Raw genomic sequence first — 140117 nt, forward strand, 5'->3', positions numbered from 1 at the left:
ACTGGATGCCCCTCATGATTTCACATTCGTTATTAAAATCAGGGGATATGGTCTTCTGATGCTGCCGTTTGTCTGCGCATATAAAAACTAGCCATGACAGACAAAGATAAAGGAAATTATATAGTCACCATTAACAGAGCAACATATCACATCTGATTTTGTTTAGTGAAGTGGGATCCCTGAAAGATTTGATAACTTCATAAGTCCCAAATTTTATTTGCTGATGAGCTGGAGGAAACTGGTGGATGGGAAGTTAAATTCTGAATAGTCTGAAAAGCTAAGTTATGCCAGTAGACCACAAAAACCTGGGCAAGCACTGCCAAAAAATGTTAGCCTGGCAGATGCAGAGCTGATGTATGATCTGTCAGATCCATGTCTGCTTGCAAAATAAGGGCTTGACAGTACTTACTTACTTAGAAAGCAGTGCGACACTCTCTGCCTTCTTTACTCTCCTAATATTGCTTCAGATTACATAACATGACATGTTCTACCTCTCCTTCTGCTCCTCTTTTCTTCCTCCTCTGGCTTCCTATACAACGGCAGAAGACAGACAACAGTGGTACTTATGGAGGCCAAGAAGTCATGCAAATTAACGTCAGTCAGCATCGGTATATTTTGGCCCTCCAGAGCCCCTGTAGTGAGGAGGTGTGGGGCCAACTGAGTATAATTGGGCCTCAGATGATTAGTGAAGAGGGGCTCATGCAGGAGAGAGGGGGGTTAGGAGAAGAGATGCTGAAGAGGTATTAGGAGTGAGAGAGCAGGGGATTTGAATCAAACAGGAGGAGAAGGCAGCAAGAATCTGACAAAACATACAGGGGAAAAGGATGGAGCAGGGGGTGAGCTGTGTGTTGCATATTCATGACTTCTGCTGTGTTTGCATTCCCATCTCTCTTTGCTTTCTTTCCATTCATCTCCAAGCACATTCTCCTTTATTTCCCTGCTATGTGTTTACATGTTGAAACATCTTTGAAGCTGGGGAATAGTTTATGCTGTGCATTAGTATTTATTGAAAGGATTCTTCTGGTTTGTTTCAACTTACATCCTATTTCCATTGATTTGACCATCTTTCCCAACTGCTACAATAAGATCCCCATCGAATTCTTCTCTGAGATCTGGTGCTGTGGCTTAAGAAACATGAGCAGTCACATGACCATACAGTTTTGGACAATCACCAGGGAAGAACATTGGTAATGGAAAAGTCTGTAAAAAACTGGATGACTTTTAAATCATCCCTTTTACAGTATCTGTATATGGCAGTTAAATCAAATAGGGAATTGTTGAGGTTCAAGATAGGTTAATGTGTGGTTTGGCAAACCATAGCATAAATATGGCTCTAGTTGCAACTAAGCAGAGATATGCAGTATTTAAAAACAAAGTACACCCAGTGATTCAGCTTGTAGAACCACCTTTAGCAGCAATAACTTGAAGTAACTGGTTTCTCTCTGACTTTATTTTTGGCCTCATTGGAATTTTGGCCCACTCTTCTTTAAAGCATTGCTTTTTTCATTGAGGTTTGCTGGCATTTGTTTATGCATAGCTCTCTTAAGGTCCTGCCATAGCATTTCATTTGGTTTAAGATCTGGACTGACTGGGCCATTGCAATACCTTAATCTTCTTTTTCAGACTTTCTGTTGTAGATTTGCTGATGTGCTTGGAATCCTTGTCCTGTTGCACGACCCAGTTCCAGCCAAGCTGTAGTAGTTGGATAAATGGCCTCACATTTGGCTCTAGAGAGAGTAGTTTATGACTGATCAATGACTGCAAGGTTTCCAGTCCTGTGGCTGGAAAAACAAGCCCAAATTATCACCCTTCCACCACCATGCTTCACAGCTGGTCTGAGGTGTTTGTGTTGATATGCTGTATTTGATTTTTGCAAACACAGTGCTGTGCATGATGGCCAAACATCTCCACTTTGGTCTCATCTGTCCAAAGGACATTGTTCCAGGAGTCTTGTGATTTGATCAGAAGCAACTTTGCAAACTTACGTCGTGCTGCCATGTTCTTTTTAGAGTGAACAGGCTTTCTCCTGGCGGCCCTTTCAAACAAGCCACATTTGTTCAGTCTTTTTCTGATTGTGTTGTCATGAACTTTAACATTTAACACGCTAACTGAGGCCTATAGAGTTTGAGATGTACCTCTTGGTTTGCATGGTCTGATCTTGGGGTGAATTTGTTGGGATGTCCACTCCTTTGAAGATTGTGATACCTGAATGCTCCTGCAGCACTTGGCTGCTAGTTACCCTCTCCTATGGAAGCAGTAAGGATATACTTAATTTTTCACAGGACTGCATACTTTAATATGATGGCCCACTATTGCCCAGCACACCTAATTTTTTTTTTTTCTTTTGAGAAAATAATTAGATCCCCAAAAGATTATGGATAACTTCTGACTTCTTAACTGGACACCCTGAATGAAATCAGGGACCAGAGACGCCTTCATTATTAGAGGTCACAAACAAAAAAGGTTGAGACCAGTAGACTGTAGGGATCTTTAAAGTGTTTGTCTGACTTGAACCTGTAATACAAATATCATACAATATGTTTCTATTTTTACCTTTTATCATTTGGTTTTCTTACCATCTAAGTCAAGCAAATTTTATAAAAAGGAATTCACAGCATCATAAAAGAAGAAGAAAGCTGGTCTGACTGCTGGCCCATCAAATGAAGAGAAACTCTCTGACACACTTACAGTAGAAAGAAAAAAAAAAACTTGTTTGACCTTATCAGAGAAGACATTTGGACCTCTTACAACAAAGCTCTACATGTTTCTCTTTGCCCTTTACAAAAGCGATCATGTTAACCCACGCACATGCACACACACACAAGCCCCAGAAATGCAATACACAGCGACAGTGGTAAAAATGAGCAGTGCTTGTACCGAATCCTTATGTGCTGTGTTTCACTCATTAAGGTTCTCCGGACACCATAAATGACAAGACACTCAGTTCCCTGTAAAGTTTTTTTTTCCGCCCCTCCACACTCAGCCCGTCACTCACAATCACTCTCTCCCAGATACTACATGTAACAAATGTCAGACGTGAGAACAGTGTGTGTGTGTCCGTGTGGTTGGATGTTGGCCCACTGACAGGCATGGAAGCAGCTTGTTGAACTAATAGCCTAACTAATGTGTCTACATTCCCTCCCTCTTTACCTCCCTCACCCCCTCTTCCCTCTGAAAAACTGACATCTATGTACCGAGCAAAGAGACGAGGGAGAGAGGGAAGTAAAGGGGGAAAAAAGAGGAGAGAAGTGGGTTGACAAGCGGCAGACCCTATCGCCCTCCCGTCTGACTCTGTCTATCTCCCCCCCCTTGCTCCCTGAGGGTTTGTCTCTGAGGATAGTGCTATGATGAATAGGCCTGTCTAAGCAAACCTAGCTGAGACCAATTAGAGAGAGTGAGAAGAAAAAGAGGAAAGATAGAAACAGAAAACCAATGAGAGAAATGGAAGCAAAGGGAGAGCAGGAGACAGAGAGGGAAGAGAAGGGCAGATGCATTAAAAGGAGGTAGGAGGACTGGGGTAAAGTGGAAAGTTTAAGACAGTGTGTGTTGGGAGTACTGTTGTCTATGTGCATGTGTGTGCCTCAGTGAGCTGTCAGTACTGAGGGAGACGCGGTATGAGAGGGGCCGGCCTCCCAAGTCTTAACCTCGTCTGCTGCTGCAGGAGAGGCTTTGACAGCAGAGACACACAAACAGGACTGACCCTCACAAAAACATTTCCTCCTCCTCCTCCTCCTCCTTCAGGGAAGCCTTTCACTGCTACTCTACTTGTTCTGTGTGCTCCTCCTTCATCCTGCTGATTAGTCTGCAAGTTTTTAATACATTTAGTTGCCAAAGTCCTTTTTCTCAGGTTGAACTAGCAGATTAAGTTTATGTGACATGATGTGAATAAAAGCCATCAGTATTTATTACTGTGTTTTCCCTGTAATCTTTTTATTCCTCTCTGGAAAACAGCAAATATCCACACTATAATGTCCACTGTTGCCAAGTGCTTGCTCACAGGCATTCGCCTGATTGTTGGGGTCTTCTCTCTATTATAGGGTCTATACCTTACAATATAAAGCTCCTTGAGGTGAATGTTGTTGTGATTTGTGAATAAAACTGAATTAATGCCCTCAAAAGCTATAACAAAGCTACAAGTGCTAAAAAACAAAAAAGAAAAACTCGAGGTGATGCAGGTAACAGCAGCTACAGGTTAAAATATAAATCCAACAGATAAGACACTTTAAGAATTACCTTTTGAAATTAGTGACTGATTGTGGTCACTTGCAGTGGAAATTTTATACATCTACTGATTTAAAATTTTTTTTTTTTGTTATTTAAACATTAATTGCTGTCCAGAATATCATTTAGTCAAAATTTAGAATCTGAAATCTTTTCATAGAAGAATAGAATGCCTTTATTGTCATTATACAGGATGTACAATGAGATTGGAGGTTTGGATTGGAGATTCAGACTATCATCCAGAAATATTCACATCATCTCCAACATGATGTGAGGTATCTTCTCCTCATATATAAATCATATATGTATATAAAAAAGATGGACATAGCCACCGTGATGTCACCCACTGATTTTTGGACTCTGCATTTTGAAGCTCAAACTAGGGTTTGAGTTGCTTGCATGTTGGTTTGATTGAGCCAGAAGTTACTTTATGAGGATGAAAGGGCAGAGTATTTATCGGCTAACAGTAGCTAGCTCAGCTAGCAAGCTGCATTCATAAACTGACAGGTGCAACACATAGACACAGATATCAGCTATTTAATGCTTAATAAAACACTACCAAAACTGATCTGAACAGCACAAGTGCAGGAGTCTGAGAGAAACTTTGAGTTTGTTGAAGAAAACCTGCCAGCAAGCAGGTTAAATTAACAGAATCTGTTACCCCGGTAACTGACTCAGACTCATTCACATTTAATACAGAATGTGAATGATGTCATTTACAGGACATCACTCTTGCTATTTATGTCATATGTAAACTGCTACAATTCTAAACTGTTCTAAATCCAGAGTTTAAAACAATTATTCTAGGCTCAGTATGATTTCAGTAAAACTGGATATTCCTCATGTGGTCATCTCTGACACAGCTTTGTGTGTGAACAGAGAAACCCTGCCCACCTGCTGTTCCAACCTTTTGTTTGCAAGGGGCAGCCAATAAGAAGAAAGCACTAAAATAGCTTGTTTCTGAGTGGATGAACTAAGTTGCTATCCCAAACTTAAATATAATAATCATAATTTGGTCATAGTTTTTCCTCACCTGTGAAACAAGCATAGCTACTCTTGTAAAGTCCAAAAACAAAATAACACAGAGCTGCAAATGAGCATACACTTTTTTTGGTCATCACTCCATCTTGTGTCCCCAACGATGGCCAACTCTGACTTATCCTTAAAAAGAAAAACACTGAAAGCTTGAGAGCCTATTTGTTTTCTCACTTCCACCCCCATAACTTTTTTGCCAAAACTTCTCCTCAGATTTCTGGCTTTCGCAGTCATCTTTGTCATTTTCCCGTCATCCATCTTCCTCTGCTTATCAGATTCAGGATTGAGGGCGCAGCGCTGGAACCTACCAGCTATATTGTCAAATATATAATTTCTGACCCTCGTTGGCTCAATTATGTAATCATAGGAGAATCTGGAATATTTGCACGTCTTAAACGTGAAACTGTTCCAATTGTTTATAACATGAACACTGTATTATATTGGAAACTTAAATAAAATAGGAAAAAAACAGCCTGGCCTGGGATCAAATCCAGCTAACACATCCTCGCCTGCGTCTGCCAAGCTAATTTTCCTCCTTCAAACAAACATTTGATAAATGACTTCCCCACTCTCTTCTTATAAAACACGATAGCTCTCCTTGTCCTCTTCCTCGCCTTCCTCTAGACGATCTCCGTCGTCCTTTCCCCCCGCCTCACCCATCTCTGAGACAATTACAAACATCCTGCTTCCCATTTATCACCAACAATTAAACGGCATGGACGCTCGCTACTTCATAAGCAGAGAGGAGAGGGCAAGGGAAGCGGGAGGAGACGAATGCGCGCGAAATGAAGTAGAGTCAACAGTGAGAAAGAGAGAGGAAGGCTGACAGCACAATTAAGGTTTTTAATTCTCTGCTTGAGTGGGCCAGTCCAGTCTTTATGCTAATTAGGATGCCACGGCCATGTAATAAATCTCTATGATCCAGCCTCATTTCCCTTCTGTCTGTCTTGTTCTCACACGCTCATACAGACAGCAGCACAGAAAGTTCACCGGTTACTTTATACAGCTAAACCCTTCTGCTGCAGTGTTGATAGTTCTGATAAGGTTGTTATTTTTGTGCAGTTTTAATGCTTCCCTCTGATCAGGGAGCCACAGTTTGTCTGCATACGCTGTTTACTGGTTGGGCAAGCAGTTGCTGCCTTGGCTCAACGCCTCCACCACATGCAGTTTCTCTCCCTGTTAACTCGCTTTATTAGTGTTTTTCAGGAATATGGTTTGCATGTCCTGCACTGTTGGGCTCCGCTGTATAAACAGACACACACGCATTAAAGGCACCGACGCTATGAATGCAGAAAATTTTCTCTTATTCGTTGCTGTTCTTCTCTTACCTTCTCATCTCCATATGACAGACATGTCTAATGATAACATCTGTAGATGGGAAGCAAACAGCACAACAATCCGCAGATAATTGGGAGCCACATTTACAGACGACGAGAGAAAATGAGAGAGACCGATAAGTGGACAACTGCAGGCTGTTTGTTAAAGTAGCAACAAGCAGATCTATTTTCACCCTCATTTAGGGCAAGAGTACTCACTAGTGTCCCCCGCTTTTTGCATATTTTGTAAGGTGTCCCAAAGCCAATTTAAAAACACAATCTCTATTAAAAAAAATGTTTACTTTTATAAAATAAACAAAAGGTAAGGGAAGGTCAAAATTAACTAAGGTGGATTTTTATTCACACATCATTTTACAGCACAACTCAGCCTTGCTGGGCAGCTCTATGACCAATTATTAGCTTGGCTTTGGTTTGAAGCCCTCCTAGCCTCTTCTGCTGGCTTGGTATTTTCTCACTGGGGGTGTCACCGTCAGCCATCTTGTGCTGCATGAGAGCCAAAATGGCTACCGCCCCAACCACCAACGCCAGGTGAAGCAGGTACAGAGAGACATGGAGACTAGTCAGCAGCAGAGAGAAGCAGCCAGCGGCAACACAGCAAGGCCCAGCCAGGAGCAGCAGCAAGGAGTGATACACGGAGCTGAAGATGAGAGCTGGGATGGACAGGAGGACCCTGAGCAACATGGAGACCACCCAGGAGTACAGAGACAGAGGCGATAAGAGGAGAGATACTGCTGCTTCGCTCATGGATACTGCCTAAAAGATATAAAAATAAGATGGAAGTGTTTATTTTATTTTTATTATATATCACACATACATTATAATGATTTTTAGCTCTGCTTTTAGTCTCTTCTAATTCCATCTGGCTTTTAGCTGCTAAATGTGCAAACCAGCTAGTTTGTGTCTGCTGTTTGGTGCTGAAAAGACCGAGTACATTCTCTCGCCACCCACCTTCCCACTTTATAAACATTTAAAGAAGTAAATTGTAAGTCTAAAGGTTTTAAAAGGGTAACAACTTTCACATTCAAATTTTCTTCTGGCATCCATTCTTAAGAAAAATGTTTGCAGTAGTAAAAAAAAATAAAAAGTTGTTCTTATGGTTTTGTCCTTATTGAGCATTTGATATTCAGGAATTAGCCAGGAAACATGAGCAGAAAGAGGAGCACAACAAAAGCCAACTTGCATTGCATTGCAGATGCTGCAGTTATGTGGTACACTATATTGCCAAAAGTATTTGCTCACCTGCCTTCATCAGTTTGAGGTCCACACCAAAGTCACTCATCCATGTCCCACAAAGTTGGGAGCATGAAATTATCCAAAATATCTTGGTATGCTGAAGTATTAAGAGTTCCTTTCACTGGAACTAAGGGACCGACCCCAACCCCAACCCCCCTCCACCAAACTTTACACTTGGCACGATGCAGTCAGCCGTTCTCCTGGCAACCGCCAAACCCAGACTCATCCATAGGATTGCCAGACAGAGAAGCATGATTTGTAACTCCAGAGAAGACGCTCCACTGCTCTAGAGTCCAGCGGCAGCGTGCTTTACAACACTGCATCTGACACTTTGTGTTGTCCTTGTGATGCAGCACAGTGCAGCTGCATGTGTGAAGGCCACATGAAGTTTGGAGGTCTGTGACTGCAGAAAGTTGGCAACCTCTGCACACAATGTGCTTCAGCATCCGTTCTGATTTTAGGTGGCCTACCACTTCATAGATGAGTTGCTGTCATTCCCAATAGCTTCCACTTTGTTATTATACCACTAATAGTTATCTGTGTTTAGAAATTTCATGACTGGACTTGTTGCACAGGTGGCATCCTATCATGGTATCATGCTGGAATTCACTGAGCTCCAGAGGGCGACCCATTCTTTCACAAATGTTTGTAGAAGAAGTCTGCATGCCTAGGTGCTTGATTGTATCCATCTGAGGCCATGGAAGTGACTGGAACACCTGAATTCAATGATCTGGATGGGTGAATGACTACTTTTGGGAATATAGTGTATATACACTACAACCAGGGCTCTATTTACTTTGAAAGGGTTTTTGAAGTGCAATAAAGCAAAGGTATCAAGTACTTAAGAAAGGAAGAACTAAGCATAACTATGTAACAATGTACTTTTGAACCCTCATCTCATCCTTTAGATTTATAGGGGTTAAGGAACCCCTTATGGCACTCCTAAACTAAATTTCTCTGTTTTTGTCAACCTACCTCACAAGCATTCCTATGCAAGGTGACACCAGACATCTGAGTCTTGTGAAGCCCTGAAAGTTAGCATTACATAGACATACTTAGTAAAGAGCAAAAAGAAGATTTGTCACACAACTGCATCAAATACAGTTGTCTGACCTCATCAATGATGGCTGCATTCTTTAAAAGACATCTACTTACATAGGAAAAGGAGAATGAGACTGATTGCCAGCAAAAGCCTCATTTCTCCTGCGCAGCTTCACAGTTACAAGCCTGAAACCAACAGATACAATTTAACATCAAGCTCCACTAATCTGCTGTAGCATTCACATATGAATCTAGGACAGTGTCTGCATAGATTGAAAACAGCAGACAGAATTTAATTTCTCACCCAACACTGCTCCCACTGTGTATCAGCTTACTCCTGCTTCCTTCTTTCACACTGCCCTTTATTCAGCAAAGTTTTCAGCTTTAATTAAATAATCCTCTTGTGGAAGTTATGCAACCTTCACCCTTCTCGTGCCAGTTTTTTTTAACCACTCCACACTGACTTTAGAAATCTCAGCGCCACCTGTTTGAGGGGAGGGACAACATCAAGAATATTTTCACACACCTTCTTATAACTGAAAGATTACCTAGAAGTCTCTTATCTGAAATTTCAAATTCATGTTCTTGAGCCAAAACAGTTAAAAATAAAAAAATGAGTGTTGAAAGCTTATATAAATGAGGGTGAGAAATAAATGTGACAAAGATGACAGCAGCTTCAGTCCAGCTGCTGCGCACACTTCACACAAATATACCTCTGATCAACCTCCAACCTCAGCCCAGCGGGAGGCATTACCACCATTGGAATGATGTAGTATAGTATGATATTCTCCAACTCCAACCTTCACCCCTGTCTTTAAATGATCATCCCACCCCCTACCCCGCCTCACACTCCATTAAGGTTAAACCCCTCCTGTTATTTTCATCTCACCCCACCATTACCCTTCTCCTCCCCACTGAGACACCAAGGAGAACCTGCCACATATAAATGCTGATCAGCTGCAACTCTGTCATGATTAAATAACATTTTGTCACAGAATCAGGGAGAGGGAGAGTTACTCGAAGGAACGGCGTGCACTAATAATCTTAATGTTTCCATTTAATGTCTTCCACCAGGGTTAGTTTAAGTCTGCTCAAAGTTGCAGGTAATGATCATCATTACTTTAGTCTTTGACTCAGTCATAATAATCATGCTCTCACATGCATTCCTGCCATAACAATCATCGTACACCATTTTAAGTTAATCCAGTTTGCTGATAAAATATGCTGTTTTATCTATGTACTGTACTTCCATCACTAATGCTTAAAAAAAATACTTAAAACCATATTTTGCAGCTTGCAGTAAATGCCAGCTGTTAAAACCATGAGTGTATTCAACATGTATGCGTGCCGGCAGCCTCAACTTCAAAGTATCTGAGGTGAGAAACAATGCAGACATTTGACACCTTTCACTGCTCATTTTATTGTTGATAGACATTTAGAAACACTCTCGCTAAGATAAACTATCACCATCAATCTTTCTACCAAAGTGAAGTGAAGCCTAGAGGATGAACAGAAGGATGATGACAGAGTGTAAAACACACCACCGCTCCATCAACTGCTGAATGCATAATAAAGAACATTTGATGTTAATAAAGTAGTTGAATTCATCTTAATCATTTTTGTTCATAAATGCAGAAATAATTTATTTTGCACCTTTTGCATTTTCAGTAAAAATCATACAGACACCACTGAAAAAAAAAAAACAGAAACACTGAAAAAACATTCAATATAACCACGTAAAACATGATGAAAGAACTGTAAACACATGTACATATAAAAATTACTTATGCTTATGTTTTTTCATGCTACTCATAAAATTTAGCATCTACGAGGGAAAACAACAAGACATAAATATGTTAATAGGAAGCTGGAAGGTCTAGTGTAAGAAGTCTTTTTACATTTCACTGTCTCTCACACACACACTCTCTCTCTCTCACACACACACACACCAACTTGACTAACAGCAATTATATTGAGTTTAATGATCATGAAAAGAGAAATTAAAAACAATTCTACATAAAACAAGATGCACTGTACAGACAGGATCCTGAAACATAATACTCATAAATTTAATGTAACATATATTTGGGGAATTGCAGACTAGCCTAAGGACAGTTTTTAATATTCCAAAGAACGATGAAGGGTTGATCATTGCTCAACAATAGCCTCCCATCTATCTGCATCACTTACTGGTTAGTCACTGGTATTTCTTCAACAAAGAGAGCCGGTGCCCATTGACTTAGAAGTAGTAGAGATTTTGCTAAGAAAGTGCATTTTTTTAGATACTGGACGTGGAAAGAATGTCCTCCACCAGATGCTTGTATACCCAAGCGTCTCCCTTCAGCCTCTGACGGCGGACACCGACAACTTCTGGCCTTTGTAGCAAGCACACCTCCAGTTCAAACGCCATTGTCACCTTCCCAAAGTCATCCCATGTTTGACACTTCAGAGTATACCTGAACGAAAGGTGGCGGAAGCAATGTGGAAACATTAAAATTTGGTCCAAGTACAAGTAATCCAGTCAGAAGAAAGGGAGGTAATGTGAATTCTTACCCTTTCTGCGTGAAGTCAATATTTTTCTCCGGCAGGGTGGAGAGGATCTGGTTAAGCACCTGGTATGGATTGGTCTGACTGGTCAGAGTCACATTGTATTGTGCCTAGTGGAAGACACAGCCAAGGGACTGATCAGAATTCCTATCATTTTGCTTCGTGTAAATTAAATATCTTTGAATTTTGTAAAAGTAAAATATGCTTTTTATAACTGTGTAGACTCAAAAAATAAAATAAAATGGGAAAATAACTGTTTCTTTACATCCCTTTGCATGCGTGACTGATTATGTGGTGTGTTTTTTCAGCTTGCTCATACCTTAATCTTACGTGGTCCGTCCCTCAGGGCTCGTCGCTTGCTTGGCGTGAGCATGGTTATCACCTTGTCCAGACCTCTCTCCAGGGAACCAAACATCTTTCCCCCTCGTTTCTTCTTCCCACTGTCTCCTGTGACAGCCATGTCCAGTGACCTGGACCTTAGGAACAAAAAAAAAAAAAAATGGTCTCACTTTAGCTTAGGAGCTCTGAACTGTCCTCCCCAGTGGCTTACATGTTACTCGTTTCAGTTCAGGTGGCCTCTAATATTTCTGTTCAATTCTTTTGCTAATTTTTATGATTAATAGTGAAGAATAAATGCTGTTGAAGGAAAAGAATTAAATTAAGAAATCTGTTCAATTACCTTTAATCCTTCTTTGATCTCTACAATCAAGAGGCCACTCTAGCATTTCCAGCAACCTTCAATTCAATTTTATTTAAATAGTGCTAAAGCACAACAAACAAGGTGTTTTATATTGTAAAGTAAAAAGCATACAGTAATTACAGAGAACACCCAAGAGTCAAAACGACCCCCTATGAGCAAGCACTTGGTGACAGTGGGAAGGAAAAATTCCCTTTAAACAGGAAGAAACCTCCAGTAGAACCAGGGACAGGGGAGGGGCAGCCATCTGCCGCGACTGGTTGGGGGTGAGGGGAGGGAGAACTTAAATATAAACTACACTAAACTCACTCCTTTCAGCTCTTGCCCTTTCCAGGGTTTACTCACCTCCGCTCTGGACTAAAGGCCATTATTTCTAAGTTTGTAGGATCCCTGTTCTCTGCTGCGCTCTTCTTGTCCTCTTTGGATGCACTGTCTCCACCTACCACAAACAAAACAAAAAGTGAATTAAAATTGTAACTTGGTAAGTTTTGTACTAACATAGAATTCAGATAAAAAAAAAAAAATGGACATGCCACTGTGACATCAAGAGTGTAGAGTCAAGACTTTACCACAGATTTTTAAACAATCAGACTTCTTTTTGTAACCAGTCACCAACCTGTGATGGCTCTGAGAAAGAATCCAGGTTTAAGGCCCTTTAACACTGAAAGCTATATTTATGAGGTATATACTGCCACTGATCACAATAAGATGAAGCCAAAATTTTTATTTAAGAATGTACTGGAATAGTTCAATAATCAGTCAAAGAATAATAATAACAACTTTAGTCATTCTCGAGGTTCTAAAACATGAACTCTGTGTCAATAATTAATTTTTATATAATAATTTTTTTGCTGACTTTTTTTTGAGTAATAGTGTATAAAACTATTTAAAAAAAACCCTCAAAAACCATATTTATATTTGATATAACCACGAAGCTCTGGAAAAGTCTAATCAGTTTGGCATTTGAATGTTTCACTCACTGTCACTCAGGAATGTAAAGCTTAACTCAAAAGCCGGACAAAGACAGCACAAAAATAAGTCATACTGCTACCATAACATGGATAAAGGTATTATTTTCCAACCCCAAGGTCACTCAAAAGGGAAAAATGCTTGGAATGGGAATAAATTTGAAAAACGTTTAGGTAGCAGCCCTTTGCTCTTATGCATGGAACTGGCTGGCTTTGACATTGGAGTTGTGAACACAAAGGAATAACGAGTTTGACACACATGCACACACAAGAGAGAGCTAGGCTTTAGTGGCAAGAGAACACATGTCACTACAGCCCACGTGGGACAGTGAGCAAAGGAAAGAGACAGCTACACCTGTCACAGCACATGCCTAGGGACAGACATGAACAGACCACTGTGTGTGTGTGTGTGTGTGTGTGTGTGTGTGTGTGTGTGTGTGTGTGTGTGTGTGTGTGTGAGTGAGTGAGTGAGTGAGTGAGAGAGAGAGAGAGAGAGAGAGATGAGGACAAGTAAGTCACAGGTAGCACGTCTGCACTGCACTGTAGCTTGCAGAACAAGAGGCTGTGAAGAGAGAGCGGGGCTGAGCCATATTCCAGAGATTTAACATCAACTAGGTCAGCTGCAGCGAGCTGGTGGCTGAATTAGTAGAGGCATCTAATGAGGCTGGACATGTGAGCTGACAAGTCACTATGACAAATAATTACAACTTTAATGATTCTCCATTCATATTAGTGTCCTTCATTTACAGATAAGTGAATAGAATTAGCTTCTTCTTGATAATAACCTCACCTTTGAGTTGACAGTGATAAGTGTGTGTGTCCATTTTCAGTGGGAAAATGACAGCTAAATCATAGAAATATGAGTGGCTCTGGGATAAAAACAGACCCAATAAATGAGTTTATTACCAGAATACAATTTACTTGCAAATGTTTGGCATGTGGTTGTGGCACTTGTGATTATGAGAGCTGTACAAGACCAAGCGTGGGATGGATAAATGAAGGAGGGGGGGTGAGGAAAGGGGCAGCTAGTTAATGCAAATCTGATCTAATAGGGACTGTACTTCAAACCCTTGTTGAGAACAATTACAGTATACAAATGAAGTGGATGATACCCAGAGCTCTGTACTGTCTGCACTCAATTCTCTGTCTTTGACTGAGTAACCAAGAAACTATTAAAATATTCTTACCTTTAGGCGTGGCCACACTGGGTTTGATATTAGAATTCTGATTGGGTGTGGTCAACACATTCTTATTGAGGCGTGCATTCTTCTTACTGGATACAGGTGTTCGAGGTGGAGGCAAGGCAAAAATGTCAAAGCTTCTATCTTGGGCATCATTATTCTCCTTGTTCTCACTGGCCTGTTCTTGGTCCCTCTCTCTCTGGCGGCGAGGTGTTGTTTTTCGCCCCCTCTGTGGGGTTGGGCTGGAAGGACACCCTTTTTCCACTGATGGCGAGAATAGCCTCTGTAAGAATGCCAAATGACAAATGTGGGGTAAATATATTTCTCAAAAAGAAGCGACATTTAGGAGTTATCTGAACTACACGTCAGCTTCCAAAACCCCATCTCTCTGCTGCTTTCAGATAGCAGTTGGGGAATTCCCCCAAAAAACAAAATCTAACATTCAAACTCGGAAACCTTGGAAGTGTGGAAGTAAGAGAAAAGTCAGGCATTGCTCTCTCTCTTTTTTGGGGATTTATTACTCAATTATTTGCACCACATTTTTGCATTTACAACCTTGGAGAGAGTGTCTGAAAAAGTGGGTGTCATTTTTTTCCCATTTTTAAACAATATCATGTCTGCCACTCTCCCTCCCTCTCTCTGTGACGGCTGGTTTGTCACTCTGCCTTAAAGTGTGCCCACTTGGAACGACTAAACACGTCCAGTTTCTGACGTGGTTGGATAGCGTGTCTAAACAGAAGGTTTTCAATCCAGTTTTACCTTTTTCCTCAATCTACTGATTTACACACATGAAAGAAGAGAAAAATCTTTAATTTATACCAACTTCCACAAACCGTGTCTTTTTTTGTGGTTCCATCTGGCTGACCTCTGACCCCCTGGGGTGTGCGCTGTGGAACTGAAACCCACGGGCAATCATCAATGTAGTCTGAGCAAAAGTCCAAAGAACCCACAATCACAGCATCTTCATCCTCACTGAAGTGAAGGGCTTCTCTTGTCTGACAGAGAGAGATAAAAGCCACAACAACACATGGTGGTGGGAAACAAAGTATGTAAAGCACTGGGTATTGATGCCAGTACATCTATCTGTCAGGAGCTCTAAAAAAAAGCAGAGTATCATGGATGCTCTGGTCCTATGTCTGACCTGTAGTCCCTGATGCAAAGGAGAGCAGAAGTCCTCACAGACAGCTGGTTCAGGGCGCAGGCGGACAGGCTTTCCCCTCTGCTTCTTTGACAGCAGCAGCAGGTAGGTGGCTGTGATGTGGTCATATCGCCACTGTGGGAGATAAGATGTATTTAAGTGGATGTCTAAGAGAAACTAAGTACATTTTCATATTTAAAATCATTGGGGAAACAAAACCACCTGATAACAATACAATAAATACAACATAATGATGCTGGCACTAAAATATACATTTACACAGACACACACCTCCTTCACCAGCGCTGTGGTGCTCTGTCTCGATCGCTTCATGTTAACTGCCATCTCAGTGATACAGTCTTCATCTATGTAGCCAAGCTATAAAAAGAAAAAAAAAAAAAGTGTTCACACAAAGCCCCAGACAGGCAGTTTTTATTGCCACAGCCAAGGAGGTGCTACCATTGGTTCAGTATGTTTGAAGGATTACTCAAAATAGTTAAAGGTTTTACATAAAAACTTTTTTTTTTTTTTTTTACCAGAGGTTGAGGTTTAGCCTAATTTAGGAGCAATTAACTTTTGGAGTTGATCTGGATACAAGAATTTTTTTAAGGATTCTTCAGCATTTCAACAGAGAGCCAAACTGGTCATATCTTCACCGATACATATCAGATCAAAATAATGAAAATTGGGAGACATAATCTTGATATTCTCAAGAAAATATCACAAACTACTCCGGTTCCAGATCATCTTCGGGGACCAGCGACTCATGTGGAAGCAATTTTCAGCCTTGGTGCAGATGTGCAGCCACAGACTGTTCCGTGTTTTATATGTTTTATTTTACTGAAACATTAATCCCCAACAAATAATGTTGATGTTAAAGACTACGGTAATGTTTCAGGAAAGTGACTTGTATGGTGACTGGAAAATCTAAGAAAAAGCCTGATAAGGCCTGTGACAGGTGTCACAGCAAAAGCTACTGTTTGTAACTGTGAGGTTTTTGTTTTTTTTTTTTAAATATAGCTTTTTTGGGTGTTGGTCCATACCGGCTGCCTGCTGTACCACTCCACAGGGCTGTTGTAGTCTTTCATCACCCAAGGATGGTTCAGCAGCTGTCTAACAGTCAGACGTCGCTTTGGGTCCACCTGCAGGACACACATAGAAACTGCAACTGAATATGTACAAACCTACAGACGCCACAGTCTGAAGAAATTATGTTTTCCAGAAAACAGTAGAAAAACTATACAGATAAACAAAGAAAAGCGCAAACAAAATGACTGAATGCATACCTGTAACATCTGGTTGAGGAGGAGGATACTACCTGGAGAGAGCCACTGTGGGTTATCATATGTACCTCTCTGAAAATAAATAGTAACAGAAAAAAAACTGATTAGTTGGTAATATTCCAGAAGTGAATTTCCTTGAAAGCCCACAAAAATTGAGGAGCATCACCTGGAAGTTGAGGGAAATGCTTTAAAAATATGAGTGCTCTCACTGTAATCTTCCTGTAGAGGATCATGCAGTTGTCATCATCAAAGGGCAGGTATCCACAGAGCAGAGCAAACAGCAGCACTCCCATACTCCATACATCAGCCTGGGGGTTACACACCACACAGCAGCATTTCAGCTTCATGCGTTACAGATAGCATTTCACAGCTCAGCTGCGCTGAATCGCACAACAGCGAATGTGATCAGGACACCATGAAAAAGCCGAACTGCGGAACAGGCATGTATTCGTAACTCTTGGAGAAAACCAAATGCAAATATTGTGGGTTTAAACAATTTTGAATTAAAACCCCAGCATTTCTAAAAGTTGTATTTACTGGAAAACATGTCATACCTCTGATCCAATATACGCTTTTCCCTGGATAAGTTCAGGAGCAGCGTAAGCAGGGCTCCCACAACAGGTCATCAGCTCATAACCCAAACCTCCCTACAAGAGGCAACCATGTAATATTTAGACCACGATTACAACCAACATTAACTAAAGCATGTATACAACTGTCTTTAGGCATCAGTTCTGATGTGCTATACCCGAGTATTCAATTTATGATTATTGTACTTCAAATGCTTCTGAAGAATAAAATGGATGCTTCTTTGAGATGTATTTTTTTGGTTATTCACATTGCTGCATCTATAGCACATCAAGACATTCTAAAACATAATCCACAACTAGCTGCTATACTTTCCTTAGTAGATCCTGTAGCTTAAAAAAAAAAAAAAAAAAAAAAAAAAAAAGCCACAGCAACCTTTCAGAAAGATATTTAGGACCCAGGGTGGTTTTTCTGTGTTCAACATGAAGGGCGTTTGATGAAGATGTCATCAAATTTTTAGGCCAGGATTCAAAAGTGCTGATTTTTCTCATGTGTAGTGTGTTATGCATGGAACTAGTTTACACAATAGACAGGAGTAGCTTGGTAAACTGCAGAACTAATATAAATACCTTAAAGGATTTCTTCTTCTACTTTCATATTTAGGAAATAGCCCTGATACTAAATATTTTTGATACAGATACACGGACACAGAGGGAAAAGAAATTTGCTGAAATACCTTAGGCTTGGCACACAAGCCAAAATCTATGAGCTTCAAGTTATGGTCCTCATCAATCAATAAGTTTTCCTAGAGTTCAAAGAGACAAACATTGTAATACAACTTAGATTTATATTAAAGTCGCAATTGATCTATGATATGATGATATGCTTTTTGGTGGCTCTTTTTACCGGTTTTAGGTCTCTGTGTGCGTAACCTTGGCTGTGAACATAGGCCATCGCGGACACAATCTGCCTGAAAAACACCCTGGTTTCCTCCTCAGACAGGCGATCCTTAGCTATGATGTAGTCAAACAACTCCCCACCAGGGCAGTACTGAGAGTAAAAGGAAAGAGGGAGAAAAAGAAGCAAAAAAAAAAAAAAAAAAAAAATTCAGGGATTATCCTGGCTCAAAATGGGTCTTTGGGGATTTTGGGACTATGCACATCAGCACAACTAGCCCACATATAGTTGCTTCAAAGTATCTGTGTGGCCTTACCTAATAGAAGTTTATTGATTTTTCTGTTATTTTTGGCCATTTGATAAGCAAAAGGTATTACATGCTTGGGCCGGGGGGGGCAGAAAAATCCTGAAAGTAATCAAGATATTCGCTCTAATAAACACAATGCTCATGCCCTTACCTCCAACACCATAAATATCTGGGTGGACGTCTCGATGACCTGATAGAGTCGACAAATATGTTGGTGACTCAGGTTCTTCATGGCTTCGATCTCCACCTTCACACGAGGCAAGTCATCCTAGGGAGAGAGATGGCAATTTCTTTTTCATTTATTTATACATATAACTACTGAATCACTGTTCACCACACAGTACACATTCTTTGTAAAAATATTTATCATGCTCATGTTTTGTTTGTTCTGGCTTTTGGGAAATAAGAACCCCTATGCTGAAGCAACTGTGCTGAAGATTACACAAGCAGAAACACTTGATGATTTCAGAAGAACCACTCCCATAATATTTTTCAGGCACTTCCAGTTTCTAGCTATCCAGACACGTTCCAGCTCAGGAACTGAACAAAACAGGGTGTCAAAGAAGCTTCAGCATCACTTGGAAGGTAACAAGGCGATGTTAAGCTGACAGTTTTTTCCCCAGATCCTTCACAAAAAGCGCAACTCAAGGCGAGGTCCTCTCACTCTTATTGTAAATAAATGACTGCTTGAACAAACATAACAGTTAAAGAAAGCTATCGTCACTCCTCTGGAAAATAGTGAAACATGCCAAAGTTCAGTTGCTGATGATCTTTTTAAATGATGTGTGATAATTTGAACTGCGTGCATCTAAACCAAAACATTAATGAAAGTGAAGCTCAAACCTCCAGCTAGCAACACATTAAGGACCAAAATTCAAAGTGAGTTAACAGTTACAGACATTTAGGAACAACACTCGATAAGAACTTTCTCTTCAATACAGATGGGTTTATTTTACTGCTCAGCGCGGCCTAGGTGCTGTTGCTTATCTCCATTGTTACAGCTGCACATTCGAGCTTCAAAAAATTTGATGCAGTTAAACGTTACACGTTACTCAAAGTGTTCATTTCCAGAACTCTCCCACAGCCTAATACAAGAGACTTGAAAAATCATCAGTTTGGTGTCAAACCAAAGTGAAATTAACTTTATTGTTTGAACAAGTATTCTTGGTGATAAATAGCCACCAATCTAGCTGATCACTTTCTGATCTGTGTTCCAGTAGTTGCAAATCCTTTAGTGTAAAAGAGATTCAGCAGCAGATTAGGACCAAGCATAAAAAAACATACATTTTCTGCATCACCAACAGAATACATGCAAATTCCCATAACTGTTTGCAACATTTAGTTCATACGGTGGTATTAGTCAGGCATGCTTAACAAGTTGCATATATTGATTGATACAGTGTTCTTTCAGAAGAAACTCTATATAGCACTTAGAGCACTGCTGTAAATAAATTAAAAACATAGCTCTTCCAGAAGATTTTAAACCAAAATTCTGATCACAACCTGCTCCAGAACAGGTTATGTGTAAATTATCACAGTGATAATTTCCAGATTAAAGGAGAGCCACCTTTGTGACACTCATACTCTGCTGTCAGACAGCGATCACCTTACCGCTTTTAGGCTCATATCAGTTTATTCCCTGTGCAGCCACATTATGCTGGAACTTTTTAATGGCAGTTTAAGTGGTATATATTGTATATTTCATCTATCTGCTTGGTGTTATATCTCTTATTGTCACTCTGTGTTTCAATCTAGCAGTTCTAAATAAAGATGGAATTCTTTGCAGTAAAAAAATACAAACTAATGGCACCTATGTACAACTGGGCTGCCTCACTTTTGAATGCATTAACTTGTGACAGTCATTTCTGACATTTTTTTTTTTACATCAAAGAGATTATAAATTCAAAAGACCAGATACTTATGGACTTGAATCACAATGTACATTGCTGCTCAAGGCGTTTATGATCTGCATTTTTGTGTTTGGCTGTCTATTTCTTACCCCAAGATCCTTTTTATTCATGATTTTAATGGCAACCTTCTCTCCTGTCAAGATGTGTCGACCCAGCTTGACTTTTGCAAAGCCTCCTGAAAAGAAAAAAAAACAACAACACAGGGTTCAGAGAGAATATGACACAGACAGCGGTTGTTTTCCTAAATTCACTCATTTACGCTGACATTACCTGAGCCGATAGTCTCAAAAACCTCATAATTTTTGTGGAGCTCGTCTGCTCCGCGATGCTCCGTCCTTTCTACCGGCATTCTCACTGCTCCGGCAGCACGATGGTAAACCTTCCTGCCGTGAGAAAAAAAAAAAAAAAAAAAAGCTTCAAATTGCCAATTAACTCGGGTAAAAAAAACTCTCTGATTTCAGAATTAACTTTAGCACTCATTCGCTATCCCTTTCTGGCTGACCAGCTAGTTTAACGTTAACTAATCCTTAACTGCAGCCAACAAAAGTCGTTAATACTGCCACATGTGGTAAAACTAACAGCAGCAAACCTTTACTGAGCTAAATCAATATTCAAAATTCTGAATTAACCTGAACTAAAACAGAGGAAGACAGCAGCGTCAGTTAACCACACAGTAAAACCCTCTAGCAGACCGATGTTTTGTTAGAAGTTTGAATTTCGCACGTTGACGTGACTACATTTCCTGCTTCCGGTTTGCGCTTCGTGCTTCCCCATGCGGTGAAAAAGGGTACTGCAGCTGTAAAACAAAACACTGCTGGCACAGGCAGGCTGGTTCAGAATCAGAATCAAGTTCATTAACAAATTTTGTTTCTTTTTTTTTTTTACACAAACAAGGATTATATTTTAGTGTCATGGTGCAAATAGTGCACAAAAAAATCAAAAATGGAACAAGAATAACTGCCAAAACACTATGAAATATGTGGGAGTTTTGTGTGTGTGTGTGTGTGTGTGTGTGTGGGGGGGGGGATTCAGTGACTTCGACAGACTGAATTTCTTCAGCTGCTGCATCCTGTGTTGTGCCTTTGTGATGGAGGGAGCTGATGTTTAGCTCCCATTTTAGGTCCTGAGAGATGATGGTTCCCAGGAAGCAAAAGGATTTTACAATGTCCTGTCCAGTGATGGTATAGTTACCTTGAAAAAGTAGTCCGACTACTGATTACTCCTTTAAAAAGTAACTTAGTTACTTTACTGATTACTTAATTTTAGAAGTAACTAAGTTGGATTACAAGTTACTTTATTAGTTACTTTCAACAGCAGCCGATCTTGTGCCAAAAAGTGATTGTCTGTAATTCTGATGTTTCTGTGTGTTTTTATGTGTAATAATGTCTTTGCTTATATTGGTAAATAGAGTGCAGTCAACATGATTTATGAAGGGCTTATATATAAAATGCAGAAATAACCTGTTTTTCAACAATCTTTAGGAACCTGTGTTATTGTACCTACATTATAATCAATCCAGAGCTTTTTGGCTACTTCAAATATCTTTATAGAACTGTGATGTTATATTTGTTGTGATTTCTGCAGCCTTTTGAGACAGATTTCTGTTTAAAAAGACATTTTTAACGTCAGTTTTTACTTGGAAAAAAAAAAAAAACGAATATATAAAAGTCACTTTGCCAAAAACTGAGTGCAGCTTCTACCTTGTGATAGAAATGCTGTTTTTCACTCAAAATGACCTGATATCATTCATGAGAGACATGTTTGATATATGCTTCATAGATTATAGGTCAACAAGTCATTTGCAGCCGTTTAAATACAGGGAATGATATTTTTTTTTTGGCAAATACCGAAAATTGCTGTTTAGCAGACGATCACTTTTTGGCACAATACCAGCCTCTACTACATACTGTAGTAGAAGGCTTTTCAACTTTTTCAGCTCTCCCCCACTTAGTGGTTTGTAGCGAAGTCCAGCTTTTGTTGTTTGGGTGCTGGGGGGCTCCTGCATTAGCCACAGCTCTGCTTCGCTCCACCTGTTGCGACTCGCTCTGTAAGTTTGTCTGCGCCATGACTCCAGATGTTTCATGTCTGACGTAGTGTTTTTGAAGCTAGATAGCACTTTGTCGCCAGCACAGAGTGCACAACTAACCTTGATGTTGTCATCTTTAGCTGACACAGACTCACAACAGTGTCTGTATTTCAGCTAGAAAACGCGAATCTCTCTCCTCCCTCCATTGTTTACGTTTGTGTCGCTGTGCTGTTGTTGTCCTCATGCCGAGAACCGGACTTAACTGTCGCATCTGCCAGACGTCACTCCCCGAGACGCAAGAAGAAAGCAAAAATACATCTTTGTACTGAGGAAAATGACAAAAAAGTAACGCACAGTGACTTGGATAAGTAACTTTAATCTGATTACTGGACTGCAAATAGTAACGCGTTAGATTACTCGTTACCGAGAAAAAATAGTCAGATTACAGTAACGCGTTACTAAGTAGCGCGTTACTGACATCACTGGTCCTGTCTGCAGGTCCGCAGGAAGATGGGGTCTGGTGGGACTGGCGTGTTTCATCCTGAAGTGCAATCCACCGATCTCTCTTAAAACTGTAACCATGAGATCGGTGGATTGCACACATCATCCTCTTGGATGGACAGTGGTCATCTCTCCCGTGCAGAACATGGACTTGCAGTCTTAGTGCTAAGAGCACTGGGCAGTTCTAGAGGTTTGTGGTGGCAAAAATACCATTAATTTAGATCAGCAAGTAGATATAGTTTATTGGTTTCAGTTGAGCTATCCAGTTAATAAAGTTTAAAAAAAAAAAAAAAAAAAAAGTTTAATCTAATCTCTAATCTAATCTAGTTACTTAAAGTTTATTCATAACTTTTACCTAGTCAGACTCTGGCATACATACACCGATCATTAGGTCCAGCTTTTGCTGCCAAAACAACCTTGACCTATTGAGGCATGCACTCCACAAGTCCTCTGAAAGCATCCTGTGTTATCAGGCACAAGAAGTTAGTTAAATATTTGCAAGATAGCGTTTCCACGGATGGTACTCAGCCTGAAATTTAGGGAACTGAGGACGAGTCAACAACTTGAATTTGTTATGTTGCTCAAACCATTCCTAAACAATTTTTTTCAGTGACAGAGTGCATTAGCCTGCTGAAAGAGCCCACTGCCACAAAGGAATACTGTGGAAGGCTTCTGCAACAATGGAAGGGTCTACAATCCTGTTTAAATGGGAGTAATATCCACATAAATACCAGGACCCAAGGCTTCCCAGCAGAATATTGTCCAGAGTGTGGCACTGTTTCTGCCGGTTTGCCTTCATCTCACAGTACATTCTGGTAAAAGGTACACCCAGTTGTCTACATAATATAATATAATGTAAACAATCAGACCAAGCAACCTTTTTTTAAATTGGTCCAGCCTATCCCAGCCTACACTGGGCAAGATGCGGCAGGTTGCCATCCATCACAACTGCCCAGCCCCAGCCAACCAGCGGATTCAGAACCAGAAACTACTTGCTGTAAGGCTAGCCTTTTAACCACTGCATCACTGTGCTGCCAGATTTGTTCATCCATTACCCCCATATGGAAAAATAGAAAAAGCCCTCCTGAGTTTCCCATTACCTCCATTAGTAAATATTTATATTTTATATGTAACTCTTTACACTTAGTAGCCATTAATATACTGCAGATGGACAATGATATGGTCCTGAAAGGTAGTGATTTACCTGCAAACATACTTTCACATGCAAGTACATACAACCTGTGAGATGGAAAACATCATGTGTGTTGCAATTTGGAAAGTGTTCTGTTTGACGCCATAGGTATGTGATTGCAGTAACTGACCAGAGAGGTGTATTTATGCTGTTAGAAGGTGTGTCTTCAGCGGCGCCTGTCTTAAGTCTGTAATTAGGGAAAGGTGAGAGGTGATCTGATCAATGACCATCCTGCGTATCTCGTGGTTGTTAGGAAAGGAGATGGTTGTAAGGGAAGTAACCGGTGGTTAGGGGATGTCCAGGTGTCAGCAGGAAGACAGAACCACTCATTTGGGCTGCGAGGCAGCTGGCCAGGATGGGACAGACGGACATCAAACAACCTACAGTTGGAAGAAAACAGAGGAGAAAGTGAGTGTGAGGACAAAAGGAGAAAAGGAAGAGGAGAGAGGGAGGGAATTGTAAAAGGAGAAAAATGGAGGCCAGTACAGGGTTTTAAAAGAAAGAAGTCTCGAGCAACTTTTACCATTTTGCCTTTGTATCATTTGTATTTGTTGGTGATTATACTCAGCAAAGACACACACACAATCACTTTCACACTGACTAAAACATATTTTAAATAGTTACATATGGTCAATCTCTGGAAAGCAATAGCAAAATCAGCACTGTTAGAGGCCTTACAGTACTTCTCTTTTTTCTTTTTTTACAGATCTCAGTCATTCCAAAATCTGCATGAGCTCATAGTTTTACTGCACATTTAAACATGTTTTCAATGTATTGTAACATACTGTAAGGCAGTGGGTGTTCCCCTCTCTGAGTCCTTTTATAAGATGCAACTCAAAGAATAAAAAAAAAATTTTTTATAATGCTGTTGGGAACAAATTTTGTTACAGCAAATGGTTTTAACAGACAGCTCAGGACTGCCAAGGCCATGCCTAGCCCGCCTTTGCCAGTGAAGTTTCACATAGAAGCATCAGTACATAATCATAGCAGTCAGGCAACTAAATGTCATGAGCTAAATCCTGATGTGATCACACCAAAACCTTCAAAAACAATAATGCACATCATTTTTGCAGAAAGCATTGGTTGTTATATGCATGTTTCATATCTGTGTCCTTCCTGTACTTGTAGCTATATGCTTGTGTGTGCCATCATGTGAGCAGATCTCTGTGTAAAGGAGCTGCTGTACCACCTCCAGCCACAGCATCTCGCAGCAAGTGTGTAATGAGACATACTGTGGCAGCTATAAAGGTGTCACAACTGAAAACAGACGTTATGTTCCTAGCAGCTCATGTCTTGTATATCCTCTATTCCCTGACAGATTTTTGGAGGTTCCCAGAATGCCTGTGTCATTTAGTCCATGGCTGCTGGGTGTTCACTACAGGGGACTGGCGTCTTAGACCTGGCTGGGTGCCAGAGGAGGTTCAAGGAAAGAAAAGCATGCATGTTTGTTGTACAGTATGTGTATGTAGGTCCATGCTATCATAATGGTTGTTTGTCCTGTGTTTTTCCTCAGTGTCTCCAGTCAGAGGGCTCATGCTAAACACGCACGAGAAGAGATGTAAAGCTTTACAGAATCAGTCAGCTTTTCTTTCTCACTTAAGCTCAGTAAACACAGAATGATTCAAATGATTCGCCACTGTGGATAAAGTGCTGTGATACAGACATTGCATCACAGCACTTTATCCACACATATGTGACTCATATATCTTTTTAGAGTCCACACATAAACACAAGCACGCACACACACACACACACACACACAATCACAAAGGACTCTCAGAGAAGTTGGGAAATTTTTAGTCCTGGCAATTTCACACCCATGTTGTGAACAGCTGCGGGGGTCGATCGAAGGGCAGTCTGTGGGGGAAAAAAATGCTTTTTTACATCTAAAATGTTGCCACTCCATTCTGCAATACAGGTGAAACATGTTCTGTCTGCCCCTACCTCCCAAAATGGCTCTAAGTCATAATTATATTAAATTATCAGAACCATTAAAGCAGGTTCTGATACTTCTGACTCTCATTCCTCATTGCTACACAACATGAAACAGGGGAACTAGGCAAGCTATGCTACATTGTGTGTGTTTACAGGGCAAAAACAGTCCTCTTCCCAGAACTAAAACATTCAGCCAAGGTAATATATTGCACCCATATGTGTTTGCACTCCTCCAAATCATTCATGTCCGTCCAGAATATTAGCCTCAACTCTCAAACTGAAGACCTTGGGAGTGTGTCACAGTGAGGTTTTGATTTGAGCCCAGCAAATTTACAGTAATGTTAAAAGGAATCTGACTATTAACCAATGGAGCAACATGGTAGTAAACTGAGTTACTACAAGATGGCAAAATAATGTGTGTGAATCACCTATGCAGGGAATCCAAATCAGCAGCGTCACAGTGTGTGTGTGTGTGTGTGTGTGTGTGTGTGTGTGTGTGTGTGTGTGTATTAATCTCCATCCATCCTACATTAGCTGTTTGCTGTGGGCTTTAGTTTTTTTTTTTCAGCATTTCTAACAGTATTTTCCATGTCACTGAAATATACTGAAAACAAAACAATAACTCAGAACACAACAAGCATACAGTAAAACAAACAAAAAAAGGATGGGGTGGAGATGGGGGCTCAAAAAGCACATGTTTTCAAAGCCTCACAACCCTGCATGATGATTCAAAAGGAGAGATATTGTTCTTGGACAAATTTTAGGATACACTGCAGGAGTCTGTTCATGTGCCCCCCCCCCCCCCCCCCCCCCCACACACACACACACACACTCATCATGAGCTGTCACAACATTCATACTGAGGTGTAAAATAAGGGTGAAAACAACTTAAAAGGACGTATGTCTGTGTAGATTCTCAGTCATCCAGGTCATAGTAGTCTCTGGAGCTTGAAAAAGGCGACTGGACTTCTTTTTGTTTCTTGAAGACGTTTCACCTCTCATCCGAAAGGCTTCTTCAGTTCTCAACCAAATGGTGGAGAGACCCAGGTATTTAAACCCCTGTGGGCGTAGTCCCCTGGAGGTGGTTATGACCCTCTATTGATCATGTGCGTGAACACATGTGCCCAGGTGTGAAGGGGGCGTGGGTCATATTTAATCAGTGGTTTCAGTTGAAACCAATTTAGGACTCCGCTCCATTGTTTCCTGTGGCCTATTGAGGTCACTGGAACAAAGGTGTGAATGGGGGTTGAGACGTCTGGGAAGGGAGCTCAGGACAGCACTGTAAGCGGGGGAAAGTTGGTGACGTAATCCACCTCCTCTGTTCAATGATGGTTGTTCACAGTGGACATAGATGGCTTCTTTCACTCCTCTTTCAAACCATCTGTTTTCCCTGTCCAAAATGTGAACATTGGCATCCTCAAAAGAGTGCCCTTTTTCCTTCAGATGCAGATGTACTGCTGAATCTTGTCCTGTCGAGGTGGCTCTTCTATGTTGTGCCATTCGTTTGTGAAGAGGCTGTTTGGTTTCACCAATGTAGAGGTCCGAGCACTCTTCACTGCACTGAACAGCATACCCTACATCGCTGATCTTGTGTTTGGCGGGTTTGTCCTTGGGATGAACCAGTTTTTGTCTTAGGGTGTGACTTGGTTTGAAGTATACTGAGATGTCATGCTTGGAGAAAATTCTTCTGAGTTTCTCTGACAAGCCTGCCACATATGGGATGACAATGTTGTTCCTCTTGTCCTTCCCATTCTCTGTAGTTTGTGTTTGGCCTTCATTCCTGTGCATCTTAGCTGATTTGATGAAGGCCCAGTTGGGGTAACCACATGTTTTGAGGGCTTTCTTAATGTGTGTGTGTTCCTTATGCTTCCCTTCTGCCTTAGAGGGAACACTTTCCGCACGGTGTTGTAGGGTCCTGATCACCCCAAGTTTGTGTTCCAGAGGGTGGTGGGAGTCAAAGAGGAGATACTGGTCTGTGTGTGTGGGCTTCCGGTAAACTTCAATGTTGAGGCTTCCATCTTCCTCGATAAGCACCGCACAGTCCAGGAATGGTAACTTGTTATCTCTGGTGTCCTCCCTGGTAAAACGTATGTATTTATCCACTGAGTTAATGTGACGAGTGAAGGCTTCTACTTCTTGGGTTTTGATTTTGACCCAGGTGTCATCTACATATCTGTACCAGTGGCTAGGTGCCATCCCTTTGAAAGAACCAAGAGCTTTACTTTCCACTTCCTCCATGTAAAGGTTGGCTACAATGGGAGACACTGGGGAGCCCATGGCACATCCATGCTTCTGTCTGTAGAATCCATCATTGTATTTAAAATATGTTGTGGTAAGGCAGAGATCTAAAAGTGCACAAATCTGATCTGGGGTGAAGCTGGTTCTGTTCACGCACTGTTCACGCACTGTTCGTTTCAACTTGAGATGCAGACAGTCCAGACTGGTTCCCAAGAGTTTGCACCTTGGGTCCACAGTAAAAGGACATAGAGCTGACCAAATTCTATGGAGAGCACAGAACCACCTTTTAAGTGAAAGGATAAGACAGGTCCATTTCACCATAGATGCACTCCAGAACAAAATCCACCAGACGCAGCAGAAACTCTCATCACTCTTACCTCACATCATCGCAGAAGAAGTTTCTACATTTGTGGACAAAGCCCAGCTCGCACAACACATCAAAGGCAAGGAAAGACAACTACGTAAATTTCAAACTCTGCAAACCAAGGCATACCATTCATCTGTTAACAAACAGGACGACACGATAAGCAATGGAAACCAAGGAAAGTGGGTGAAGAACCTATCAGACAGGGTCCTCACCAAACCAGAAGAAAATGTGCTAGCCAAAGGACTCAACTTTGCCATAGCCCCACAACAGCTTCCTATAGTAGACCTCATCACAGCAACAGAAACCGCTATAAGAAATAACAAACTTTCTCATCCTGTAGCAGAACAGATCAGGATGAAAGTTTCAGCCACTCTTTCCAGTGCAAGACTTCCTCCATCCAACCTCACCATTCAGGAGAAGAAGGCCATCACAGCCCTAAGCAAGGATCAAAACATCACCATACTGCCAGCCGACAAGGGGAGGTGCACGGTTGTGCTGAATTCATCGGATTACCACAACAAAATTACTACACTCCTCAGTGACAACAATACTTATGAGGTCTTGAGACGTGATCCCACAAGCAACTACAAGAAAAAAGTTGTTTGCTGCCTGCAACAACTTGAAAAGGAAAAAGCCATTGACCGCCCCACTTACTACCGCCTGTACCCTGGAGAAGCCACTCCATGCATTTATGGACTCCCAAAGATCCACAAAGAAGGAGTCCCACTTCGACCCATTATCAGCAGTATAAACTCGGTCACCTACAACATTTCCAAACACCTCGCCACCATCTTATCACCGCTTGTTGGCATCACACCCCACCACATTGAAAACTCTACAGATTTTACTAACAAGGTCCAGAATCTTGTACTGGATCCAGATGAAACCATGGTGGCCTTTGATGTGGTTTCACTTTTCACTTGCATACCTACAACTGAGGCAGTGGAGACCGTCAGAAGACGACTACAGGAAGACGATTCCTTACTGAACAGAACCAGCTTCACCCCAGATCAGATTTGTGCACTTTTAGATCTCTGCCTTACCACAACATATTTTAAATACAATGATGGATTCTACAGACAGAAGCATGGATGTGCCATGGGCTCCCCAGTGTCTCCCATTGTAGCCAACCTTTACATGGAGGAAGTGGAAAGTAAAGCTCTTGGTTCTTTCAAAGGGATGGCACCTAGCCACTGGTACAGATATGTAGATGACACCTGGGTCAAAATCAAAACCCAAGAAGTAGAAGCCTTCACTCGTCACATTAACTCAGTGGATAAATACATACGTTTTACCAGGGAGGACACCAGAGATAACAAGTTACCATTCCTGGACTGTGCGGTGCTTATCGAGGAAGATGGAAGCCTCAACATTGAAGTTTACCGGAAGCCCACACACACAGACCAGTATCTCCTCTTTGACTCCCACCACCCTCTGGAACACAAACTTGGGGTGATCAGGACCCTACAACACCGTGCGGAAAGTGTTCCCTCTAAGGCAGAAGGGAAGCATAAGGAACACACACACATTAAGAAAGCCCTCAAAACATGTGGTTACCCCAACTGGGCCTTCATCAAATCAGCTAAGATGCACAGGAATGAAGGCCAAACACAAACTACAGAGAATGGGAAGGACAAGAGGAACAACATTGTCATCCCATATGTGGCAGGCTTGTCAGAGAAACTCAGAAGAATTTTCTCCAAGCATGACATCTCAGTATACTTCAAACCAAGTCACACCCTAAGACAAAAACTGGTTCATCCCAAGGACAAACCCGCCAAACACAAGATCAGCGATGTAGTGTATGCTGTTCAGTGCAGTGAAGAGTGCTCGGACCTCTACATTGGTGAAACCAAACAGCCTCTTCACAAACGAATGGCACAACATAGAAGAGCCACCTCGACAGGACAAGATTCAGCAGTACATCTGCATCTGAAGGAAAAAGGGCACTCTTTTGAGGATGCCAATGTTCACATTTTGGACAGGGAAAACAGATGGTTTGAAAGAGGAGTGAAAGAAGCCATCTATGTCCACTGTGAACAACCATCATTGAACAGAGGAGGTGGATTACGTCACCAACTTTCCCCCGCTTACAGTGCTGTCCTGAGCTCCCTTCCCAGACGTCTCAACCCCCATTCACACCTTTGTTCCAGTGACCTCAATAGGCCACAGGAAACAATGGAGCGGAGTCCTAAATTGGTTTCAACTGAAACCACTGATTAAATATGACCCACGCCCCCTTCACACCTGGGCACATGTGTTCAAGCACATGATCAATAGAGGGTCATAACCACCTCCAGGGGACTACGCCCACAGGGGTTTAAATACCTGGGTCTCTCCACCATTTGGTTGAGAACTGAAGAAGCCTTTCGGATGAGAGGTGAAACGTCTTCAAGAAACAAAAAGAAGTCCAGTCGCCTTTTTCAAGCTCCAGAAACTTAAAAGGACACATAATATTGTAACTTTCTCTCAACATTTCTCCTTTTTCCCCCTCCCACCCCTTAAGCCAACCCCACCTCATAAACACACACCCCCCCATTAAAGATGTGTGTAAATGTGAGTGTGTGAGATTGTCTTCCTCTCTCAGTCTCTTCATGGCTGGATTGAGGCTGCAGCCCTGCTCTTTGTGGCAGGGTCGAGCTCTGGCTCTGCTCCACTTGGTCTGTCTTCTCTCCCCAGCCACAGGTGCTCTTCCTTGGGATAACATAGTTGGCTTATCCCCTCTGGAGGTAAGGCAAAAGACATGACATGCTCAGTTATACCCTTATTTTGTAATGTGAATAGCACTTGTTCTGACGCAAAATGCAAGTAAGAGTCTTTTAAAATTGGGGAGGCAGGAGTGGGAGTGAGTTTGTTTTAGTTAATCTCTGTTTGTGTCACTCAGGCTAAGTGATCTTTAACTGATCGAGTTACATTAGGATGTGAATAAAATTTCAAAAGAGAAGAACCAGAGAGTAATTTTAAAAGAAAGCTTACAGGGACAGAGCGAATGAGCTACACCAATTTGCAAAATGGAGATCTGAACTGAGGAGGATTAGAGAGGAAGACCAGAAAGGTTCCCCAATTCAAACCAACTGTTGGACCGAGTGAACTATGGCATTTCCAGCAAAAGGGAGGGAGAGTAGGATTCATGAGTGAAAATGGGAGAAAAGTACAGCAATGTGATCCAGCAGAATCTGTGATTATACTGTTGAAAATAATACGGGTGATGCTGAAAGAGAGTAAGCAGAAAGTGTCTGAACATGCACAAAAGTGCAGTGTTGTGGCTTTGTGTGCATAAAAATGTGCCAATGTATGTGTTGGCAGCAGTTTGAGGTGGTGAAGGGGAATTTTTCTCGGACTTTCCTTCGCGTGGGCTACCATAAGATTGCAGAGATTCCTGCAGGAGCACGCAACATCAGCATCCAAGAGACCAAAAAGAGCCAAAATTATCTGGGTACACACACACACACCCAACCATACTGTATCTAACAGTGAAAGTTTTCCCAGAATGACAAGCATCAAACTAATAAACAATTATGGGGAATTTCCAGCTCTGCAGAGCCAACATGGCGTCTCCATCATCAATGGAAATTGGGTGATTGATAGACCTGGGATCTACACTGCTCTGGGAACACATCTGACATATCGAAGACCCAATGAGATCCGCTCTCGGAATGGAGAGTCCATCACTGCACCAGGGCCACTGACTGAGGACCTGCATGTTTATGTGAGATGCAAAATGAAACACACATCTGACAAAACTGCCCCTCAAAATTCAACATATGCATCATATGCGTAACATAGCATCATTATGAGACACAAGGTTTTAAAACTGCAAATATAGTCCCTTTATACTACTAACAAATAAAATTTAAAAGAGCAAATAAATATAACTTCCTTTGGGTCCTATTTAGATTTACAAAGACATGTGGTATAAAATACTACTCACCAGATACCATTCATCTTTCTTTCTTTTACTCTTTTCTTTTCACAGCTGATTTACCAACAACCATATCCTAGTGTACAATATGAATACAGCATACCTTTAATAAACCCATACCTACTTCCTGAGCCAGGCACACCTTCTGCTGCTCTGCCCCTGGGTGAGTAAACTCACTGACATGAATAAACACACAAAATGTATTTGAGTTACACGTTGTGGCCTCATTATCAGCATTGTGGTTTACCCTCAGGGAGTATAACATACAGCATGTGCCCCCTTTTGGCTTTTCCTTTCTTTGTATGTTTGGTTAAGCTCTCACTGCAGGGTGACACCATTTTGTATCATTTACAGCAAAACTGTCGAAAATTTAATTAGGATTCCGATAACATTTTGACACAGGCACACAAAGTTTCTTCTGGCAAAGAGCACTTTATCACACCCTGAGACTTGGGCCAGATTTGATTTCATTACCTAATATTTAACCTTCATTAAGGAAATAGCTTGATTTGCATCTGCAGGCACTGGCATGTGATTGCATAATTTTAAGGGATTAAACGTTGTCCCACCCAAATTACGCATTCTGTCAGTTATGTTCAATTATATAAATACATTTGCAGTAAACCATTTTATACAGAAAATAAAATAATGCATGTACCACTGCTTATCGTGAAATTGCAACTTTAAAATGCCACTGTCAATTAAACTTAACAAAGAGACAGGGAAAAAAAAATTTTCTCAAAAAGATGTAATAGCTTACATCCGTCCTTTGGTGTGTGACTCCAGCTGTTTCACCGGGACAGTCAAAGTGGGAGGGAAAAGTGGGACTGACTACTCAGGCCCCCAAGAGGTGGGAGGGGCCCTTACAAGCCTGGAATGAAAAGTTTGCTTTTTATTGCATTTTCTATTTCCAAGTCATTAGTGTAATAACTAAATTGCCTGAATAAAGTGGTTGGGTGACTGAACTTTGATTCCAAAAAAAATGCTTTCCGATGCCACTTTCACCCAAGGCAAAATGGTCCATCTCCCTATATTATTATTTGCAAGTGATCAGTTATGTCTTTTTCCAAGAAGGCAAAACTGGGGTATCAAAGAAAAAAAAATGGAGAAACACAGAAAGCAACTGAGGGCTGAAATTTGAGCAGAGCACTACTAACAAGTTTCCAGCCTCGTGAAGAGTATTCTTACCTTGGCCAGATTTTTGTGAAGGGTATTTTCTTGACCAGCCAAGAATTCTGCCACTCTTCCCTGTAGTGCTCTTCTGTGGTCTTTCAGTCCTTTTGGTGTTGTTGAGCTGGGCAGTGCATTCCTTCTACCTAAACTATAAAAAAAAAAAAAAAAACCCTGTAATTTAGCAATTTTTTCTACAAATTTTACAGAATTTTTCTGTAAAAATTATAGCATACATTCCTATTTTGAAATATGTGAAATATCAATAAAACCACAAAAAAGACAGTGAATTAACATGTCTAATGTAAAATAATGTGAAAAAAATTATCTGTGAATAAACTTTTTTTTTCATAGGAAATCCATTATTTTCCACACAAAAGGAAAAATACAGTCACAAGAGTAACATAATTTCACTAATATGTTGTATTTATTTTAAAGATAATACTGTTAAATTCTAGTTTATTGATGTAAATACATATCTGAAATCTGATGCATTGAGTGCATAATGACACAAAAAATGTCTGTAATTTCACATGCATTTGCTCATTAAATAACAGATATGTTGCGTTACCATTGAAGTTTTCACCAGAAAAACTGTGGGGAAAAAAATGTATAATTTTCTTGCACTTATCCATGGCAGCAGCCTGAACAGAGAAGCCCAGTCCTCTCTCTCCCCAGGCCAGCTGAAAGACCCAGTGTGTCCGGGTTCTGCCCCAGGGCTTGCTCCCGGTAGCACCTCACCCAGGAGGCACTCAGGAGCCATCCTAGTCAGATGCCCGAACCACCTCAACTGGCTCCTTTTGATGTGGAGGAGTAGAGCCCCCCTGTATAAAAATGTCTGTAATTCCCGAGCGGTTAATGCAATATTTTTGTTAAACCCCTTGAATTAAAACTGAATTTAAAGGGTTTATTCACATCTTGTTAAATTTAAAATCCATGGTGGTGGTGGTGGTGTACAGAGGCAAAATTATAAGGATTGCCTCATTGTATAATTATTTATGGACCTAACTGTGTGAAGTAAAGCTTCCTGATACTTGCTGGGTGGGCAAACCTAGTCAAGACTAAAAACAAGGACATTTCCTGTATGCATATTCTTAAATTTGATTTCAGTTGGTTTTGCACTATGGTTTTACCTTGTTTTCATCTTTTTCAACAGCTCAGTTTTTCTTGCACATGGAACCTCTCAAACTCTAACTTTTTTGTAACTGAGACAGTAGATCTATCCTACCTAGATGACGACAGCAAAGAAAGCATCATTAAGGAGGAACCGCATTACAACCAAGTTCCCTCTGAGCCTAGTATGAACTCTGACTCTCAGGCCACCTACATCTGGACAAAAACTGGGCACACTGAGTGCAGCACAACCTGTGGCACTGGTGAGAAAACACAAAATGCATTCATACTTCCCAAATCTTAATCTGGCAGCACGAGTTACGAGTATGTAGGCCTAGGGCTGCTGGGAATCACATGTTGTACAGAAAAGCATATAATAATAAGATGCTACAGAATCAAAGATGGCACACAAAAATCTAATAAAAAAATACAATTTATAACCCAAATATTCTCTTGAAATTCATAGCAAAACACATGGAGCTTCTACATTACTCTGAATAAGCACACATATTTCACTCTTTTGGATGTTTGTCTGTGCTTTTGCCAGGCAAGCGTCAGGTGGTCTGGGAATGTGTTAAGAAGGATTCCCAGACGGCTGTTCCTGCTGACTTTTGTCATCCTGCCATTGAAACAACAAACTGGGAAGAAGACTGCAACACTCAATCCTGTCCTGCATAGTGAGCAACACCCACAGACACCTGATGTCCTGTTCTGTTAGATGTGAAAATACAGACTGAGCAACACATAAACTACACATGATGTACACAGTATTACTTCCACATGGTGCTGTGACTCTCAGGGTGAACCCTGATCACTCGCGCACATTATAAGTCAGTCACATTCCGTCACACTAAATCTCTTTGGTGTGGCTTTATTTTTCCATGTCATGTGGTAAATACCACTCTACTATTGCCAAGATATAGCGGGTGTGAGGACATTAACTTTATGATAGGTTGTGGGTCTGTCAGATATTTTGCCGCAGTGTCAGTGATCCATGACAGCTGTCATCGGGAAATAGTGTGTTTTTACTGGGAATGCGGCAATAACAAAGGGTTATAAAACCAAGACATGAGTAGTAATAGAAGTAAAGATTTCTGAATTTGTGCAACACAAATTGGCCTACGGTGCAAGCCATTTCTATGATCTGCTTTTTGGGGAAACTAAAGGCTATATAGTGACCTTTAAGACCAGAGTGAAGTGGCCACACTTTGTAGCTGTGGTCAAAATGAAGACAGAATATAGACAGTTTGTTGAAGGTCTTTACTAAATCTATGTATCAGCATTAAAGCATATCACTTCTCTCTTGCCTTGTCTGACAGCTGGGATGTAGGGGAGTGGTCAGAGTGCAGCAGAAGGTGCGGACCTGGAACCCAGAATCGCCAGGTCATCTGCCGTCAAGTCACCCATGTTCATGCCAGTGGGACAGAAACTTCAGTTACTGTGACACCGGAGCTGTGCGGTTCATCTGATATGCCAGTGACCCAGTCTACATGCCAGCTGAAGATCTGCAGTCAATGGGAGATAAGATCAGAGTGGAGCCCTGTGAGAAAACATATATTTCATAAATACTCATAAGCAGCTGTAGTATTATAACTGTAATTTTTATCAGCTGTGGACGAAGTTTTAGATATTTAAGTATTCCAGCCAAGCCTCCATTACTGCTAAGCACCAATCAGTAATGAAGGCCCTTCAACACAATACAAAACAGTTAAATTACATAAAGAGGAAGGAGACCTGAGGATGTAACAGAGTACTAACACAATGTACAAATGTTCATTTACAAGGAGAAATCCTGCATTCTACAGAAGTACTACAAGCAAAATATGCTTCAAATATCAAAAGCACAATTGCTCACTCTATTTTTCATATTATACCAGAGCACCCTTCAGATTGCACTACATTAACGTGCTTCAAATGTTATTTTTTTTATTTCAAGAATTAAAAAAAATTTAAGTGCAACTGCAGCATATGTAAAGGTGATTTTTGTTACCATCTAAGAACCCTTCTGTTCTTTAAGGATTTCAGGCAACTCCTCCTTTACAGATCACTTCAACTTCTGAGATACTTTCAGGGTGTCCTGCGCGCACACAGCATGTTTACAATCTACTCACAGATTTTCAGTGATGTTATGGTCAGTGGACCTTGATGGAAAAGCTTCAGTTTGTGTTTAATGAAGTAGTTCATGGTGGATTCTGATGTGTGCTTTGTATCAGTTTCCAGTTGCACAAGCCAGCCAATTATCACTTCACTGACTGCAAGACATTTGTGTTGTAGTCCAATTTGTGCAATGGTTCTTTTTCCACTGGCTGTTACACAGCCCTAAAGCACAATACTTCCAGCCCAGTATAACTAGAGTCGTGACTACATAACTAGAGTCATAGGCATACAGGAAGACAAACATGCATAATTTTAGATAGCTGCAGGAAAGAATGGATGCATGTCACTGAATAAAAAAAACACAATAAATTTCACAAGAGGGAAAAATAGAACCCTCCTCTCACCACCCGCCTCATCTCTCATCTTCTTCTCCAGTGTTCAGTGCCATGTGGAGTCGGCCAACGCACCAGGGAGGTGATGTGTGTGAGCAACCAGGGCGATGTGGATGACGATGAGGAGTGTAACATGAACTTAAAACCAGACACTATACAAAACTGTGACATGGGACTTTGTGCACGCAGCTGGTTCATCTCTCTCTGGAGCCAGCGGGTAACATTGCAACTGTTGATGTGTGTGTGTGTGTAAGATGGTGTGTTTGAGGAGATTGTGACATACATAGGGCATGAAAATAAAATAATATTAAAACCTTAAAGTTGGACCAAATAAAAGGAAATGTGTGTGTGTGTGATACTCCTTAGTGCTCTGCAGAGTGTGGTAGAGGCAATCGAACCAGATCTGTAGTATGCCTGATGGATCATGTGACAAATCTCCCTTTGGATAGCTGTGAAGGGGAACGCCCACCAGAAGTGACATCGTGTGATTCGGGCCCATGTCGAAATCAGCTGGAATGGTATACAGGACCTTGGGGTCAGGTAATTCAGCACGCACACACACACACACCAATGCGAACTATTAAAACAACATCCATTTGAAGCCTCACTTGTGTGTTGGTAATTTAAGTGTTCTGCAGAGTGCGGGAATGGCACACAGACCCGAAGTGTGGCTTGCATTTTCAACAGTGATGGTCAAATGGAAGTTGTGGACCAGTTAAAATGTTCCAGTCTTTCTAAGCCAATCACAGCGCAGCCCTGCAGACTGAAGCCATGTGGTGTCCAGTGGTATGTTACGGAGTGGAGTGCGGTAAGTGTACTCAAGATCTGAATCAGTTCAATCAAAATACAAAAATAATTAAATAAAATTCTTATTGCTAATGGCCCTGCAGATAATTATAGCTGATGCACTCAATATATCAGTTTCACTGTTAAGATGAAGAATACATTTTCAAAAACAATGTATTTATAAGACACAGACCAAACTAACTACAATTTTATTGAGAATTCTTCCTCATTTAAAAGTGCAAGCTCTGTCAGTTATCCCAAGAACATGGTTTGTTTAGAGAACATGATTTTCTCTTTACTTTTATTGTGACAGGGCAAGAGCAGACCACTAAGATTGACTTTTCAGTGTCTCAAAACATAAAACTGATGTGATCAGATACCACTAATGGTATCTGTTTAAAAATATGAACTGATTTGTGACAGAGTGGTTAGTTTGTGTGCAATCTGTCATCTCTGCTTTCGCATTTATCTTCCTATGACCTTAGTGTTCACGGTCCTGCAACACTGGCTTCCGTGTGCGTGAGGTGCGTTGTCTCGCTGACAACATTGTCCCAAGCGACCGCTGTGATCCCAACTTAATCCCAGAGAATCAAGAAGAATGCAACAAACAACCCTGTCTAGCTGAAACCGGTAAGTGTGCTGAGCAATATTGTATCACAGCAGTTCAGTTCTACTGCAGGGTCAATATCAGATCTGCTGTATCACAGAAAGGTCAGAGGGCGAAGATGTTAACCAGGAGGGACTCACGGTTTATAGAGGAAGGGGAAGGAAAGATCATAGTTTTTTTAGACTTACATAAGTACAAAACTACCATAAAGAGATCAGTAAGTGTCAAGAAATTTTATTTTTCTATTAAAATCCTCTGATGTTGATTGTTCTGGTGTAATCACATGATTGTGAAAAATGAGCTTTATCTGCATGAGTTCAAACTCTGGCAAATCCTTCCTCAAACTCACATCTGAATACACTTAGTTTAATTTAATATGACTATGAGTTAATCTATGTTGACACAGTTAAGTGCTTTTTATGTGCCCAAAACATTTTCATATAATTAATTACACATTTTCCAGTTTTAAGCCAACTTTTTTTTTCTGATTGGCTACCACTTGCAAGCAGAAGGTTTGAACAGCACTGGGTGGGGTTGCTCACAGTCAGCGCTATGTCCCTGAGATAGTCATATTATCTTCTTCTTCTTAAGGATAGCTGTGTTCAGTGCATCATAAAAGGATAGAAAAACCTGTCTGAAACCCATGTTTATAGGCTGTTTGAGGCCTGAGTTTTTGTACATACATTGATGTCATTATTTGAAAAATTGGGCCATATTTAGAAAATTGAGAAGCACTGCTCTAAAGGCTTATCTGACAGGTGCTCTTCAGGGGGGCAGATGATACTGAGGCAGTCTTTTGGTAAGATCTGTCAGTTCTCTGATAATGTTTCATATATGTAGTTTTTTTTCTTCCCAGCTGTTTGCAATTAATGTAAAAACTGAAGTTTTTTTTTTTTTTTTTTTTTTTAGCAATTGTGATTTAAAAACAAATGAAAAGCAAACAAACAAAAAACTAAACAGACCAATGCATTTCAACTGTAAGTCTTCATCAGGGCTAGTCAGAATGAAATACCAGCCCTGGGTGGCAATTAGGGCTGCAACTATCGAATATTTTAGCAATGGAGTATTTTATCGATTATTCCATCAATTAATTGAGTAATCGGATAAGAAATACTTTCAGGTTAACAGGTCATCTGCATATTTTAACTTCCATAGGTCAACACTAGATTTTTCCCTGTGTGAAACAAACAGCAGTGGGTGGAGTAGCTACAAAGGTCTCTTTTCTTCATGTTAACACTTGCTAATCAGGTGGTTGATGAAGGGCTCCTCCAGCTGTTTCCCAGTTACAGCAGCAAACTTCCCTCCACCTGAGTTCACCGTCTTGATACTGGCTTCCATGTGTGCAGGCAGACTGAACTAAAGCAACTGTTACTGTTATGTCATCAGTATTTTTGTTGAAAAACTGGGGGTGCATGCTTTTATTATTGTAATGCTTTGTATCCACACCGACCTCCTAAATATACACTGCTCAAAAAAATAAAGGGAACACTCAAATAACACATCCTAGATCTGAATGAATGAAATATTCTCATTGAATGCCATCCCACACCATTACTGACCCACTGCCAAACCGGTCATACTGAAGGATGTTGCAGGCAGCAAATTGCTCTCGACGGCATCTCCAGACTCTGTCATGTCTGTCACATGTGCTCAGGGTGAACCTGCTTTCATCTGTGAAGAGCACAGGGTGCCAGTGGCGAATCTGGCAATCCTGGTGTTTGCTGGCAAATGCCAAGCATCCTGCACGGTGTTGGGCTGTGAGTACAACCCTCATCTGTGGACGTCGGGCCCTCATACCATCCTCATGGAGTCGGTTTCTAACCGTTTGTGCAGACACATGCACATTTGTGGCCTGCTGGAGGTCATTTTGCAGGGCTCTGGCAGTGCTCCTTCCTGCTCCTCCTTGCACAAAGGCGGAGGTAGCTGTCCTGCTGCTGGGTTGTTGCCCTCCTACGGCCTCCTCCACGTCTCCTGGTAGCGCCTCCAGCCTCTGGAGACTACGCTGACAGTCACAGCAAACCTTCTTGCCACAGCTCGCATTGATGTGCCATCCTGGATGAGCTGCACTACCTGAGCCACTTGTGTGGGTTGTAGAGTCCGTCTCATGCTACCACGAGTGTGAAAGCACCACCAACATTCAAAAGTGACCAAAACATCAGCCAGAAAGCATAGGTACTGAGAAGTGGTCTGTGGTCTCCACCTGCAGAACCACTCCTTTATTGAGTGTGTCTTGCTAATTGCCAATAATTTCCATCTGTTGTCTATTCCATTTGCACAACAGCATGTGAAATTGATTGTCAGTCAGTGTTGCTTCCTAAATGGACAGTTTGATTTCACAGAAGTTTGATTTATTTGGAGTTATATTGTGTTGTTTAAGTGTTCCCTTTATTTTTTTTTGAGCAGTGTACTAAAAAATAAAACAATTAGCCACAGTGGTGCTAACTAGCATGTTATGCTAGCGCTATTAGCATTTCACTCACTGGAGTTTTCACTGACAAAGTACAAATCAATCAAGACATGAATGCAGCTCACTCACGTCAGGAGACTCCTCCAAAACAATACTCGGAACACCAAGCTCTCTCTCTGTCTTATGTGTGCTCTGATCGGCCAGTGCGTGATTAAAGCGGGAAATGAGAAGAAACCAGCAACACTGTAACGGTGTGTGTGGGATGTATACGCACCCTGTAGGTGAGAATAAGAACTGCATGAGGGTCCCACTACAACTCTAAACTCGGTTGAGCAGGAAAAATCTGGGGATTACACTATTAGCGTAACTAATGGACGTTACGCAGGCTTAAGTTTTCACTTACATAAAACATTATCAGAGAAATGGCAGAAAATTCACCTTACCTCAGTCCTGGAGGCTTAGCAGTCTCTAAAATTACAACCCAGAATGTTTCTCATTTTTTCTAGACTGCTTACTTAAGACTGTTACTCTTACTTGAGTTTGAGGCTGTTACTGACTTAATGTGGCCCATATAATTTGGATTCTGTTGGCATTTCTTAGGAACTGACTTACTGAATGTTGGAATTTGTATCACCACCTCTACCAAGGCATGTTAACCAGTTTACCAATTCACTAGTTGCTCCAAGCAGATGTGTAATAAATAAATAACAACAGATGGAGGATAAAATTGTTTATTTTTTTCCCCTCTTTTCTTTTACAGATCCATTATGCAGTGACAAGTATCATAACTGCATGGTGGTGGTTCAAGCCAGACTCTGTATTTACTCATACTACAGAAGTGTCTGCTGCGCGTCCTGCTCTCGTGCCCAGAAAACACAAACCAACTCATTTCAAAACAATTATGTACGCAGGTGATGCTTCAGGGAAACTCAAGAAACAGACAGCTCTGCGATGATGCCGTCAACTTATTGACGCATGCTTTAATATGGGAATGCCTGAAACCTTTTTTAACCGACATGACAACATGCACACAAACTCACGTGCGCTTTCACTGGAAGTTCACAATGTCTAAATCTGCATTCCTAGTGTAACTTTAAGGTGAGCTGGTCACATTCAGATTGGTCACATTTTTCTGGATTATTAAAGAGGTTACATAAATATTAAATTGCTCACTGTTTACATGTTACTTAGTGTCTCAATCCTTTATTGATTGAAAAATAGTCTGATGACTGGCTCCGGTGACAATTATCTGCGCTGTTTCAAATGCATTAAATCCATACTGGTTGCTCCTGGTTTGGTCTGTGGCTGGATGGCATCATCAGAGTTCAGTGGTCTCAATAAATAAGTAGTCAGCTGTGACATGATCAGGTGTGAAATGAAGAGCCAGCATGAAAGGACAGGCCAGGCCACCATTACTCATTTTTCAAAATTTCTGTGACAAAAGTTGGAACCACTGACAACTGTTGCCACTGAAAGATCTAAAGCAAGAAATGAATCTATGACTGGAAGATTCTGTTCACCATGATTTTCTTTCCACTAAAATTTCCTCAACTTCTGTTAGTGATACTACATAATAACCGGTTCCAAAATGCCATTGCAGTGAACTAGATAAGATACAGCTTACTAGTGCTAATAATTGCTTTTATTATTTTTTTTTTTATATTAACTGGCCGTCTTCATCCAGCAGCCTATACAGACAGGGGATCATAATGGTGACACTACCAATGCAAAAGGTTTTGCAGTTGTACTTTATTTTTTGCTGCATGTGGCTCAGTGAGTAGCATAATCAGTTATCTCTCTACTCATGTCATACTGTTCTGACATGGCAGTGTGAAGGCATCTAAATGGATTTGGGTATGACATGCTTAGTTATGAAGCAGGTGATTCCAAAGACTAATACTGAAAACATTTAAATTGCATGTCCAGGTAACTTTGCAAGACTGCAATCGGTCTAAAAGATGAGAAAGATGGGAATTGACCTTTCAATAATGATCTTCAAAAAGCACAAATACCGGACTATGGAACAGCATAGTCAAAGCACAGATCTGGCCCCACTGATATGCTGTAGCTGACGAATGCCAATGGCCTACTTAATTTTTCATAGATTATTATATCTTTTCTGTGAAAAAGAATACAATAACAGGTGAGTTAATTTCACATAATAAATTAATACCAAAGCAAATGTTCTTTAAATCATTAAAGAAGCCCAATAAAAAGCCACAGAATACTTTCACAACCATATGCTGTATGTAATCTCCTGTTTCTATCCAGTTTTATTGTTGTAGCAACTATAAGTAAACTTTGTTCAGTAACAAAGTGCCTTCCCTGTGTTCTGTATGAGTTTCATTACAAAATAAAATGTACAAAAATAACCACACACTAACAAATTGTCAAAAATCTGAGAATGCCAGGTAATAAGCTAACCTCCAGCTAAAAAAATAACACTGCAAAAAAAAGCCCTGTGTGTATGGTACACTTAAATTAAACTAAGCTTTAGTACTGATGCATGATGATGTGGAAGATAAGTGAGGTGGATAAAACTTATTTTTAAATGTAGAATTATGCCTCATTTTTTAGAATCTCACCTACATGCCTTCATTTTTTTTAAAGTAACATATCTGTGCCAAACCACAGCCAGCAAATAATGTTGAGTGAAAAGTACTCTGAAATGTACTGCAGGTCTGAACCAGAACCATGAGGGAACTCAAGTACATTAAATTTGCACTTGAGTAATTGTACTTTGCTGCATTTCTGCACTGGTGCAAAGAACAGAAACACAGTCTACAGACTGAATGCTTAATACTTCAAAGATCCCATTCCTGTATGTAAAAGCAATTTCATTATTCCCACTCCAATGAAGAAGAAAAAAAAAAAAGGTGTACATGTTCTTACTGCACATTTAATCTTTGCAATACTCTTTTTCAGTCAAGAGATCACATTAGCTTTGTATCCATTCAAGATAGTAAGACCGTTGCTTTAAAATGGGACAGCTAGGCTGACAGCATGTAAAAGGCTATAATTCAATCACATGAACTTAAAGCACAGAAAGAGACATTAAATGAACACCAGTGACAAATGCACATTGCATTCTCTGTTTCTTACAAAACAAATTAAATATAGCATGGGGATCAAACACTCTTACATACCCACTCTCCTATCATGTAGCTATACATACTCATTAGCAATGTTCCCAAAGTGCTCCAGGGTCTTTCGGTGTTCATGGATGCAAAACTGCACTAGTAAGTCCATGCTTATAGGCTGTTAAGGATGTGTGACAGGAAAACACTTTTAGACTGAGCCTAGGCCTTTGGCATTGAGGGATGCAGGGTCCACATTCACCAAAAAAAAAAAAAAAAAAAAAAAAAAAAAAAAAAATCTATGCATGTCTTTACTAATTTGCTCGGACACCAGTACCCCCCAAAACATTCAAGGCTCTCTTTCCATGCTGATAAACTTTACCCCATAATAATATATAGATATATATATATATTTATACGAACAGAAATGCAGCCACTTGTCTTTGTTGCTATTTTTTTTTTCCTCAATAGCTCTTTTTTTTGTTTTAGTTTTTTTTTGCTTTGTCCTTGGCATAAGGGGACCAGACAGCTGGATGTTAATGTCACTGTTTGTATGATAAGCTCTCTAAAAAACACAAGTTAGCTCACCTGCCCCCTAACCCACCCCCCACCCCAACCCCTTATTGTCCTAAAGTTGAACAATCACCATTTATACAAGTCAGTTCAGAAAATACTATGGCAAGTGACAGTTTCCACCTCAATTTCATTGTGAACAACAACAAAAAAAATATTTCACTCCTTGTTCGATTTGTTCAGCTTATCAAATGCAATAACTGGTCTGTTTTTCTTTGTCACACCGTACCAACATTCACCGATTTTCAATAATGTAGAAGTTGTACAAATACATAAATACAGTAGGATATAATACAGTAAAAAATACAAAATAAAGTTGATATATTTTTTTTCTTAAATGATAATTTACCAGAGGCAAACCCAGAAACGGATCTTTGACACTAGGCAAAAACACCCCCTGAGGTCAAATGATAAAAGAATAGCCACGTCTCAAAGCTAACGCCCAGATAACTCACTACTTTGTTATTTGTACGTAGTGTGCTATGTACAGGACTTGTAGGCAAAACGTGGGGGTCCTGTGTGGCACAAAGTTAACATGTTCTATGCAAGTGCACTAGTTTGGGTGTTACTTACTAGTGAGACATTAAGCTAAGGAAAACGTGAAGGCACAATTATCTGAGGGAGAACATACCTCAGGTCTCAAACACAACAGTTGTGATGTCAAGGGAGTCAGAGTCAAAAGGAGGGGGGGACAAGGAAGGAAATAAAAGTGTACAGTTTAAAGGTATGGTTCAGGGTCTGAGAAGAACAAGGCAGTGAAACAGGTTAAGGCCAAATTACTTAAGATCGTCCAATCAGAACGCTCAAACAGTAAAGACAATGTTAGACCTGACAAATCAGAGAATTGAAATACAATATTAGTTTAAAACCAGAACTTTTCTATATTTTGTCAGTCTGGCTCGCTACACAGGAATTCTTTCATCAAGGTTAAGTCAATTATATTAAACAAGGCTTCTTTTGCTCTTATTTGAGAAGTTGTTGTTATTATGCACAATAATGTATAAATGTATGTTACAAGAATATACATGGGTTTCAGTCTATAATATCTCAGTAAGGAGTACATCCAAGCATTCAGGGTGAGGACTTTGGCTTTTAAAAGTTAGTCAACATATGCACAAACATGAAACTCAAAAAAATGCACCATAGGAAAAACCAAAACAAAACAAACAACAACATGGAAATGGACTAAATGGCTCACACGCGGATCTGTCACAAACACTCAAAAAGAACCTTTTCCTCTAAGAAAAAACATAAAAAACAAAACAAAACAAAAAGTTAAAGGTTTTCAAGTTTCACCTTTTCATACCCCGCATTGTATCTGTAATCACAGACTTGTTCAGAGTTGAGAAGAAACAAGAAATACAAAAAGGACCAAAGACTGGGGTTTGGAGGGCTTCAAGGGGTAAAGTTCAAGTTTGTCATTCCTCATGTGCAAGTCAATATAAAAATGCTACAACTCGTACACTGCTTTTGTCGACAAGACGGGTTTGGGGCAGGCCAAGTCCCTCATAGTTTGCTAAATAAAAAAAAGGGGGGGGGCTTGGAAATTGGCAGGCCAGCTTGCTCATCAATGATGAAATGCAGTTTCCACTGCACTGTATTTTCTTCTCCAGCTCTTCACTTTCTCAGTTTATCAACTCATGTGAAGAAGGAAGAGCAACTGTGGGAGTCTGCCATCTTACACCTCTTCTCTCTTATGGCTGAAGAGTCATCTCCTTTATGTACCCATTCTTTCATTCCCAATATTTCTGCTTAGATTGACTGTTCCATTCATCTAATTATGCTCCATATGTCTCTCACTCACTGTCAGTCTCTAGCTCTGAGTCAGACCACTGTACTGGGGTCAGTTTCCCATTCCGCTGGGCATACTCAATGATTGCTGTGTAACAGAAATAGTACTGGTCCCAGGTCTGGATGCTGAAAGCCCTCTGTGTACGCATCCGTCGCACTGTCTGACGGACATCTACTGTGCCAACATCCTCCAGCTGGGACAGGCAGATGTCCAGTGTGCAGAATGTGCCTAAACAAACATCAGGGATGAAAAGTAAGATGGAGAAGTCCCACTTAAAAGAATCAAATTAAAAAGGTCTTTGTTGGACCCTAAAAATGAACAGCAGGTACAGGTACTGCCCTTTCGCAGCAGCAAAATATGCAAAAGGGCTGAAGTGGGGAAAAAAAAAAAAATCTGGTAAATAATTCAGCTTTGATGCCAATCTCATTTGTCTCATCATGAAGTAGCTGTGCCAATCACAGAAAACATGAAACCTTTGGCTCAGCAGATGGACAGGTAAAGGTTATTGTCTAAATGATCTGAGGCAACACAACCTGAGCACACAATACATTTGTTTACCAGATACAGATTTAGTGAGATTTTTATTTTGTATAATAACTAAATGTATAATAACTAAATTATAAACAGTTTTATTTGTATTTTGCATAATAAATGGTTAAATTATATTGTCCAATGTTACACAGCATGTATGACATTAATACACAAGTAGTACTTTTGAGAAAATAAAATGGGAATTAAGGCAATAGCACCTAGAATCAATTAGCCATTCTAATCTGACATGCAGAGACGCACAGAAGATGGACATGCGCAATGCTAATAGTGAGGCACTTTAAAATAATATTTAATAACATGTCTGCCTGCGTCAGTTGGCTGCAGGGATTTCCTTGAACTTAAAGAGAAGCTTTTGGCACAGTATATGCCCTCTGAGGACAACAGGAGCTGTAAAAATCACTTTTGAGTTACGGACAGATGCAGACTGCTTTACTGACTTTCAAGCTTCAAACCAAATTACTGTTAATTTCTGGAACTATTTACAGGTATTTAAAGGTTGGCTTAATATTTATTTAAAGTGACAGTAGACTGATATTGTGCCAGGTGGTTCCAACTGAAAGAAAACTCACAGAAGTGACCTATAAATCTATAGTGAAAGTATTTAAATAATGATCTTTTTACCTGTGCGGCCTATGCCAGCACTGCAATGCACAACCACAGGGGGGCCCCCTGGAGGCCCTCTCCAACTGGATCCCAGGGTCTGGACGGCAGCTTCTCTCCTTTGAAGAACATGTTCACGAAAGTCCAACATAGCAGAAGCACTCTTAGGCACCCCAAAGTCCGGCCAGCTGACATAGAGGTAGTGGTACACTTCCCGTCTCTCTCCAGACTAAGGAAAGGGCAGATGGTTTCACAAGAGAACAGAATAAGTGTCACCTTTCTTGTGAGTTGACATTTTTATCCTTTGTCAGAATATATAAAATGCTGATCTCTTACAGAGTGTCCACTGACAAATTATTCCCCCAATCTACAGTCATCAGTGTCAATTTAGAGATTTAGATACCTCTAAATTAATAAATGACATCTTTTTTCAATCTTATCATTTCAAAAGAGTTAAACCAAGTTACTTACCTGTGTGTTGTACAGTTCTAGATGGGAAAGTCTGAAGTCCTGAAACACTTGGATGTGTGTATTCCTGACCAAGAAGTATCCGTGTTGCTCAGTCCTGCCCTCCTCAAGAGGCCAGTACTGACCACATTTGACACGTCCACGCTCCACCACCCTGAAACACACAGTTAATTCCTTTTCATCTCATTCATAACCCATTAATGATGTGTCATGATTTTTTATAAATCCTTATATAAAAGTTTAAATCAGAAATCCAAAGTGGAGTCTCACCTGGTAGTCATTACAATAATAAGTACCATCTGTTCCCATACCATCCGCCAGAAGTCAGCAAAGGTTTTTGGCAAAGGACCTGAGGAACACAAAATGATAACACCACATTTTTATTTTAGGAGCCTGTCAAAAACACTCAAGGTCACCTTACACCGAAGCGTTAAAAAAAACAAACAAACAAAAAAAAAATAACAATATAACAATAACGAACATAATATCAAAGTCAATAAAAGTTTACAATATATAAAATCATTGAGAACAGAGGGTTCATGTGACAGTTGGAAAATGATCAAAGCAAGTATGCCAGTTTAATGGGGCAAGGGGCAGAACAACTGAAGCCCCTAGATCCCACTGTAGGTGGATGCCATCCAAACAGGTGAGATGGAAAGAAAAAGAGTACCAGAGAAGTACTGGTTATGTTTTTGTCTTAAAGGTGAGGAGCAGAATGTTGAAATGAATATGACATTTAATCGGGAGTCAATGAAGGTGCTGAAGGACAGGTGTGATGTGACTAATTCAGGGAGCCCTGGTTATGTTACGAGCAGCAGAGTTTGGGACCAGCTGAAATTTATGGATAAAATTGTGAGGAAGACCAAAGAGCAAGGAGTTATAGTAATCAATGTGGGACATAACTAATGTGTGCTATTGGGTGTGATAGGTGGAGGGAGGTGATTTATTGATAAGTAGATGGAAGTATGAGGACCTAGTGATGTGAGCTTGGAAAGAAAGTGTGCTGTCAAGGATGCCACCCATACTCTTAACCTGAGGGGAGGGATAAATTGTTGCATTTTGACAAGGTGGATTTGGTGTCAATGAGGAGAACCACAGTTTTATCACTGTTCAATTTTACAAAGTTGCTGGAGAACCAGGATTTTGTTTCCTGAAGGCAAAAACAGAGGGAGGTGGTTGAGACAGTGGTGGTAGGTTTGGTGGACAGGTAGAGCTATTCAATTTACACAAAATATGATGAAGACAGATGACAAAGAGGGTAAGCAGGCTTTTATCAAGACAGTAGAAAGAGGATCTAATGGACAGGTGGATGGCTTGGATTTCTGAATATGGTCAGACATTTCAGTAACAGAGGAAAAGTTCCAACTTGAATGTGAACAAGAGTGAAGGGCTGAGGGAACTGGTGGAAACAAACTGCAGAAAGTGTTAGTGGTCAGCTGATGGTGAATCTTGTCTACTTGAGTATTTAAAAAAAGAATTACAGTAAGCAGTTGAGTACAGATGAGGAAGCAGTGAGTTAGATTAGTACACTGCTGACCATGGAGAATATGGTTATTATACATTTCTTTGTGAACAAAGTCCAGTTCTTTTGTAGAGACATTCCAAGCAACAGCCTTTTGCTATGAGTTGGCGTAATTCTGGAGTAAACCATGGTGGAGAGAAAACAGTCTGTGTTCTTAAGGGAGCCAGAGCATCAAAAAGTCCATGAAGACAACCATTATAATGAGAAACCTGTTCATCGGGGGGTGGATAAAAGAAAATTTTATGTTGGGGAGGTTGTCAATACCACACGAAAAAGCATTTAAATGTCCTTAAAATGAAATGGCGTGGTGCACGTTAACGTTAAAATATATCAGCATTTGACAGAGATGTACAGTCAAGACTGACATCAGAAAAGTATATTACATCCACAACATGTGCAGGGGGAAAAAATGTTTTTAAAAAAATCAATACGTTGCTGCAGTTGAAAGCTATCCAAACAAGATGTAAAGTCCTGCGTGAGAGCATCACTGATATTACCCACATGTATATTAAAATCTCCCAGCAGTCTTCAATGTGAATTCTCCATCGGGATCCACAGTGGATACAATTCTGACGGGCATGACAAATTATGTCCAAGTAGAAATGAAATACTGACAGAGGGTCAGACAGGTGGAAGCACAGTTGTAGGAGCTTAGCAGCTGTGTACTAGAGAACCGCTGATGATGGATTGAGTACGAAGGACAGGGCAGTCCAGACAAGCACAGACCATAAAAAAAAAAACAGCTTGGTAATCCACATTGCTGTCAGTGATGAACCAGAGCAGTTGTCTGAACTAACGTCCAGGTGAGGAGTGGGAGCCCAACTAGCATGCAACAGTAATACTAATTTGAACACCAACACCTGAAAAATCTGACAATACAGCCAGGTGAGATTCCAAAATAGTGAAAGTCAGTACAAAAAGAGACTGATCAGCTGCAGTCAGTAGAGATCAGATAAAATAATAGAAGAACCTAGAGTGCAACAGCAGCTAATTGCACCAGCATTCACTCATCCACCATGTATCTTCAAAAGTTCTCCATAGGAGAACTAGAGTACTGTTCAAAGGGTTCAAGCACTTTGGACATTCACACTCCTTTCAATCTCACAATTCCATTAGAGAGCCATCTGATGCACATCACAGCCAAAACATAATAACTAACTATTTGAAGTCGTCCTGCAGTTTTCCAGTTAATGCACTTAGAACTGCATTAATTGAAACATAAAAGCTGTTTATGGAATTATCTTATTCTGCCACAAAAATATGCAAAACTACAGGCAAAAAGAAGAGTTTGTGAATAACTGCTCACCCTGAGTAGCGATGTAGGCGTTGCTCCTCTTGTACCCATCCATGAAACTGGCATTAATGTAATCTGATGTCTGCAAAACACAGCAGAAAAAGTGAGATTCACCGCTTAGTTATTTTGCTTGTGCACAACTTTACTTGCAGTATAATATGGTCTAAAGTTTCACCACTGACAAATAAATATGTTAATACACTACATATAAAACATTGTGAATATACAGATTGGGTCAACCTTCAATTTCTTAAGCCAATGAGATACTTTCAGTATTAACATGTATTTCAGCCAAACTGCTAATGGAACATCAATTTTCTACATTTGTATCAATATGAAATCAACTATTTCAATTAATTCCCAGAGATAAACAATAACATTATAGTTTGTAAATATGAACAAATTAATTAGAAAGTGAATGGGACATTTACTGACAGCAGTAAATTCTTTGTCAAAAACTTATATAATGACAGTGACAAATGTCAATATATTGTGATTGAAGTTTATCTATAGATGAATTATTACCTCATCCTCATCATTAGAGAGCGGGCACAGTCGCACGCGTGACTGGTCGAGGCAGAGAACATCACTGTACCTGTTCTTGACCTGATTTGACAATTTCCTGCAAAGATGAAACTAATGTGAGGCTACGTAATCAACTAAAGCTGTGAGCTGACGTGCATCTGTTAAACATTTTGTTCAGACTGACAGACACAAAATAATGAGCTTGTCAAGTCTTACTTAGAGTAGTCAAAGGTGCCCGCTGGTGGTTCCTTGCGGATCTCCTCATACTCCTGATAGATCCCCTTCTTCTTCTTCCTCTTCACATACTCCACCAGCTCATGCACTGTCACGGCTCCCTGCTCTGGCATGTGAACTGACACCTCCATGCAGCGATTCTCATCATCAGTACCCCAGGATGAGGACAGGGGCGGGGACTGTGAGGAAGGTTGGTGGGGTGGACGAGGCTGAGATTTCTGGGGCAATGGAGGCGCCCCTTCTTCTTCCTCACCCTCCTCATACTCCTCCTCTATGCCCTCATTCTGAGACCTTTTGCCACTCACCACGGCCCCATCAGTTTTCTTTGAGAGGGGTGTATCAGGGGGCGTGTCTGACTGGGGAGGAGCTTGGCCTTGGCAGCCACTACAATTAATGTTAGCATTGGGGCTGGGGCCAATAACAGCCATGTTGGCTGCGCTCACTGCTGAGCCGTTCCAGTGTTGGTGGTTCACCTGTGATCTGTCTGCAGAATTTGGACTATGTTGGTGCTGGCCTTGGCCACGAGTCCTGCCGTCCACAACACAGTGGTTGTGTGGGTTGGCATTGTTGTCATCATAGCAGTTAGAGTTAGCCACAGCTATCTCAGGACCTATTTGTGTATTTATATGCGTGTGTGCGAGTGCTGCATCTACACTTGTGTTGCTATTCTCTAAGCTATAAGAGCGCAACAGGCTTCCCACACAGTCATGTGTGTTGTGTTCTTTTGTGTCACCCTGAACAGTGTTTGTGTTAACATTAACACAAGACTGGATCCAAGCCACGTGGTTATACTGGGATGTCCCACCCAGATGTTCAGGGAGGGAGGAGACTGGGATGTGACTTGCCAACTCATGAGCTTTCACTGTGCAGACCTGATGAGGAGAAGAAAGAAAATAAATCTCAAATAAACAACAAACATCTTCTACATGGTGACGTAAATCCTTAAAAATAGGAGACACACCCTTTCTCTCAACTTCTCACGCACAAAAAGGCGGAGAACCGCGAAAGGTGCTCGAAACCAAAGAGGCGAGGAAACAATGAAGACACATTTTAGACGTGCTGGAAAGGCTCCCTGGAAATTACAAACATCAGAGAAAGGGAAAAATAATAATGATGGAAAGCATTTTTCATTTCAAATTTCATCAAAAACTAGAAATCAGGCACATGAGGGAGTGACAGAACCATGCTTTTATAATATATTGTATATAGTATATTAGTTTATTATATTTACCTTGAGCAAATTAAGAATCTTGACACAGAGCTCATAGTCGAAATTTCCATAACTCGAGTTGGTCATGTCGTAAATAAATATGAGCCCATCCCTTTGAGTTTGAATGCTGTAAAGAAACAGAATTTTTAATTTAGGGGTCATTCACAATTATCAACCTTTTTCAAAGCGTACTCTTTTTCAGACCCCCCCCTCCCCAAAAGTGTACAAAGAAAATGTTGATCTTTTTTCATGACATTTAATTTCACCTGGTTCTTTGGTATTTTAATGTAATAGGAAGTATTAAAAACATATCCTGGTGTTGAGAAATTCTGTAAGTCTTGGTATCAAATATACTCTTTCCTATCTATTAAAACACTGCATTGTTGCACTAATAAAAGTCCATCCATCCATTCTCTTCTGCTTATCCTTTTCAGGGTCGCAGGAGGGCTGGAGCCTAGGATTTATAAAGGGCAGCTGTCATAGGGTGAGATATATATTAGAATTTACTATATATTAGAATTTATAAGGTGCAATAAACTGATTTGAATTTTAATTTGAATGTGTACTGCACTGCATGTACGCAAAATGTACATGCTGCCACAGCATGCCTAGCCAATAGGCCTAGGCTGCTGATGGGTTCCTGTGATGCACTGAGTGTTTCTTTTCATTCACCTCTTTTCACTCTGTTTATACCCCACTCTCCATTTAATCATTAGTTGTTATTAATCTCTGGCTCTCTTCAACAGCATGTCTCTTGTCCTGTCTCTCTCCCCTCAGCCCCACCCGGTTGCAGCAGATGACTGTCCCTCCCTAAGCCTGGTTCTGCTGGAGGTTTCTTCCTGTTAAAAGGGAGTTTTTCCTTCCCACTGTCAGCAGGTGCTTGATCATAGGGGGTCGTTTTGACTGTTGGGTTTTTTCTGTAATTACTATTGGGTCTTTACCTTACAATATGAAGTGCCTTGAGGCGACTGTTTGTTGTGATTTGGCACTATATAATTAAAATTGAACTGAATTGAATTTGCCAAAAAATAAATTAATGTATTAAAATTGCTGTAGAATAATTTTTGACCTAAAATCTGTGAAACGTGTCAAACATATCGCTCATGAATGATATTACGTCACTTTGAGCAAGAAACAACACTCCTGTCACAAGTTAGAAGCTGCAATCACTTCTTGGCAAAGTGACTTTCATATCTTCTTCATTAATGAAGGTAAAAACTATCATTGACATTAAAAATGTCTTTTTTTCCCTGAGAGATCTGGCCAAGAGGGCTGCAGAAATTGCAACAAATATAAAATTATAGTTCTATAAAGAGTAGCCAAAAAAGACTGGATTGATAATAATGTAGACACAATACACAATGCAGAATCATAAATATATTTGCAAAACAAGTCATTTCTTCTTTTTGTATATAAGCCCTTCATAAATCCAGTACAGTCATTCTGTGAATCGATGACGGCCTATTTTAGAGAATTCAAAGAGGCCTTTGAATTGATCCGCCAGAGCGGTGGCCATATCGCTGCAGACCGTGCAATGGTGCAGTGGTGTACAAGTGAACGAGAGTAGATCGCTCGGGCATTGGCGGTCAGGCGCCAGTGCTCACATTACATAGTTCCGATCGACATTTTCTAACTATTTGAAAATGTACGTTGGCTGTTAACCCCCATTCCCCTGTCGTACGGTTTGGACAATGTCGATAATTGTGAATGATCCCTTAAAGAGCAACAGAAATTTGCTTTAAAATACACTTACAACTATTAGATGGTGCACGGTGTCCCCATATCGAGTGGGTTTTCTCTGGGTACCCTGATTTCCGGTGAGTGCAAATGATTGTCTGTCTCTCTGTGTTAGCCCTGCATCACACTCGTGACCTGTTCAGGGTGTGTAGCCCCCCCCCCCAAACTGGACAAGCGGAAGGAAACGGATGGATGAACAGAATATTTCTAAAGGTGCTTCCAGCTGCGTCCTTATTTTCCAAGGGTTTGCCACAGCAATATACTTGATTTGGCAAAGATTTTATGACGGACACCCTTCCTGACATAACCCCCTTATTTAAGCAGGCAGCACTAGGAGTAATCTAATTTGTGATCCCCTGAGGCTGGGTTTGTGTCTCCTCCAGGTCTTGAACCAGGGATCTCTCACATGCCACACCATGGAGCAACTAGTTCATTGATATTTCTGTCTTTATGAATTAACATCAGAGCACAACAGATGGACTGTGGTTGTATGAGGTGAAAATAACATGGTAAATTGTCAAAGGAAAAACTAGTTTGTGTAAGTGGTTGGCACTTCACCTCTCTATGGCTTTGTCCAGCTGGTAGATGATGGCCTGGAGCACAGCTTTGTGGGTGGTGACGTCTGGCCGATGGAGACGAGCAGTGAAGAGTGCTACAGCAGCACCTTTTGCATCACGGCCAGGCTGGGAGGAATATCAACAGATCGTTATTTTACACCGATACAAATTAATTTAACAAAAGTGAAAACTTTATGTCATTTCTATTCATAGGAATACAAAAATAAGCTTACATGAGCCCCGTGACATGCACATACAGAAACACACAAAACTCTGCTTTAATGACCAGCACGACCACGCATAATTGTCTGTGTATTCTGAGGTGTTAATGCAAAAATAATAAACTGGAGTTTCTTTGTGTTAAGTGGCTTATAATTGCTTCATCGCTCACCAGGACTGTAAATTTGCCACTCAGCAACTCAGAGCGCAGTGGCTCCTCATCAGGGTTGATATTGATGATGCCCTCTTTGATTCTTGTGTTCTAATAAGAGACAGTAGGGAAAAGAAGAGTGTAAAAAAAATAAAAAACCCCTTAAAATGTGGGATTTGGTTGTTAGTATTACAAAAACCTGCTTATCAACTTGCAAGATCATTTTTTTTTTTTTGTTTTGTTTTTTATTAATCGAAACTTCATTATTGCCACTAAGGTACGATCATGTATTAGTTTAAAATACATTCTTTATCACACTGTATTATATTCAGGATATTGTGTTCACCCTAGATGAGTCTGCACTGAAACTTTGGAACCTAATTTTCTCACTTACATCAAAGCATGCTGCTATTCAGTTTTGAACAAGGGCACAATAATTCAAAACTGATTCACATGTAATGAGGGTCCAGAGTGGGTCGTCTACTAATTAGGAGGGTCAGTGGTTCAATCTCCAAGACCTCCAGTCCACATTTCAAATTGTCCTTGGGTAAGAAAGTGAACCCCAAATTGTCCCCTAATGCATCCATAGGTGTGAGAGGTAAAAGCATTTAAAGGCATAGATAAAAGTGTGGTACAAAAATCTGTTAATCAATGAATGCCCCTTGTAGTGCAAAAGTGCCCTGTTAGAGTGCTATACAAGTACCAGACCACTTTACCATTTTTATAAACTGTGTAAGTGTTAATTACGCGTTATAATTATATTAATATTTTAAATGTTTAATATTAAGTGATGTAATACCCTGTGAACCAACTTGTATTTTTTTCCAGCAGAAAACTCCATTACTTAAAAATTTTTCCCACCGACCTGCAGAGAAAGGTACCTTTATAGGACATAAACTGTGTCAATTTTAAAGATTTGCATTTACAAAAAAACCTGTAATTATTTTTATCTACACAACACTTCCTACAAAAATTATTACCAACTCACTGTGCAATATTTATCAGAGAAAAAAAAAAAAAAAAAAAAAAAAAAAAGAACTATACATCTTCTCCAAATACAAATTAAAAACCCTGTGGTATCCCTCTTAATGACAAAGCTAAACAGATGTTTTTGTTACCAGTCAAAGCAGTGCCATACCTTGTATGCTTGGAAAAGATCGATGGCTCTGGAGACGTCAAACTTGCGGGCCATAAGAAACTTAACAGCTGTAGGCTGGGAGACGAGCCCAGCGTTATGAGGCTGCTCCCTGCTACGCACCTCGCTCAGGAACTCCTCTACAGCCTGAAGAGACATTGGACAAGGTATTAAACCAGACTCGTGTTAAAAAAAATGTTTGGGGGGGAGTGTATAAATTGTTTATAAAGCTTGTAATTTTATGGAGGGGAGTAATAGGAAAGACATAATATTGAGATGAAAGCTGACATGACAAGAAAAATGCACAAATCTGTCATGGCTTACTGCCAAAGCTTAAATAATGTGAAGACTGTACCACTGGTAGATGCTGTCAATAACAGCACTCATGTGCCAAGAGACAAGAGTCAGCTTGTTTTGCTGCAAGTACACTGCATCTCTCCTCCAAATTTGAAGGCACCAAGAGGAGAGTATAAAAAATGGGGACAGCAAATTAACTCTTCTGCTACACACACAAAAAAAAGCTTTATATACGCTCACAAATAAGGACAAGGAAGTGGATATTCAGTATAAACATGATCCAAAATACTGGGTTTCATTTCTCAGTTTTTTGCAAATTTGGTAACCCATCCAAATGCTTAACTACCTTGTTGCATAATCAAATTTGTTCTTAGACGCAGCCCTAAACAAGAGAAACACTCATTCAATATGTGGCACTATCCATGTGAAAGCGTAAATGCAGGTTTTTGGGGGTTTTTTTCGAGCTCATGGGACTTTAGAGAGTGATTACATAAAAGCACAACTGGCACACATAGATGCAGTGAGTCTGTTATCTTATTTAATAGAAATATATGCATTTTCCTTGGTTGTATTCTTTACCATTTGATATTTTACTTGTTTAAAACTCAACAAAACAGGTTTAAAAAATAATTTTATAGTGCTGGTGATTTTTCTGTCTCTGCCTACATTTTTTCTCTATGCAGAAAAAAATTAATTGTGATAATTAACTACATCACAGATGAATACTAGCAATTATCCAGAATGTATATGTTTTGACGGTTCCTTTTTTTTTTTATCCAGTCCAAATATTTTGAATTTAAAAAATGTGTGTAATTTTCTGGCATAGTCTTAACTGCCAAGTAGGTGCAAGGCCTTGACTGGACATAAATATACTGATGTACAAAATATAGACACACATGAAGAAAACTAGCACCCTGGACCCCAAATTTTAAGTGCGCCAAAAGAGAAGCAGGGCATTAAACCAGACTCGTGTATTTACAGCCTAGACTAAAATATGATATTTCAGTGCCCATAATGCCACTTAAGTATCATATATATAGTGCAAAATGACAAAGTCAAAGAGGGCATATTTGAATTACAAGACCATATGTGAAACCCGGTAATCAGTAACTGAGGATCAACACCATCCCTGATGGGGATGTAATGCAACACTGCAACAAGCAAGAGCAATCTAAATCTACAGACGTTAAGTAGTGCGGGCAGTTAGTGGACAGACGTTATTGTGTGTGCGAAAGTGATTATAGCTATCAACACATAAGATCTGCAAATCTGGAGAGCATTCAAAGAATGTCTTGTAACTTCGCTTACTGATCCGTCAACCTTGTCAATGCTGGATGAAGTAGCTGTAACATAATGCTGTAACCAGAAACGCAGCGTGACATTTCATGTTTGCCATCTATCTCAGGCCCACCCCCTTTAACTAGAAAGTGATTGCAACAACAATGCTAGGAACCGGAGGATCATTTCTGTGAATGGTCCACCGTAAATCCGATAAACGGGATACGGCTAGTTCGCTTGGCTCGCAGAAAAACACTCGTCGAAAGTCGAGGTTTTGGTCATTCTTAACTGTGTCATGGTATGAAATGATAAATAATAAAGGCAACAAGCAGTTTGTCATTTTTTTTAACCTTAACATTCAGCCCAAGATCATTTTTAAAGTCTGGCAAGACAGCAGTCTAGGAAATTCCCTGCAAGTCAACAATAGCCACTGCCGTTAGCTAGCGGCTAGGTTACATGTGGTAGCTGGATAGCTTAATGATAGCTTTTAAGTCACTACAAGCCATACGTGTAGGGCTAACTCCAAGGAATTAAGTATCGCTGGTTAGTTTACTCTGGCAACATGAACATATCTATGTGCTCCACAAAACGCTTAGCTATCAGGGAGTGAACATTCAAGACAGACTGCCGGTAAAATGATACCTTCCACTACTAGAAAGCGCCATCATGCTAACATACATGCTAACTACTGTCAGTCACACCGGAGTCAGTCGACAGGAGGCTGTGAACGGGCCGGGGCTGTTTACTACACAGCTCCGTTCCCAGGAGCACCCGCACGACAGAATCTGATTTTAAAAAAACGTCCTTTAGGGAAGAAACTGAAGGTGATGCCTGTACACAATGAACACGAAGTGAAGACGAAAACGAAAAAAATAATCACCAACAGACTCTTACCAGCTGCTCCTGAGTTGTCAGGGCTTCCGCCATGTTGAAGCCTCCGCAACGTCGCAGCGGGCGCGCCCACCAGCCGCTCGCTCACGCCATTCAGCTCGAGATGGACTTCTAGGCCCCGCCCACATCCCCTCCGGCTCAAACTCCTGGCGTTTCGTCAGCTGCAGCGAATACCCCAGGCTGCAAACACAGGCGGTAAAAATAACTGCAGACTGGATTGAGCAGAATAGTTAACATAAACCGAACTTTTTACTGGCTTAAAGGTAGGAAATATGAACAGAAGTGTACCAAAAGTCCGTTAGATAGTGGTAATTGTGGTAAGTATGGGGTAATTGTTTCTGTGACTACCCGGCATAGGTTCGTCAATCATGCTGAGTATACAAAAGCCACAAAGGGCAATTAAATCATACGGTACCGTCTCTCCTCCAATTAAAAAAAAAAGGGAAATATTCACATTGAGCCATTTTAGCACCAACACACGGTGAAGATTTACCTCAGAATAAGCCTTTTTGTTCATAACCATGCCAAATATGAATGTGACTTATGTTATTTGGAAACAGCATTCAGAGGAGCTGAGTACTACTTCCTAAGTATTTCTCTGAATCACAGAAATAGCCCCTCCCAGAATGTAATATGCACCTACGGGAAAGACATGCTTGAGTTAACGTCAATGCTCTGATTGACATTTTTCACTTGCGTTGCAAACAGAGGGGGTAGATTTTATCGGAAGGGGGATCTCAGCGGCCAATGAGCAAGAGGCAGGGTACACCCTGGACAGGCTGCCAGTCTGTCTTAGGGCAGAGAGACAACCATTCACACCTATAGGCAATGTAGATTCACCAATCAACCAAACCTTGACTTTGGACTGTGGGAGGAAGCTGGAGTACCCAGAGAGAACCCAGAGAGTACCCTTGAATTGTGTATTCAGTTTTATAGATTGGAAAATCTTAATAGAATAATCCTTAATTCTAGCTTCTATGGCCATTTGTCACAAAACTCGGGAGCAATTTTAGAGCCCAGTTTGTTGCTCAGTGCTTCCTTAGAAGAGCTACTCCTCTGAAATATGACTCCTATCATAATCTGATTTTTGTGCACTTGGTTAACAGCCCAGTTGTGAATCAGTGATTTAATCTATGATAATACCTTTAGAAAATTAAACCTTCAAATGAAAAGGACATTTTTTTTTTTGCCAGAGCAGGAGAACTTGTGTTCTGTAGACTGAGATAAAGAAAAAAAAACAAAACAATACAACACCACATTAGGCTGTGGTAACCTACAGACAGCAGGAAACATTTTGTAGAAATCTTACCATTTTGAGCCAGCACATGTAGAATGTGAGACACTGTCACAGAGCAATGATTGGAGCAAATCTCCAATCCCAAATAGGTTTTTTTGGACTGATGTGTGATTCATGAATGCTGTGTGGTCAGAGAGGATGGACCCAGAGTGCAGGACTCTGGACAAAACTGGAATTTTACATGAGTTTATTGGATGAATGGGACAAGAAAACAATAAGCATAACCACACTGGGGCTGGACAGGTGCCAGAACTAAAACTAAAAACAAAGCAGAGGAAAGACACAACAGAGAACAGAGGAAAAACAGGACTTAAATACACACACTAGGTAATCAGAGCAAGTGGAAACAGCAGGGAACAACAGGTGCAACAAATGAAATAACACAGGGGAAGCAAAATTAAAGTACAGGGAACACGAGACTGTCAAAATAAAACAGGAAGTAACCCAACATGGTACACACAGACTTAAAACCTATGAGGACTGGCACAACTAAACAGGGGTCGAGACACGGGGAGACAGACACAAAGAGAAACACAGACACAGGAGCACAAGACACGGGAAGACCAGAACACAGGGAAAAAACAAATAACTATAATAAATATAACCAAGAACAGAATATAAAACTCCAACAAACTGAGAAGCGAAACCATAAGAAAAACTAAGAAACACAACCAGAACATACAACAAAAACAGAACTTCACAAAAAGGAACTCAAAACACTGGGCCACCGGCCCAGGACCATGACACTTTCTTAAGATGTCTGTACTGTAATTACTGTAATGGGATCAGAAGAAATAAATCTAAAATGTCCAATTCTTTGTAAAAGGAGGGGATACTATTTTTCGTCTTACATATTATTTCCACAAAATAAAAGGAGTAGCACTTCACAACAGACCCAGTGACCCAATGTTTAGGTTTAATTTTCAAAATTTTAACATATAGTAATTCTTCTGAATTTAGGCCACATGTATTTTTCAGTAAATATTCTGGAGCATAGTTCATTCTGTCAAAATCTAAAACCATCATCATTTCAATATGCATTTAACAACATACATTGTGTTTATTCTATTTAATTTGTCAATTATTAGTATTATTTTACACTAGATATACATCACAATATATTATACTGCTCTTTGTTATAATCAGTGTGAATGCCTATTTTTACATTGTCACCATGTATACAGTATGGAACAGGAAGTATAGCTAAATTGGATGCAAACAAAAAATTAAAAAAACATTTCATAATATATAAAATATAATAATATATTTTTCTATGGATGGTTTCTTAACTCCATAGTCAATTCAGAATTTTTAACACATGAGTTACAACCTTTTGTTTACACATTTATTTAATGGTGACTGCAAGTAGCCAAGACTATTTAACAATATCTTTTTACAGATGAAATGTTCAAGAATATAGAGCTTATGGGATAAATAGCTCATGCACTTTAAAAATAAACACACACACACACACACACACACAATACAGACACATACAGCCACCTGTTTATTTAATGAAAACTGATTAAAACACTTAGTAAGTCTGCATAATAAATTAAACCACCAGACAGCATATAAAATTAGTTCACCTCTGCCCTAGTCAGCCACAAAACTGAAATGCTCGCTTGTTCGGTAGCAACAATCCAGTAGTAGGCTATAACATTAAGAACAGTATTGAACCCATTTAATATGTAATGTTTGCAAATCACAACTCAAAACTTACCTGTTCGAGATTGCATGCTTGCTTTAGTTCCTTTGGTCATTGTAGTTTCTGTTTGTGGTTTATGTGATTTTTTTCATTTTAACCCTGTAAAGTGTCCTTGGGTGTCATGAAAGGTGCTTACAAATAAAATGTATTATTATTATTATATTATTATTATTATTATTATTATTATGGATACTTTTAATTTTATATTGTAAGGTTCAGTACGTAAGGTACGTAAGTAGGCTGCTTTAAATTGTGATAATCCCGCTTTTAGAAGTAAAAGTACTTCTTCCATCACTGGAAACACATAATCAGTATTTAGTATTATATTTATTATCACAGTAGACTATGACTATTAATATTAGTAGCAAAAGTAACGCTAAATGGAACTTTAGAAGGCGTAGCATGTATTCCGTCGGACTGTTTTAGTGAAACACCGGGACGGCGGTCTATTTGATTTTTGTTTACCCAACCAAAAGTTCATTTGTAACAACTAAAATAATTGCTTCGGCGGTGATGCTTGTTTTCGCTTCTTTTAGTAAACATTAAATATAGTATATAAGCTTGTGTCGAGAGTTAAATTTATGACATGCTAATTTACATCCATTTCCTCAGGCTTTCATTAAAACCTGCGCTGTTTCCTCAGCATGAGCACTTCGGGTCCTCAGAAAAAGAGGAGCTACATGGGCCAGCACCAGATCAAAAAGAAAACAAGGTAGGAAACCTGTTTAACTTAATTTATCTGGATATTTATGATGACTCTGTTGTTGCCTGGAGACATGTATATAATTCTAATCGCCAGTCGTACCTGTAGTAGTAATAAATACGCTTATTTCTGCACACAGCGTCCAAGCTCATGATGAGCCACCAAAGGTAGACAGACAAAAGATCTGCTGCCTGTCAGACAAAACAAACAGATCACGGAACAGCAGTATAGATAGCCGCACAGTGAGTGTGACAGTCTATTTTACTCTCTTTTCTCCTCTTCGATTTATACAGATCACAAATCACATGCATTGTTTTTTTTTGTCTTAGAATGGAGGAGCTGCGTTTCTGCTGGGGGAGTCCTCTTTAGCTCTCAGTGAAGAGATCCTGCAGGCTCTAGACACTGTGAAGCCCACAATAAATAGTGCAATAAACAGACATGCTCAGGAAGAACCATCAGCCTTTGCCACTTTACGCCCCCTTGCACCAGTTGCACAAAATAAGGAGAGCGATTTGGTCCAGATCAGGGGCAGAACATCTCTTCAGCCTGCGAACCAAGGACCCCACAGAGACCCTTCCCCTATGGATGGAGTCTGTGAGCCTAGAGGGGATAGTAAGAGAGCAAGATGGAGAGCTGACTGCAAAGACCTTGCTCAGAAACTTCTCTTCAGTGAGGGCTCGGAGGAAGTGGAGCATCCACAGAGCATTCCAAAAAAACCCCCAAAGCTTCCTTCTGCCTGTGTCAACGTCATAGCTTGTCAGAATACACAAATTAGTCAGCAAACAGGCAGTTCCAGCATGTATATCTTAACTCATCTAATTTTTGCATTATTTATTTAGTGTGCTTCTTAACTTTTCTGTGAACATATTCTTCTCTCTTGCTTTGTTTCACAGGCATGAGGTTATGTCAAAAAGAAAGAGTTCTGCTTTTAGCAAAGACAAAAGTGGGTCAAATAAGAATGCTGATGTATCCAGGGACTACATCTTGTTCAGCCCCACCCGTCTCGCAGCAGCTATGAAGAGGGCCAAACTCCAGCGATCGTTACAGAATCAGTCCGCCTCTGTGCTCACAGTCCCCAGTGGCTTAGAGCTCAGCACTCTCAGTGACACGTTACCTCTTCCAGGTAAAGTCCTTGGGAGCTGACATAAAACCGTGAAGCTAGATTAACTGTTCAGCTGGCTGTTGGACAAAAGTGTAGACGCAGAAGAACTATTGTGTGTTTTACTGCACACAGTTCAGGAGTGCGCAAGCTGTAAACCCAAAATTGAAATAATCAAGGTTCTAAAATTTGATATGATGAGTAAATTCTTTTCAGGGGCACGGTTTCAATATCAGGTAATATAGGAAGACCCAACTTTACATCATAATTTCATTTCAGTTCATACTGTCTTAGCAACATTTCCAAACTACTTCCCTTTAATGAGCTTAAGGAAAGGCAAGTTTGTTTGTGTAGCACCAGTCACCAACAAAGCAGTTCAAACTGTTTTACACAACACAGAAACAGGTTTTCAGAGAAGAATGAAAAAGACACACACACACAAAATACACGCATCATAATTGGCTAAAATAATAATAAAAACAATAGTCCAGTGCAGTGAAGTGCCTCATATTAAATATCATCAAAGGCAGTGGTGAAACCAGTGAACACAGTTTTGAGGCCCTGCTTGTATGAATGATTGTCAACATGTGCCCAGATCAGACAGTAAACTGGATTTATATTGGATATATGATCAGATCTCTGGTGTAAACAGACATCTTCTTTCCACAGTGGAATACTTCGTGATAGCAGATTTTGATTTAATACTAAGAGTAAAAGGAATACCTTGTGCTCTGCTGTAGGTCCTGCCTTGTGCGCCCCTGCTGACCAAGCCAAAAAGCTGTTGTTATCCAGCTGGGGCTTACCAAAACCTGTCCTGGAGCGCTACCAGAAACATGGAGTGACTTGCATGTTTGAGTGGCAGGCTCAGTGCCTTGCTGTTGGACAGGTGCTGCAGGGAGGCAACTTGGTGTACTCTGGTAAGAATCTCAAAATTGTTCAACATTTTATGTTTTATTTATTCTCTCCTGCGTCCTCCTGTTTGTGGCCAAGAAATTTATCTCAAGCCACCATCTTTAAGATTAAGATTAAGATTTCTAAAGTGCATCTGAGGGAGAGAGGAACGAGGAGAGAGGAGGCTTGCTGGAGGAACTGTGAGTTAACATGGGTGCATCAGTTGGGGAAATCTTTGTAATCTTTTTTTTTTTTTTTTTTAAATCTTCAGCTCCTACTAGTGCTGGGAAAACTCTGGTGTCAGAGCTGTTGATGTTAAAGCGTGTGTTGGAGACAAAGAGGAAAGCACTCTTCATTCTGCCATTTGTATCTGTTGCCAAAGAGAAGATGCACTACCTTCAGGTGTGTGAGCAGTGGACAGAAAACTGCATCTGTATGGTTATGGACAATGTATTTTCTGTGTGTATATCTCATCTGACACATCTGTGAATCTTACCTTGTAGAGCATATTTGAAGAGGCAGGAGTTCGGGTGGAAGGGTACATGGGCAGCACCTCTGCTGCTGGAGGGTTCACAGCTCTTGATGTAGCTGTTTGCACCATAGAAAAAGCCAACTCTCTTATTAACAGACTCATTGAAGAGGACAGAATGGATCTTCTAGGTAATACATTTGCTGTAGTTGTTAGTACTGAAATGATTGAGTAGTTGACAGAAAATTCATGCCAAACATTTGGTTAACCTTCTTTCCTCACTTATATCAGTGTAAACTGAACCTTTGGGTTATTTGTAGGCATTTTGTAGACTGAAGTTAATTTTTAATTGAGTAATTTAACAAAGCAATACATTAAATTGTAAAAAGTATTATTGCTATTTGTAGCCCTAATTGTGTGCATTCATGCATATAGTTTACAGAGAATGAGTTTGAGTTTGTTATTTTTGTGCTTTAAGGTATGGTGGTAGTAGATGAGCTCCATATGGTTGGAGATTCTGGAAGAGGATACCTGCTAGAATTGCTCTTAACCAAAATTCGCTACATCTCACAGAAGCAGAACACCACGGGGTCTGTGCCCATTAATTATTTTTTTTTTTTTGTCTGACTTTTTCTTAATTTTGCTCTTCTGCCAAATGTGTTAATTTTTCTTTTTGCAGGTCTCTTTCTGAGGGGGTTCAAATAATAGGCATGAGTGCCACTTTGCCAAACCTCTCGCTCCTGGCTAGCTGGTTAGGTGCAGAGCTTTACCAGACAGACTATAGACCTGTACCCCTGCAGGAGCACCTCAAGGTGGGCTGCAACCTCTATGACCAGAGCCTGTCTCTGGTCCGACAGTTCTCTCCTGCACTCCATGTTAAGGTAACTTAGAATAGTCCAGAGATGAGAGATACTTTTTCATGAATAGTACTATTTTAATGGACTCTACTGCTTAAAGGGTGATGATGACCATATAGTGAGCTTGTGCTATGAGACAGCGAGAGAAGGCCACTGTGTGCTGCTGTTCTGTCCTTCTAAGAACTGGTGTGAGAAACTGGCAGACACTATCGCAAGAGAGTTTTATAACCTCAGACATACTGGTATGTGAAATTTGATACATATTTCAGAATGAGTAGAACAACAGCCTGTTGTAGTGTGTGCCATTGTGCACGTTAAACTTGTTTTTTGGAGTGTCACACAGAACTGTATATTAAATTTTAGGTTATGATGTCTTTTTCTCAGACCATCGGGGTGAAGCTGAGCCTCAGCCGGTGCGTCTGGATCAGGAGGGACTAGTGGATGTAATAGCCCAGTTGAAACGAACTCCAGCTGGTTTGGATCCTGTTCTGCAGCGCACTGTGCCGTGGGGCGTGGCCTTCCACCACGCTGGTGAACACATTCATGCAGTGCTTTAACCACAGCTGAATTTAGTCCAGTGGATCTTAAACCTTTTCTGGCATTAGAAACCAAAAAATATTGATGCGCCATACTCAGAAAGTTTTATCAATAATTGATGATAAAAAGAAATTTTGCTTAAAATAAGGTCAGCAGAATATCACCAGCAATCTGTTAATTTTTCTTGATATTATTATATTGATTCAACTTAGTTTCACTTCCTATTTGCTAACTGGTCATCTGTGTTCTGCCACTGGGGCCCGCCACACAGTTTGAGAACCACTGCTAGACTAAATGTAACAGGTTTTTTTTTTTTTTTTTTTTTTTGAGTATGTACACAAATGAATGTTTGACTCTGCAGGTTTAACGTTTGATGAGCGTGATGTGTTGGAGGGAGCTTTTCGCCAGGGCATGATCAGAGTCCTAGCTGCTACCTCGACCCTCTCCTCAGGGGTTAATCTCCCAGCTCGCAGGGTCATCATTCGAACTCCTACATTCAGTGGCCACTTGCTGGATCCGCTCACATACAAACAGATGGCTGGACGGGCAGGGAGAAAGGGAATTGACACTACAGGTATGGAAAGTTTTTTATGAATAAATAAAATGTATATATATTTGTGGGCAGCACAGTGGCGTGGTGGTTAGCACTGTTGCCTCACAGATAGAAGGACATCTGGGTTCGAATCCACCTTGGCCCGAGCCTTTCTGTGTGGAGCTTGCATGTTCTCCTCATGTCTGCATCGGTTTCCTCCAGGTACTCCAGTTTCCTCCCACAGTCCAAAGACATGCAGTTACTGGGGTTAGGTTAACTGGTGACTCTAAATTGCCCATAGGTGTGAATGGCTGTCTCTGTGTTAGCTCTGTGACAGGCTGGCGACCTGTACAGGGTGTACCCTGTCTCTTATGTCAGCTTTAAGTGGAAGAGGATGGATGGATGGAAAATGTATTTTGTTTGTAAAATGAATTAAAAATTAGAATCTTGTTTTGTGACTCATCATTTCTTTCCTTCTAGGTGAAAGTGTGCTGGTGTGTAAGGAGGCAGAGCGTCAGAAAGGTATCAGCCTCCTTAAAGGTGCTCTTCAGCCAATCAGCAGCTGCCTGGTGAGAAGAGAAGGCGAAGGTGTTACCACTAGCATGCTACGAGCCATCCTGGAGGTATGATTAATTGACAACAATAGGAACGGGTTGTGATCATAATAAATTATTTTATCCTTTTACGATAGATATCGCATTAGTTTCACTGATGTATGGTCAAGGTAGTTTACCTCACTATGATTAAACAAGCAGCTGCATCAAGAGGTCTATAATTGTTTTCTGTCTCCTATTCCCTTTATTCTGATACACAGATAATTGTTGGAGGTGTAGCCAGCACTCCACAAGATGTGAGATCGTATGCTTCGTGCTCACTTCTGGCTGCCAGCATGAAATGTGACACTAAAAAAGACTCTAAAGAAGAGACCAGCAAAGGATCTATTGAGGACTGTGTTGAATGGCTGATGGAGAATGAATTCATTAATATTCAAAAAGATGGACGAGGTAATACCACAGTTTTGATAGTATTCTTATCATCTGTAGTGATAACACTGGTAAACTGGCACATGAGAAATAGGCCTTCAGTAATGTTGTGTTCTGGTAGAAACTTATATTTTAAAATAGATTTCACAGTTAAGGAATAAAAGAGTATGAGTATCTGTCTATGTCTTTGCATATCCAGATGAGCGGTACTGTCCAACCCAACTTGGTGCTGCCACGCTTTCTTCCTCCCTCTCTCCTCCTGAAGCTCTAGGAATATTTGCAGATCTCCAGCGGGCCATGAAGGGCTTTGTCCTGGAAAATGATCTGCACACTTTGTACCTGGTACACATATTAAAACTTGTTGGAACATTTTCTGTTGACTGTATTATAGCTAACAAAGTGTTTTGAGTTGACAGTACACCTCTCTTATAACTCCCAATGTACATGCTGCTCCAAAGCTAAGTATTTGAAATATTGTGTCCAAATTCTCCCCAGATTACTCCTTTGTATGCAGAGTGGACCACCATAGATTGGTATCAGTTCTTCTGTCTGTGGGAGCAGCTGTCCTCATCAATGAAGAGAGTGGCAGAACTGGTTGGTGTCCAGGAAGGCTTTCTGGCACGATCTGTCAGTGGCAAACTTGTTGCCAAGACAGAAAATCAGCACAGACAAATGGCTATTCATAAACGGTAACGTGCATTTATGTACATCACATAGTTGCTTAATATCCTTTCCATTTAGCTTTCAGTTCACGTTTTCAGAAAATCAAACTACTAACAAGCCTTGAAGTGTTATTGATGAATCAGGGTTTAGTACTGGAATGCATTATATTGTTCATGTGTTCACTGTGTGCTTAGTGATTCCCAACATTGTGACCCTATGCTATGAGAAGCATGGCAAAAAAACAATTAAGGGATGTATTTCCTTACTGGCAAAGTTATATTCTTTTGTTAGACTGAATCCTTTGTAACTCCCATCCTCTTTCATTTCTTCTCAGGTTTTTCACCACTCTTGTACTACAGGATCTGGTGAATGAAGTGCCTTTGGGAACTGTTGCAAACAAATACAACTGCAGTCGCGGGCAGCTACAGTCTCTCCAGCAGTCTGCTTCCACGTATGCAGGTGCATACTTAAGAGTGTTGAGTGTCTGCAACTCTGGATGGTTGAGTGTAAAGGTTTTCTGAGGCTTACAGCAGAGCACATGTTACACTGTAGAATACACTCCCTTTACATTTTGGACAAGGGCATTAACAAGAACAGTAGCTTGATGCATGAGGCAGGAACACTTTTGAGTGGGAGATATGCAGGATATAATTATATCCATTAGATCTTACATGCATGTTTTTAAACCTATATACACAACTTATGTATTCATCATTCATAGGTGTTCATGTTTTTGGGTCAGGTTAGTGTGAGGTGGTCTCTGATTTCTTAAGGTAATTCAGGCTAAGTAGTTAAGTTGCTTTAATTTGCCTCAAGTTTCTATGGGTCAACATTATCTAGATTATATTGTTTATCATCAGTGATCTATGTAATCACAACAGGACACTAAAGAAAAACAGAACAAAAAGCAATATGTTACTAACCAAGTGACTGCATCCCCTCAGGTATGGTAACTGTGTTCTGCAAGCGTCTCGGCTGGCACAACATGGAACTGCTTTTGTCACAGTACCAGACCCGGCTGAGCTTTGGAGTTCAGAGGGAGCTGGTTGACCTGGTCAGAGTTTCCCTTCTGAATGCAACTCGAGCCAGAGCGCTCTATGCCCAAGGCCTCTGCACTGTCGCAGAACTAGCCAGGGCTACCGTAGCTGATGTTGAGAAGGCCTTGCGAAATGCCGTTCCATTTAAGAGGTAGGTGTGTATTTATGTTAAAGATATGAAGCTATATTCAGAAAACAAAGATAATAGTCCCTGAACAATTGTTCTTATTTGCACAGACATCTCTGCTGTCTGTGCAGATGGTGACATCCATTTTGAACTTTGTAAACAACTAATCTGCTAAATCTTCTTTTAAATATACTCCATTCTGCATAAAAATGATTTAAGGGTTAAACAGCAAATCTAATATTGTATCTCTTTAGTCATCTTTAACTATGACAACAGATTGGTTTGATTTTATTAATTTAAGTTATTTAAAGAAGGAAAAGCTCTATTTATAAGGTAAGATAAACTTTCTCATTGTAGGCACAGGCATACTAGACGGGAAGCACTGCTGAACTATCATACTATTAGAGTCAAAGAGTTATTGATATTGCACTGGGATCAGCAGTGTTCAGTGACTGCTGAAAGTTTATTATGGGTGCTGAGTAGCTTGATGGTCCATGCAAAGAAGCTGTTTTTCAGCCTGCTTTTCATGCTCCTGTACCTCTTCCAGAAGGCGGCAGTCGAATGAGGTGGTCGCTGGGATGAGAATGGTCCCTGATGAGCCTCTTTGCTCTGGAGAGGCAATGATTTTTTTTTCTGCTATCCTTACTACTCTTTGCAGCATGTGTTTACCTGCTGTAGATAAATACATACTGCAAAGTATATTGTGTTTAAGAAAATGGCCTTAAATTGACAAAAAAGTCAAATTAAAACTGAAACAAACTAAAACTTTAAAACCAGTGCTTCACTGTCTTCATCAGCTCCAAGCGTGCTGTGGATGAGAGTGAAGTGGAGGCAGCTGAGAGACGAAGCCTCCGATGCGTCTGGGTGACCGGTGGACGGGCTCTCACAGAACAGGAGGCAGCTGTTGAAATAGTGTCTGAGGCAAGGCTCCTTCTTCAAGAAGACCTGGCCCAGTTAGGAATTCATTGGGATCCTACAACTCTTCCTGCTGAGGCTCCTGCTGTAAACGGCCCTGATGACCGTCACAGCAAGGATTCAGACACTTCATCCTCCTCGTGTCTCAGTGCACAAGAAGCAGAGACAAACTGTAAGCATGGGGAGGAGATTAGGGAAGCCTTTAAAAGTGATAAAAAGATGGCTAAAGTGCAAATGGAGGAAAGGAATAGTAGGCAAGAAGAAGAAGCAGGTAAAGAACAGGGGAAGTTTAAAGTGATGGAATCAAAGAGAATATTGGAAGATCCCATGAAGGAATGCAGGTCTGAACCTGAAATCAGGCAAACAATCTATGAAGTTCCATTGGAAAGAGACAACGAAACATCGAAAGCACTGGCAAATAAATCAATAAGAAATGCCACAGAAAATCCAGGTGAAAAAGCAGAGAACATGGGGTCAGAGCAGGAAGGGAAAGCGTGCCAGAAAGCAAAGCCAAAAGAAGGAGAGACAGATGGCGTTACTGTCACAATCAGACCGAAGAATCATCTAGCAAATCAGCCTGTTCCTGAAAGGAGCCTAACACAGGAACTGGCTGAGATTGTAACTAGCCCCGTGCCTGTAGTGGTACCACAGCCTCAGGCCTCACCTTCTCCAATGCCGCTTCCACGCTTTAGAGCCCCGATATCTCGAGTAGAACAGCAGCAAATAGTTTCAACAAGGACCGTGAAAGGGCTTATTGTCTCACCCGTTCAGTCTGAAGCCTGCCTGAAGCACTCGAGAGCCTTAAGAAAAGTCCTCCACTCCATACACACTGACAAAACCCTGAAAGATAATGCTGAGACTGAAGAGACATCACACTCAAAACCTCCAATAGTTTTTTCAGCCCAAAATTCAGCACCTTCAAGTCAGGTGCCAGTAACTGTTCCTGCCCCTGGCCCTATGCAAGAAACTCCTCCTCGTATTTCTGCACCTACAAATCCAGATACGTTAGAGTCTCCCCTGTTGGACTCTTCTGCCACTGTTCCTGAGGCAAAGCGAAGAAGAGTAGATGGCAGAAATACATTTTCATCTCCCGAGCTATATGGAGGAGATAGGACAGATGAAGAAATTGAGGGAGACGTTAAAATGGGAGAAGAGAGTTTTGGTGACAGCTTTGAACTGGACACTCAGACAGAGAGAATCATTATTCAACACACATACAAACATGCAGATGAGAAGGATAGAGGTATGGATCAATTGGTTGAAACAAAAAAGAGAAGAGAAGGTGAAGTGTTAGAAGTAGCTGTAGGGCTGGAGGAAAACATACAAAGAACAAAGGGCCTCGAAGGGCCTGACAAAACACACCCCATTTTCAATATTTCTCTCACAGATAGCCAGATGGAGCTCATCCTTAATACCAGCCACCAGGTAAGAGACTGGAAGCATATATTATGCCATGATTATGAATGTGATATTGTTTAAAAAATACTTGTTTTTGCCTTTTTAACAGATTTCCCCTGAGCCGGGTGGTGGTGATAACATGGATAAAGATGAAAATGAAGGTTCATTTTCTGGTGAGGCACCTGAGGCTAATCAGGCTGCTTCCGTGAGTCTTAATAGAAGCAGCAGCTTCCTTTTTGACAGCTTGTATCACAGCCCTCTGCTGGCAGATCTGAGCCAACACCAGATCCCCGATCAATCAGATAAGGAGGAATCTGTAAACCAGGAGGTGAGAAACGCAAGTGCTTCATCAACCCAGGAGAGAAGACGCAGCGAGCTGCTTGCCAACCAGGAAGCAGAAAAGCAGGAAGCAATCCAATGGGGAGAGTCTTTCTTTAACCTGTCAGAGTGGGGTGACTCGCTGTTGGTCGGTGAACACTATCTGGAGAGGCAGACTTTGTTCAGACATGCAGACAGAACTGAAAAAGAGCAAGTGCAGCAAGTAAACTCAGAAAATGTTCTTTTTGAAGAACAGCTGTCAAATTTACAATCTGAGCTCTGCCAGGTACGGCCACAGATTACTGCTACACCTCAAAATGAGCATGAGAAAAATCAAGGCCATCCAAAAAAAATTCAACAGCATAACGTACAAAAAGATGCTAAACCAGGAGGGAGACAGGAAATGGTTAATGGAGAGGGTGAAATTGCAAAAGAGGTAGAGACTAAAAGAGAAGAGAAGGAAAATAAAAAGGAAATTGATGCTATATTGTCAGATTATCCAGTTTTTAAACAACCATTTGTGCAAAATGCACCAGAAAGTGGACTTGATTGTAGCCCTGGTTTACAAGAGATCTTTGACCGCTGGCCTAGCATGTCTGACCAGCCCTGGCAAAACTCAACAGAAGGCCTCACAGCCACTCAAACACACACTGCTGCTGCAAACACTGCAGGTGCCCCACTGGTACTACAGTCCTCAAAACAAGCAGGCAGAAAAAGAGAGAGGCTACAGCAATCTACTAATGCTACGAGTAACTCCCAAGAGAGACAACCTTCAGGACATGACAATGAAAATGTACCAGAGAGACCGGGCTCTGCTGGTGACCTCATTCCTCCAACTCAGGAAACACCACCTGTTACACCGAGAATAAAGCTGACCACCTCATCTGTCCAGTCACCACTGAACCAGTCGACTCCTTCAAGCCACTTTCAAAGAAAATTGGCAATTACAAAATGCCCTAAAACTTCCACAGGAAACCGTAATCATCAATCAATAGTAGTTTCCGTTTCTGACGATAAACGGCTAGAATCAACAACTGATCACCAAAAATGTTGTTTTGTACAGGAATCAAAGAGGCTACCTAATCCTGAACTAATAACTGTTCCACAGTCAAATTTGAAAACCAGATCCACCAGCAAGACCCTCAGCCCTCCCCGAGACTGTGTTTCTCCATCCTCTCCACAGCGACAGCCTCTCTCTGATACAGAGTCACCTGTGCGTCACGAAAGCTTCACACTTCAGCTGTCCCAGGATGCGTCTCTCTGTTCTAGCAACTCTGGGACCTTCTCCATCATAGATGTGGCAAGTGACAGGCACCTCTTTGAAACCTTCATTAAAGAGTGGAAAACAAAACAGCGGTACTCTCTGGCTTTGGCCTGTGAAAAGAGAGAGCAGCCTGAGGGGGATATAGGAGGGAAACACAAGATAGGTAACTGAACTCAAAGTACAAATGTCACAATAAGAGAAATTTAACTGTTGCACAGCACTTCATAGACTTGCATCATCTGACAAGGTTTTTTTTTTTTTTTTGGCACCTGTATTTTTTTTTTCTTGTCAGCATCAATACAACTAAATTAGCTTGTGATGAGATCAACGACTTCATCCATTTATTTTCTGTGCAGGGGCAGCAGCTCAGTGCAAGCTCAACACGCCTGATGGATTTCCATTAAGGAACTGCGAAGGACTTGTGTTGATTGGATTGTCAGTCTGCTGGGGAGGAAGAGATGCATACTATGTTTCTCTACAGCAAGAGCAGAGCAAAGGTAGTGACAGAAAACACATGCAGGGCGATGTGCAAGCTCACTCCTTAATAGTGTTTCCTCAGTTGACTCTGTTTGCTTCTCGTTAGGCCTGAGCTCCAGTCTGGCCCCTCCTCCACTGGATGATAATTTGCCAGTAAGTGAGAGGCTGGAGCAGGTGAAAGCCTGTCTGAGCAGACAATCAGCTGGTCATCAAATGCATGTGGTAGTTGTGTGTGACATCATCCAGGTGTACAAGATGCTTGTATTGAGCTGTGGAATCAGCTTGGAAGGACACTGTGAAGACCCAAAGGTGAGAAAACAGAAAAAACTGAAATCACACGTGCAACCTGAGACACTTCCATAAAAATACAGTTAGGTCATTTAATAGGCAAAAACGTTTTGTGTTTTTTTTTGTAAAACACCTTCAATTATACTTTGCAGTTCAGCCACATACTGTTTGATTTTAAAATTCACTGTGATGGTAGGCAAAACTATAAAAATTGTGTCTTTGTCCAACAAATTGTGGACCTTTTTTTTTTTTTTATCAGTAGATAGAACAACATTCTAATAATTTTAACTAAATAAGATATTTTTTGTGTAATGCACATTTCTCTTATCAAGCTGAAAAAGTGGCATTTCAACCCATGTGCACCAAGAAGTAATTACTAGTTTATTTCTTTAGCTCTTGGTGCTCATAGATCGAACCACATCCATCTTCAAACTGGACTTTCATTTTGATCTCAACTACACCCCTGTAAAGATTTGTGACTGCACCTTGAAAAGATGCAAGGCTGTCACTTATATAAACAATAAGGGATGATATACTTTTTTAAGCTAGCAAACTGGAATTCAGCACTGCAGCAGACTGGTGACCTGTCCACAGAGTACCCCAACCTTTGCCTTATGACCGCTGGCATGGGAGGAATGGAGGGAGGGAGGAAGGGAGGGATGGATGGATGGATGGATGGATCTCTGTACTGAAGTTTTGAATTTCTATCACAGGTTGCATGCTGGCTGTTGGACCCTGGCAGTGAGGAGAGGACTTTACCCAACATGGTCACTGTCTACTGTCCAGAAGAATTACCGCTGCTGGATGGACTTGGAAATGCACATTCACAATGTCCTCGCGTCAGGGCGGCAACGACGAGCGTGCTCATACACGCCGTCATGAATCATCTCACTGGCATGCTGGGGAAAGAAGGCACATTGGGTATAGAAAGCTCACATTCTACAAGACCTGAACAGAAATATTATTTATTTACACATTTATTTAAACATTTTTTTTTACACATATGTCAGATTTATTCAGGAGCATAGAGATGCCTTCCCAGGTTTGTTTGGCCCTGTTGGAATTGAACGGAGTTGGCTTCAGTGTTGAAGAGTGTGAAAGACAAAAACATGTGATGCAAGCCAAACTGTCTGTGCTGGAAGCTGAAGCTTACACTCTGGCTGGACACAGCTTCTCCCTCACCAGTGTTGATGACATAGCACAGGTCTGACACCTCTTCTCTATCCCAGCTATGTGACTAAACTGCAAATTAGTCAGCGAAAAGCACAATAACACAAACTTGTGTGTACTCATGTGTATGTTGTAGGTGTTGTTCTTAGAGCTCCATCTACCTCCAAATGGTGACGTAGGTGGATCAAAAAGTAAGAAAACTCTGGGATACACGAAGAGGGCCAGTGGCAGAGTACGACTTGGGAAGCAGTTCAGCACCACAAAGGTGAAAACATTTTGCATTATACAAAGTTGATGCTGCTGCTACATCTAAGTACTGTAAATCATTCTCAAACCAGGATGTTCTGGAGAAGCTTCGCCCGCTGCACCCGTTGCCAGGTGTAATTCTGGAGTGGAGGCGCATCACTAACGCCTTGACTAAAGTGGTGTTCCCTCTACAGAGGGAGAAACAGTTCCACCCCACACTGAAGATGGACAGAATATACCCCATCGCTCAAACACACACGGCCACTGGTAAAATACAAACACCAATACACAAAGACTTGACATGCGCCACTCATTACAATAATCTCGTGTCTTTGATGCAGACACACCTTATGAGGTTTAACGACTGTCAAATACGATTTTTGTTGAAGTAGATATAAAGCGTGCAGTGACTCTGCTCATTCGGTCCTCAGGCAGAGTGAGCTTCACTGAGCCGAACATACAGAATGTCCCCAAAGACTTTGAGATTCACATGCCCACTGTGGTGGGTGAGAGCCCACCTTCACAAAATGGCTGCCACAGGACAACCAAAGCAGGGTAGGGGAAAACTTGTCTGGATCAAAGTTACTGCACCTTTTTTTTGTTTTCCAGTTTTGCTCATAACTTAAAAAAAAAAAGATTTTATTTATTATTTTGCATGTTACAAAGAAACAAACGGGGGGGGAAAAAAAAACAAGAGGCCATGGGATGAATATGGAAATGAGAACACACACTTCTCACTGAATAAATTAAATTTTCTATAGGAATGAAGGACTAACTGCAGATTTTTGATTCATTTTACAGTACTTCCAATTGTGCTAAAAAATATGTCTCAAGATAAGTAGTTTGTTTTAGTTCCCTGCCTTTAATTGTGGCATATTACTTAATAATAACCTATAGTATTAGAACCCTAAAGCAATGGTAAAATGAAAATAAAATATGTTTGGGTGGGGGCTTTTCTAAAACTGATCACTTTAAAAGTTAAGGTTGAGTGGTTAAGAGTGATGTATTAGGTTGGCCTGCTGTAACAATTTTCTTATGCTGTTGTTACAGAAAGAGGAGACACTCTGTGGTACCCTCAGGTGCAGCTGGAACTTCAGAACAAGGCCCAGCCTTCTCTGTTAGCATGAGACATGCCTTCATTCCTTTTTCAGGTTACTGTGATAATATTATTCATTTGAATGTATGGTTACCTCTCCTTCCTGTAGCTTTGCCTCAGACTCTTCTATAAGCTTTGTACTGTACTGTAGGTGGAATGATATTAGCAGCTGATTACTCCCAGCTGGAGTTAAGGGTGCTGGCTCACCTCTCAAAGGATCAGCGTCTCCTGCAGGTCAGTGACTTTTAAATACGGTTAACGGAAAGAAAACACAATATATCAACCCATAATCAAATTCAGATGGTGAACATGCAGTGTTTACCAGGTGCTGAATGGAGGAGCAGATGTGTTTCGCTGCATTGCGGCTGAGTGGAAGAGTGTTGACCCAGAGAGGGTGAATGACAGCCTCAGACAACAGGCAAAACAGGTACAACTAGGCTGGAAAGAGTAGACAGCGAGGTAATGCATACATGTAAGATCACCAGGGTGTACATGCATCTGTGTTTGCAGATTTGTTATGGCATTATCTACGGGATGGGAGCGAAGTCTCTGGGGGAGCAAATGGGAGTGGAGGAGAATGATGCAGCTTGCTACATTGAGAGTTTCAAAGCCAGATACAAAGGTATACACCTTGGCTTCCCCGTTACCCATATCTCATTATTATTATTATTATTATTATTATTATTATTATTAGTGATGTATTTCTGGTAACTGCCACAGCTACACTCACGCAGACAGCTGCAAACACGCATGCGTAGCTGTTCCCATGTGACTTTTTCTTTGTCCACTTTGAGTCCACCTGAAGGATGCATGCATATTCTCTGCATCACGCTATACATAATACTAACAAATACTGTACATGGGACAATCCAGTTAACAGGACCTACTGGCATAGAAAAAGCAAATTAAGCCAATAAAATGGAAAGAAGCATCTACTTGTGCTTTGCATGTGAGGCATAACATGATTTTGAATATTTTGTAGTTCGTAACATTTTTTTTTTTCATTCTGATAACAGCACAATAATCTTATCAGCCTCATCAAGATTAGATTCATACAGGTGTAAACTTCTTAATGTCTCAGTTATCAGTATTAAAACCTATGAGCATACTAAGGCCTGCAGCTGGATTGATAATCCAGTACAGTAGAGTCGCACATTAGACCATGGTGTATTGTGGGATGGGATAAGCTTTAACTCCAGCTTTTAAACAGTACCATAGGTATTGGGCCTGATCTAGTGTTTGATCCCATTTCTTCTGTCTTGGTCTTAATATGTATATTATATTACAGTATTTACATTTTCCCTGTAATGATCCTGGTTTCACATTCTTTTTCATTTTGTCAACTAAAATAAAATCTTAACAAAACAAGTCCCTTTAAAATCAGTAAAAGTGACTTATGCATTCTCATTTTAAAACATGTTCTGACATTTCAGGGATCAGTGCTTTTCTTAAACAGACTGTGAGGAACTGTATAAAGGACGGCTATGTCCAGACACTGATGGGCCGCAGGAGATATCTACCTGGAATCGCCAGCAACAATGCACACATCAAAGCTCATGTGAGCACGTTTGCCTGTCAGAATTTATATGTAAAGCATGTGATATAAAACTCATGCAGAGCTTCTTGCACTCCCTGCGTCCTTCTCTTGACTTTTTTAGGCAGAGCGGCAGGCAGTGAACACGACCGTACAAGGCTCGGCAGCTGATATTGTTAAACTTGCCACTGTGAACATCCAGAGACGATTACGGAAAACGTATCCTGCAGCTCCACTGTCTCATCAGCACGCACATTCAGGTGACCTGAACATGACTGCTGTCCCATTTTTGCATGAGTGCCACATATAGGTAGAGAGAACCCTTGCATCATGTTTAAGTCTGTAAATTAACCATATCTGTAATCACATCAGCCCGTAATCAGCGTAGAGCTGGATCATTTCAGCTCAGAGGAGCCTATTTCATCCTGCAGCTGCATGATGAACTCATCTACGAAACCACTGAAGAAGACCTCATACAGGTATAGGAATTACTGTTTGGGGTTGCCAATTCATGAATAGTAGCTGCATGTTTCTGTTTAAAGTGTCTCTCATACCAGTCTCTGATTTTGTCAGGTTGCACAGATAGTCAAGAGAGAGATGGAGTCAGCAGTGAAACTGTATGTGAAGCTTAAGGCTAAAGTCAAAGTGGGATCCAGTTGGGGGAACCTGCAAGACCTTGATATATGAAATATTACAGTTTAGTACAACACTTTAATATTTTATATTGAAATCAAATAACAATGCACTTTTTGTTCAGTTGTAATATATGTAATGTTATATTTTTAATCACTACAATGACAAATGATGAAATGTAACAATGCAAGTATGGTTTTTAGTTGATCACCATGAGATCTAAATGAACTACTGAATGTATTTAATTCAGTTTTCCTGTGTACTGTATCAAATTATGTTTTAAAAAAATGCTAACTCCATTACATGTTGTATTTTGTCTCTATAAATATATCTGAAGTATTAAATTTAAAACAGTCCGTATCAGTTGTAAAGTTTGATTTAGAAGAAAGAATAAGCAGTTTTGACTTTGAAGACATCCTGAAATCTCACATTTTATTGGACCACTGGTTGAGCTGGCACAAAAACATACATCATTATCAGCCGTTAACACTGCTTTGTTTTACAATGATGAAGTTATCGCACAAGAAGTGTTGTCAGTATGGTAGACATCTGCTGCAGAAAGCAAAATTCACCACCTCTGGCTATGTGCAGAAAAATGAAGGAACGCTGAGGAAGCATTTTGTTGCGGCTTTCGGCCAGAAGGTCCAAGGCAGATGATAACCTGTTACTCAATCCTCAATACAAAGTTCAATTTCACTGATTCCCTTCAAAACTACACTGACATTGTTGCCACTGTAGGCAGTACAGACTGAAAGACTCCTTTTTTTTTTTTTTTTTTTAAAGTGGAACTTAACAAAGGGGCAAATCATAAGCCCAGAGAGACACTTTCTGGATGACTATTGTTTATTATTGATTATTTAACCAGTGCATTACTCAGAGCTCATCAATACAGGCTCAGTCTGACCAAAAAAACCCCAAACAAAAGTAAATAAATACATGTCACAGACATCCATGAACAAATACAACAAATCTTGAACAGCAAAGATTTTCTTTTAAAACAAATGTGTTTTAACACAGGAGTGGGACCCCAGATGTTAGTACATATGTTTAATGTCTGTCAAAATAAGGCTTTTCTATGTGTAGAACAGTCACTGAACTTGTTGTCAGTACTTGCATTGTGCTAATGAAGAACATACTGTTTGTCCAAACTAATATCAGTGCAGTCGTTACCTAAGTATTTATTAAGGTAGGTAAGACTAACAGCTACAATTTTTTGTTTTTTTTTACCCATTTTGTTGAATGCACCCCACACACTGACTGTCATTTTACACCCAAACGACCGCAGAGCGATTCAATAAAAATGCTGCTTAACCTGTAGTAAAGCACAGCTGGTGTGTGTTGCTCTTAAATGTTGGGTGATATCCATGCCCTGTGATATAAACATGTTATAATGAGGCAGTCAAAGTGATGGAAAAAAACAAAACAAAACAATCTGCAGACAAAATGATAATCACTATCTTTGGTGGTTTTGCCATTTTCCACGAACTTGTCACACCTTAAAATTATACAACAAATATCGAATTTTTTCTATAGAGGGAGACAGAAAATAACTGGCAAATTCTGCAGTTGGCAATATTGTTAAATAATTCTAAGAAGATGATGTGATGCCTACCAACTGTTTATCAGTTATCTTTATTGCGCCAACAGTTTAACTCACAAAAAACAAAACACAAAGAAACGAAAACTAAATGGGTCTGTGTGTTGGGAGTTTGCAGGTTTCTGTAAACACAAATTTTAGTCAGACTCACTGCCACAAACGGAAAAAGGTTAATCAATTAAGGCATCGACACAGCCAGAGCTGTGCATTTCACCAGCATAAAAAACAGAACAGAGAAAGTATATACACACACGCGTGCGCGCGCACACACACAGGGGTACAATTATAAGTGCTACTCCTTGTGTTCCACTGGCTAGATCTTGGGCAAGAGGAAAAAAAAACAAAAAACAAAAAACTGGGACCACAACTGGCCTTTCTTGCTCCATGAAGTACAAGACGGGGTTCGTGCTGGGGCAAGGAGCTTTGACCTTGTCAGGTAACATCCTGAGGGAAAACTCTTGGCCCTTGCCTAAGCAATTCGGGTGTAACAATTTATATTAAAGAAGGGAAATAAGGACACAAGAGGCTCAAGGAAGGTGTCAGGGAGTCTCGCCATCAGGGCTGAAGTAGTACCTGACAGGAGGACCAGGGAGGTCTTCATCTCCGTCCGCCTCTGGAGCAAATGATACAGTTAGGTCTACATAGCGGCGCTCCACTGATGGCTTAATTAGCTTCTGCATCCTATGAAGAGTCAGAGGCAGAAATAGATGAACATACTCACTGTGAACATTTCAGCAAATGAAAAGAATACTTTGTAATAAGCACAAGTACAGGCATAGATTTGGAAGCTATGCTTAGCTTTAGACCAGGAAAACACTACACATGCTGTGTGAGGAAAAGGATGTCTCTGCTTTAATCTACTGTTAAGGAGTATCCACTCTCCTGATCCTGATGTGTCTTTAGGCCACACATTGATTCCCTAATCCCTTCAAGGACTACTTTTCCCAAAAAGAAAGAAGACAGAAAGGCATTTACGTCAGTTTGAGCCTCTTCGAGTGTCCAGGCATCACAGGCACATAGAGCATCTTTACACCGTGGACGACCATAGTGGGTTCAATTCCATACTTTTCCTAAAATAACAAACAAACAAACTAATCTCTGCAAATAAAAAGGATCCTAAGAAAAATACAATGTGGCAGTTACACAAGTTACTGAGTAAACACTGAGTAATGGGAATAAATGTTTCTTACCCTCACAGCATTCATAAAGTCAGAAAGAGTGAAGTCCTCATGGCCGAAAATAGTCCAACAGTCCCAGATCGAGTAGTATATGTTGTTCCTGGAAAAGATACCATGGAGCTGTCACTATATGACATTGTAATCATGACAACATGGCATTTGGTGCCATCTTCCAAATGTAATTTCCCCATTGCTGCTGTGATAGTGCAGCAATAAGGTGTGGTCAGCAAAGGTGTGGCAGAAATCAAAAACAGTAATGTCTTCTTGCAGAACAGTCCGCTGAAAGTCGAATCACCATCAGTTGAAGCTCCCTAATCTGACTAGTTTCCACATTTGTCCGATTACATAACACAGCTTGTCATTAGCTGACAGGTACATTTGGCTGCTTCCTTATTTCACGAGGAGTCACCACATTGGATGGATGTGGATATTTGACACTGATTGTGGCCTATTTAACCTCCTAAGATTATGCATCCACATACGGGGACGTTACATTTTGGCTTTGCTGCACCTTATACTTCATTCTGCTATACAGTGTTGACTTTGTTGTATTATGCTATCAAATAAATCCATTGTCCCTATCTGAGGACCTTTACATCAAGTACACACCAATCATGTAACAAAATATAACTTCCTGTGCAAAGAGGACGCTTAGTTCAAGTCCATCTAATCACAAATATCTAGTAGAAATTAAAAATGCATTGGAGTTGTGTCAGGAAGGGCACCTGGCATAAAAAAATGTTTCAAATCAAACATGCAGTGCCACCCACTGTGGCACCCACTAGTGAACGTGGGAGCAGTTGGTAGTAGCTTTGTACAAAAAAAATTTGAAGAAGACCCTAGTTTTCTGCCACATTTCTGTGTGTCTGTGTGACAGAGGAACTGTAAATGTTCTACCTGATGAGCGTCCGTTTGACTGCAGCAGGCTCAGTGAGGACAACTACAGGAATGGCCAAGTTAAAGAAGCAGTTTTTGTGGGATTCAAACCCAAAGCCTCCAACCACCTTGATCAACTCCAGGGCCACCTGAGCGCATCAGATCAATACACAATGTTACACAATGATAATAAAAAAATTAAGTCATTTCAACATTTAAAAAAAAAAAAAAAAAAAAAAAAAAAAAAAAACACAGTACGACTTATTTTCAGACCAAAAAAACTAATGTAATACATGATAGCCACATTAAAATGCTTAAAATTCACATATGAATATCTCAAGGTCTGCACACACCAATCCAGCTACTGCAGCTGTTGCCGTGGCAATAGCGGGGATGATCTTCCCGGCGATGCGTTTGGTCTTAAATCTGTCAGCTGGCTCGATGGAGTACATCTTGGCCCTGAGAGAGGATGCTGATGCAATAAAGTCCATGTGGCCGTTGCTGTCATTGTCCTTTTCAAACTGAAGTGGACTCATCCGTAACCGTTCTACATAATTTAAAGGAAAGGACAAACATTAGTGCTCCTGTTTTCTAGTTTATTATAAGCTTACTTCTGTAATATAATGTGTAAGGAAAATGTGTGTTCTCTCTCTCTAATTACAAATACAACACTAGCTTTTTCAATTTGTCAGTCAGCTTGAGTGTCCATTTAAAAATGGATTTGTGGAGTATGTGCATACCTGGCGTAACCCTGTCAGTTGCAATGGCATGCTCCAGCTGAAAGATTGCCTCCCTCTCCTCTTCACTGCTTAGAGGCATCTTCATCTGATCAGGTTTCTTTGCCGTCTCATCTGTTTCTATGCACTGGCAAGGACAGATTCACATCAATCAAAAAGATTAGGATGGTTCTGATACACTCAGACGAAAGTCCAAAAGGTCAGATCAACAGAACAGCCTACTTTCTCCGAGGGCCTGTATTTGGGAATCTCAACATCTGCAAGAATCCTGGTAATTGTCTCTTCAGAAAGATCCTGTTACAGAGAATAGCAGTCAGTAAGTGACTGAATGTGTGTATTTTTGAGAGAGCTTATATGTAAATGTGTGACCCACCCTTTCTGAGTAAGGGATATTGTAAATCCCTGCGAAGAGCCGGGCAGTGCTCACAATGAAAGCAAAGTGCCTGGTGGGAATAGAGGAGAGTTTAAAAGATCTGGGGGAAAAAAAATGCAGTATAAGAATGACTTAACAGGTAACAGAAGGGCATACTCACAAATAGTCTTTCAAGTCAAATTCAATAGGAGTTGGAGGTCTTTTTGGAGACTGCCAAAACAAACCTGAGAAATTGGAGAGTTTGCACAAAATACTTTCATTTTAGGTGCCGTTTATACAGGAACTACACGTTAATTTGCTTGATAACTTGATTCTGGTTTGCATCTGATTATTTAACACCTACTTCCATCTTTTAACCTTGTATCCAGGGGGAAAGAGTGCAGCAGTTGTAGGGCCTAAATGAAAATAGCAGTTTAAAAAAAAAAAAAAATCACAACATATTGTGAAGCATACAGCCCCTCTGAATATGAATATATATTTTTTCAGGTTGAAACTCATTACCTTTCTCTTGAAATATTTCTCAAATTTCAGACGGGCAAAAGTGACGCACTGTTCCCACCGAGTAGGCTGTCTGCTCAGCAGCTTAATGACCTGGAATGACCCCTCCAGACTTTCCCCTGCCTGCATCCTCTACACAGAGAAACACAATCATCAAAATTGTTTTTATTGATTGAATGACTGCATTGCTGGGACAGATCTACACAGCAGGCAATTTTCATGAGTGAAAACTGCACTCGTGTCTTACCTGCAGCACTACTTCAGCCGAGGAATGGGTCTGCCAGAACGAGTTGTACATGGAGGGCTTGTGGACAAAGGCACTCTCAAACTAGACAACCAAAATGCAAAAGAAAATTAAAAAGTAGGAAGTACACTAACACAGTTTCAAAATGATGATAATGTGGAATGTGGGGAAATACTGTTGGCCTTTCAGCAGCCTGACCTTATCTCTGGCCCATTGGATGGTGTGCTCTATGACAGAAGGGAAAGACTTGAGAGTGCAAAATGGGATCTCCTCTTCTGGGGGGTCCCTCTGGGAGGCAAAGGAAAAGCTATTTTAGGTGGTGATGGAAATGCAATACTTTAACAACCATGTCCAGCACAGAAAAACATTAACTTAAGACTCTTCCCAAGACTCACATGGCTATTGTAAGACTCTGTCAAGTTTGGCACAATGATTTCAGTATGTCCTTTAGTTCCCATGGTGCCGGAATCCAGGAGAGGTCTCTGATTGGATACACAGCGGCTGAAACAAACAAAACAAAGAAAAACAAAATAAACTTTTTTATATCAAACTGAAACTTCTAGATTCATGTTATGAGAAAGGTAATAATGAGGACAGGGACTGAATCAAATTATGGTAGCCATACATGGTTGGTTGTAATTCACTGAACACTTAAAGTGAAGCTGCGATCTTTACGTCTTCACCAACCTGTCCACATATCTTCGTGCCTCCACATTGTCCAGCGCAGTGACCACTAGGTTCAAGGAGGAGTAGAAGGAGTCACTGTAGATGCTCTCAGTAGCAGGACACACCTTATTGAGGTGAGCTTCCACCTGTAGGTCAGGATTAATATCACGAGTAGCTTCTGCTGCTGTGGTACTTTTCGGTTTCTGTGACAAAGAAGAAGGCAGGAAACAGATGGCTTAAATGCAGCCAATAAGTCAACCTTACCTGAGCCTTACTGGTGCAGAAGTGAGCATCTATTCACCTGTATGTGATGCGGCCTGAAGAGAAACTGTCTGTTGAGGTTAGACTTTTCTATGAGGTCTGGGTCAGTGATGCACACCTGAGAAGTGATTTATGCAGAAAAGTAAATTCCAGTAATCTTTTCACAATTAGATAAAATATAGAGAAATACATAAAGAAGAAATACTCACCTCCCCTGAGCTCTTGGCCAGTCCAACCCCAAGCAAGGCAAAGTTTTTCAGCATCTCACAGCCTATGGCTCCACAGCCAACCTATAAAATAATTTATTTTGACGTAAACTTTAGCATATTTCAGTAAGTGCCTTAAATATGTTGAGGACAGCTAACTCTTACCATAAAGACTCTTAGCTTGTGTAGTTGTTGACACAATGAGTCACCGATGCAAGCTCTTAATCCATCATATCGATCGCCCCTAGGGCAAAACTCCTCAGCAGAAAGAGACTGAAGTGGCTTGAATACCTCAATAGCATCAAGATAAAACTAAATATATGAGGAAAAAAAGAAAACAAACAAAACAAGGTAAAAACACTTTATTTTATTTTATTTCAGTGTTGCAAAAGGGGGTAGAGCTATATAACCAGAGTTTCAAATTTAGTAACCTACCCATTGCTGCAGGGGTGCAAACTTCCCTGTGACAGCCTTAAGAACTTCCTGACTGGCTAGACCTCCTACAGCTGCTGCTAATGGGGGAAGAGTACCCCTTGCTGTCCTTGACAGGCAGTGCACCAATTCAGTATTCACAAGAGGCTGGGAGGAAAAAAGGATAAAAAGGAAAAGAAAGTGTAAATGTTAACACACCAGTGTGCATGAAGTCATCGGTCAGAGGATGAGTGCCTGCATTCGCAGCTTTGAGATGATGAAATGAGGAAAACAGCGTAACGCTCACTTTGCTCTTGAGAGTTGCATTCACTTCCTCAGTCAGCTTTAGTAAAACCTCAGCATCCTGTAAACACCTGATGACATCAAAGAAAAACTGCTGCTCAGTGCTTAGCAATCGTATCACATAGAGAAAGCAGAGCAGAAGATTAGACTGGAGAGTAAAAAGTACTGGTCTAATACTGAAATTTTGTTTACCCAATGTTGGGGAGTCTACTGTGCTGCTCCTGGAAAGTGTCCAGTGCCAACATGGCTGCATGGATCTGAAGTGGGGCCTGAGGGGTAGATTTAAAACAGGATTGTGAAAAAAAAAAACGCTTTCCTAAACTCAAACAAAAACAAGTATTTTTGAAATTCAGCTACAAAACATACAATGTGTCTAAGTTAGTCAGGCAATCTGTCTTATCTGGTTTAACCCATTTCATAAAGCTAATGAAACATGTTTATAAACCTAGAATAAAGGGCTTGTTCTGCTCTGTACATACGCATATTGTGTAAATGTGAAGGTATTATTTTAAAGCATCTGGGATTTTTGTCATCTAGCAAGAGGGCTGTGGGAAAGTTTTAATCAGTTTCTAGCTCAAACTGTTCTCAGCCATGTGAGTCACGAAGCCAAAAAAACAAAACCGTTCAGCCCAATGCTAGCTGCTTAAATGTCCCACTATTCCCCACCCTCTGGGATACAACTTTTACAATATTCTCTCACCTCTGGTTTACTGAAGTCTGGAGTCAGGACCTGAGGATCACACAGCTGTCGCTCTAATGTTTCCTGAGATAAATAAATAGATAATATGAGAGTACACAGACACAAGAGTTGTTATTTAAACATTTCTGCATCTGTTTATAATCATAATCACACTGCTGGTTAATATGAAAACTAGTCTACTTACAAATCTGAATGTCTTAGGGGTTTTCACCATGACAAAGAAACCTCCATGTGCATATGGTTGTAGTTGAGATGTGTCTCCTATTGCAAAGCTGTGAGAGGAAAGGACTAATACCACATACACACAAAAAAAGACAAACATGGCTAATATTAGATTACTACGCCATTACGTATATATAGGGAACAACTCATCAAACGTGGTAATGCCTGATACATTTTTATATTACATTACTATATATAATGAATGACTGCAACAATATAAATAAAAGCACTTGCATTTGTACAAATAATAACTACAACCTTGGGGATGCTGTTGTTATGCATTACAATAATACATTTGTAATCACAGTACCTGAAATCTGTCGTGAAGTGCCGTTGAGCTCCACCATGCCACTGATCTCTCTGAAAACAACACTCTGACCTGTCTGTAGGCCGTGGGGTTGGTTGTCCAAGCAGTTTACCACCCCAGGATCATCCTAAAAAAGTTTACAGAAAAATTTGCCCAAAGTTTGCTCATTTACCAACTAAGCAGACAGAGGATTAATAGCCAAACAACATTGCAAAGTGTATAAGTGTATGTGGATTTTCCTGAAGAAAACTTGGAACTGTTTTTCTTTTGTTTTGTTTTTTGGGGGTGGGGTGGTGCACACGTTGGAGCAAAAGGAATACCTGAGTGATACTTTGAATGAAAACCTCCTTGGGCTCCTCTCCTGTGGGATCGGACACCTCAAACTCTTCCCCAAAGTCACAAAACACTCGTGCACAGATACCATATGCATCACAGCTGATGAACTGAAGTAAGACACATGCAACAGGGTTGGTTAATATTTGACCATCTGCGTGCGGTCAGTGCACAACTGTAATGCATAAGCACAACTGGGACAGCAGGCTTACTCTGATGGGAGGTTGTTGTGAGTGGCAGAACTCATTTACTCTCTTTTGTAGACTCAATCTGGCCTCAGTCAAAATCACACACTAAAGGATGAAGCAGAGCAGACACTAAATGTTACCTGGAGCTTATAGCAGACTACACAACAGAAAACAAAAGTAGCTGAATACAAATATTTTATTTTAAATTAAATGCCAGTCATTACCCAGATGCATTATAACCACAAAAATTTTATCAATCCATCACAACTGGCATTGCAGTTGTGAAATTTTGACCTTCAGGTAAAACAACATTCCTTCAGGCTGGAGAATAAACTGTTTGGAACATAAGATAAGATAAAACTTTCATGATCCCACGATGGGGAAATTTGCGCATGACAGCAGCTCAGTATAGAGAAAAAGGATGAGTAAAAACAAATGAACTAAAATAGAATAGAATAAAATAAAATAGAAAAACTATACACATATACATAAGCACTATATACATAAAATATATATATCAATGTCAATACACACATGTACATATACACACACACACATCAAAACACTATATACAGATATCAAAACATTATATACATTATATAACATCTGTGAGAGACAGCTGTGAAGTGAATCACACTGCAGGGGTAGTTTCATGAGTTTTTAATTTACGTTCTGAAACTTCTCTGTGACGACATCTTTTTGTTGGAAACTATTGTTAATCCACATTGCTCTTCAGGGAAGGTGTTGGTATCTTCATAAGTCAATACACCTCATATTTGTAATCACCAGGGGAACTGCTGAGAGAACCAATTAAAAAAAAATTAAAAAAGTGACTTACCTGGTACTTTCTTAGAAAACTAAGATCAGTGTTGTCGTCAAGAGCAGAGGAAGACACATCAACATGGACATAAGGGTTCAGCTCTGCAACCCGAGGGCACACTGCCTCCACCCTGTGGGAGCAACATAAGGGGTGGGTAAGCATGAGTGAGAGTATTTGAGTATAAGTACGGACAAATCTAATATTTGTACTGCATATAACTGATATGTACTCAGAGCTGATCACACATTATCTGTAAGAACTAGTCAATCACAATTCTACAGGGATGATGATCTATTCAGTTCAACTCTGTTATTCTGTGTTTACCATATCAGGACAGAATGGAGCCAATAAAAAAAAGAAAAAAAAAAAAAAAAAAGGGTCGGCACTTTCGAGGCTTTTCATACTTGCTATGCAGACACGTTTTTTGGCAGCAGTTTGTGACTTAATTATGATTTAATAGAAACCAAACAGAGGTTAGCTGAGCTGATAAAAACAACAGATAATGGTGCTATCCCTGTCAGCTTCACTTTTTCTTTCCTGCCATAATGAAATGAAACAAGTTCAAATAAATTCAGAAAATATTGTCATTTGGTCTATTTTTAACAATAACTACTTTATATAAAAAGAGAATGGTTTACAATGTGTTAATTAAGCACTGTTACCAGCATGGTCCTTGTTATCTGCCAGTACCCAAAATCGAGGTATCTTTAAAAGTACCGAAAAAGCTACACTAGTGCATGCCTATTTAAGAGCCTCCTTGTGGGGTCATTACCTCATCCTCTGGCTCAAAACATCCTCTTTGTGGATAAAGAAGTTGGAGCCTAGATCCCAGGTCTCACACTGCTTTGTGTCATGAAGGGTGACTGCCTGTACATGAACAGAGCACACACATACTGTATGTGTACACACAAACAAGATATTTGGACTTGCAAGATGCTGGGAATAACACATTGCTGTAATATTAAGAAAGAGCGCCTACCTTTATCCCAGCCAGAACAATATTCTTTGCTACAAAACCAAAAACCAAATGACTTAGAGTCATGTTAAGAATTGACTGGGTGGCTCATACAAATACCAGTGCATTAAATATTGCCTACCTATCTCTACTCCCAGTCCTCCCATTCCACTGAGAAAGACTGAGGACTGGGCCATCTGGTGCATAGCACTGTCTCCGAGCACATATCGCTGCCGGCTAGAGAGAGAAGATGAAGGAAGAGCCACTGTGAAGGAATATGCTAGATGGATGGAAGCACCACGTACAATAACTTTGCTGGCTGTAATATAAACCCATTTAAAAGGTAATTAGTAAGTGTTGGTGAGGCTTGCCTGTAAAGAGAGTCGTCAATCTCCATCAAGTCTGCAGCCATGATGGGAGGGGAAGGGGGGGGAGAGCGAGTACCTCACAAATAAGAGATTCTTCCTGCTGAAAATATAAAGACACTTTGATTTACCAGCGATGGAAAAGCGCTCTGATAGAGCGTTAATGATTTAAAAACCAACGCCCCGCTGTAAAGTAGCCGAACGGCTAACTAACTGTTGATGCCAGCTAGCTGTCAGCAGCGTGGTGGACCTGACCGATCTGACCTGTCCGCCCTGAACTAACCAAGGGGCTTAAAAAACAGTCCGACATTACAGCTGTTAATGCAGATACCTTAATAAAGATAGACGACTTATGAAGTTGCTGAAGAAAGCTAAATGCTAGCAGCTACAGCTAGCTACTGCTGTTGCCCGGTGCCGGCGGCGAAGACACTTCTCATAAACTTTAAAAGTGGTGACACAAACACGAAGACGCGAATAACTCCCGAGAGTAGACAAAAGCTTTAGGTATTATCGTTTCTATCAAGCAATACGTAAACACCGCTGTTAAAGTGGTTAAAATCAGTCAGAATATCACACGCAGCTACCTGTCAGTAAGCCCGGAGAGCTGCAACGAATGAATGGCTCTGACTGGTTAAAAACTTGGAGTGTTTCCGGGTTAACGAACTCACGTGGCCAAAGTCAACCATTCATTTTACAGTTACTTCCAGGACTAGATTTGTGAATAAATGTGACTTATTTTTGTGTTGTTTGTGAAATAACACACTTTTGTGATGTTATTTGATTTCCAGTGACAGTATAAAATTTATATTCGTATAATATTAGCATAAAATTTCAACATTTTGTCCTTAGCGGTATAAGCACAGTACTCTGCAAAAGTCACTCCCTCATTTCTTTACATTTAGCCTCCAAGGAACCAGACTGAGTATTTTTTTTTTTTTTAAGTGGTCTTGAGTAATAGTTCTCCAGATTTTCTGGAGGTCTTTCAGAGTTTTTCGTTTGGCTGCTTTTTCACTTTTCTTCAGTCCAGTCCTTATACCTGTCCATTTTCAGAGGAATGTTTTGGTTTTAGTTTTGGTTTTCTCCTTCGTTGTTGTTGTTAAGCCACTGAAAACTGACCTATGAGTCATTCAAGCATTTCAAAAAGCACCAAACTCAGAGGATGATCTACACATAAGATGCACCTTAGCAAACAAATTTTTAATTGTATTTTAAGCACTTTGTTACTGGCAGAAAATAAACTCACAAGAACACATAATCTTTAGGTGAATCTACATATAATAACAAAGATAACATATTATGACAGGCATAAGATAGTATTTTTCCACCAACAAGGTGGCTCCAAATGAGTTATTAGCTGAAAACTTGCCATATCTCAGCATGCTGTGCAGTCCTTAAAAAATCTGAGGAAACTGGACAAGTGGAAGAGAAATAAAAAGAAGCAACAGGTCTGAAAAACTATCTACAGCAGATGTTCAGTATTTGAAAGTCATATCCTTCCTTGAGGTATGCCAAATTACACAAGAAGGATTGTTGGGGATCTCGCCAAAACTGATGGAATTATGAATGCAGAAAAGTATTGATCCACCATGCAATATCATCTGGAAAGTGTCTCATTTGCAACAGATTAATTTTTCTGCTTGACAACAATCCCAAATACACTGTCAATACAGTAATAGCATACTTGGATAGAAAAACGCACAATAAAACACTATCAGTCATGGATTGGCCTCCCCAGAGCCTGGACCTCAACATTATTGAAGCAGTGTGGGAACATTTTGTCAGAGAATGGAACAAAACTCAGCCAACATCCAAAGAAGAGCTTTGAATGTCCTTTAAGAAGCCTGGAGAACTATTCATGAAGACTACTTAAAGAAATGTCAAGAAAGTTGTCTAGGAGAGTTCAGGCTGTGTTGAAGAGTAAAGGTGGTCACACCAAATATTAACTTTCAAGTGAATTGGAACTTTGCAAACTCTGTTTTTGACTTATATACCGTATTTCTGTTTATGTTTGCACATTTTTCAGTAACTTGCTGCACCTATTTCCCAATTTCCTAGTAAAACATAAAGATGTCCTGTACCTCAGCATTAATCCCATTTTACGAAAGCATATATTTCTACTGTCGTTGTACTTTTTTTTTCTATGCTACATTTTTTTCTAAGTGGTGCAAATTAAGTAGGGTATCTTTCGTTGTGGTGAAGATTTTTCCACTAAAAGTGGGCGTGTACAATACCTGTAACACAATAATGATTGTAAGGGCCATCCAACTGAAGGATGGACAGAAATATGCCAGAAAAGATTGCTTTATCTTATATAGATTTTGTCAATGATGAGTTTGCTTTATCATGTAGTGAGCTTTATCACTTCGGATTTGAGAAATTACATTACCTCCTTCAGCCAGATTATGAGTTAGGATTATTATATTTTTCAGTCTGAGGAAAGCGAGTTGTCCAGCAAGCAACATCTCTTTTAGTTTCACAATAACACAGACAGGCTCAGTTTGGAAAAGGGAGATGTCAAAACTGGTCCCAGCCAGTGAAAACAGAAGATAAAATAACAATGTTGAAGTCCCCCACCGTTTAAAGAAACAAAGGTCACCGGACAAGTGAAACATTTACATTATAACTCGCTTCAATCCAAGTCTGGTGCTGTCTTTCTTACACTGGTTAGTTAGGCTTGTGCATCTTTTTTTATGAATGTAAAGGGCCTCTACTTCTGCTTAATCATAGATTAAAAATCTGATTGACTTTTGATTCTGGGGGGGTGGGGGTGGGGTAGGAGCAGGGATAGGTCTTTCTAACCTTCAGACTTTTCCCCCTTCAAACTTTCAGACTCCCACCCTTTTATCATATTGGTCAGTTCACACAGGAACCTCCCCCTGAACTGCAGCCAGAATCCCACACAAATCCCACAACAGGCTCCAGAGTTTAGTTATCCTACACTGTGGACACTGCCCACAGATAAACACTCTACAATGTTGTGCAGTCGTATGGCACTTCGTCGGCTCCAGAGGATTGCAATTACGCCTTTGAATATTACCGGGAGTCTAACAAGCAGTGTGCAGAGGGAGATGTCAACCCTACCGCGCGTATATGTCACACGGCAGATCCCACCTGACGGCCTGAAGATCCTGCGGGAGTCTGGCCAGTGAGTCTTAGTGTTCTGTTCTGTTACTTAAAATAGAGCATTTAAGTGTTTGAATGTTACTACTTGGTGTGTGCTGCAGCTGATTTGACAGTAATCACGCTAAGCAGCTTGAATTTCTGGTTTGAGAGGTTCATCATTTACTTTGAGCAAACATGACTGCTAATGTTTGCCTCAGGGTCTTGTCAAATAAAGCTCATAGTCTAAAGGGTATTCCCCCAGAACTGCACAAATGTTACACTGGACCTTAAAATCCTAGTATTTCTATCAAGAACCCTGCTAGTTTGAGATTCTGTCGCTCTAAGGATAGCCATTATATAAAAATGTGAACCCTGCATTGCTTTACTTTGTACACTTTTGTATCACTTCACCACCTTCAACCAGTAAATTTTTAAAAATTGGATTTGATTTAAATTTTCAGTCATATGACTTCTGTTTTCCCAGGGTGCAGTTTGAGCTGTGGGACTCAGACGACATACCGGTACCCAGGAAGGAGCTCCTTCAGAAGGTCAAAGGTGTAGATGGTCTTCTTTGCGTGCTGACAGAAAAAATTGATGCAGAACTATTGGACGCTGCAGGTCTGGACATTGTCTTTGACAAGTAACCTAAATGCAACAAACAGCCTTGCATGTGTTTATATGTGTGTGACATATTCCTGTAGGTCCAAACCTCAAGGTCCTCAGTACGATGTCAGTGGGCTTCGATCATCTGTCTCTGCATGAGCTGAAGAAACGGTGATTTCCATCTTTCTGTTTCATGATAACACATTAACGTCAAAGGGGTTCCCATGTGAATGCCTTCCAGGGTCTTACTGATAATGATTTTCTTTGCAAAAAGGTTCTTAACATGTGGTGGCGGTGACATATTAATCTAAGATTGTTTGCAATGTTTATGTTTCCCCACAGAGGAATCCGTGTAGGTTACACCCCTGAAGTCCTGACAGATGCTGTTGCTGAGCTGACTGTAGCTCTGCTGCTCGCAACCTCCAGGAGGCTCATAGAGGCCACACACGAAGCCAAGACGTAACATCATATACAAAACACAATCACACATAAATGTACAAAAATATACAGGGGTTGGACAATGAAACTGAAACACCTGTCATTTTAGTGTGGGAGGTTTCATGGCTAAATTGGACCAGCCTGGTGGCCAGTCTTCATTAATTGCACATTGCACCAGTAAGAGCAGAGTGTGAAGGTTCAATTAGCAGGGTAAGAGCACAGTTTTGCTCAAAGTATTGCAATGCACACAACATTATGGGTGACATACCAGAGTTCAAAAGAGGACAAATTGTTGGTGCACGTCTTGCTGGCGCATCTGTGACCAAGACAGCAAGTCTTTGTGATGTATCAAGAGCCACGGTATCCAGGGTAATGTCAGCATACCACCAAGAAGGATGAACCACATCCAACAGGATTAACTGTGGACGCAAGAGGAAGCTGTCTGAAAGGGATGTTCGGGTGCTAACCCGGATTGTATCCAAAAAACATAAACCACGGCTGCTCAAATCACGGCAGAATTAAATGTGCACCTCAACTCTCCTGTTTCCACCAAAACTGTCTGTCGGGAGCTCCACAGGGTCAATATACATGGCCGGGCTGCTATAGCCAAACCTTTGGTCACTCGCGCCAATGCCAAACGTCGGTTTCAGTGGTGCAAGGAGCACAAATCTTGGGCTGTGGACAATGTGAAACATGTATTGTTCTCTGATGAGTCCACCTTTACTGTTTTCCCCACATCCGGGAGAGTTACAGTGTGGAGAAGCCCCAAAGAAGCGTACCACCCAGACTGTTGCATGCCCAGAGTGAAGCATGGGGGTGGATCAGTGATGGTTTGGGCTGCCATATCATGGCATTCCCTTGGCCCAATACTTGTGCTAGATGGGCGCGTCACTGCCAAGGACTACCAAACCATTCTGGAGGACCATGTATATCCAATGGTTCAAACATTGTATCCTGAAGGCGGTGCCATGTATCAGGATGACAATGCACCAATACACACAGCAAGACTGGTGAAAGATTGGTTCGATGAACCTGAAAGTGTAGTTGAACATCTCCCATGGCCTGCACAGTCACCAGATCTAAATATTATTGAGCCACTTTGGGGTGTTTTGGAGGAGCGTGTCAGGAAACGTTTTCCTCCACCAGCATCACTTCGTGATGGCCACTACCCTGCAAGAAGAATGGCTTAAAATCCCTCTGACCACTGTGCAGGACTTGTATATGTCATTCCCAAGACGAACTGACGCCGTATTGGCCGCAAAAGGAGGCCCTACACCACACTAATAAATTATTGTGGTCTAAAACCAGGTGTTTCAGTTTCATTGTCCAACCCCTGTACATACACAAATGAGAATAGTGCAAAATAAATTCTTCTCTTTCTCTCTCTCGTGCCAGTGGTGGCTGGGGCACGTGGAGAACGCTGTGGTTGTGTGGTTATGAGCTGGCCAATAGCACTGTCGGCATTCTTGGACTAGGCAGGATCGGTAAGCAGCTCATCATGAATCCAAGCTTTACATCAGCGTATCATCAAAGTGCCATTTCCATCAATTTTGTGTTTTCTACAATATGTGCTTGGACTCTAAGGTGTGGCTATTGCTGAGCGTCTGGCACCTTTCAAAGTAAAGAAGTTTATCTACACAGATGTGGCCCCCAGGCCCGAGCTGGCTGATGCCATCAATGCAGAATATGGTAAGGAAATCTCAGCAAAGACACTACTCTGTTATGAAGAGTGCTCAGTGACAGATCCTGTGTCAGCAAGGTTAAGTAGGGGCAACTTTAAAGGGCTACTCAAACGATAAGGCTTTTTAAAACCTTTTGACTTTTCATAAGTCTCTTTTGAAATTCTAAGAGCTACCCAAAAAATTAATGTGATAATTTACACCAGTCAGGCAAAACATTATGACCACCTGTCTAATATTGTGTTGGTCCCACTTTTGCTGCCAAAACGGTCCTGATCTGTCCAGGCATGTACCTCACTAGACCCCTGAAGGTGTGCTGTGGTATCTGGCACAAAGATGTTAGCAACAGGTCCTTTAAGTCCTGTAAGACGTGAGGTGGGGCCTCCATGGATCAGACTTGTTTGTCCAGCACATCCCACAGATGCTCAGGTTGGATTGAGATGTGGGGAATTTGGAGGTCAAGTTGTCGGGTCGTGGTTGCGGCTCTCTCCCACTGCCCCCCTTACCAGGCGAAAGTGAGACCAATGAAAGCAAATGCACCTTGATAGTAATTCCACACTTTACAAAAACTCACTGGAGATGAGCAGGTTTCGTTTCCAGGATTTATTGAAGCACAAAGTTAAACAAAGCACAAGAAAGCAAAAAGCCCTCCCGGGAGTGTGTGCCTTTGGAGTCGTTACAGAAGAGATAGGAAGAGCAAAAAGTGCGCTAAAAGGAGCCCAATAGAGCCAAAAAGAGAAGCTCTCTCCCAACCTTGCCTCTGCCTTTTATCGCCCAAACTCGCACCTCCCCTTGCTGTTATCAGGAACAATGGGCATAGAAGGATGCTCCCAATCCACTATGTATTGTACTAGTTCGATCCTCATGCATAGGCTCCATGACTGTTATCTGGGCTGTCATAAACAAACAACTTTTCCCACGTGAAAATACCTCCCACCGGAGCACTTCTATCCATGTTTTCACATTATAAGAAACACTTTTAGGGCGGTCTTATCTCAATACACAATTTCTCCCTCACATTACAGTAGCTCAGGTGGGACTTCAACTCCCCTTTCCAGGACACACACTTCCCGCTACCAGACCTTCACTCTGGCAATACTGTGTCAAAAGTGCACTGTGTACAAAGGTGAACCTCTAAATATGAATGAGTGCAGTACTACCAGTGGAAAAACCCAAGTACCTGGCTTAGGAAGCCTCAGTCCTTTCCACTCACCTAAGGCATGCAGTGTTCTAGTGTGTGAGTGACAATATAGGTGACAAATAATATATAATGTGACCAATAATCCAGTGTGTGTGATTAATATATGTAACATTACATGATATAAAAATATTGATAGAAAATACTGATGTCGAATGATAAAAATACACCACAAAGTCAACACCTCTAACTTGTTGTTGTGCTCCTCAAACCGTTTTGGGCAGTAGCTCGTCTGTTGGATTGGACCACATGGACCAACCTTCACTCCCCAGGCACATCAGTGAGCCTTGGCCACCCATGACTCTATCGCTGGTTCTCCACTGTTCTTTCCTTGGACCATATTTGATAGATACTGATCCATGCAGACCAGGAACACCTGACAAGAGCTGTAGTTTTGGATGCTCTGACCAAGTCCTCTAGCCATCACAGTTTGGCCCCTGTCAGACTCACTCAGATCCTAATGCTTACCCATTTTCCTGCTTCTAACACATCAGCATTGAGGACAAAATGTTCACTTGCTCCCTAACATATCCCCACCTACTAACAGGTGCCAAGATGAAGAGATAATCCGTGTTATTCACTTCACCTGTCAGTGGTCGTAATTTTATGCCTGTGCTGTAAGTGATATTAGTGCATCCAGTCTAGTTTATCTTATTTCTATTAGCTAAAATGTTTTTAATCACACCTTGTATTAGTTTTCAGTTTATTTTTAATAATCCTGCCTTGTTCCTGGTTCTAGTCTCTTTTGATGAGCTGGCAAAGCAGTCGGATTTCCTGGCTGTGTGCTGTGCTTTAACACCGGAGACAAAAGAGATCTGCAATAAGAACCTCTTCTCCAAGATGAAACAAACCTCCATCTTCATCAACACAAGCAGGTACCCTTACCTGAATTACATGCATGACCCAAGACCCCACAAGTGATCTGTGAGTGTTGTACTAACATGCGGTTTAACTGGTTATTTTCCTTTATTGATCACCATTTAATAAACAAAATGCAAGGCAACGGTTTAAATAAATGTCCATTGTTTCCCCAACTTCAAATATTCATATTTGAGATTTTAGAATTACTCACAGCTTCACAAAAATGACCTCTGCAGTTAATTTTCTGTCAGTCAACTAATTATTTAACCTCTTAGTTAGTGAGTTGTGTCTGAGGAAATGGGCATATACAGTGGGTAATCAACAGTAAGGATTTGTCCTCTAGCAGACTGATTTAGCCCTTTGTGTCTATGACTGTGATTTTGTACTGTGCAGAGGTGGGGTGGTAAACCAGGAAGACCTGTATGAAGCTCTGTCCACTGGGCAGATTGCAGGAGCTGGATTAGACGTCACTGTTCCTGAGCCGCTGCCAACCAACCACCCACTGTTTACACTTAAAAATTGTGGTGAGCATTCTGCTACATTGAACTAGTTTTTGACCATGCTTGGTTCTCCCTGCCTATCATTTGTTTTTAATACTTTATCTTTCTGCAGTGATTCTACCCCATATTGCGAGCGCCTCCTATACGACCCGTAATGCTATGTCCTCCCTGGCAGCAAACAACCTTCTCCTGGGGCTGCGGGGAGAGCCGATGATCAAAGAGCTCAAGCTTTAAGAAGAAAGTGGTTCCACTCTGAAAAGTGATCAGATCATTGATGATTAACTCCACTTACACAAATCTAATTTTTTTTGCAGACTGAAATAAATCCATGTAGTGTTCTTATTGTTTTCTTTAGTCTTCAATTTTACATCTTTTAATTTGAGGTGTACAGCTCTGCGAAAAAGTATTTGACCCCTTCATGATTTGATTTCTTTGCATATTTTTCACACTTAAGTTTCAGATCATCAAAAAAAAAAAAAGAATATTGGGCAAAAATAACCTGAGAAAATACAAAGGCAGCATTTAAATGATTTTTTATTAATGGGAGAAAAAAAAGGCTATCAAAGTAGTTGCCCCCCCTAAACCTTATAACCTAATGCGGTTGCATACCCTAAGTGTGTTTGAGCTTCAGGACCACAAACTGATGGCTGGACATTCTCCTTCAGGATTTTCTGGTAGAGAGCAGAATTGATGGTTCAATCAGTTATGACAAGTCGTCCAGGTCCTGAAGCAGCAAAGCAGCCCAGACCATCATATTACTGCCACCATGTTTGACTGCTGGTATATTGTTTTTTATGAAATGTTGTTAGTTTTATGGCAGATGTACGGGACTCAAACCTTCCAAGAATTTCAGCTTTTGTCTCATAAGTCTACAGAACATTTTCCTAAAAGTCTTGGGGATCGTTAAGATGTTTTTTTGAAAATGTGAGATGAACCTTTGTGTGCTTTTTGGTCACACTGAACCTCTCCCAAAGAAGCCATTTTTTGCTCAGTCTGTCTCGTTGTTGAATCGTGCACTCTGACCTTAACTGAAGCCAGTGAGGCCTGCAGGTCTTTAGATGTTGTTCTGGATTATTTTGTGACCTCCTGGATGAGTCATCAATGCACTCTTGGGAGTAATTTTGGTAGGCCAGCCGCTCCTGGGAAGGTTCACTACTGTTCCAAGTTTTCTCCATTTGTGAATAATGGCTAAAGAATTAGAAAGGGCTTTGCAATCCTTTTCAGAGTGATGATGTAAATGACTTTGTTTCTCAGCTGTTTCTTTGGATTGTGGCATGATGTGTTCCTTTTTGAGATCCTTTAACCTACTTCACTTTGTCTGACAGGTTCTATTTAAGTGGGTATTATGCTTTCACAAAGGGCCAGACAGACCTGGTTAGCTTTTTGCCATTAATAGAGGAAATTATCATTTAAAAACTGCATTTTGAGTTTACTCAGTTTGTTTGATGACCTGAAATGTGTGACAAATATGCAAAAAAAAAAAGAAAAGAAATCAGGATAGGGGCAAATACTTTTTTCATGACACTGTATTTGATAAGAAGGTTGCACACAAACTGAATTTCATCGCATTTTTATTCAGCCTATTCAACAACTGAACATACTATACAATCTTAAAAGTCTTCAACAGTAAAGAGACAAACATTTAGCCATCTCACGGTTACACTATGGGAGTTATACAGAAAAAACAAACAGAAAATTAGCAATTTTGGCATATCAACAAAAACCCGGCTTTACAAACCAGAGGGCATAAGGCAGTGACTTAAGTAATAAATTCAGGCCCTTATACATATTTCTTTTTAAGAAATCAAATGTATTCATGCAGGGGGTAGTACAGTCAGTGCATTTTTCTGAAATTCATATGAACCGTTTATTCAACAGTTGAAGATGACAGCACCTAGCAAGCTTCTGGGTGTGACATGTAAGTCAAAAATGTGCCTGATCATATATTTACCTTTGTATTTTTCACAATTGCAGAAGTAGCTACCTCCCTTCATGATGAGAGAACAGGCTGAATGCCTGAACAGGGGAATAAACATCAGATTGAACCATCAACAGTCATTTTAATTGACTTAACCAGAGTTGTGAATTAAATTTACCAAGAAAATAACTTAAAGGGCAATTTTACTTAAAAAAAAAAAGCGTCACCTTGTAAAGGGCTGACAGTGTGATCACTCTACAGTACAATAAGGTGCCAACTAGGATTGAAAACAATGATCGTGTCTCACTGACAGCTCAAGTGTCACAATACATCAATCATTAATGCATACAAAAAGGCAAACATGTTAATGTGTTTTTTTTGTTCACTAAAGCAGAACTATACAACACCACATGAACACCGTTTGAAAAAACATCCTGCCATCCAATAAGGCCGTTCTGTTTTACAACCTGCAGGAAGTCTGACAGGTGGCAGCAGAAAACCTTCATGTGATATTATTTTTGCAAATCCTGTTTATATTCTTTTTTTCGTTTTAGCTTATACAAATCTTTAATTGTAACATAGTTGTCTTGTAATTTACAGCATTTCTTGACATTTATCAAGTTACATTAAAATACAGATACATAAAATAAAACACAAAAAGTCTCGTAATTAACAAAAAACAAACAAAAATCTTTGTTTTTTTTCCCCACTTTCCCCATGTGAAATATTCCTTTAGTGATATTACATTTTCCTAGAATAGCGGAAATCCTTCATGATCATAAAAAAAAAAAAAAAAAAAAAAGCTAAAATCTTGGTTTTAATTTCCAGCCCAACAGAATAATAAAGAAAAAAAAAAACATTAAGAGCTGAGTGAGTTGGATGGTTGCATTACAAAGAAGACATTTTCACACAGTAACATTCCAGTAAACATTGTTAGTTGTAAAAAAAGACTGATTTGTCTCAGTGTTTTGTATCAGAAGCAACATTATATGTAAAGAGACATGTAAAAAACACTCAAGTACAGTAGCAAACATACCAACAATGTTTACATCTTTAAGAGTTGTTTTGTCTCTTCTCGAAGAGATGAAACGTATCAGAAATGTGCCATATTTACATCTCTAAAGCATTTTTTTTTTTGCCAACACAGGCTAAACTCTTCACTGAAATGTCGCCATCCTTTCGATAAACACACAACACCGGAGAGCTGGAGCTTCCAATCGGTGTCCAATAAGGATGGAAAGTCTTGTAGTGCCGTATCTTTTACAATCACGATAGTGTTTTACAAATTTAGACAGAAAATGATGTGAACACAGATTTTTTTCTTCCTCCTGATTACTGTGATTGTTTTACTTCAGTAAACACTGAAACTTCACTCTAAGGTCAACTATAATGCTGAGAGGGTAATTAGTGTAATTCAACCTTTTCCCCCAGAATTTATGACAAACTACAGGTATAAGTGTTTTAAAGCGAGGCTGTTAATCTTGCAGTCATATGACACATGAAGGCCTCCACGAGTACATTCTGAATGATTTGGCCTCTTACCAGAAACCTTCTCAACAATAAATAAGCTCAGCAACACCACCAGTGATGGACTGAAAGTCAGCCACAGAGGTTGATCACGTCACATGAATCTGACTTTAATTGGTCCGTTGCTTCGTTCCTGATGATGAACATTAATTAACAAAGTACTGATGACATTTCACTGCATAACAACAACAGAATAAAACCACCATTACAACACAAGATACTCTCATCTTCTCTGCTGGTTTCAAAATGCTACAGATTTCAGCATTAACCATGGCTGTCCCACACACTGGGGCCTCTGCCTTTTTCTGTATTGTACCCCAAAAAACATTAGTTCCTAGCACTTCCAAGCATAATGGCAACCAAAGTGAATGAATTCGTTTTTAAGTTGATATAACTGCCTGTGCACAGAACAAGGCACTGTAAATATGAACAGCTGGGATGACTCAATAGATGTGGGACGCTGCTACATGCTTTTACAAATGTGCACTCAATATTAATATAACTACAATATTTTACATGTCAGTCTTTAGTGCCGATGTTGCACAGCTGCCTCTGAGTGTTGCAATGACTGAATCCGATTTACTTCCAAGCGTACCACTAACAATGAATCGGCACTAAGGGTTCACCTCAAAAGAACTCAAGTTAAGTAAAAAATCCTGTGTGATTGTATTCTTTTTAAAAAAAACAAAACAAAACAAAAAAAAAACAAAACACACACACACACACACACACAAAGAGGCTTTCAGTTTCAAAACCCAAGCCCAGACAGGGTTGGATCATATTATGTCCAAAGGCTGCATAATGTAAGATCCACATAATACTCAATATACTCATACAGGAAGGAGCCCGACAATTACAGGATTTTTACACCACATCCTGATATTTGGTGAATTAAATATCCAATGTCCCAACATTCTGGTTGACACTGTTTTTCTTTCAGACACATGAAATATAAACCGATTAGGAAAATGCAGTTATTCATTTACGCTCTGCCCTTCTCTGCTCGGATCAGCTGATGAGTGGAAACACTCTTTTCGAGGCTTCAAAATGAGAGTTCGCAAACATCACAATAGCTTTATTGAACTTTTATACTGTCTCTGCTCAAGACGTGGTTGAAGAGCGTTCCTTCTGTCTCTACTCTTTAAATTTTCATTTATTGGCCGTTATAAATGCAGATACTGATAGATCAGTAAATAGCTAATATTGGCTAATAATATCAGCCCGCAGAGAAATTGGTCAGGCTTAAATACAGTCAAGTTTAAAGGGCACACTTCAACACCTTATAATGAATTAACAGCGAAAAATGTGCCAGTTTTGCATGTCCTATATCCCTATAATCTTTCTAAAAGATAAATGTAACTTTTAGCAACTTGTCTTGGAGAAGATAATGTACAACTACATCTTTGGTCAGGACTGGTTAGTTTGGACAGAGCAGATAATAAAATTGTCTGTTCTGTTAGAGCTCCAGAGAACTTTCAACAGCTTTGTAACATTAAAGGCAGCTCCACTGATTCCTAGTGTTTTAATCTCCACACACACACACACACACACACACTGCCCCTACAGCAGGGCATTGGACATGTTACTGTTCTGCCAGCGCAGACAGGTGGTCTTGGAATGCTTGTATAGGTGTGAAGATTGACTGAAGCGTTTTCCGCACTTGAGACACGCGTAGGGTTTCTCTCCCGTGTGGACACGGATGTGTTTCTTGCAGTCAGTCAGGGTGAGGAAGGTTTTGCAGCAGATTTTGCAGGCGTATTTTCGTGCCCCTTCAACCACCAGGACATTGTGCTCAGAGAGAGCTTTTTTGCACTTGGACAGAACGTCTGCTGAAGCTCGGGTGAGCTGAGGGGGGAGGGAGGTGGGCCTGCCGCCCGTCATCTCATATCCCCCGTTCTCATTTAGAAGCAGGGGACCCGCTAGACTTGAGGAAGAGGAGGCAGCATCCTGAAGAATACCCCCTACTCCCTCTTCTCCTCCCATGCCAGTGGTCATTTTTGGAGCAATGCGTCTGTAGCCTGGATAACTCAGACTTGTGCCACTGGCTCCTCCAGGCTCTCTTGAGGGTCGCCCCAGAGAATGAAGCCCCAGACTTGAGCGCTGGAAGTCCAAATCAAAAGGATCCACTCCTCCACGTCCCCCTCTTGCACTTGCCCCATTTCCCCTGGGGTTTCCTAAGCTATCATGCAGGGGGCGGAGGAACAGAGAATCAGCTTGAAGGTTATCTCCAAAACTGTTTCTACTCTCACCACCGAGTGGACCTGACTGCAAAAGAGAGGAAGAAGCAGAGCCAGAAGGCCCAGCAGCTTCCTGCCTCAGCAGAAAGTGATGTGCAACTGCATCCCCAGTTGTTGTGTTAGGAAGGTCGTCCTCTCCAGCAACCATCCCCGAGCCGCTAGTCGCAAAATCCTTTTGGCTGAGAAAGCTGGAAATGCTGAAACCAGGTTTGCCACTCAGGTCATTATTACACCCAAAACCTCCCCTGTTCCCACTTCCTCCTCCCATGCTGCTCTTGAGAAGGAGCTGGGAGCTCGGCTGGAGAAGAGAGTCGGAGCTGGGCTGGGGTTCAGAGGTGAAGCTGCGGTCGCTGCTCTCTGGGCTCAGCTCCACCTTCTCCTCATCCTCCTGGCACCCAGGCTCAGGCGGGTCGCTGCCTTCGGCCTGCGACGTGACGTCGCTGGTTTCATCAGCCGGCTCGGGAGAACTTAGCGGCTCACGTTTAACAACCACCTAAGAAAAGCAAAAAAAAAGTTTCAGCTAAGGCCAAGGCAGATTCACACTTAAGATTCTGAAGTAAGAATGACTTAATATTCAGCTCACAATACTGCCTAAATGTCTCGCAAGTGGCTAGAGTTGACACTGTTTTATTCTGGATTTGAAGATAATCTTGGAGCACTTTTGCACAGTGAGTTACAGAGCTTGGTAGAATATTAGGACTCTCCTCACAGTCAGCACCCGAAAGAGTAACATCACCTGCTCTAAAACTATTCTCTTGCACAAACTTGCTTTGCATTACCAGGGCGTTTTTTTTCCAGCATTTCATTCTGAAATAAAGAGGAAACATCAAACCATTTCCCCCTGTTTCTGTCACAGTGCAGTGCTGCTTTGTTGACATGTCTTGGCAACTGTAATTTAATCAAGTGGATATTTAAAACTTCCAATTATTGCAATTATCTGTACATGATTTATTTTGTCACTTCATGTTGTTAAATTATAATTTTGTGTTATTTAAAGTTTATACTTTATACTGAAGTAGGTACTCTGCATTACTGCAGTACAGTTTACAGTAATGGATGGTGAGGTGCAGGAGAGGCTGTTGTGTTCATGATTGCTATTATGTCTTGATTATACTCGGACAAGGACAGCTGGAGAGCCAATGACTGAGTTGTCATTCACGTTATACTTTGAAAGAATGGAAAATCTCTGCAGTCTATGTGGTCACAAAAAAAAAAAACCCCCAAAAAACCGCATGTCTGCCTGCCACTATAAGATGACAAAATTTCTATCACTTGGACCCGAATGGACTTCCGGATTCATGAAGTATAAACAAGGGTTCAGGTTAGGTCATTAGTTTGAATTTAAGTGGATGACACTCTTAATCATTACCTGCCAAACTCCACCTTTACACAATACATTACCTAGGGGTTGGAAAGCAGCTCATTTAACATCTGCTTATATTTCATGAAATGTCGCAAACTGAACACACAGACAGCAGTGAACCTTGGAGCCAGCACAGGTCAGCTGTCACAGCCCGTCCCAAGGAAAACAAACCCTCACAACGGAAATTATGTATGAATTATTTCTAAGCGAGTCATTTTCATCATTTCACCTGCTGCACTGCTATACACGATCTTATGACTCCTCCACCTGTCCAATCCCTTAACCCCTGGTTGCATTAATGAAGTTCAAACTTGCAATTTCTGTTAAGTTTGTGTATTTCATAGGAGCAAGCCTCAGAGAAAGGGTGGGAGAGTTTTACATATGGAAATACTCCTGCCTGAGACCCACTGAAAAGACAAACATAAGGCCCAGCTTTACCTTCTGTTCCTCTTCTTCGTTCTCCTCCTCCTCTGTTCCTGATTTTATTTTCACCCCTGCTCTGTTATTCTGCTGCTGATCCTGCTCATCCATGTCCTCTTCTTTGTTCACACCTCCCTGAAGTCTCCCCAAGTTCTCCCCTTCACAGCGTCCACTGTCTGACTGACTGGGCATCTGAGGGTCATCTTGGGATGCAGCTGCTAACCCAGTGATTGAAACATCAAGTTTGGATTCGTCTCCCATCTTGTGGGAGTCTGGGGAAAGAAGAGCTCCCTCCTCTCGCTCTGCATTCACCCCTTCTTCTCCTAACAACCCCAGGTTAGGCGCTGAAGGACGCTGTCTCTGTCTGGGTCTCTCCTCTGAAAGACCCAGCGCCAGAGAGGGCTTCCGTTTGTGGAAGCGTCGGATCGGAAAGGAGGCCCTCTGATCAACCACCCTACTGCCGACTACATTTCCCACCCTGTCGTCCTCCATCCCACCCAAAGCGGAGCTCACCAAGCTGAGCCCCAGCTGCTGAAGCAAGAAGGAGCGCTGCATCTTTGAAGTGGCAGCATTTGCTGCAAGGTTAGCATTAACTGCTAATGTGGGGTTCACTGCTAAATCAGCTACTTGCTGTTGCTGCCTGTGCCTTTGCTGTTCCTGCTGAGGGTGATGATGGGCGGGTCTGTCGGATGAAGGGGACATAGGCAGCGTGCGCGTCGTCAGGTAGTGTTTGCAGGCCTTGACTACATTGTTGAGGTGCAGATGTGACGCTGCAAGGAGAACATCCATGACATTGCTTTCCCCCAGCATCAGTGTTGATGTGTACATCATGTCCACCAGAGCAGCAAAGGCTTCGGCTGTCACCACCTGGAAAACACACACAGTTCTTTCAGTCGCCATAACAATCACTAAAAACATTTTCAGTCTTGAAGTTTTTGACCGTGTTTTGGTTCCAACCTCGCTGTCCAACTGGATCATGTTCATGCTAGCATCTCCCTCTGCAACAGTGAACAGCGCTCTAAAGTGGGTGCTGCAGGCTGCCAGCACTGAGCGGTGGGCCTTGAAGTGTCGGCTGCCCACCACAATGACACAATCGCAAAGCTGACCGTGGACACGCTGATAATTCAGCTGCTGGAAGATCTGCTCAAAGTGGCCTGGGAAATCCATGGCCCTGCAGACATAAAAGAGCAGAGGACAGGTTAGTTACACAGAACCACATATAGAAATCCATGTGGTTGTAGAACCAGCCAATCAGCAAAGACTTGCTGCTAAATGTTGAGATAGGTGCTGCTTGTGTTGGATTTCTAGAAATTTGTGGCATGAAAAATGGTGGCACTACATTTGATCATATGCCTTGTTCACATAAAACTGGCAAGTCCACTTTTAGACATACATCAGATATATCTAATAAGCCATACTTAGTGTATTTTTTTTTTAATAACACAATATAACTTAGGACATGAGTACTTAACAGCGCACTGGAAGTTGCCATAGGTTAAATCATTTATGTGTTTACAATTTATACCTCAACATTTTTTATTTTCAGTAGATCTACACGCTGCTGTTGCTGTTTTCCTTCAGTGTGGACCTGATATTGACTCAGAAACATACACTGTTTCATGGAAAGAGGGAGACTTGTTGTGCCAGCCCATCAGGTCCCATGCCATAGAATAGCACAGACTGTATTTGGGTGTATACACTTCAGTGTTTATGAATGCACTTAAATCTTTGAAGCCAAGTATAAATGTTTAGCCCCATTCAGTATTTATGAAAGAGCTTAAGCCACATTATGTCACCACAGATTCATAGTTTCTGCAGAACTTTCAGCTGTGCCACATTTAGGGCTGCATAAAACGATTATTTTAGTAATCGAGTATTCTATCGATTATTCCAGCGATTAATCGAGTAATCGGATAAGAAATACTTTTTTTTTATTAACAGTTTATCTGCATATTTTAACTTCCGTAATGCAGTTTCTCGCCATGTGAACAAACAGCGGTGAATGGAGCAGCTACAAAGTTCTCTTTTCTTCACCTTAACACTCGCTGATCAGGTGCTTGATGAAGGACCTCCAGCTGTTTCACAGATTTAATGGTGGTTACTAAAAGAAAAAGCTGCTGTTTTGGACGCTGGAAAAACTTTTCCTTTTTTCACTACTTGAGCTCACCGTCACAGCTTCGCCTCTTTGCGCTTGCGCAGTTAAAACCGCTGCCTGCTATGAGTGTTTTCAAAAACTAGTGGCTGCGGGAGCCATGGCGCATGTGTGAGTAATGGTGTAATGCTTTGTATTCACAAGCATTCTCGAAAATACGTTTCTACTGCAGGTCTATATTTAGTCACTAATAAGGGATTAAAGTATAAAAAATATTTTGAAGGAGCCCCTCAGTCCTGGGGGGCGGGCCTTCCGGTACCGAACCATCGCTAGTGCTAATGGCCTGCGCTCGCTAGCAAACTAGTTCTGGTAGCTACAGCTGAAGTAAAGACAAAAATAGCAGCTGAAATTCTCAGCGAGCACAACACACACAGACACACAGAGAGCAGTGGAGGCGTGGAAATGCATGTCAGCGACAGTTGCCACCCGTCCCGTAAAGTACGGAACCCCGCATGTTACGGAGCCGTATTCCACGGAGTCCCGTAACATACGGGGTTCTGTATTTTACGAGACAGGTGGCAACTCTAGATGATCCACTCTGTGTTAAATGAAATCCATCGCAGCGACGGAGAGCTTTTTAGAATGTGTGCTTGTGTATACGTGAGTGATTCACACTCCAGTCCAGTAGGTGGCGGTAATGCAGTTCTATGTTGGTTTGCCAGCCCCCAATAAACCCACAAAAAAACGTCAGCACTAATGCTGCTAATGCTAGTGAGGAGCGCCGCTTACACCGAGTTTAAACGAAGCATCGACACAGTAAATTTGTGTCGATAAATTTTTAGAATCGATTTAATCGAGTTAATCGATGAATCGTTGCAGCCCTAGCCACATTTACAGCAGCGTCACCAAGTACCATGAAGCAGTCGCCTAAATAACCGGACAGACTGTATTTAGATGTGTGTGCTATATTTGTGCCAGTGTCAAAAAATGTTCTTAAATAAATGTTCCTAATGTTTCTAATTTCATAGTTTTAAGTGTTTTTTTTTTTTTTTTTTAAACCGTTTTACCCTAAATGGACGAGGAACCATATTTGCTAATTTCATGATTTGATTTTCAAAATAAAAATTACAATTTTTGAAAAGTCACAAAAGTGTAAAAAACAAACAGTCCTGTAATGTCTCCCACTGACACCCAAGTACTGAAATGATGAATTCCCAAGTATTTCTCGCAGTGAGTGTCCTATAAAGGGTAAACTGATCAGAAGAATATGAATCAACCCCAACTATTTGCCTTCTGTAGCTTTTAAAATGTGAAGATGTGCCATTTATCTTTGCGCATATCTTAAATTGGATTTCTGGGACTTTTGCAATGTACAGTTTACTGACTTCATAACCGGAGCATTTAAAGGTGAACAATCCACAGATCATACCATGCCATATTAACTGCAACCAGAGGTGGGAAGCAACACAGTACAAATACTTCATTAGTGTACTTAAATCAAATTTTTAGGTATCTGTGCTTTACTTGAGTAGCGAATTTTCTGACAACTTTTAACTTTGTCTCCTTACATTTTAACACAACTATCTCTGCTTTCCACTTCTCGCATTTTCAAAGCAGACCCATTACTTTAGGTTTAAGAGATCACTGCATGCCTTCAAACATCAAACTGATTTGAACCTAAAAGGAGAAAACAATAACACATCAATGACAATCTTATTGGTGTATCCACCACTTGTGCTTATCACACACAATGCAAAAAGGCAAAATAATAAATGATCAAAGCACCATTTAAAGCTCTATACTTGGGGGTTAAAGTGGACAGGTGTAGGGCTGCAACAATTAGTCGACATTGTTGACAATAAAAATAGTTGACGACGAATTTAATTGTCGATAATAGTTGGTTACTATTACTGGTGATTTTTTTTTTAACGTAGTGAGACATCTTCCTGTCCGTCTATCTCTGGCGAGCTTCACACAAGCGCAATCCGGTTGTTAAGTGATGACGTAGAATTCCATTTCCGGGTCCAAACTGCCACGTGATCAATTTGCCGCAATGCTGTGTCCCTGGTTGTTTTAACTCGAAAAAAACACACTCAGCTGTGATTTTACCCATGAGAAAGTGAAGCGGAAATGGCTGCAGTTGATAAGGTATGTTACAATCATCTTTAATAGTGAACAGTCATTGGTTACACCATTGCTGTTTATTTAGAAGCATTTGGACCCGGAAACGACGTCAGACTTAAAGACCGGACAGCATTCAGCAGCACGTTTAGTGATGGGGGATACTGGTGAAACTGTGCCAACTTTGTTTTACAGGGATGAAAAAGTACTATTTTTTTTTTTTTTTTTTATTGGTTGGAAAAATGGACCGTTAAAGTTATATCAGCAGCAAACCTGATTAAAAGATTTTTTAAAATGTGTTTACGACCACATTTTAAATAACCTTGTGCTAAATGTAAAAGCTGATAGCTAAATAAGTGCCATTTCATAATTGTGATTCATAATCCGATTATTCGACTAATCGTTTCAATAGTCGATGACTAATCGACTATCAAAACAGTCGTTAGTTGCAGCCCTAGACAGGTGCCAAAAAAAACCATCTCTCATGAATAACCATCAAATTATTCTGAGAGATGTGGCCAAGAGTGCAGCAGAAACTGAAACAAATATAACCTAACAGTTCTATAAAGATATTTGAAATGGCCAAAAAGGACTGGATTGGTTATAATGTAGAACATAGGTACAAAATGCAGATATTTGCAAAACCGATCACTTTGATGTTTTATAACCCATTCATAAATATGGGTGACAACAACTTATTTACTAATATAATCAAATATAGAAACACCAGCAATAACTTTTTGGCAGACTATTACTTTATGGTGCGACACTGTATTCAGAGCACCGGTTCTTGGGACGGTGTCCACAAGTTGTGGTGGCAGCACATTAGCAGCGCTACAGGAGAGGAGCGAGCAAAAGAGGTAGTAATGTTTTTGTTTTTTTTTAGTGGCAGGTTATTTCAGTGCAGCGTTTCTGACTGCAAAACAAATTTCATCAAACGCACAAACTGCGTGGAGTTTGTCACACAGCGAGTCTGCTAGTTAAAGGACAGGAGAGGAAGAAGAGGTTATTTTAAGCTAAGGGTTGCTCAGTGGCACTTGACAGACTGGACAGTTAAAGCTTTCTCATTCATTGTAGAGCTTTTTGAACAGATACTGGATCTGTACATGATGTGCTGCTTCTGTGAAATGTATACTAACTTTGTGTTACTCCAAGGTTGCATGAAAAGGCAGTTTAGTTCAGGTTAAACGGGTTATTCTACAGCACTGTGGTGAACTTTACAATGATGCACTATGTCGGATCAGGTGCAGGGCAGCTGTGGAGTTCATGGTCACTGCAACAAGGAAGCAGACATCAATTTCAATTTAATCTGGTTAGAGTCACTCACTGAATTCTACCTTTATACCAGCTTAATAGTGTCTAGGGGAGGAAAATCAGCCACGACCGCTCATCTGCTTACAGATAAAGTTTGCAACACCTTACTATATCATCACCTTAATATATCTATTACTATATCACTGACGTGGTCAGCAAAACAGCTGATACAAATGTCCTCCAAAGAGCTACTTTTCACCTTGAGTACATTTCAGAGCCTGACTCTAGTAATTCTATTTCATCAGGGTATTTTTTAAAAACAAGTACCTGTACTTCAACTTAAGTGACGAATGTGGTTACATTTGCCACCTCTGGCTGCAACCAATGTTGATGTTTGAATGATAATGGCGGTGAAGTTGGGGTTGTACCTGAAGTTAGCGCAGTTTGAGGTCTGTATATACTGGCTGACAGGCAGGGTGCTGCGGTGCTGTCGTTTTAAAGTGATTATTGATTACTGGGCACCAAAAACAACAGCTCTGACTTTATTAAACCTCGCCGTTTTCCCCATATTAACGTCACAATTGCACCGGCACAAAACAGCATCAGATGTGAGAGGTTAAATGACACAAAAGAAGCATTCTAGTGGTACTACAGTACTTTACATTACCTTGAAATTTCCGGAAAAGGCAGGTATCGAGAGGGAGAACAGGGCCCCGATCAGCTAAAGTTAGCTGGCTGCAGCCCAGCAAATAGCCCGTTAGCTAGAGCAAAAGCAACGGCATGCGGTCACCGAGATGGCCCACAAAATGTCCCCCTCAAACGGAGCTGTTGATAGCTAACATTTCCGCTGCTACCTCCCACGTCTCGTGCGGTCGACTTCCTGACGGTTTGACCCCGAGGTGGCTCGTCTGGTTTTGGTCGTGGGAACGAAAAGCTGATCGCGATGTACAGAGTCGCGGTGTCCGGTGATCTCAAACGACTGCCGCGCGCGTCTCCCGGGCTCACCGCCCAGCCACGCCTTCAGATCAACCGTTAAAAATAATTTTAATACCGCCTATCAATTGATATGTGGCAGCTTCATGCTGTGTTGTGTTTTCTAATATTTCCCCCCGCCGACAGACGGTTTTTCCAACCAGACTCACAGGGCGGCGCTGTACCTCTTTTTCATGTCCATGACCTCGCCCGAGGTTAAAGGCTGCAGCATTACGGTTTCGACACAAGGCGTCGCTGCTGCACCTCCAGAGCAAGTTAGTCAAAGATAAGACGGTGTCAAGATAACAAGCGTTTTTTTTTTGTTTTTTTTCGTGTTCCTACTTAAATTATGTCTTCAAAGATAAAGGGTTCCGATTAAATCCCTATAAAATACTTCTACGCTTGAGATCCGGGTCTGGACTGTCCACCAAAGTTATGGATTTCTTCTGAATGAAGGAGAAGTTTATAAACATAATGAAATCAGATGAACAAAGACATGACAGGGGGGATGGTACAGGGAGAATAAAGCAAGGCATCAAGTAATGTATCCACAATAAAGTTGGAGAAGACTTCTCAATAATGGCATTTGGTAACACAGATCTTAACAGTATCATAAGACAATGATAAAACGTACAGCTTGTATGTGTGACAAACAGGAAACATTAGAACATGTAATTATTTGTTGTACCAGTCTAATTTGTGCTTAAGTTTTTGCAGTTTTTATGTCTGGGTGACTATTTTAAATTACGTTTTTTTTTTCAATAAATTTAATAAATTAATACCAAAAATAAGTACCCAGACACGTTTCTATACGTTGCTTTTAGAAGGATTCTGATTAATCAAAATATATCTATTTTATTTTGCTTAACTGTATTGAGTGCCAAAATTAAATAAATGCATACATAATTTTAAAAAAAACAATTAAATGTGTTAATTAAAATTGGCAATAAATAATTTATTAAACACATAACAAATGAAAATATAAATTAATTTCATTTAAAGCATTTAATTATTTCACTAATTAATAAATTATTTCATGTTCCTGTGCATTGCATCATGAGTTTATATTGTCTGTCAGACTCGCCCATCATGTATTTAGTTATTTCATTTTGGCACTTTTGGCGCTCCAAATCTTTGTGGCGGTTCGAGAAGCAGCAGCAGGAGCAGAGTCTCGGTAAAGCGAACACGGAAGTACAGAGGAGTGAACTCTCTTTGCAGCTCATTCTGAAAACTCATTACAACAACAGTCATGGCCGCCTCCTGCTCTTTGGTGTGCTGTGGAGAGGAGCGAGAAGCAGATAAAGCTGTCATCGGTGATTATCTCTTATTTGTGTTCATGTAGAAACTTTTACGTGTAGCTCTGTGATTTTTGATGATGATACGTGACGCAGCGTTGGGCTTTGTAGCGTTTGTTAAAAAAAAAAAACTGTCGCGCACACGTGGGCACTACAGTGTTGTTGATGGTTCGTTGCGGTCTGATCAGGTATAATTGTCGGTGATTATGGTCTTGAATGATAAGGTCCTGTCATGTTTTTTTCAACCCCACAGTCCGCTTTTCCAACGGCACCGTCCAAAATGCAGACAAACTGGATTTCAGCATGTTTAAGAGCGCGGAGGAGAGCAACCCCAGAAAGAAGAGCAGGCGGATACTGGTGAGGAAGATGAGGTGCTGCTGTGTGTTTACACTCTCCGGGCTGTGTTGCTCTACTCTTAGTGTTGTTTGTGGTTTCCTTTGTTTAGGTTGCTGAAACAGACAGACTGTCCTATGTGGGGCAGAACTTTGGAGTGGGGTCCATGAAATGCAATAATCTTTGCAAGTAGGTGATTGTTGGCACATTTAGGCATGCTGTGGTTTACTGAGAGAGATTAATAAGGGTGACGTTTGTCATCTCTTTAGATATTACGTTGGTGTGTTGAATAAACGGACCATGACAATGGAGGTGCACAACGCTCAGCTCTTCAACATGCAACCAGTTATACCAGGTAAAGCGGGGGAGGATATATTGATTGCTATTTTGAACTGTCCAAAAGACCAGACGCTGTGGAGGGAAACTGTTTAATGCTTTGCATGGCTTGGGATAGTCACTCTTTCTGACTTTTGTCACCAGGAGAGACAACAGACAGCACAAAGCCCCAGGACACTACTCAGACCTACAGGGACAAGGTACATTTACCTCCTGTTTGTCCAGTAAAAGACGACTGTGCTTAATTATATGTAATATGATATAAATGTCTCAAAATTATCTTTAATTTTCCCTGTAGGTTGACTTATTGATTGAGGCCTTTGGCACCAACAAGCAGAAGAGAGCTCTGAGCTCTCGCAGGCTGAATCAGGTGGGCAGTGAAACCCTGCAGCATGCAGTGGCAAAGGCTGCCGATACTGTGATTGGTGAAAAGGGTCTGGAAGGTAAGCTGCACAGTGGATGCCTCCTTGGAGAAATCTGGAAGAATGTTTTTCTCTCCATGTTTTGTGTGTCGACTTTTTTTTAACCTCCCCTTTCTGCGCAGCTCTGCAGCAAGAAGTGGCTGACGCAGAGTCACAGGGAGACCTGGCTCTGCACCTTCCTCCCTGCAATGCAAATGCAGATGAACGAGAGAACGTCTATCCATTTGATGAGCGTATCTTTTACTCCTGTGCTGGAGGAGGAATGTTTTAGGTGGATTATGCAAAAGCCACCAGGCTGAGTTCTGTGAAATTTGATGGTGAGGAGCAGCATAGGTCTTGATAGTCAGGGATCTGCCCTTGGCTGCCACCCGACACACTGTACCCAACCCCTACTGTGTCTCCTGTGGGTTGTGGGCCTACAGGAGGGCAGGCCCATATCTCCTCTTTGGGCTGCAGCCACTCCGGCTCAGGGTCGAGTTACTGCACCAAGTGGAGGAGTTTAAGTATCACAGGGTCTTTTTCACGAGTGACAGAAGGGAGCGGGAGATTGACAGATGGGTTGGGGCTGCGCCTGTAGTGATGCGGACGCTGCATTGGTCCGTTGTGGTAAAGAGAGAGAGCTGAGCGTGAAAGCGAAGCTGTTGATTTACTGTTCTAACTACATTCCCATCCTCACCTATGGTCACGAACTTTGGGTAGTGACTGAAAATATAAGATTGTGGATAAAATCTGTGGAAATGAGCTTCCTCTAAAGGGTGGCTGGCCTCTCCCCTTAGGAGTGCAGCCATCCAGGAGGGGCTCAGAGTAGAGCTACTACTCCTCCACATCAAAAGGAGTCAATTAAGGCGGTTCGGGCATCTGACTAGGATGCCTCATGGGTGCCTCTTGGGTGAGGTGTTCCAGGCATGTCCTACCGGGAGGAGGCCCTGGGAGAGATTATATCTCTCGGCTGGCCTGGGAACACCGAGGCGTTCCCCTGGACGAGCTGGAGGAGGTGGCTGAGGAGAGGGAGGTGTGGGTTTCTCTGCTTAGGCTGCTGCCCTCGCGATCCGGCCCCAGATAAATAGAAGAAGATGGATGGCTGGAGAAGCATAGGGAAGCAAGGAATCCATTTGATTGTCAGATTACAAGATGCGGTACTGGTGTGTGTATTCATGTCCAAATGTGTGTGTCTGTGTGCCAAGTGAATACATACATGTTTGTATTTAAAGCTACACAAGTCTTTGTTCAAGTCATAATCCTTAACTGATATCTGCAGTCCTGAGCCCAGTAGAGTTTGGTGCTTTGGAGCAGGGTGGTGCCAAAATGGCAGCACTAACCCCTGAAGAGCTGAAGAAGATGAAAGATGATGGAAGGTAGGGGCATCAACACCCCCAAAACATTTTAATAAAGTGTTTCAATGTGCTTGAGATTCATTTTGTGCTCTTTTCTTTTTCTTTACTTAAGGTGCCTGAGTGTTGTGAAGCATCTAGAAAACCTGCCAACTGAAGCTGAAAACAGAGACAAAATGGCTCGCTGCTCCTTCTACCTCTCTCTGCTCCTCAAACTCGCACGGGAGAAGAGCATCACCCGCAAGTGTGAGTGAATTTTTCTAATGTTACACGTGGAAAGTGGTGTAGAAACGTTCACCCTTAGAAATTTGTAGTAATTCATGTTTATATGTGCAGTTGGGCTGGAGGAAGGCTGCCCTCGCATCATTCAGAGCACCCTGTTTAAAACGTTCACCGTGGAGACCTTCAACAGTGGCAGGTACGGTGTATTTATGTATTTGGTGCTGTACTGATTGTTATTAAAAATACATTTTCTTTACTTTGACACACAACATGCTTAAGTTTAACTTTTTCCATTTAGGATCCAGAACAAGGTGTCATCATCAATGCGTGCCAAAATAGCAGCATACTGCTTAGCTCTGCTGCTGCATATGGGTCACATGACAGCTGACCTCACATTACTGCACCGTGACCTGGGAATCACAGAGGCACGGTAAGGAAGGGAAAAAACAAACAGGGAAGCCTTATATGAAAGCTTGTGTAGAATTTCCTATATATGCATCAAGTTTATGTTTTAAATAAGAGTAAAATCGCCACTAATGTGAACTCAACCGCAGACTTTCTGCAGTTGTTTTAAACACACACACACACACACACCACATAAGAGCCTGTTAGAAAGAAGCATCTGTATGACTGATTTTTGTGCGTTTCTATAGGATGATTGAAGTTGCGAAGACAATGGGACTGACCTTGATGAAACCAGCCCGAGGCAAGGGTGATAAAGCTGAGCTGCAAGACGACCACAGACTGGCCGCTCTTGTTCTGCCTTTGGTCAAATACGATCACTTCACCGAGAGGCGGAAACGCAAGAAGATGCACTGAAGAGCCAAAACGAAAACCGAGAACTGAACAGAAAGAATGAATGTGAAACAAATGAACGCCACAAACAAGGCTCGTTTATTAATGCTTTTTGTGGACAAATAAAGTGAACTTCAAGTCGTATATGATGCTTACATTTCTAGATGTAAAAATTACACTTAAGAGCTGTAAACAAATTCTAGATGGCAGAACATCTAGCAAGAACGTATAGGCACATTTGTAGACATCACATATTGCACACTACATATCTTCTCCTTTTCTGACTGGCTGTTATCAAATGAGTGTGTATGGCTGCCTGTCGCTGTGCAGTCAGTCTAGGTCAGCCTCTGTGGGACTCCGGTGTAGCCAGGATATCTGGATAACGGACTTCCTCTTCTGTCTGCTGGTCCTTCTTCACACAATTAAATTAAATAAGCCATTTAAAAAAAAAAAAAAAAAAAAAAAAAAAAGCTAAAATGTTGTGAGACTGTATGGGATGGTTTTGAGATTCCCACCTTGCAACCCAAACCTGCTCAAACCTGATTGGCTGGTAGAACTTGAGTGCAAGTGGACTACAAATGGAATTATAAAGCTTACACTACCAAGTTTTTTTTTTTTTTTTTTTTGCATATTCATATGCAGATATTAGAGTTTTCTGTGCAGCATGTTGACAGGATCTGAAATAATGAGATGTCTCAAAAAGCTGAAGTGCATCAAGTTTTAAAAACCACAGACGACATGATGCAAGAACAGACTCACCAACAAACAGGACAGAGAGATGGTCTTAATTTTGGTTTAGGACTTTTTTTTTTTTTTGTGCATAAACACCTCACACTATGAACACACATTCCCTTGCTACAGTCATCCCTTAAATAGACAAACAAGGCACAACTTTGTCCCACGGTCAAAGCCAGTATTTCTGAAGCATTTGACTCCTGCTAGGATTTAGAAATGTGCACTTCCTAACCAGCGAGTCCCTATACGCAAAACTAACAAAACCAACCAAGTCTGCAATAAAAGAAAATGATAAACTTGGTAAAGCTCTAGTGTCAAACAGATGCTGAAGATGTAGGGTGGCAACAATGTGTTGTAGTCAAACTTGTTTTCATGAGTGCAGTAGCATTTTTATCATAAAAATACAAAAGTCTTATTTCAGATTTACAAAATGTTCTTCCACCTTAATATAAATGAGTGTCGGTGGCTCCTTTAATGCTTCACTTGCGATCTACAGCTTCTTGGACGTTTAACGGTACCCAGGAGGGCCCCATTTTGAAAGTCTGCCCCACGTGTACGGTATACAGCGGTTAAGGAACAAGCAGATGCTGACCTCCTGGCCTTCATATCGGTTTGTAAGTGCTTGCCGGTATTCACAGGATGCAGCAGAACATGCTGCCGCTGTGGCAACCGCTTTCCACAGTCGCGCCAATCCTGGTGGTCACGGAAATTCCAAGTCCAGAGGGATATTGGGATGACGAGAGACCTGCAGGGGAGCTGGCCAGTGGGCGAGGGGGAGGGTTCTCCAAAATCCAGGGGGGAACAGATGTATAGCTATGAAATGAAGAAGGGAAAAAAGGGTAACCAGTAATTAGAGGATGCACTTTGAGTTCATTTTCACCCCACTCCTATTTTTTTAATTTATAGCTATTTTCATCTTTGCCAATTCCTGAGGGAAACATCTGACTTTTCAGCTGCTAAGTTTTCCTCTATGTCACGAGCTACCTGTCACTGAGCAAACAGTATCCAGTGAAGCTTTTTCTCTACAACTGTAACCTGCTTCAACCAAAAACATTGCTGTTAGAGTAAACAGTAACAGAATACTTTAGGGTCTGTGGTGGAAAAAATAAGCTGAGCTCTGAAACCAAACTGATTTTCTGAGGATTTATTGAAAGTAAAGAGTAAACCTTTGCAAAGAGATCAATACAGCACCAACAGTCTTCACACCAGCATTGACCAGCGAACAAAAATAAAAAACAGTTCCTTTATACTCATTGTGTGGATACAATGTATCCTGATATTCAGTATGCCTTCCTGTACAGCTGGCATCGTCCCTGATAAGTCAAAAATAAAATGCATGGCTTGTGTAGAATAAGTGGGCCTTAGCTAAGTACAGTAGCTTGCTCATACATTGCTAATGTTAACTTTCTAACTAGAGAACGTTACGCTAGGATTCACAACCCAAAATGTTTTTTTTAATCCAGCTGCAGGCATTTTGTTAGCATTTCTGTTCTCACTTGTATATATTGGTGCGGACTGTTGTCTTTTCTAGTGATTGTACTTTCCTACTATGCTCCTTTATCCACTACAATAGGTGATTCTGCATGTTTGATGAGGCACAATTTTTACATCAGATGCCCTTACTGATGCAACCCTCCCAATTTATCTAGGTTTAGAGTATACTAGCTTATGACCATCGAAGCTGGGTCTTTAGTCTTTTTGCATGTAAGGCAAATGTGTTGACTACACCACGGTTTTCCTACTAAAAGCAATGACCTCAAATTCATTAAATGCTCTGTAAGTCGACCTGGAGATTTGGGTGAGTTTTTTGTCACTCTGTTTTAAAACTATTGATTTATGGGCACTGCGTGAACTGCAGAGAGACAAAGTGTAGACTGCAAATCCACTGATGGTCTGCTAAATATCAGTTTTTATGGGCTTCCCATTTACCTGTCATTATTCCTTAGAATGCTGTTGTTCCGCAACACACAGCTCTCATTGCCAGGATCCATATGTAGCAACGCTTTTCTGTTGTCAGGGTGGCCCTGGAACAAGATGTTGTCATGGACAACACCTTTAACTGGCCCTAGCACAGCGATGCCACAGCCCTGTGCCGGCTGGATACGATTGCGCACTAACTGAAGACAAAAATTATTACTTTTATATTAATCATATATTAAACAGCTGCAATATGTAGCTCTAAGAGTAAGTTTGAGAGTCTTCACTCCATCTCACCTTGATATCGGCACTTCCACAAACCTGGATTCCACATCCACGGTTTCCAACAACATCATTCTCCACAATCTGCCCATTACCACTGAAACTGACACCATAGCCACTGTTTTCATATATGCCATTACCACGGACTTCCACCCTGCAGTCTCTCTCCACCGCAACACCACCTCGACCATTTTCCAGAATGCAGTTCGTGGCTAGTCGGGTCAGCTGACTGCTTTGCAACACGGCGATGCCAAGGCCACGGTTACAGTTTATGAGATTGGCAAAAACATTCAGGGCCTCAGTGCTCTTCACATACAGACCAACTGCTAAAGAAAGGGACAGAAAGATGGAGAAACGTTAGAGTCAGATAGTGAAAGACTATCTGGATTTGATGCAACAGATCAGTTTAGTACCTCCATTGTAGCTCATGCAGTTGCTCTCCACCAGAGCCACACTAATAGAACGGCGAGCAGAGTGGCGCTCATCCTCGCTGTCCAGATCACTCTCCCAGGCAAACAGTTCACCTTCTTCATTAAAATTCTCCTGCCCTTCACGTCCCTCTCCTTCTACTCCCCTCCTGTCCACACCGCCTCCTTCTCCACCAATTCCATCCTGCCCAGGCCAGTTTCCCTCCCTGATCTCAATGTTCTCTGGGTCCTTCCTGCAGAATACTGCCAGCCCATACATAAAGTTATGGACAATGTAGTTGCCTAGGAGTTGTGGAAGGCTGGACGACATAACCCACACACCACAGCCTTTGTTACCTGAAGAAATTGGGAGGAAGAGGGAATTAATCTGTGTCATGGGTGTTCAAGATGAGCTGTTAAGCACAATGCAGCTTTCAAGAGATTCAAAATACATACAAAAGACCTGGTTTCCCTCAATAAGTCCACGTCCTCTCTCTCCCACCACAACGCCATCTGAATAGCCGTAACAAATGTAGTTGTTCCTTAAGATAGGGTCACCACCTCTGCGGATATCCACACCCCCCCATTGGTTCTCTCTGATCACATTCTCTGTAATTAAAATGTATTCACGTGTACGTCAGTGGGGGAAAATGAAGAACCCATTTGTCGTGCTGATGTGTAATTTAGACAAGGCAATGGAGCAGATCCAGTGACACACCTGTTATCATTCCTCTGCCATTCTCGTTTATAGCAATCCCTGCAGCCTGGCCCTGGAAGATGTGATTCCCACTGAAGAGGGAAAGCAAAAAGAGAACAAAAGAACAAAGCAAGTTATGGAAGAGAGAACAGAAAAGTGCTGCCAAAAAAAAAAAGCTTTGTTGTAGGTTTTATACTGAAATCGTCACTTTTTTTTTGAGTAAAAAAAACCTATGAAGTTGTTTCAACAATGTAAAAAGTATCCAAAATAATGGAGAAAAAAATAATGAGCTACACATGGCTTGGCAAGTTGAATGTTTGTAGAGTCCAACCTACCTCACCACAGGATTTCCACAGAAGAGAATGTACACACCAGCTTCTTTGTTATTGTAGATCTGGTTGCTTCGGATTGAACCTTTTCCATTGCCAAGGACAACAACCCCAGAACGCAAACCACTGTGTATTTTGTTGCACTGTGGATTAAAATAGAAGTGTAAAGAGGGGTGGGGTAAATTAGTTTAATCTGGAAAGCTTGGATAGATCATTTCTGTATACCATAAATATTCACACTCAGTATGTGTCTGCCTGTTTTCCACACACAAAAAAAGCATCTTCAGCTCATAACTTAAATTAGAAAGATAGTTTAAAATTAAAAAAAAAAAAAAAGCTGTTAAAGCTCTAAGACATGCCATTACATGAAACTTGGGTTTAGGTTACTTTTGTCAAAGTTTTGTTGTTTTCTTGTATCTTTAAAAACTTGGACTTGAATCAGCAATGGTGCAGCATTTACCACAATGGTTGGGTTAGCCCCTTTTCGGATGTCCAGCCCTGCCTCCCCATTTGAGTGGATATTATTTTCTGCTATGAGGCCCTGAGCAGAGAGGCGCAGAAACACACCTGACGCACGGCACTCACAGACCTCGTTTCTCAGCATTACGATCTGAAGCAGGAGAGGGAGAGAAAACGAAGGTGATCACATAACAGCTTGAATAGGAAACTGCTGCTAAATTACTAATGATTGGAGCTACTTGAACTTGATATGTTACCCAGGGTGCTGTGTATACACAAGTCACTAAATCTGTTATGATACATATCACAGATACATGCCATTTGTATGAAGCAAAGTTACTAGGAATTTTACTAACTGTGGCATTCTGGATGCAGCGCACAGCATAGTTCAGCCCACGAAAAACATTCTCTTCCAGTCGAGCTTGTCCATAATTGGACAGATGTACACCGCCCTTCCCGTCCCTGAAGAGGCAGCGTCTGAGGATGCAGCCAAGTGTGGATGCTGCCAACATGTGAGCCTCTGGGTCTCTGTCTAATTCCTGCTGAAGGGTGAGACGCTCAGGGATCATGGATGGGGGATCGGGGGAAGAGGAAAGTGGCAGAGAGCCATCTGACCGGGGGTTCAGCAAATGTGACAGGCCATGATGGTCACATGGGATTTTGTATTCCAGTGTTAAATGCTTTTTGGTGTGGTTGGTCCCCCCTTCATCTCTATTCTCTTCCTCTCCCTCGCTGTGCTCACCATCACTCCAGCCATCTTCAATCACTGTACGCTGACATACTGCATCTACCCCTGTCTTCCTCTTCCAGTCCTCTATGGTTATGTTCTCCTTTTTAACATTAGCACCTGGAGGTTGATATCCACCAGTGGAGGCAGCTGGATGTCCTTTAGGAGAACTATTATACTCAGAAATGCCATGTGATGGGAACGTCCTAGCCAGAGCTGCCAAATGTTTACAAGCCCAATTCCTTTCTGAGACTGGAGGACCTTCCACAGTCACTGAAGCTGTGTCACTTCCTGAGAAGTCACAGCTGTCAAATAAACTCAGGACAACTCCCAGCAAGTGTGCAGAGCTGCCCTGAGAGAAGGAGCAAAACCGAGCCTGGCAGGTTCCTGGCCCACGGATTTGCAGCTGAGCTCCCTCAAAGTTGCAGTTATCTAGTTGGACATGTCCCCAGGATGTCTGGAGGAGAGCAAGATAGAAAACAAAGAAGTATAATTAGACCCTATTTTGTTAAGACATCTCCGTGTAAACTAAACCACTCTGAATCTGAGACATGGCTCTCTTAGGAAACAAGCTGTTGCTTCACCTTGTAGACAACAGTGGAAAACCAGGGTGGCATGAACACCAGATTACACAGCCTAGCCGTAGGGCACTGCTGCTCTATGCACATCAAAAGGGCCACCTCGCCCAGTCGGCCCAGCCCAACCAGCTCCACAGGTACCTTCAGCGCTACCTCAGCCTGCTCCTCATACACCCCTGGATGGAGAACCACTCGATCATATGGCCCCACCACCCCAAGGGCTCCACGGAGGGTCTCAAACTCACATCCAGGTCCCACGTGCCAAACCCTGCGATCTTTCCGACGGCGGAAAAAGAGGAGGCAGGCGGAGGACTGGAGCTCCGGGCCATTTTGAGTCCAAGTGCGGGTGGCAAGGGCATGTTGTTTCAGGGCTTCTCTCCAGGAAGAGGGCTCCAGATGCGGTTGACTAGGCCAGTTGGGATGTCGGCACTCAGGGCAGCCCAAACAGAGCTGTCTCCAGCGGGTGTTATCCAGAGAGAGGATGAGCTCCCGCCAGGCACGGCACACCTGGCAGCAGCGGCCCAGGTCAGGGAGAGGAAGATAGGCTAAGATAACCCTCCACAGCTCCACGGGGAGGCTGCCCACTTCCATGGCAGCAGAGACGCCGGTTGGTTACCACCGCGATGGGAGGGATACCTGGGGACAGTCACACATGCACACAAGCGCGCATTTCAGGCAGCAGGAAGCGCCAACCATTACACAACAATTATGAGGGCACACAATATTACACAACAGGATATACAACTGCATTAAGTAAAAACAAAAAACAAATTCGCACATCAATACCCAATGCTGCTGCGGCCAGCATTCATTTTAGCTGGAAATCAAAATATAGAGAAAACTACATATGAATTCCGTAACCGTACTGCTCATTTTGCATAGCGGTCCACTCAGGCCTGCAATACTGCAATGAAAGTTTGCTGCAGTTAAATGCGGTTAGCTAGCCACGTAACTAACGCTAGCCAAAACGTCCTTACCCTTTACCAGTGTGCCATAGTTAGACGCATCAACACATGTCGGCTCGACGTTTAGACCAGCCATCCATCTGGCGTTACACGCCTGCGACACGGATTTTGTCCTCGCAGCCTCCACAGTTCACGGCAATCCATGATTATTGCAGATGTGCCACCGAAGTAAATGGAGTTCAGACGATTGCTTACAGTTCACGGAAAGAAACCCAGGATCCCCATCTTCCGCTTCCCAAAAGTGGGCGTTTACTTCAGCTTTCCCTTGGTGCATCCAAAGGGAAGCTGAAGTATGGGGAACGATGTTTAACTAGTTAAAGCCCATATTCAGAGCCGGTCCAAGGTTTTATGGGGCCTCAAGTAGAATTTTATTTAGGGTCCCCCATTCCACCTCCCCAGCTCAGCATTCCAATATTAAATGTATATTGTGCATTTTTTAAGCGTTTGGGCACTCTACATTTACCTAAACACAATGATCAAGGGTTAAAAGTATATTGGAAAGAAATAAAATAAATCATTAGGCAATACATTTTTAAAATAAGTTAACTGTTTTAATTGTTTTTGAAATGTGCAAATGGGCAGAACAGTCATTAAGCATTTATCACACACACACACACACACACACACACACACACACACACACACACACACACACACACACACACACACACACACACACACACACACACACACACACACATATATTACACATATTACACATATATTTGGTAGAAAAAAGGAATCATTTTGAAATCACCCAGATTATTAGGCATACTCTGCTTTATACTTTTGCTTTATCATGGTAGGAAAATGAGTGTCCATTATAGCAGGGGGGCACAGATTTTGGCGGAGGGAGAAACACAGCCTGATAAAACGAGTATCCCCTCTAGCTTTTGGTAGGAAAAAGGAATAATCTCCCAAATAATTAGGCATTCTCTGCTTTATTCAGCAAGTAAAAGCAGTCATGGTAAGACAATAAGTGTAGCTGTCCTTGGGGTCAATAAATGGAGAGTCTCAACGGGTGCTTAATTCTTTATTTCCCTTCAAATGGTTTGTTACCGCGGTGATGTTATTTTCAATTGGATATTGGATATTCAAGCTCCGCAGAGTTAGCGGCATCTAACTCACGGTTGATCGGATTCAGGAACTCTAATTTCTCTGTTGCTCCCTCTTATCACGTTCGGTGGTTCACTTAGAGACCGTCAATAAATTTCCGAATAAAACACTCAAGAGCAAAAAAAAAAAAAAAAAAAGATTTCTTGTCTTGTGACCAACTGCAACAACAACAATGGTAAATCATGCTACTAGATTACACAAAAGAGGCCAGTGGCACAAAAAGGGGGTATGCACTATATGCAATGCATAGGGGCGCCGCACAAGAGGGGGGCGCCAAAATGATGTGGGAAAATATTTCTCTAGTTGCATTTTCTGTATTTAACATTTGACATGATCAATAACAGAGGCGCTTCGCTGATTAGGCGCCCCTGCGCTCCTTCACCTCCCCTCCTCCTGTCCCATTTAAAGACAGTCGGTAAGTTATGTCATAGAAGTCTTGTATGTTATAAGTCCATGAATAAGTGATCTGCACACATGAACACAGTAAACGTTGAGAGGATGCGGATAATGCGGTTTTTTTTTGTGTGTGTAGTGTTCTAGCTAGCGGTTGATCGCAAGGCGCCGCGCCAGGCTGAGACGCTTCACTTTCAGAGCTCTGCTGTCTCTGCATTTAGCAAACAGGAGCCCGCCCCACTCCGCTAGATCGCTGCTTTTATCGCTGCTCGCGCCTGTATTATTTCACTGCAATTTACAATCTACCACAGCAGGGAAAGTTCACAATGTGCACGTTTGGTGTCCCTAAGGTCATGCGCGCACTTGATTTCGCGGCTGCAGAAATCGAAATGACAACCATCATGAATGAGAAGTAAGAAGAAAAACGAAGATCAAATGAAAATTTCAGGAATGAATTAACAGGAGTGGATCATCGCTGACAAGTTTTTTCCACGCCTCCACTGTCTGTGTGGTTTTACTGGCTGTGCAGAGAATGTCAGCTGTTATTTTTTCCTTACATCAGCTGTAGCCACCAGAACGATCACTATAACCACAATCTGGTGGTTTGGTTTGTGCGATTGTTTGGTGCCGGACCCCCCCTTCGGTATCAAGTGTCTCCGTCAGAATATTTTTATGCTTTAATCCCTGATTAGCGATTAAAAATGGACCCACAGTAGAAACGTAATTTTCTACTCATGCAGCTTATGCAGCCCCCAGTTTTTCAACAAAAACACTGCAGCAGGTGTTTTAGTGCAGTCTGTCGGAGCCGTTACTGAGACAGTGCGCTCAGATCAAAGCAGCAGCGCTTACTCCTGTAACCACCTTAAAACTTTTATTGGGAAACAGCTGGAGGTCCTTCTTCAACCACCTGATCAGCAACATGAAGAACAGAGAACTTTGTAGCGCAGCTGCAAACACAGCGGTGGAGACAAGTTATCACGTGGTCCAGTCCCCAAAGCTGCAGGGACGCATTATGATGCTTCATAAGAAAAGCCGACTCTCACCTTTCATCCTGGAGCCCTGTTGAGGCTTTTCCTTCACTTTCTATGAACTGACAGATTTCCTCAGGCAGCTCATCGCACCTGTGTAATAAGGCGCGTCACCAAATTCAGAAACTATTTACTCCAGAAAAGACTGAAACTGCCTCTTACAAAGTTCCCTGTCTGTGTTTCGGTGTTTATGACGCGTTCTGCCTTCAGGACTTTGCTGCGCAGCGTTTCCTGCTGTGTGACACAGTGATGCACTGTCAGCTCACCTGTGCAGGTCTCCCTCTTCATCTTTTCCGTATCTGTCCCACCAATCCGCTCTTTCCCCCGCAGTGCAAGTGAGGAAAAGAGACAGATGGTTTACCTCCGATGTCAGCGTTGAGGTCTTTTGCCTCCCACCTGTTTGGAAAATCCCTGTTTTCCACTTTTCGTTTGGTCATTTTTTGGGGAGTCAGGCAGCTTAAATGTCACTGTAAAAAGTGCTGACCAATGTTTTATCCGCTGATCACTGATCAATCGGCAATAGGGAAAACACATCCCACATCAGTTCTTGGCCTGCCGGCAGCTGTTGCAGTGCATGGAATTTGTAGTAAGAGTGGTGGGAGCACATTTACCCACGGGCTATTAATAATAACTATATGAAATCATCTTGCTGGCCGTATAAAATTAGATCGTGGGCCGGAAATGGCCCGCAGACCTTGAGTCTGACACATGTGACATAGAGAAAAACTGCAGTACGGAAGTTAAAATGGGCAGATGAATTGTTAGTACGAAAAATTATTTCTTATCCGATTACTTGATTAATTGATGGAATAATCGATACAATACTCGATTCTGAAAATAATCGATAGTTGTATTCAGAAAGCCATAGTCAAACATTAGTTTTCAGCACCAGTGGAGCTGTGAAAGGCCTTTAAGAAAAATGACATGCACCTCGAGAAATGTAACTACAGGTTCACAAAGACTGTGATTATGCTTTAGATGTGCTTTCTGGTTACATGTGTAGGCCCCTTCACTCAATTAACAAGCAGGAGCAGCTTTTAGCGGTTAGTATTAGCTTGCTAATTAGCATTACCACCCCCGCCCATGGGGGGGGGGGTAAAAAATGTGTCCGCATACACCTCAGAAAGTATATAGCTGCGCCCCTGAAAGAGGCACACTCATTTTTATTCCATTTTAAGCCTTTATATATTTTTTAGGATTTTTTTTGTTAAATTTTAGGATTTTTCTTCAATAGCTTCCAGGTCATGTGTCCCACTGTGAACACTCAAGAGTTAGAAAACAACCCCCTCAGATTCTAAAAAGTTCTCCATCGCTGTGATGGATTCCCTTTAACATTGTGGATCATCACTGATATGTTTTTCCATGGTTCCACCACTCTCTACCGTGTTTGTGTGTTGTGCTTGCTGTGCTGAAAATTTCAGATGTTTTATTTTTTTCTCTACTTCAGCTCCCAGTTTAATCGCAGTTTGCTAGCGAGTACAGTTAGCACTAGCCATTGTTCGGCACTGGAAGGACCCTTCCTCGTCAAAATATTTTTTATACTTTAGTCCCTGATTAGTGACTGAATCTTGACCTGCAGTAGAAACGTATTTAGGGGTGCCTGGATGGCTTAGTGGTGAAGCTGGTAACCACATACACATGCGGCGTTGCAGCGCGGGTTCGCGTCTCGGCCTGTCGCCATTTTGCCCGCGTGTCTTTCCCAAATTTCCTGTCTCTCTCCACTGTCGATAAAAGCCGCTGTGGCCAAAAATGCACACACACACACAAAAAAAAAAAAAACGTATTTAGGGGAATGCTTGTGAATACAAAGCATTACAACATTACGCTCACACAGCCCCCAGTTTTTCAACATAAACACTGATGACACAACAGCAGCAGTTCCTTTTCAGTCTATTCACTTGGTACAACATATATAGTATGGGATATCATGCCCTCGTGTGTCCCACTGAAGACACCTCTATTCACGGCTCTTAGGCAAATGACCTGTGATGACATATGTGTGGCTCTGCCCACACATATATAACACTGTCATCACAGTCATTCCTCAGTTCTTACTAAGAACACCTCTGCTGAGGCCAGCTAGCTAGCTCAGCTAGTTAGCTCTGTTGTCTGCTGGCTCAAAGTTAGTTTAACTGCCCCTGTTGGTGTTAGCCCCACAGGGCTATTTATCTAGATGAATCAGTGTCTGCTGCCGGATTATTTGGGCAATTGCTAAATGCTATTCAGGCCAAATTCGAGCTGAGGAGGAAGCAGACGGAAGCTCTGCGCGATATCATCCACAGACGTGATGCGAAGCCCAAGTTGACAGCTACCTCTCGCAGGACCGCCGTCTCTCTGCCCACCATAAAGAGAGCGGTGCCCACAGCTGCTATGGGGGTGCCACCAGCAAGAAAACAGCCTCCGGGTCAGATTCCATACCAGTTGGCTTGGAGAAAAGGCCCACCTTCAGGGCCCAGGAGGGATTCCGTGCGCAGGAGGAAGAATCCTCAGCCCTCCTAGCTCTGGGGTTGAGTGGAGAAGGGCTCCAGCGGCAGAGAAATGCCGCTTCCCCCCATCTGTTGCCGCACAAAAGGTGCCACTTAAGTTCTGTTCAGGTTGTTTTAAATGCTCAGGTGACCACATCAAGTGCTCCTCCTGTATCTTATTGTTATGCTCCAATAAAAGTGCCTCTTACAAACCATATGAGTGTACATGTTCCTGTGTTACGATCAATAAAAAATGCTGACATTCTGTACTTAAGTAGAAGTACAAGTACTTGTGTTAAAAACTACTCTGGTAAAAGTTCAAGTACTGGTTCAACTTCTGTACTCAAATAAAAGTAAAAAAGTACAGGCTCTGAAATCTACTCAAAGTAAGAAAGTAAAAGTAGCTCCTTGGAGGACGTTTCTACCTCTTTCTTACATCTTTCTCCATCTGAGTGAAGTTATCGCTCATTCTTTGCTCTCCCTTACAATACAGCAGCTGTTCTTTTAGCTAGCAGACACACTGTGTTGACAAACTGCAGACACTTTTTTTGTCCTCTACATTTTCTGTCATTTATTTTCCTCACCGTTCCGGCGTGCAGCCTCTATGTAAAGCGCAACCTCCTCTAGCTCTTTCCGGTCTCTGAGCGAGCGTTGCAGGAGCCTCTCCCTCTACCGTGTGGGGTGTCTGGTCCCCACCCTGTTGTTGCGCCTTCCAAGAAAAAACCGCTCGCAATCAAAAGCCGGCTCCCGCACTGACCAGAAATGCAAATGTTTCTCAATAGCATTAAACCTAAAGTAACGAGCTTGTTTTGAAAATGTAAGAAGTAGAAAGTACAGATACTCGTGTAAAAATGTAGTGAGTAAAAGTACAAAGTTGTCAGAAAAATAAATACTCAAGTAAAGTACAGATACCTGAAAAATCTACTTAAGTACAGTAACGAAGTACAAATACTTCGTTACTGTCCACCACTGTTTGCAAGCAAGTGCAAATCCTCAGCCTGCAGGCCAAATAAGCCGAGTCAGGCAGGTTATCCCTTTCCCCGCAGACACACTGGGGGCGACATCGCCTCACCTGCTGCAGGTAAGCCGACTGGTGGCCCACCTCCTTCAGTGGCACCCCCTCTCCGTGGGTGGTGAAAACCGTTGCTACAGGTTACCGGTTACAGTTCTGGACCAGGCCGCCTCGCTTCCGCGGTATATTAAGCTCTAATGTAAGAAGCGAAGCAGCGACAACACTAAGGGAGGAAATAGACTCGCTGCTGCAGAAGACAGCAATATGAGTGGTACCCGCTTTGGAGACGGACAAAGGTTGGTACAGCCGCTATTTTGTCGTTCCAAAAAAAGGGGGCGGGCTTCATCCTATTCTCGACCTGCGAGTCTTGAACAGATACCTGCAAATGTACAAGTTCAAGATGCTAACACTCAGACAGCTTCTGAACGCAGTCAGCCCAGGGAATTGGTTTACAACAATTGATCTAACAGATGCCTATTTTCATGTGGCTATACACCCAAATCACAGGCAGTTTCTGAGGTTCGCATTCGAGGGTGTAGCCTACGAATATCTGGCGCTGCCTTTTGGGCTGTCTCTTGCTCCTTGCACCTTTAGAAAATGTGCCGAGGCAGCATTAGCTCCCCTTCGAGACAGAGGCATCCGCATTTTGGCCTATCTAGATGACTGGGCTCTCATAGTGGACTCCAGAGAACAGCTCTCGCTGGTCCTGTCTCACATTCAGGCACTGGGTTTCTCAGTGAATTTTCAGAAACGCTCGCTGACCCCAAGCCAGTGGATCCCATTCCTCGGACTAGAAATATGCTCGCTCTCCGGCCGAGCGCGTCTGTCAGAGCACAGAGTAGCCGCATTTCACTGCTGCCTCGCTCAGTTTCAGTTGGGATGCAGACTGTGTTTCCAAACAATCCTACAGTTGTTGGGCATGATGGCATCGATAATTTACTTAGTGCCACACGGGCTGTTAAGGATGAGAGCTTTCCAGCGATGGGCTCTCTCTCTCTCATCGCCTGTGTGCGTTGCACCATCTATGGAGGAGACTGACGATAACCGCACCCTGCATGTTAGCAATCCACCCTTGGAGGGAGCCTGGTCTGCTGTATCAGAGCTCTCAGATCGGGATGGTGTCGTTTTGCAAGGTGGCGTCCACAGATGCCTCCCTGAGGGGGCGGGGGACTCTGTGCGATGGCGCATCAGTGAGAGGGGTCTGGATCGCAGCACATCAATCACTTAGAGCTGCTAGCCACTTTTTTAGCGCTCGAGCATTTTCGTCCAGTTCTAATGGATCAGCATGCTTTGGTCTGGACAGTGGTCTCTTACATAAACAGGCAGGGAGGGACACGTTCCCTTCCCCTGCTAAAGCTGCCTCACTTTCTGCTGTTATAGTGCAGTGTTTGCTTTTTGTCACTGAGAGCCACTCACATTCCAGGACGTCTGAACCTGGGACCAGACCTTCTCTCCAGGGGGGTCCTCTGGTGAGGGAATGGAGGTTGCACCCCTTGGTTGTGGCCCAGATTTGGGACATATTTGGCAGGGCAGAGGTGGACCTGTTCGCCTCAAGGGTGATTGCTCACTGCCCGCTGTTCTTCTCCATAACCGACCACAATGCACCTCTGGGGATGGATGCATTGGCACACTCATGGCCAGACATTCTCCTGTATGCTTTTCCCCCAGTGGAAATGATACCACTGGTTTTAGAGAGAGTGCGGTCAGCAGCACCTCTCTCTGATTCTGGTGGCTCCTTGGTGGCCAGAAAAGTCATGGTATGCAGAAATAATCAGTCTGTTGGCAGCAAGTCCCTGGCAGCTTCCTCTCTGCAAGGACCTCCTGCAGAAGGGGAGGTGATTCACCCACGCCCTGAACTGTGGCGGCTGCATGCTTACCTGTTGAGAGGTCAAATTTGATAGCTAAGGGTCTGCCCCCAAGTGTAGTGGCAACAGTACAGAGTGCCAGAGCTTCATCCACTAGAGGCTTGTATGCATACAAATGGCGAGCATTTGAGCATTGGTGCCAAGACCGGCACATTATTTCATTCCAGTGCTCTATTGTGGATGTTTTGACCTTCCTGCAGGAGATGCTAGATAAGGGTCTTTCCTTTTCTACAATTAAGGTGTATTTAGCAACTATATCTATTTGTCATATCGGCTTTGATGGCGTGACACCAGATGCACATCCTCTTGCCATGCACTTCCTAAAGGGAGTTCGCCGACTGAGATCTGTGTCCCCTCGTGGGTCTTGACTTTGGTTCTGGATGCCCTTTGTGGCCCCCCTTTTGAACCCACTGAGTCTGTAGATATGAAGTTTCTTTCATACAAGACTGCGCTTCTTCTTGCTTTGGCTTCCGCAAAGCGAGTGAGTGACCTTCATGCATTATCTGTGCATCCTTCTTGCACACAATTCTCCTCTTATGGTCTATGCCCAAATGCCGCATATCTACCTAAGGTTATTCCAGCAACTTACAGCTCTATGGAATTTGAACTTCAGAGTTTTTGCTCCCCTCCTTTCACATCTGAGAAGGAGAGGAAGTTGCATTCTCTGTGTCGAGTGCATCTGCTACGGGCCTACATTGACCGCACTCGGGATGTGCGTTCATGTGACCAGTTTGTCTGATTTGCTAATCCAGCTAGAGGTAGAGCTCTGTCTAAACAGAGGCTCTCCCACTGGATTATGGAGGCCATCTCCCTGGCATATAGCACTAAAGGTGTCGCTTTGCCTCAGGGTGTGAGGGCACATTCTACCAGGGAAATGGCAACCTCATGGGCCCTTTTTAAATGGGTTCCTGTGAGTGATATTTGCGCTGCAGCTAATTGGTCATCACTGCACACTTTTGTTCGGTTCTACCGTTTGGATGTGACAGCCCCCTTCAGTGGCTCATTCTGTCCTTTCTGCTGGGTCTGCCTTGCACTAGGGTGCTGGTGATCTGACTCCAGTTTGGTGGCTGCTCTCTGGGGTGTGTATATATGTCCCATACTATATGTGTTGTACCGAGTGAATCGACTGAAAGGGAATGAATAGTTATGACTATAACTTCTGTTCCCTGAAGGAGAGGAACGAGGTACAACACTAGGATGCCCCGCTGTGCAGCCGGGCTCGGTGAAGAGCGGCTATTGAACTGAGGAATGACTGTGATGACAGTGTTATATATGTGTGGGCGGAGCCACACATATGTCATCACAGGTCATTTGCCTTAGAGGCATGAATAGAGGTGTCTTCAGCAGGACACATGAGGGCGTGATATCCCATACTATATGTGTTGTACCTCATTTCACTTCTTCAGGGAACAGAAGTTATAGACATAACTATTCGTTTTACATGCAGTCTGTCTGCACAAGCACAAAGAGGCAGATCTGGTGACTGTGAGCTCAGGTGGAGTGGAAGGAAATGTTTTTCTAGCGTCCAAAAGAAGCTTTTTTCACCTGTAACCACCATTAATAAACATTTACTGGGAAACAGCTGGAGGTCCTTCATTACCACCTGATCAGTAAGTGAAGAAAAGAACTTTGTAGCTGCTCCATCCACCCTGTTTGTTTCACACAGAGAAAAACTGCAGTATGGAAGTTAAAATATGCAGATGAACTGTTAATACGAAAAAAGTATTTCTTATCCAGTTACTTGGGTAATTGATGAAATAATCATAGAATACTCGATTAATAAAATAATTGATAGTTGTAGCCCTAATGAAATTTGCAACATGCCATAAGAAGAAGAAGAAGAAGAAACAGCCTTTATTGTCCCACAGAGGGGAAATTTGGGTGTAACAGCAGCCGCAGTTATTATAAATATAAATAAAGATATAATAATTCACACTATTAAGAAAAGAATATATATAAAATCAACAAACAATATTAACCTTAATACTACTACTAATAATAATAACACTATATACAATGTACATGATGTGCCTGTGTGTTGAACCTTAACAGGCCGGACTATTTACAGTATATTATATATTATCCTACATTGTGTAGGCTATTGTGGTTTTTGTTGGGAGCAGTGATGGTTATAAAGTCTTACAGCTGCTGGGAGGAAGGATCTGCGGTAACGCTCCTTTGTGCATTTAGGATGCAGCAGTCTGTCACTGAAGGAGCTCTCCAGCTCAGCGACAGTTTCATGCATGGGATGGGAGACCTTGCCCATCAGTGATGTTATTTTGGTCAGAGTCCTTCTGTCTCCCACCACTTGCACTGAGTCGAGAGGACATCCTAGGACAGAGCTGGCTTTCCTGATGAGCTTGTCTATCCTCTTCCTCTCAGCTGTAGACAAGCTGCTGCTCCAACATACTGCTGCATAGAAGATGGCTGATGCCACCACAGAGTCATAGAAGGTCTTCAGGAGTGTCCCCTGCACTCCAAAAGACCTCAGCCTTCTCAGCAGGTAGAGTCTGCTCTGACCCTTCCTGTAGAGCGCATCAGTGTTATGAGTCCAGTCCAGTTTATTGTTTAGGTGAACACCCAGGTACTTATAAGAGTCCACTATCTCAATGTCCACTCCCTGGATGTTCACCGGTGTCCGTGTGGTGGGTCTGCGCCTGCGGAAATCCACCACCAGCTCCTTGGTTTTAGCGGCGTTGATCAGGAGGTGGTTCCGCTGGCACCAGTCCACAAAGTCCTGAGTCCACTGTCTGTACTCTGAGTCATCCTCACCTGTGATGAGGCCAACTATGGCAGAGTCCTCAGAGAACTTCTGCAGATGGCAGCGTGGGGAGTTGATGGAGAAGTCTGCAGTGTAGAGGGTGAAGAGGAACGGTGCCAGCACAGTTCCCTGTGGGGCCCCCGTACTGCAGACCAGCCTGTCAGAGACACAGCCCTGTGTCCTCACGTACTGTGGGCGGTCAGTGAGGTAGTCCAGTATCCACTCGGAGATGTGGTGGTCCACTCCTGACAGTTCCAGCTTGTCTCTCAGAAGTCCTGGCTGGATGGTGTTAAAAGCACTGGAGAAATCAAAGAACATGATCCTCACAGTGCTTCCAGGCTTCTCCAGGTGGGTCAGAGCTCGGTGCAGGAGGTAGATGATGGCGTCATCCACCCCGATGCCAGGCCGGTAGGCGAACTGCAGCGGGTCCAACGAAGACGACACCATGAGGCGTAGATGGTTGAGGACCAGCCTCTCGAGGGTCTTCATTAGATGCGATGTCAGGGCTACCGGCCTGTAGCTGCTAAGATCCTTTGGATGTTTGGTCTTTGGTACCGGTACCACACAGGAGGTCTTCCACAGTTGTGGTACTTTCCCCAGCTTCAAGCTCAGGTTGAACATGTATCCCATGATGCCACACAGCTGATCTGCGCAGCACCTCAGGAGCCTGGAGCTGATGCCGTCTGGACCAGCAGCCTTTCGCACCTTGATCTTACGTAGCTCCTTCCTCACATGATGAGTTGAGAGGGACAAGATGGAGGTGGGGGATGGGGGTTGTGAGATGGAGTCCTCAGAAGTGAAGGGGGTGGGTGATGGCTGAGAGCTGAGAGGTGTGAGGTCCCAAGAAGAAGAAAGGTTGGCAGTCATTAAAGATGGTGGGGCTGACAGCAGGGGGGACTGGGCTGGGGGAGGGGTGGGTGGCTGGTCAAACCTGTTAAAGAACTGGTTCAGGTTGTTAACCCACTCTAAGTCTCCCACAACCCTAGGGCTTGGTTTGTGGCCTGAAATTGAGTTCAAACTCCTCCAAACCCCACTGATGTTGCTCTGCTGTAGCTGGTCCTCCATCTTCTTCCTGTAGATGTTTTTTCCATCCCTGATTTTCCTTCTCAGATCCTTCTGCACGGCTCTCAGCTCCTCCTTATTTCCTGATCTAAAGGCTCTCTTCTTCTCCTTCAGGAGAGCCTTTATTTCAGAGTTGATCCAGGGTTTGTTGTTTGAAAAACACCGTACCCTCCTGGTGGGCACAGTGTTTTCCACGCAGAAATTGATGTAATCAGTGATGCAGTCCGTGATGCTGTCGATGTCCTCCCCATGAGGGGCACAAAGCTCTTCCCACACAGTGGAGCTAAAGCAGTCTCTCAGAGCTTCTTCAGTCTCCTCAGACCATTTCTTCACTGTGTGTGTCACAACTGGTTCTCTGTGTACCAAGGGTTTGTACACAGGCTGGAGATGAACCAGGTTGTGATCTGAGCCCCCCAGGGGAGGCAGAGGTGATGAGCTGTATGCCTCCTTGATGTTGGCATACAGTAGATCCAGTGTGTTGGTATTCCTGGTGTGGCAGGTGACATACTGTGTGAAGGTGGGGAGAGTGGAGGACAGGGAGACGTGGTTAAAGTCCCCTGAGATCAGAAAGAGGGCCTGTGGGTGCTGTGTTTGGAGTCTGCTGGTAGTAGCATGGAGGTCATCGCAGGCTGCAGCAGCGTTAGCAGAGGGCGGCACATACACAGTTATCACAATAACATGTGAAAACTCCCGAGGAAGATAGTGCGGTCTCATACCAACAGCGAGCAGTTCAATGTCCTTACTGCAGAGCGTCTCTTTGATGGTTAGATGTCTGGAGTTGCACCATCTATCGTTTACAAACACAGCCAGACCCCCGCCCCTCTTCTTACCACTCTCCTTGGTTCTGTCGGCACGGATCAAATGAAAGCCGTCCATGTTTATGTGTGAGTCCGGGGTTAGCTCGGTTAGCCACGTCTCCGTCAGGCACATGAGGCTGCTCTCCCGGTAGCTCCTTTGATGTCGCGTTAGCGCCGCCAGCTCGTCCACTTTGTTGGGAAGAGATCTCACGTTTCCCATGATGATGGACGGGATGACGGGCCTGTACCTTCTCCCCTGGCAACGACGACCTATGCCCGCACGTCTCCCGCGTCTCTTCCTTCTCAGTTCGCGGGGAATATCGAGTCGTTCTGCAGGAGTAGGCACAGCGGAGCGCCCGATGGAGATCAGCTGGTCCCGAGAGTAAACAATAGGAGCGTGGCCACTCTCGCAGTCTCCAAACATAAACACCATAAAAAGGGTAAATAAAAACAAAGTTTTCCAGAAAAAAGTCTGCTCCATCATGAGGAAAAAGAGCAGAAGATACAGAAACACAAAAACACATCTAATACTAAACAAAATGAGAAAAAACACGGAATTAGTGCGGAGCTGCTGAAACTGGCTGCCTGCTCGCGCGGCGCCGGAAGTAAAGCATAAGTCAATGCATCACCTTCTCACATAGGAGGAACAGGATTCAGGTGATAGAGTGATTGTTGTAAGTAAGTAAAGTTTATTTATATAGTGCTTTTCACAGACAAAAAGTCACAAAGCACTGTACAATAATTAAAACACAATATCAAAAAAACAAACAAAACAAAACATATAAAATACCACGTTAAAAAATATTAACATTACCATATTAAAAGAATAAAGATAAAGTCAACAGAAAGCCTGGTTAAACAGAAAAGTTTTCAACTGTTTTTTTAAAAGATGCCACAGAGTCAGCTAAACGGAGCTGGGTTAAGGGCTCCCCTACAAACAGAGTGAGTGAGAAAAAAATGAAGTAAAGAGTAATACAGGACAAGAAGTTTCCTCTGACTACACAGGACAACATACCAGTGAGGACAGGGACCAATCACAGGACAAAACAGAAATCCATCCAAAACAGCCACAGTCAGAACAGCAGACAGGAAAAGAGGACAGAGGATGGAAAAGAGGACAGAACAGAGGACAGAAAAGGCACAAAATCAAAGACAAAACCAATGAAGACAAGGGACAGAAAAGGACAACCAGATAAAGACAACCAAAGTGACTACAGAAAGTGCAATGCAGGACCTAAAAAATTCAAAATTATGATAACAAGGAAACAGTGGAAGAAAATAAAACCAAAACATGGGGGGAGTCAACTACGTCCCCCTTGGACTGACACATTGTATCATCAGTGCATGGAAAATAATCCATGCTGTAGACTTTCTTTTAAATACCAGCATGTGAAAATGAACAACAGTCATAAGAAGTCTATTTTTTCATGCTGCTGCAAAATGCACTTTTAATGGATGCAATGCAATGTACACTTTTAGAAAAAAAAGGATTCCAAATCAGAAGACAAAAAATCTGTTTTACAGTAAAACGCTTTGGTGAGGTCACACACCATAAGAAACATAGACGATTCAGGCCAGCTAAATAGTAAGATTGGCAAAGCTTTGGCAGGTGGTGTCAGCCATTACTATTACTCGATGTTGAAGCAAACACCCACTGAACAAATTATGGCCGGGAACATGACAAAAAGCCTAACCAAAGATGTACTGAAAAAAATATCGTCCGAGTTGAATAAGAGTACAAGGCTCCACAATGACATTATGCTTGAACTCATGTTAACTGAAAAAGTAATTAAAGAAACAAGTTCTCAAGCATCATCAAAAGGTTACTTTCAGCACCTACAAATAGATCCATTTACAGAACACCTATACACAGACACTGGATTAAGGAATTTGGCACAGCATCTAAGGCAGTCATCACCCATTACCCTCCACCTTGATGCAACAGGCAGCGTTGTCCAGAAAATCCCAGATCAAGACAAACAAGTTTTATATCACGCTTTAGTTTTGCCAGACATGGGCAATAATAAACCTCCTTTGCCTGTCACAGAACTGATCACCAACAGCCATAGTATTCCTTCCATTTCTCATTGGCTAATGGAATTCAAAAGGAAACTGTCACACAAAACAAAAATACAAATGGCACAGGTTGAGACAGACCACAGTTGGGCTCTGATTAATAGCATGCTTATATCTTTCAACAAGGAAGATATTTCTGTGTACCTCGCCAGTGCATAAACACACTGCTGGTATGACAAACTTCACTGTGTTGCATCTGTGCTCTGCCCATGTAGTTAAGGCTGTGACACAAGCATTTGGCAGAAAAACATCAGACCGAGGCATACAGGAGTATGCAACATTCTGCTTTGCTTACCTACTCAGAAAATAACTTGACTTGAATTCTAAGAATCCATTTTTTTTCCTGCAGTCCAAATATCACCACCTAGTCCACTGAAACTAGGGATATAAATAACTACTGTCGATGTGCTGGTCTTGCCTGTATGCAAAGGTGTAGGCTGAGTTGGCCGCTGTCATTAGATGATCATGCACGATTACTCCGATTTCTCCTTCTCAACTGGATTTTACAATTCCAATGGTCAAGTTTTCACTGTAGCTGCCCACATAAAATTATGTGGTGGCACCCCGAGACCATGAATGAGGTATAAAAGTGAGATCTACTAGTCTATCCATTAGGGCTGCAACGATTCATCGGCGTAATCGATGACGTCGACTACAAAAATTTGTCGACGTGAAAATTCATCGTCAAAGCATCGTACTTTTAAACCCATCCATCTATTTTGTTCCACTTATCGTGTGATTTTGTAATTGCAATACA

The 140117-nt window shown here is 41.6% G+C and overlaps 9 protein-coding genes across 19 annotated transcripts; 4 read left to right on the forward strand and 5 right to left on the reverse strand.

Annotated features, from left to right (window-relative positions):
* Positions 1–10273: 10273 nt before the first annotated feature.
* melk (maternal embryonic leucine zipper kinase) lies at positions 10274–33824 on the reverse strand. 4 transcript variants are annotated; one of them, XM_030734853.1, is made up of 21 exons: positions 33693–33824; positions 33265–33375; positions 32629–32680; positions 24173–24422; positions 20594–20706; positions 20413–20498; positions 18565–18681; positions 18116–18259; positions 17946–18014; positions 17236–17328; positions 16891–16989; positions 16685–16753; positions 16442–16540; positions 15690–15776; positions 15402–15533; positions 15094–15255; positions 14267–14543; positions 12457–12550; positions 11734–11890; positions 11421–11524; positions 10274–11323 (listed from the first exon to the last, which is right to left on the reverse strand). In XM_030734853.1, exons 5-21 carry the CDS (start codon positions 20670–20672, stop codon positions 11146–11148), a joined length of 2046 nt encoding a protein of 681 aa, XP_030590713.1. In that variant the 5' UTR covers positions 20673–20706; positions 24173–24422; positions 32629–32680; positions 33265–33375; positions 33693–33824; the 3' UTR covers positions 10274–11145. The 4 variants fall into 4 exon arrangements, with proteins under 4 accessions (XP_030590713.1, XP_030590708.1, XP_030590722.1 ...); XM_030734848.1 differs by having other exon boundaries at positions 32625–32680; XM_030734862.1 differs by lacking the exon at positions 32629–32680.
* On the forward strand, positions 23773–42200 carry LOC115777876 (thrombospondin type-1 domain-containing protein 4-like). The gene is made up of 13 exons (XM_030725926.1): positions 23773–23852; positions 31170–31311; positions 31889–32018; positions 32116–32291; positions 32559–32667; positions 34889–35050; positions 35335–35464; positions 36107–36329; positions 37320–37493; positions 37643–37816; positions 37905–38084; positions 38548–38692; positions 41837–42200. Exons 1-13 carry the CDS (start codon positions 23773–23775, stop codon positions 41989–41991), a joined length of 1980 nt encoding a protein of 659 aa, XP_030581786.1. The 3' UTR covers positions 41992–42200.
* Positions 42201–44776: 2576 nt separating this feature from the next.
* Positions 44777–59272, reverse strand: ptpn9b (protein tyrosine phosphatase non-receptor type 9b). Of its 2 annotated transcripts, XM_030738684.1 has the most exons (14): positions 59192–59272; positions 56726–56869; positions 55609–55698; positions 55219–55343; positions 52945–53050; positions 52675–52785; positions 52434–52585; positions 51696–52268; positions 51480–51576; positions 50967–51036; positions 48409–48487; positions 48142–48292; positions 47692–47899; positions 44777–46746 (listed from the first exon to the last, which is right to left on the reverse strand). In XM_030738684.1, the coding sequence occupies exons 1-14, from the start codon at positions 59222–59224 to the stop codon at positions 46523–46525; spliced, it is 2163 nt and encodes a 720-aa protein (XP_030594544.1). In that variant the 5' UTR covers positions 59225–59272; the 3' UTR covers positions 44777–46522. The 2 variants fall into 2 exon arrangements, with proteins under 2 accessions (XP_030594544.1, XP_030594535.1); XM_030738675.1 differs by having other exon boundaries at positions 51696–52585.
* Positions 59273–59321: 49 nt separating this feature from the next.
* polq (polymerase (DNA directed), theta) lies at positions 59322–79742 on the forward strand. 2 transcript variants are annotated; one of them, XM_030728677.1, is made up of 36 exons: positions 59322–59451; positions 62806–62905; positions 63036–63138; positions 63226–63695; positions 63790–64019; positions 64736–64912; positions 65158–65288; positions 65390–65546; positions 65834–65945; positions 66035–66236; positions 66313–66454; positions 66597–66743; positions 67111–67323; positions 67762–67904; positions 68096–68285; positions 68464–68606; positions 68760–68953; positions 69262–69386; positions 69872–70115; positions 70889–72431; positions 72514–74149; positions 74343–74483; positions 74570–74772; positions 75465–75672; positions 75762–75955; positions 76058–76186; positions 76260–76434; positions 76599–76722; positions 77218–77318; positions 77415–77497; positions 77589–77690; positions 77774–77885; positions 78697–78821; positions 78922–79057; positions 79170–79276; positions 79371–79742. In XM_030728677.1, the coding sequence occupies exons 2-36, from the start codon at positions 62838–62840 to the stop codon at positions 79482–79484; spliced, it is 8424 nt and encodes a 2807-aa protein (XP_030584537.1). In that variant the 5' UTR covers positions 59322–59451; positions 62806–62837; the 3' UTR covers positions 79485–79742. The 2 variants fall into 2 exon arrangements, with proteins under 2 accessions (XP_030584537.1, XP_030584547.1); XM_030728687.1 differs by lacking the exon at positions 59322–59451 and having other exon boundaries at positions 62639–62905; positions 79355–79742.
* A 1824-nt stretch (positions 79743–81566) lies between these two features.
* Positions 81567–91289, reverse strand: LOC115779836 (ubiquitin-like modifier-activating enzyme 6). The gene is made up of 32 exons (XM_030728697.1): positions 91255–91289; positions 90677–90773; positions 90448–90542; positions 90330–90358; positions 90123–90217; positions 89369–89480; positions 88555–88635; positions 88330–88452; positions 88013–88136; positions 87665–87768; positions 87481–87543; positions 86973–87049; positions 86785–86851; positions 86502–86645; positions 86232–86378; positions 86070–86150; positions 85901–85978; positions 85621–85802; positions 85329–85434; positions 85132–85221; positions 84937–85017; positions 84693–84821; positions 84535–84586; positions 84352–84415; positions 84192–84261; positions 84041–84112; positions 83822–83945; positions 83435–83628; positions 83103–83230; positions 82218–82305; positions 82003–82097; positions 81567–81708 (listed from the first exon to the last, which is right to left on the reverse strand). Exons 2-32 carry the CDS (start codon positions 90715–90717, stop codon positions 81567–81569), a joined length of 3078 nt encoding a protein of 1025 aa, XP_030584557.1. The 5' UTR covers positions 90718–90773; positions 91255–91289.
* A 2246-nt stretch (positions 91290–93535) lies between these two features.
* On the forward strand, positions 93536–99389 carry LOC115786289 (glyoxylate reductase/hydroxypyruvate reductase-like). The gene is made up of 9 exons (XM_030738382.1): positions 93536–93815; positions 94257–94390; positions 94474–94546; positions 94718–94834; positions 96209–96297; positions 96398–96502; positions 98430–98565; positions 98945–99075; positions 99164–99389. The coding sequence occupies exons 1-9, from the start codon at positions 93643–93645 to the stop codon at positions 99283–99285; spliced, it is 1080 nt and encodes a 359-aa protein (XP_030594242.1). The 5' UTR covers positions 93536–93642; the 3' UTR covers positions 99286–99389.
* A 1230-nt stretch (positions 99390–100619) lies between these two features.
* Positions 100620–113217, reverse strand: LOC115776722 (zinc finger and BTB domain-containing protein 5-like). 3 transcript variants are annotated; one of them, XM_030724653.1, is made up of 4 exons: positions 113141–113217; positions 107474–107687; positions 106535–107383; positions 100620–105226 (listed from the first exon to the last, which is right to left on the reverse strand). In XM_030724653.1, exons 1-4 carry the CDS (start codon positions 113185–113187, stop codon positions 104057–104059), a joined length of 2280 nt encoding a protein of 759 aa, XP_030580513.1. In that variant the 5' UTR covers positions 113188–113217; the 3' UTR covers positions 100620–104056. The 3 variants fall into 3 exon arrangements, with proteins under 3 accessions (XP_030580513.1, XP_030580379.1, XP_030580450.1); XM_030724519.1 differs by having other exon boundaries at positions 113126–113209; XM_030724590.1 differs by having other exon boundaries at positions 112651–113178.
* A 941-nt stretch (positions 113218–114158) lies between these two features.
* Positions 114159–117833, forward strand: LOC115777007 (DNA-directed RNA polymerase I subunit RPA49). The gene is made up of 12 exons (XM_030724850.1): positions 114159–114268; positions 114504–114607; positions 114696–114772; positions 114853–114938; positions 115064–115119; positions 115218–115362; positions 115464–115574; positions 116600–116696; positions 116788–116918; positions 117009–117090; positions 117193–117324; positions 117548–117833. The coding sequence occupies exons 1-12, from the start codon at positions 114205–114207 to the stop codon at positions 117711–117713; spliced, it is 1251 nt and encodes a 416-aa protein (XP_030580710.1). The 5' UTR covers positions 114159–114204; the 3' UTR covers positions 117714–117833.
* LOC115776404 (F-box only protein 10) lies at positions 117774–130946 on the reverse strand. Of its 4 annotated transcripts, none has more exons than XM_030724189.1 (11): positions 130860–130946; positions 123827–124456; positions 122872–123699; positions 122517–122666; positions 122063–122199; positions 121749–121819; positions 121487–121639; positions 121037–121387; positions 120639–120949; positions 120354–120541; positions 117774–119237 (listed from the first exon to the last, which is right to left on the reverse strand). In XM_030724189.1, the coding sequence occupies exons 2-11, from the start codon at positions 124409–124411 to the stop codon at positions 119057–119059; spliced, it is 2955 nt and encodes a 984-aa protein (XP_030580049.1). In that variant the 5' UTR covers positions 124412–124456; positions 130860–130946; the 3' UTR covers positions 117774–119056. The 4 variants fall into 4 exon arrangements, with proteins under 4 accessions (XP_030580049.1, XP_030580109.1, XP_030579963.1 ...); XM_030724249.1 differs by lacking the exon at positions 130860–130946 and adding an exon at positions 124798–125047 and having other exon boundaries at positions 120639–120946; XM_030724103.1 differs by lacking the exon at positions 130860–130946 and adding an exon at positions 124798–125047.
* Between the last annotated feature and the right edge of the window lie 9171 nt (positions 130947–140117).

This window comes from Archocentrus centrarchus, chromosome 1 (genome assembly GCF_007364275.1).
Source record: "Archocentrus centrarchus isolate MPI-CPG fArcCen1 chromosome 1, fArcCen1, whole genome shotgun sequence".
In the NCBI taxonomy this organism is placed as follows: Eukaryota; Metazoa; Chordata; class Actinopteri; order Cichliformes; family Cichlidae; genus Archocentrus; species Archocentrus centrarchus.

What these genes read in the sequence shown, in the direction of transcription:
- melk (XM_030734862.1), bottom strand. Translation starts at nt 20,672, where the DNA reads ATGCCGGTAGAAAGGACGGAGCATCGCGGAGCAGACGAGCTCCACAAA. An exon ending in CTTTGCATCAGGGACTACAG is followed by an intron (nt 15,256 to 15,401) that starts GTCAGACATAGG and finishes TCTCTCTGTCAG; the next exon opens with ACAAGAGAAGCCCTTCACTT. An exon ending in GAACCACAAAAAAAGACACG is followed by an intron (nt 14,544 to 15,093) that starts GTTTGTGGAAGT and finishes GCATTCTTACAG; the next exon opens with AGGCTATTCTCGCCATCAGT.
- LOC115777876 (XM_030725926.1), top strand. Translation starts at nt 23,773, where the DNA reads ATGCGGCAGGTTGCCATCCATCACAACTGCCCAGCCCCAGCCAACCAG. An exon ending in CTGAGGACCTGCATGTTTAT is followed by an intron (nt 32,292 to 32,558) that starts GTGAGATGCAAA and finishes TTCTTTTCACAG; the next exon opens with CTGATTTACCAACAACCATA. An exon ending in TAAGATCAGAGTGGAGCCCT is followed by an intron (nt 36,330 to 37,319) that starts GTGAGAAAACAT and finishes CTTCTTCTCCAG; the next exon opens with TGTTCAGTGCCATGTGGAGT.
- ptpn9b (XM_030738675.1), bottom strand. Translation starts at nt 59,224, where the DNA reads ATGGCGGAAGCCCTGACAACTCAGGAGCAGCTG. An exon ending in CTGGACAAAGCCATAGAGAG is followed by an intron (nt 53,051 to 55,218) that starts GTGAAGTGCCAA and finishes GTTTCTTTACAG; the next exon opens with CATTCAAACTCAAAGGGATG. An exon ending in GTGAGAAGTTGAGAGAAAGG is followed by an intron (nt 52,586 to 52,674) that starts GTGTGTCTCCTA and finishes TCTCCTCATCAG; the next exon opens with GTCTGCACAGTGAAAGCTCA.
- polq (XM_030728677.1), top strand. Translation starts at nt 62,838, where the DNA reads ATGAGCACTTCGGGTCCTCAGAAAAAGAGGAGCTACATGGGCCAGCAC. An exon ending in ATCTGCACACTTTGTACCTG is followed by an intron (nt 68,607 to 68,759) that starts GTACACATATTA and finishes AATTCTCCCCAG; the next exon opens with ATTACTCCTTTGTATGCAGA. An exon ending in CACAGGACAACCAAAGCAGG is followed by an intron (nt 76,723 to 77,217) that starts GTAGGGGAAAAC and finishes CTGTTGTTACAG; the next exon opens with AAAGAGGAGACACTCTGTGG.
- LOC115779836 (XM_030728697.1), bottom strand. Translation starts at nt 90,717, where the DNA reads ATGGCTGCAGACTTGATGGAGATTGACGACTCTCTTTACAG. An exon ending in AGGACTGGGAGTAGAGATAG is followed by an intron (nt 90,359 to 90,447) that starts GTAGGCAATATT and finishes TTGGTTTTGTAG; the next exon opens with CAAAGAATATTGTTCTGGCT. An exon ending in TACAAGGTTAAAAGATGGAA is followed by an intron (nt 84,416 to 84,534) that starts GTAGGTGTTAAA and finishes CCAATTTCTCAG; the next exon opens with GTTTGTTTTGGCAGTCTCCA.
- LOC115786289 (XM_030738382.1), top strand. Translation starts at nt 93,643, where the DNA reads ATGTTGTGCAGTCGTATGGCACTTCGTCGGCTCCAGAGGATTGCAATT. An exon ending in TGCCATCAATGCAGAATATG is followed by an intron (nt 96,503 to 98,429) that starts GTAAGGAAATCT and finishes TCCTGGTTCTAG; the next exon opens with TCTCTTTTGATGAGCTGGCA. An exon ending in GTTTACACTTAAAAATTGTG is followed by an intron (nt 99,076 to 99,163) that starts GTGAGCATTCTG and finishes ATCTTTCTGCAG; the next exon opens with TGATTCTACCCCATATTGCG.
- LOC115776722 (XM_030724519.1), bottom strand. Translation starts at nt 113,187, where the DNA reads ATGCTGCAGCCTTTAACCTCGGGCGAGGTCATGGACATGAAAAAGAGG. An exon ending in AAGAGGTACAGCGCCGCCCT is followed by an intron (nt 107,688 to 113,125) that starts GTGAGTCTGGTT and finishes TTATGTCTGCAG; the next exon opens with GGCCATGGATTTCCCAGGCC. An exon ending in TGATCCAGTTGGACAGCGAG is followed by an intron (nt 107,384 to 107,473) that starts GTTGGAACCAAA and finishes TGTGTTTTCCAG; the next exon opens with GTGGTGACAGCCGAAGCCTT.
- LOC115777007 (XM_030724850.1), top strand. Translation starts at nt 114,205, where the DNA reads ATGGCCGCCTCCTGCTCTTTGGTGTGCTGTGGAGAGGAGCGAGAAGCA. An exon ending in AAGATGAAAGATGATGGAAG is followed by an intron (nt 116,697 to 116,787) that starts GTAGGGGCATCA and finishes TCTTTACTTAAG; the next exon opens with GTGCCTGAGTGTTGTGAAGC. An exon ending in GAAGAGCATCACCCGCAAGT is followed by an intron (nt 116,919 to 117,008) that starts GTGAGTGAATTT and finishes TTATATGTGCAG; the next exon opens with TTGGGCTGGAGGAAGGCTGC.
- LOC115776404 (XM_030724189.1), bottom strand. Translation starts at nt 124,411, where the DNA reads ATGGAAGTGGGCAGCCTCCCCGTGGAGCTGTGGAGGGTTATCTTAGCC. An exon ending in TTTCCACTGTTGTCTACAAG is followed by an intron (nt 123,700 to 123,826) that starts GTGAAGCAACAG and finishes GCTCTCCTCCAG; the next exon opens with ACATCCTGGGGACATGTCCA. An exon ending in CTGCATGAGCTACAATGGAG is followed by an intron (nt 120,950 to 121,036) that starts GTACTAAACTGA and finishes CCCTTTCTTTAG; the next exon opens with CAGTTGGTCTGTATGTGAAG.